The sequence below is a fragment of the Lacerta agilis genome, chromosome 1, assembly GCF_009819535.1.
Source record: "Lacerta agilis isolate rLacAgi1 chromosome 1, rLacAgi1.pri, whole genome shotgun sequence".
Taxonomy (NCBI): Eukaryota; Metazoa; Chordata; class Lepidosauria; order Squamata; family Lacertidae; genus Lacerta; species Lacerta agilis.
Window position 1 is genome coordinate 11,321,642 of NC_046312.1, and position 121,902 is coordinate 11,443,543.

The window sequence follows — 121,902 nt, forward strand, 5'->3', positions numbered from 1 at the left end:
TCATCCTCCCCTGTAAGGTGCAAGTGCAAGATACATTCCAGTCCTCAGCATGCAAAAGGTGGGCTGTAAGGCCTCTGCTTAAGTTGAAGCCCATATTTTATCTAGGCAGGGAACCCTCTACCAATCCTTTGCATTTGCTGTTGCTGGTTTAATCATATGACTTTAGTTTTGAAGTAATTGGCCTGAGGACCAAAGGTTTGGTTTACCCTTCCCACTCCTTTATCCCAAGTAAATACTTCACAGACTTCTCTACATTTATTTGCCATATAAGCTCTTGGAAGAGCCAAAAAAGCAGCGGTGCCCATTATCCTAGATAGCTTTTTCTGTCATTCTTTCTTTTCTGTTTTTAAATAGTTAATAGTTTTGAAAAAAAAATGTTTATCAGTATTCAGAACCTTTCAGCTATTTTCTGAAGATATATTTTTGCTATAAATCTTCTGCCAACTGCTTATTTAAAACCTGAAATATTTGCAGTTGTATTTTTTTAAATCACTTTGAAAAAGGGATTTTTTTTTCCATACCGTGGGCCTCTCCACAGCTCAGCAGAAGTGTGTAAATATCTGACTTCTTAAAGTAGGAGCAGTTGAAGGCATTCAGTCTTGGGAATACTATGAAAAGCAGCTTTCTCCAATCTAGTGCTCCCCAGACATTTTTTTACTTCCAGTCGTTTTAGATTTTAACTGCCATTAGCCACAGTCAGCACAGCCATGTTGGCTGGAGCTAATGGAAGTTGCAGTCTTAAACATATGGAGGGCACCAAGTTGAAGAAGGTTGGAGTAAAGAGTTAAGTTAGTTTTGACATGTGAACATCAGAGGCGGAGCATTCATCAGGCTGCAGGAGCTCTTGATGCCTAAGTTCAAGCCATGTTTTTGTTACCTTCAAGCATAAATTATGTGGGTTTTATTTATAAGTATTTATATGTTTATGTCATCAAGTGAATTATTTGGCTGAAGTTTACCATCCTACTTCTCTGTGTTGGGGGGGGGGAATAACCCCTTCACCTTGCACTAATTACTACAAGACTGTTACAGAGGCCTTTCAAGAGTGTTCTCCAAACTTAACTTGCTCCACTCATGCCAAGTGTGAATATGCGTTCAGCTGAGTCATGATTAATAGATGTTACCATAGCAGGTTAACATTGAAGAAAAAGATGAAATTGTTTTGAGTGCGTATGAATTGTCTTAACTCCTAGAAGCGGTTTCCAGTGAGAGGGTGTGTTATATGTGATAATCTTTGCAATACAATTGCCCAACTTTTGCCTTGGTAAACTGGTAATACAGGAAACAATACTGCATTGTGGGAAAATAGAAAGCGCTGTGAGTACTTTATTTTGAAAAAAAAGTTTCATTTAACAGTTAAAGGAGTATATCTGCCACCTGACAAAGCAATTTTTAGCTACCTTGCATCTGTTTGCATAGATCAATGGAAATGTTGCTTTTTAAAACTCATTTTGATTTCTGCAGCTGTGACACTGTATGCAAAAGACACATGTCAAAATGTTGGACGCCTTATCTCCCAGCAAAGGGCTGTAATATCTTTGCAACGGGAATTACCATAGCCCTCAAAGCCAATATGGCTGCGCACCATGCACAACCCGAACAACTCTTTCAGAGCATAAAGATCCTTGTCATTGTGTATGTATAGCTAAATGTCTTTGTCTTAGTTTAGGTTGCAATTTGAAACCACTTTGCATAAGTAGCCCCTCCTGAGGTTAATGGGGCTGCTTTCAAGGAAGTGGTTTCATGATTGCAGCCTTAATAATTTAAGTGCTTTTGAAGCACCTGATTTGAAAACGGCAGTGTATGTTTTCCAGACCTGGCAGGTAGATGCCTATTTCTGTAACTCAGTTTTTGTGCCAGATCATGCAGTTTGTAAGGGGAAACTTTCTAATGCATTTGAAAGTGATTAATGTCTTTTTATATTAAAGTTGAATATGAAGTGACTACTTTGCTTAGTAGGTTCTTTTCAATCTGGATAGATTCTGTGCCTGTTGGTAACTTGTACTTAAAGAACTGGACTCAGGAAATTGCTTCATGGGTGCTAGTTGAAGGGTCAACTTAAACTGGAAAATTCATCACCATTTATTGCAAGTAATCAACCTCCTGCAATGCAGGCATAAACAGATGTTCCCATAGGGGTGCAACTGAGGAATGTCAAACAGATTAAATTGGTTGGTCCATAATAGTATGTTTGAAAATGCCAATTTCCAGCGCTGCAGGTGCCTTCCATTCCCCCTCATAGCCCTACCTTTACTTTAGCCACTGCCTTTTCTCTCGACACCTGCTCAAGATTTCCCTTTACTTCTTGATTCTACCTCAGGGATGAGGAATCTACAGGTGTCTGATCAGGGATAATGGGAACTGTAAGCTTCCAGATGTGTTGACCTGCAAGTTGTTCATCTAAGTTTTCGCTCTCACTTGAATTTTGGCATATGCATGGGAGCACAACACTTTTATGTGTGAATGCTTGTTAAAGATGACAGCTACCAGGAGGAGTTGGCCATATTTAGTCAGTTGGAATAAAAAACACAGCTCTTGCAGCTGATAACAAAACAACATTAAACCTAGGTTACGTGGAAGCATTCACAAACACACCACAAAGATGTAACCGGCTGTAACAAAATAATATGCAATATATTTCTCTATCAAAAGTTCTTCACAGACATAGTCTACATGTAGAGATCAACAAAGTTCAGCAGAGTAACGTAATAGCAAAATGAATAGAAGTCCCAATGAAGGATATCGATCACAAAGTCCCAGATATGAACTTATCCACATATGTCTCTGTGTTTGTGTGGTCCAAACAAAAGCTTGCACAATTCACAAGAAGAGCTTGCACAGTTCACAGACGAAGGTTTTCCGGAATAGTAACCCTGTTTCGCCCTCCTGGGCTTCATCAGAGGTGCATGCTTCATATAATGTGTATCAAAATATATACAACTCTGGTGACATAGTGGTTTCTTGCATGGATAGCTGTCCTTGCTATTGCTGAACTGTTCTTTCCAAAGAAGGGTGAGAGAAAATTGTGAGATTTATCTGTCGCAAATACCAAAATAACTTGGTTGGCCTTTTGCACTAGGCACCTCGACTTGCACAGCAGGTGGGAGGCAGAGAGGGAGACAGCACACTATTTGCTGCTCTGCCACAAGCAGCAAAATGCCCTGGTCACACCCTGGTGGCTTTCGTTGCAGGTTTCCAAATGTTTGTTTGCAACCTGGGGTAGGGAGCAGGGAGTGGCTCTGAGGATGACTGGGAGCAGAGAAATGATTGACGGAAAGATGAAGCAACTCCTCTGCTGCTCTACTCCAAGTTGCTGTCTCTCCCATGATGCTTATGCAGCAAAGAAGCAAGCCACTGGGCTTTTCATAGAATCATAGAATGATGGAGTTGGAAGGGACCTAAGGGTCATCTAGTCCAACCCCCTGCAATGAAGGAATCTCAGCTCAAGCATCCATGACAGATGACCACCCAACCTCTGCTTAAAAACCTCCCAGGCAGGAGGGAGAGTCCACCACCTCCCAAGGGAGACCTTTCCAGTGTCGAACAGCTCTTACTGTCAGAAAGTTTTTTCCATATGTCTAGTTGGAATCTCCTTTCTTGTAACTTGAAGCCATTGGTTCGAGTCCTAGACTCCAGAGCAGGAGAAAACAAGCTAATTCCATCCTCTGTGACAGCCCTTAATATATCTGAAGATGGCTCTCATATCTCCTCTCAGTCTCCTCTTTTCCAGGCTAAACATACCCATCTCCAACTGATTCTCATAAGGCTTGGTTTCCATACCGTGGATCATCTTGGTTGCCCTCCTCTACACACATCCCAGCTTCCCAACATCCTCCTTAAATTGTAGTGCCCAGAATTGGACACAGTACTCCAGATGTGGTCTGACCAAGACTGAATAGAGCGGCACTATTGCTTCCCTTGACCTGGACACTAGACTTCTGTGAACGCAGCTTAGAACCGCATTAGGTTTTTTTGCTACTGCGAAACCTGCTGCCCACTAAGACCCCTAGATCCTTTTCACATGTACTACAAGTAAGCCAGGTGTTCTGCATCTTACATTTCTGCAGCTGGTTACTCCTGCCTAAGTGCAGAACCTTACAGTACATTTGTTCCAATTGAAATTCATTTTGTTAGCTTGCGCCCAGTTCTCCAATCTGTTAAGGTCATTTTTAATTCTGATCCTGTCTTCTGCAGCATTAGCTACCCCTCCCAGTTTGGTGTCATCTGCAAATTTGATGAGCATCCCCTCAATTCCTTCATCCAAATCGTTCTTGAAGACATTGAACAACAGCAGGCCCAGGAAAGCCCACGGCACCCCACTCGTCACTTTCCCTCAGGATGACGAGGAACCATTAACAAGTATTCTTTGGGTTCGGTCAGTCAACCAGCTACAAATCCACCTAACAGCTACCTCATTATTACAAGAGTCTGCATGTACCATGTAGCTAAGTTTCTCTGCACCCCTGGCTAGAACCAAGGAATAAGGTTTTGTATTGTTGTTGTTGTTGTTCAGTCGTTCAGTCGTGTTCGACTCTTCGTGACCCCATGGACCAGAGCACGCCTGGCACGCCTATCCTGCACCATTTAAAAGTGCAGGAGGGATTATACAATCCACCCACCCCCCGGTTATTTATTTAAGTTCTCCCTCTGTACAGAAAATGATTTTGTTTTTGGTATGGGCTGTTCAAAAACACGCGTGCACAAGACACCTATGCAGCCTTCAATGGGTACAGCAAAGGGAAAGGCACATTTGTTTTTTATATGAACTAGACTTTAAAACTCTGTGGTGCATAGGAGTGTTTAATACAAAAGGTTAATTATGAGCAGCTCCCTGTGAGTACGTAAAACTGGAACGACTGTTGCTTAGCAGTGATTTACTCTGAGTCACAGCGTTGTTTAATTATTGACTTGACTTATTCTCCACCGATTTCAAAAGTGCACATACATTTTTTTTTTAAAAAAGGCATAACCATTTTTGCCAGCCTCTTTTGATTGTGTAAGGGAGGCAAGTGCCATAAATGGCCATGGTAAAATTGCTTTAGTTTGTAGGTTTGTGCAATACTGCCACCCAACCTCCACTACCCTGCAGGGTTGCAAGGAGGGGCAACCCTAGAAGAAGGAAGAGAGGACCCCCTTTCATACAAAGGGTCCCAGGTTCAATTCTTGCCACCTTTAGGTAGGGCTCACCCTCTGAAAACCTGGAGCAGGGGTGTAGTGTGAGAGGGCTGCTGGGGCAAAAGTCCTGGCCACATTGGGGGGGGGCGCACAGCTCCCGCCACCCTCCCCGAGCCAGCCATGCACCACTTTGCAAGACCGTGTGGGGAGAGCGGCATGAGAGGGACAGAGCAACCATGCATCCTTCGATTGTAGCCTTGCATAAGACTGGGACCAAAGCATGCACGGCTGCCTGCCGCATTCTCACACTGCCCTCCCAGCACTGTCTTGCAAGGCTCGGATCTGGGGAGGGTGCCAACTGGAGAGTGCAACAGCCATGCCACTCAGGACTGGTGTCACTCCAGCAGTGGTGGGGGCTGGAAGGCAAATGTACAAAAGAATAAACAACAACAACTAGGAAACAGTGGCCTGTGAGCGCTCCAATTGGAGAACAGTCTTTACCAAAGGTGTCGTGAGCTTTGAAGACACTCAAACTCGGGATGAAAGGGAGAAGGTATTCCTTTATGCTACTACGGCGGCCAGGATATTGTTGGCTCAAAAATGGGAAACTCCGGACCTACCAACAATTGAAGATTGGCGGACTAAATTATTAGAATATTTGGAATTGGCTAGACTGACAGGAAGGATAAGAAACCAGAGAGATCAAAAGGTTATAACAGATTGGAGTAAATTTATTGAGTATTTAAAAAAGTATTGTAACAAAATGGCAACACCAACAGGATTTGACAAAATACTTGCAATGTGAGAATATTAGATAATAGATTTAGACAAGAACAAAATAAGAATTAACATGTTAAAGGTAAATGGACAATAATCAAAGCGAGAGAATGATGAGAAGATTGAAAACCAGTGGTGGAAGGGAGGGAAGTCACAATACTCGGCAGAGTATAGGGATGTATAAAGAAAATGTATGGATGTACAATGGTTTGTAATAAGTTTTGGAACTTTTTATCTTTATGTGGATTTGTTGATGTAATAAATAAAAGCAAAAAAAAGAAAGAAAGAAAGAAAGAAAGAAAGAAAGAAAGAAAGAAAGGGAGAAACGTGCTAAGATGAAGGCACATTTGGCAAACCCTCACCGTGATCAACTCCTACCTGGAACCCTATGTCCCCACTGTGGAAGGATGCATGGATCCAGAATTGGTCTCCATAGTCACTTACGGACTCATTGTTAAAACTGTGTTCATGGAAGACAATCTTACTCGACTACAAGTGATTGATGAAAAAAAGGTGGGGGCAGGGAAGGTGTGGTGGGCTCCATTTGTCCTTCACCCCTGGCATGGGTGTGCACACACACCCCACCTGGGCGGCATGGAGACATGCTCTGCTGCTGCCCGGGAGAACTGCTGCCTATCAGCATAAACAATACTGAACTGGATAGACCAGTGCTTTGACTTTGTATAAGGCAGCTTCCTGTGTTCTCCCTAGTTAAGGAAGCTTAGCTCCTTGGTACACCCGAGTTTAGGGGAATGACACCAGCTGGGAGATGGCTTGAACGGAAGCAGAGGAAAACTCCAGTTGAATGCAATCGAACACTGGTGAGGGCTCATTATTGAACCTACTCAGCCGCCCATGTGGTTGTATTGTGGCCAATGCTACCATTAGGCCAACGAGGCATCCGGCTAATGGTGCGGACCTCAGAGGGGTGCAATGCTGAACTAAGGGAGGCATAGTTTTATACAGATTAGTTTTTGTCATATCTGATGGATTTCTGACAATATGCTACTTTTATATTTTGAAGAATTTTATCATTTTCAGAGTAATTTGTAAATGAGAATTGTTTTCTGGGTATATATAGCAATAGCCTGAAGACTTCCAAAGTCTATGCTGTCACAAGGAGTATACTTCTCTTCATATGACAACAAAAACTCCTGGATAATTTGCCTAATGTTTCCGTGGCTCTAAGGATCCTTCTCATATTCTGGGGTCAGTGACAAGTGGCGAACGCCGTTTCTCAAAGCTCAAACTTATAAAAGCTTGCAAAAGAGGCAAGTTGAACATGACCAAGCATCAATGCTTGACCTGAAGGAATCGGTGACAAAATTTGCAAAGGGAAAGTTACACAAAGTCAGATTTTAATGTGCCTGGAATTGAAACTTTAAAGAGACTTAAGTTTTAACATCACAGTTATCAAGATTATTTGAAATGGTTTGCATGCTAAGACTTTTTCTATTGTATTTGAGAAAGATGATCAAAGATTGTCGTATTGCTTATTCTTGCGATGCAAAATAAATTGAGTTGTTTAAAAATATGTTGATTGTCTTTTAACTCATTTCATTGAAAGTTTATTTGGTGTCCCCAAAGAAAAGCAGGGTCTACTGTATATTCCTTCTGGTTCTGATTTAATGCCAGTGTGGTGCAGTGGTTAAGAGCGGTAGACTCGTAATCTGGGGAACCGGGTTCGCGTCTCCGCTCCTCCACATGCAGCTGCTGGGTGACCTTGGTCTAGTCACACTTCTTTGAAGTCTCTCAGCCCCACTCACCTCACAGAGTGTTTGCTGTGGGGGAGGAAGGGAAAGGAGAATGTTACCTGCTTTGAGACTCCTTCGGGTAGTGATAAAGTGGGATATCAAATCCAAACTCTTCTTCTTCTTAAGAGCTGGCGCTGAGAGAGAATTGCAGTGCTGTTCTTCCCAAAAGTAAAAGATTAACAGAAAATTTGCTAATGTGGTCACTCATGACGTTTGATCTCTTGGCAGCTGTCCTGGCACGTCAAAGGTTCTAGTAAATGGTAGGACACAGCTTGAGGCGGTGGGGGGGGGGGATATTGCAGTCGTTCTTGCAGTAGAAAGCCTAGGGAAAGAAGCCCTACAAACACATGGAATACTCACTTACCATACCCGGCATTTGGGTAAGGGGATGGACTGGCAGCCAATGCATGAATGTTTCCTGTGCCACAGCTGGGCAATAACTTTGTCAGAAAAGAAGCTGTCTGCCAACTTCATGCACACTGAAAAGGAGTTGAAATAAACGTGCAGGAAACCGCTCTCGTACACCTATTCAAAAATTATAAATCTACTACAGACAAATTTGCTGCCCAACAGTTTGTGGGGATTGAGCAGATGAGGGAGCCCAGAGCAGGCCCAAGCTGTCTGTGCGTACAACCTACCACCCAAATAATCAGCATATACGTATGCTGTTATTTGTCCCCATATCAACTGGTAATGTGCTGGGCAGGTGCTGAGCACTGGACTTTATTGGTGGTGCCACCACAGCTCTGGAACACCCTCCCCAGGGAGACCTATTGCACATGCTATTAGGTGAGCTGTCAAACTTTTTTTTAGGAAGGCATTTGGTGTGCCTATGCTACTTTTTCTATTTTATTAAATGTCCTCACTCCCTCTAGTGTTAGGCAGCATGCTTCCTGAATGCTTTCCTGGGTTTATTTGGATCTCTGGGTTTTCAATTCTTTTGCCCCAGGTCTACAGATCAAAGGGAGGATGGCAGAAGGTCAGCTGAGCTAATTAAGAATGATACTCTTTTGAGTTACAAGGCTACCAATGTTTCTCTTATCTGTCCAGCAGAAAATAGGTGCTTCCTGCCATGTTGTAAAGTGGACAGTGTGAATATTATTCACTTGCAGGAGAATAAAATAATATTGATTTGGAGTAAGTTCTTAATACAGAGAGTTGGTATGGTCGTTTTAAAAGATACAGGAGTATAATTATGGATCTATTATTTTATATGCATTCTGGAGTTTACAATGCATTCATCAAAATATACCCCTGACACCCAGCCTCTTAACAGTGCATTACATATGCTTAATAAGTTTGTATTCCAAGTATCTGAAGGAAGGGAGCAAGTATCTTTATTTCCTAAGTTCAATCAAAAGTTATCTTTGAAAAATGTATTTCTTGACCAGAAAAATCATGGGACCTAAGGGTTTTCCTGACATAGTCGATTATTACATGACAGCAGCTTTTATCAATTTGGTGCTGACTGAGGCTGATGGGATTGCAGCCTAAACCGCATATTGCACACTAACCTATACGAATTCCTTTCTCTCTTCCTTTGCCCACCTACCCAACTAATGCACAGGTCCCAAGGAAAAGCCTTACAACAGAGATGGGGAATCCTTGCTGTGGGCAGGGTTGGAAGACCTTACAGTGATGGCCAAACTTGGCCCTCCAGCTGTTTTGGGACTACAACTCCCATCATCCCTAGCTAACAGGACCAGTGGTCAGGGATGATGGGAATTGTAGTCCCAAATCAGCTGGCAGGCCAAGTTTGGCTACAACCCTTCCTTCAGTTTTGTGGATTTAAAAGCTTTGGCTTTCGGATCGGGTGTGATCTCAGGAATCAGACACCCTGAAAGGTGGCAGACAAGGCTAATTGGCAGCAAGTCATTAGATAATAATAATAATAATAATAATAATAATAATAATAATAATAATAATAATAATAATTTATTATTTGTACCCCGCCCATCTGGCTGGGTCTCCCCAGCCACTCTGGGCGGCTTCCACCAAACATTAAAATACATTTAAAATATCACAGTTTAAAAACTTCCCTAAACAGGGCTGATTTAGAGTTTGTAAGGAGAAAGGGAAAGTGGATTGCATTTTAATTTGTTCTTCTGCTCCATTGGGAATGTTCTGTGGGTTTGTTACCATTCTTAGGTAAAACCTCGCCCCCCCCCTTTTTATGAACTGCCTTTTCATCCTTTCTAGTAAACTTGTAATCTTGTTTCGCTGAAGGTTTGTGGTCTACATTATCACCCCATATCTATGTTTTTCAGCTGCAAAAAAGGAAGTACTTGGAAATGAAACCCACTGAATTAAACCGGGGTATTGCGAGGAAGCAGGCACGCGTGCATTCCCCGCCTGCTACCTTGCGGGCAACAGTTACTCGGCAGCAAACATCATTTAATAAGCCTTGGAACAAATCCGCCCGCCGCCCTTTGCACGGTTACTCGGACGCGGATCAGATTCACCTTGCAAGGACTTAACTTCCCAGGAAACGCGCGCAAGTCCCGCCAAGTCATTTAGAAGCAAGTCTCAAACGAATGAGGGTTCACTTCCCACTAGAACGGCAGCCCTGCCACGCGCGCCAAGCCAAGCGCATCCAGCACCAGCTGCCCTCGCGGACACACGCTGCGCGAGAAAAGCCTCTTTGCAGAGTTCCAAAAAGTGGGCGGCGAAAGAACGGAGAAAGAAAGAAGGAAGGAAGGAAGCTGCGAACCAGCACCTCATTGGACAGCAGCCCCGACGGGAGCTCCGCCCTCTTTGGCTGGGGCTTGCTTCCTCATTGGCCAGCCGGACGAAGCGGACCCCCGCGAGCCCGGCAGCGAGTCAGAAATCGGTTGCCGGGCAGGGTGGGGCGTGGCCGGCCAATGGGCGAAAGGAGAGGTGCAGCGGTGGCGGTTGAAGGCGCTCGCGCAGGCGCGTCCGTGTTCTGTAGCAACGGCCGTGGAGGTGGTGGTGGTGGTGGTGGAGGAGGAGGAGCCACTGCTCTTGTTGTCGTCGCCGAGATCCGGCGGCGGCGGCGGCGGCGGCCGTGGAGGAGGGCAGGTGGGTGGCGCTCTCTGCCGCCTCCTCCTCCTCCTCCTCCTCCGCCTTTCCCCCTCCCAGCGCGCAAGCAGTTGCCCGTCGCCAGCCCCTCTGAGGGAAGCCTGGCTGGCTGGCTGGCTCGGGAGCCGGCGGCGCGGTGCCCCCAGCTGAGGGAGAGCGGCCGGGGGTGGAGGGTCCCGGTCCTGGCCTCCGCCCTCCTTCAGGAGCCCCAGCAGGTGAGCGAGGCTGCTGCGGCTGAGGGGGAAGCTGTGGCAGCAGGAGGGCACGGGGGGGGGGAGGAGGAGAGAGGGAGGGTGAAGGCGGCCGGCCTGAGGAGGGAGCGGCGGGGGAACCGGGGGGGGGATATATGTATATATTTGGTGGGGGGGGTTAAAAAGGAGCCAGGGGAAACGCACTTCGGAAAGAGGGGGCAATTCTGGGGTGGGTTTTTCTTTTGCTGAGGTGGGGGCGAAGCCTCCTGACTGGGGCTAACATAGAGGGCTGGATTGGGGCTGGTGGTGGGTAGGAGAGGGGGATTTTGGGTGAGTGCGTAGGATCTACGTAGGGGAATGAAAGGGTCGCGGGTTGGGTGGGGGAAGGTGGCAGCTGCACACTCACAAATACACCCCCCCCAAGTGTGAGGCTGGGGTGTGGAGGGAAGCAGGACACATAGTGGGGATGGGGAAGGAGGATCTGGTAGGAAGTGGCGGAAGAAAGAAGAGTTTTTGGGTTTGGGTGAGGTAGATGACTGGGGCGTCGGGTTATAAATCGATAGGGCGGTTAATGTTTAGGGTTTTTTGGCGGGGGGGGGGAGCGAAGGGAAGAGATGGGCGATGCAAGTGGAGTAGAAGGAATCTGGTCGTTAGGGTGCCCGAGGGGAGGATGGGGTGCAGGCTGGGGCTCAGGGTGTGTGTACCTAGATGGGTGGGGAAATCAGGTTCGTGGTGAGATGTGAACTGAGGAGTTGTGGGGCTAGCAGAGAAGATGAGGGGCTGCAGGCTTATGCCTCCTGGCTTGTCGATGAGTCTTTCTGAATACGGCCAACTGTAGCTGCACCAGTGCATAGGTTTGGGCCATTAGTGGTGCAGGAGTACTGTATATAGAGAATGGGATGGCAGGAGAGCAATGGGGAGAAGGGAGGAGATGTTGCTTGTGAGACCTGTCTGGTGGGTGAACACTACTGTTGGGGAATATCAGGAGCAAGTGGGAGGAGGAGAGGTGTTGGGAGCTGACTCACGTTAATACCTGAATAATTGGGAGGGGGAGAGGTTGCTTTTAGCAGATTCCCTGTTTGTGGTGGGGTGGGTGGGTGGCTGGTGCTCCTGAGACATGAGACTGTAGGGGGGGAGGTGAACATTATAGATCAGTAAGAAGGGGGTGGGGGAGGTAGGGCATTGGGTAGGGGATTCTGGTGGAAAAGAGAAAGCAGCAAGATTTTAAAAACTTGTTCAGTTAGAGACAGGGTAATACCTGGGTATGGGGAGATTCTGTATTTGAGCTAGCTGAATAAGGTGCTGGAAAGGGCTGAGATGAAAATTTCTGAGGGGAAAAAAGATGGGCTTTCATTTTATTTACTTATACAAGTATTTCTGTACTGCCAGTTCATACAATACTATGTGGTGGTTAATGCTGTTACATATGTTCAGAGAGATGATCTGAGGAGGGGATAATAGGTGCTTGGCTGGGGATTGAATTGATTCAGTTTTGAGCAAAGTGTTAGAAGTAAATTGATTAGAATTTGTGAGTGCTGCTGAGAGTGACAGCACAATATTGTGCTGCTGAACAGAGGTCATGGGTTTGGGGTGGTGGTCATTGAAAATAAGATAATTGTGTATTGAGAAGGGAGGAATTTAGGAGAACCAGAGTAGGGTCTGTTGTTATTGTTCTGGAAGGAAGGAAGAGTCTAGATGGGTTATGTAAGAGTGCCAGTGTGGTATAGTGGCTAAAGAGCCAGAGTAGAAGCCAGATTCAAATCTCTGTTCAGTAGTGAACATCACAGGATCATCTGGGGTCAGTCACTCTCTCAAACTAAAAAAAAAACCTCACAAGTTTGTAGTGAGAATAAAATGGGAATGGGAACCAGGTATGCCACACTGAGCTCTTTGGCAGAATGGCAAAATATAAATGGTGATGAATGAATGTTCTTAAGAATTTGGGAGACAAAGTTTGGAGTGGGTTGTGAGGGGTATATGGAGTGGTTGATGTTTATGGTAACTGACCTGATCTTGGGAATGAGCTGGGGATAAGGAGAAAGAAGAGATGCATGGAAGAGGAATCACTGGAATAATTTCATGTAAGGCTTGAGGGTGGTGGAAAGTTCACTCTGAGATGTAGAAACTGAATGGTGGCAGGGGAGCTGTCTGTGAATGAAGGAGTATGTTGAAGAGGAGAATTGGGTGAGCAACTGGCACCTAGTTTTAAGAAATTAGGTTTGGCAGCTGCCTGGCTTGGATCAGGCTGGCTGAGTGTAGTCATTGAGCAAATCTAATAGGCATAGCGATGTGGGGTTGGTCACTGTGGCCAAAAGCAGTATTGGTTGGTTGATTTTTTTTTTTTGTCTGAATTGGTGGGGAATGATTGGCCTCAGTTTTAAACAGGTGGCAAGAAGTTACAGACTAGCTAGTGTGGTTGGTAGGACAAAAGAAACCAATTTGGTTTATGCTGTGGAAGGAAAGTGGATGTGGGTACAGGACAGGTAGTATGAGTGAAAGATTTTTAGGCATATGGTTGATAGTGTGGAGGGAAATGAGTCTGAATTATCAATTAAGCTTCATACAAAGGTGATCAGTTAGAAGCTGCACAGAGTGTGGGAGCTAATTGGAAGCTATGGTAAATTAGTAAGTAAGGGACTGGTTGGGAATGATGAAATGCCCAACTTGAAACATTCAGAGTTGGAGCATTTAGGAACCCCTGATATTTTTTCAGTTCTCACAAGAATCAGGAAAAGGGACATTTACTGGAGCAGAATCTTAGAGCTGAAGGGAGGGACATACAGAAGCTGAGTGTAGACTAGAAGGAAGAATTGGTTATTGGGTCCAGTTAATGCCTATGTTTGTGGAGGACATGTATGGATTGTGCTGCACAGAAGAAAACACTATGTGAAATTGCAATTGTTGTGGTAGGAGCTGGATATAGACAGAAGGATAAAGTTTGGGTGGGGCTTGTTCAAAACAGAGTGCTCTCCCTCCCCCCTAAATTTGGAGGGCTAGAGATCTACAGCGCATTCAGCCTGAGGCTGAATATTGACTCTATGTGAGCCAGCCTGGGAAGGGAGCTATCATTTGGACGGCTCTTAAGTTAAGGGAGAGGCTTGGATATGAGGGGGCTGACAGAGTATGTCACTTAGTATGAGGAGGCATCCAGTGTGAAGGGGGAGAAATGTGTGATTGGATGCAAGAAAGAGCAGGCTAGCTCAGGATTAGACATGTCCAAAGTGTAAGATTGATAGAGGATTTGAGAGTCTCCAAGGACTGCTTGGAATAAGAAGTATTCTTTTGGAAGGTGACAACAGAAGTGCAATTTTATGGTAATAATAGGTCATATGGACCATATAGCTCAAGACAGGGTTGGGGAGTTGGCTATCTGTGTAGGGATTTCTCTTTGCCAAAAAACAGTTTTGTGAGTAATTTAAAATGATTTTCTAACATTGCTGAGTTGTTAAGCTGGGTATAACTAGGTGCTAGGATAACACTGAGCTCTTATAGTGCTGGGTGAAACGTTTGAGAGAAGCTTCTTGTTAACACAGTTGTGAGTGAGTATTACTCCCACTTAGGAACTGGGGAGGCGTGAAAGAGTGCAATGAATTTGGGGCGGGGGCTGTTATTTGGCTACATAGCTGAGGTATAGTGTTGCTCTCTGGAGAAGCTGCTTGGCAGCTTGGAGCAGAATTGGGATGAGGTCTTTTTTGTTATAAATAGCCTCTGAAGGGAGAAAGAAGGAGACTGAAGGGAGAACTTCACCATCCAGCGAACACAAATGTTATTGCAAGCTCCTGTCTTGCTACTGTGGGAGGTTCAGGCAGCAGCTTCCAGGAAGTTCTGTCTGGTTTCTTTTTTGTGCACACTATGTGGAGGCTGCCTCCCTTGTGTCTTATTCTTAGAGGAAATGAAATGCAAAGGGAGGAGAATCTCTCACTGCTCTAGTATCTTATTTCAGAATTTATGAACACATAACTGCGTTAATGCTTGCTTTAAAAGAATACTCTAATTGCAGCTAACACTAAAGAGCTTTATATCTGTGCCATGTGTCTTGAGACTTCCTGAATTTCCTATAAAGAGCTAGGCTTTGATCTGATCTTAATCATTTATGTCTCTCACCAGCTTTGCTAGTAGTAGACATGATCAGTCATTTCTATTCACAAGTCATGACATTTATAGGTCTGGCTTTTGACATTAACATAACTCGGTAAAATAAGCTTCAAAATATAGATTTGAGGGTAGCTCAGCAAGGCAAATACAGTCAGCTTTGCCCATTCAGCTCTTATAACATGGTGTACAATATTTTGGGGTCAGCTGTTCATGCCATTTGCGGAGGATCCATGTGCAGGAAGCCATGGTCACCTTTTACCCATCTGGTGCCAAGTACTTCAGTGTGGCACAGGGGGATTTTCTTGAGTGCTAGCTGTTATAAATTCAATACCATTTTAGGATTTCTGGGAATTGTGGTGTGGGGCTTGGCAGCTAATGATTCTGCAGTTTCCTCATTCGGTGGTTTCCTCATGTGAAGTCATCCGTGTTTCTTTTCTGTGTCTGTCTGCCTGTCTGTAGAATTTTTTGAGACCAAAGTATGGTCTTGGTACAATTTTAATTTGGTCTGTCATTTCCACTCTCCTATGGAAAGAGAAAATACAAGAGTCCACAGTTTAGGACTGACTACTGAAAGTATTTGTATAAAACAGGCTGGTGTCATATAGTAGTGAGCAGCCTTTTGAGTATTGTTGGCTGGATAATAAGCAAAATAACAAGAGGAGTGGAGAGGGGAGGGAGCTGGACATGACAGAAGACCTAAAGTCTGCATCAACATCATGTCCATCATTTTTTCTGTCTTCTGAGAGCCAGTGTGGTGTAGTGGTTAAGAGCGGTAGACTCGTAATCTGGGGAACTGGGTTCGAGTCTTCGCTCCTCCACGTGCAGCTGCTGGGTGACCTTGGGCTAGTCACACTTCTTTGAAGTCTCTCAGCCCCACTCACCTCACAGAGTGTTTGTTGTGGGGGAGGAAGGGAAAGGAGAATGTTAGCCGCTTTGAGACTCCTTTGGGTAGTGATAAAGCAGGATATCAAATCCAAACTCTTCTTCTTCTTCTTCTTCTTCTTCTTCTTCTTCTTCTCTCTCCCCCACTCCTGTATTTTGCTTGACATCCAGCCTGTAAGAGAGTTTAGTTGGTCCTAATAAAGGTATTACCCTACTGTGCCTTTTGATGGATTTTTCTAAGGGACCAGCAGTTTCCTATGCTTTTTGAGTGGGTGAGTAGAAAACTACTAGTAAAATTTAATTGTCTGTTGAAGCTTTCAGTTTTTAAAAGCAGAATACTAATGGAAGCTTGTAGATTTCTCCTGGAGGCCATAGCCTTTGTTTCCTAGCATTCACCTGAGTGCTACAAGTGTGCACACAGCTACCATAGTGAAACACAGGACAGAGCTACTGAGGGTGCATGTGCAGCCAGTAGCCTTTTAAGACTTGAAGTAGTGAGCAACTCGTGCAACTACCATAGTCTTGTGTTGTGTAAAACCTAATGCAGTACTATAGCAGCTGTGCACATTTTTGAAGCCACTACAGTTCCTTGACTCAGAAAGATACATGGAATCACCCCTGTTGATGGAGATACACTTCACTTGATAGCTTTTGTGAGGAAGAAGATGCGGAACAAGGGAGGTGCAGTGGCGCAGCAGCCTCTGAGTATATGCAAGTGTTACAAAAATCCATAAAGCAGTAAATTATAATTGGGATGTTGCAGCTAATAATTTGTTACATAATACCATAACCATGTGTTTCTCTAATTTTTTCTTAAAGTTGGATCACTTGACTGAAAAAGGATTACTTCAGCTGTTATCAAAGTTGTGCTTGACCACTGCTTTGGATGAGCCCTCTTCACACCATATCTGGAACATTCTGGCCTGAATTCACTTTTTTATTTTTAAGGGTAAGATTTTATATTTCTTTTTAATATTTTTATATTTAAAAAAGCACCTAGTTACTTGGGATTGTCTGACATCACAAGGGATCCGTCTTTGCAAACTAAAGGATAGTTCAGATGTTGCAATAAACGTAAGTTGAAATTTAACCAGCTACTCTTTCACTAGGAGAGTAACTTATCTTCTCCTGCTAATGGTCCCAGAACAATACTCTCCCCCCCACACACTTTTTAATTCCTGCAAACACCAGTGTGAGTCAGGAGAAGGTGGGGAGTGGCTGAAAGCTATCCCTGAAACTAGCAGGGTGACTATAAACCAAGATGTAAGAGAGCAAGGGTTAATAACCAGCTTTTCCCAATTTGTAGCATTACCTGAATAGCTTTTACTTGTGTACCATTACGATTGCTAAGTTTTATGGCACAATAAAGATACAGAAGCTCTCCTTCAGACATTTTCAGATCTCTTCATTCTTGTTAGCTTTTTCTTTTTCTTTTTTTAAAAAAGGTTACATAGCACTAGCAGCGCTGTTTATTCCATTGTAGTGTTGCCTAAAGGCTTGGGAGCATTTTAGACAAATGTGTTTAAAAAAAACAACTGTGTAACAACTGGTTAAATATATTTTGGTTGATTTGAGGAAGAATTCTATACCTCAGTTATGCTGGCTGTGGGATGACACATTTTGGCAGAAGCCCTGCTACAGTAGCAGGACATGAAATATATCACTGCAGTGACAGATAATACCAACAGAATGTTCTGCCAGTAAACATATGGTAGTGGGATGGGCAAAACAAAGTGGAGTAATGAGCAGAGGCAATGCTGGGGGAGTAGTTTGTATCTATGCTGTATCCTGTACTCAGACCACAACTGCGCCTTTGTAGACCATTCGGCTTTACACCACCACCATAACCGGAGCAATTGATCTCCTTCTCATCTACTGGTGGGGGACAAAGATAGCCATCAATGTTCCTCCGCCCACTCATGTTGCTGCAACCAAGCATAGAATATGGTGTAACTTGATGCCCAACCGCAGCACACCAGTATGGGGAGCCCACAATAATACCTTTATTGTCAATGTACAACCTGTGTACAATGAAATTAACCGAGCCTCCCCCCCCCACAAACACTCAATCTCTTTGCATTCTGTGTGCTTGTCGCACAACATACCAACCCCGAAAGTCAGTTGCACTATATTATTTTCCGTTATTATTTTCCGTTCAGCAGCCTAATAGCCCACGGACAGAAACTCTTTTTTAGCCTGTTGGTACGACTGATTATACTTCTATATCTCCTGCCCGAGCATAGAAGATTAAAGAGGTGCTGGCTGGGGTGTGAATCATCCCTGATAATTTTTCTCGCTCTCCTACAACTTGGATTTTAGAGCATGGGGCCTATATCTCTCCAGCCCCATGTTGTGCACACTTTGGAAGGGGCACTTTAAATAAAATGGGAGCCATTCACAAAAAGCAGTCTGCCTGGAGAACACTTAGTGGAGCTTGAGCATGTTGCAGTAATATTTCTGTCTAGAACCCCTACAGGTACCTTGCCATGGGACTTCACATGTAAACACTGCAGCAGCAATTGTCATTCCACTCCAACTGGGAATACCAGGATAGAGAACACAACACAGGTAAGCAAAGGAAAGGGGGAACCATGCTACATTGTCTTAACTACTTAAACTGTCACCTATGCCCACACACTTTGCAATATGGGAATACTATGTTTTGTCTAAGCTGTATTTTTCTAATGTGTCCCTCACAACAGTGGGGAGCCGTTTCCCCTATAGACAGGGTGGTACTCATTGCCACACACAAGTTACCTATTGACAGAGGCAAGGCACTGCACTTTAGCTATTACTATTGTTGGTCAAATACTTATGAGCACTCTTGACTTGCAGGATCACAGCTCAGCTGCATGGAGTAAATCAAGTTGTCCCTATAGACACTGAGTTTTACCCCCATTCAAAACGGGTATGTATATTCACAAGTACTGCACACACATTCAGGAACTATGTGCTCCAATTGTTGACTTTTCCTTATTGCTTTCTGTGTCTTCTCTTACTTTCCACAGGACAGTCTCCCACGTACAGGATCCATCCTGCTCCCTGCTGTTTGCAGGCCATTAGAGACATCCTCTTATGAGCAACAGCAATGACCAGACTCCTGGTTTTCCCTCTGTAAGGTTGTTACAATCTACTTGCCCCAGAGAGGGTCCTGCATCCCTGTAAGCTGACATACAGTTATGCAACAAGTGAAGAAGCTTCTACCTTGGAGCTGGTGCCATAAGCAACAGTGTACTTCCTACCCTAACTGTCTGTTGAGCCAGTTTCCAAGACCCAGGAGCCCTACTGGATTGACGCCCCTACACTTGAATTTTTCTTGTTCAGGATCTCGTCTATTCTGGATGCTATTCAATAAAAGCTATGACTTGGTGATGAGTGGCATTTTTTGTTGCTAGTGAGTAGGAGATAGGGATCACTTTGCCTTTCCTAGTATGACTGTGCTTCAGCTGACCTCAGAACATGACTCATGGGTGTGAGCATTTGATGGGCTTTCAGGGGCTGACTCGAGTAGTCTGTGCTACAAGAGGCACACAAATGGAATGAGTGCTGCTGTCAGAGTGTATGAGGCAGTCTGCTGTTATGGCTGAGTGGTTAGGACAGTGTGCTTGAACCACTGGAAGTTGCTGCCTTCTGTGTCTCTGGCTGTACTTGTGTGTCCAGTGTCCTTTTTGATGGCTAGGCAAAGGGTGTTTTCTTCCATGGGTGTGTGTCTCAGTTGTCTTCAATTCAGAGCTCCCTATCAGCGAACTATGTACCTTCTTTTCCTCTGTGCATGTGTATTGTGCCAGTATCTGTGGACATCCTTGGGACTGGCACTGTTTATGTACTGCCCAATAGTAGGTTTTCCGAGTGACTTAAATACAAAACAAGATAATTAAAACTATTGCAGCAGGAAATAAAACAGCCATGGCAAAACTCAGTGCAGCACCAAAGTTACATATATCGTAACACTCCACAAATACCCCAAATTCCTCAATAGCCTGGGGAAAATCAGGGTCATTGGTAACTTTGCACTGGGCGTACTATGGAATCATTTTGTGTGTTTTGAAGTAGGAGTGTTTTTTCAGGGCCTTTCCTTGCTATTGTGAGCTCATTGGCTGTTGCAGAGTGTGGACAACATGTGAGTATCATCCCTGGCACAATTCCTGATTGGGTGAGCCTCTATTTGTCCATAGAGCTAACCGTTTGCTGTCATCTACCACACTGCTAAAGTCTTTGCCAAATCATTTTTTAAACTAATCAGAGGTCCAGTTGTGATATTCACCAACTCACCATACTTCTACCACCATTCCCTTTCCATTTGAGCCAATAGTTAAAATTATTCCTCACCACTTGCAAGGGGCTGAGTGGCCTGGGCATGTATGTGAGGCCCATTCAAAAGGTGGAGAACCTGATAGAAGATGCAACCATCCTATTCCAAGACCTCTAGGACTCACCCATTGTTGTTCCAGAGACACTGGTTTGTTTTTAAAAGTCTCCTTCAGAAATAACCTTTTGTCTCTCATTTCAGTAGGATCCCAATAAGTGTCGGGTCTGACCTTGATGGCATAAAAGTACTGTAGTTCTTAGTATTAAACGTTCTTCTATGCACCTCTCACCTAAGGCTTCAAGGAAAACATCCTCCCTGCATATGCAGGACTTGTTAATTGTTGGCCTGTAACTTGAAATAAATCTTCTGCTTCAGATGGGCTGTTTCCTGTTGAACTCAAGATCTTGTACACAACTTCTGAGCACAGCATATTGAAAGGGACAAAGCATAGAAATGGTATTCTGTGTTTTGATTGTATCCCTGCACCATAGGCCAGGATAAGGAAACCTAAATGCTTATTGCTGCTACATTTAGTGCCAATCATAGGTTTTAGAAGGCGATTGGGCCAGATCCGGGCCTTAGTTTGCCTACACATGCCTTAGACTGTGGTGCTAGTTCTTTGTCAAGTTGATTATTTGGATTTTAAATGTGGGGAAAATATAATTAAAATGAATAATAAATATCTGAAATAAGACATTGGGTAGCTCTGTCTGACTGTTACAAACAATTGCTTGTAAATACTTTGGGAATTTGAAAATAATTTGAAATGTCTATTCATACAAACAAAATAACTAACCTGGAAGTTACTGGTGTTGATCTCCTGGTTTGCCAAAGCTGTATAGTTTAGTAGAGTTGCATACATATTACTTACAAAGTAACAAGCTTACTTTATCCAGTTACTGGCTGCTTTTTGGGGTGAATTCTAACAGAAAGAGGAAGTTTGTAATGTCTTGTAGTAACAAGAGAAAGCAAGGAAACTGAGTCCCCCGTTGTGCTGAACATGGCAGGCTTTTCATTTCAGTTTGTATCCAAAGTTCAGAAACAGCAATTTGCTTTTCCAGCCAAGAATTGGCTTTGAACAGAGCCACAGGCAAGTGAAGCTGATTCTCTCCAGTCCCTCTTCCTTTATTGAAGTCTTGCAAGATGTTGGTTTTGGAAGTGGTTGCTTACTTTCCTTAACTGATCAGCTGAGAGCTGAATGACCAAAGTAAACACCTGTGATCAGCTACAATTGTGCCTGGAAAATAGAGCAAGGAAGCAGTTTAGGAGCAATGGTTCTTTATGAAGTGCTTCATGAAAACAAGAGAATGAGGCCCTTAAAAATGGTCACGAAGAGCTTTTGCTTTAAGTGGTTACTTTTGCATAAAGAGTTGTCTTTGTCTTTGCTTCATGTGTTGGGAGAGGCAGCTGTTTCTCTGCAACAGTTGGTGCCTGTGTCAGGTGTCTGTCTCCCTTGAAGATTGCTGCCACTCCAGAGTGAGGGGCTTAAGATTAACACTTCCAGTGGTTTAGAATGTTTCCAGACAACATTCACTGGCTCTCTTGAGCTCCTGTTCACAGGTGGCGCTTTAGCTGTCAAATGATGGACTTCCAGTACCAAGCTGCCATCAGTGCAAGTACTGCAGCTTGCCAGTCAGAATGTTTCCTTTTCTTCCAGGGGTTCTTCTGCCACCCTGCTGAGCCAATTTTGGAGGCCATGTGGGGAGGGAGGGAACCCCATTGTGCAAGCAGAAGCTCTCATACAGGGTTTGCACTGAAAGGACTTGTTAGGGGGATCCTACCCGAAGTTTTTCACTTAACAACCTTTCCATTTGTTAATAAGTGCCTTGCTCACATGAAAATGTAGAAAAACCTTAATTGCTGCTCTCTTGTGGTACGGCACTTAAACTGAGAGTGTCCTAAGGAAGTTGGCTTGAGGAATCATGCTTTAGGTTTTTACCATTATGAAGTACAAATTCTGAGTTAGGTTTTGGGATACCCTCTTTACCCAGCTACATGCCCAAAACCTCCCAAATCTTCCAAGATTTGAAGGGATCCTGATTAGAGTACAGTGGTACCTCGGGTTACATACGCTTCAGGTTACAAACTCTGCTAACCCAGAAATAACTTTGCTTCAGGATAAGAACAGAAATCATGCTCTGGTGGCGCAGCGGCAGCGGGAGGCTCCATTAGCTAAAGTGGTGCTTCAGGTTAAGAACAGTTTCAGGTTAAGAACGGACCTCCAGAACGAATTAAGTACTTAACCCGAGGTACCACTGTACTGTTTAAAGAGAGAGCCTTGCGCATGCTATTTTTCTCTCATTTTCATTTTAAAAAGCTCTTGTGCCAGATCTTCACACTACTACTGAAACTTGGCAATGTAAGGGTTCTGTGGGAACAGCTGTCAAAAGAGAAACACTGAGGAATTTAGTTGCAAGGATGGCTGGTGTGCACACCCCTTGCTGGACTTTGATCTACGATTGCTGTAAGAACTGCTGTTTCCTGCCTGACTTCATTTGGGAAGATTTGGCAAGATCATCCCTCTCTCCCTCCCAGTCAGCTTTCCTCATTCTGAAGGACTTTCTTCTTACGAGCCAAGAGTCCTGCTTAAAAAGTGTCGCCCAAGCACCTCATTGTCTGGAATTTTGAGCAAAAGCACTGCTGCTTTGAAATACATTACGTTGTTTATAGCCATGGGGAAGCTGTTGAGTTTGTAACAGGAGCAGAGTAGCGAGTCTCCAACAGCTTCTCTGAGAGCTATTTTCTTTGTTTGCCAAGACTAAAAGTCCATCTTCTAAGTTGGAAGGGAAGAGGAGAGAGTATGGTCAAAATCAAAAAAAATATTGGGAGAACCCAGCTTTCCTTCAGCGCTCAAACCAACTTTTAGGTCAAGCAGCCTAAAGTGAATACTGAAATCTCACTCAATGTTTAAATCATTTTTTGTGCACTGTGGGATGGGGGGGCAATTGGGAAAGAATCTTTAGTCTCTGAATGTTGCCACTGAAAACTCAACATTATGCTAAATTAAGGAAATCAAAATTCTGACCTGTGAAAATCATGAAGATTAAGCAAATGAGTTTTTCTTATTTACCTAATTTAATATGTAGTGTTTACTCTGCTCGTTTTGGGGAGGACTAAGGAGCAACATGGCCACTGAAGCCCCTCACTCTGATATCAGAATCATTAACTTGGGCTTCTAGAATTGCACTAGACATTGCCCACATGCTTCCAAGCATATATTGGCAACTGTAAGGGCTAGAAAACTTGTGTTTACAAAATTAAAGCTGGGATTCTTGGGAAGTTGAGGGTCAGCAGCTTTTCTTCATGCTTGTGGCAAGCTCTAGCTATCCTTGCATTTCCGCCTCCTGTCCAGAGTTGTTGGCCAGTTTAGAGTAGATTCCTTTCCACCTCCAAATACAGCGATCAGTTAGCTCTGAAGAGATCTGCCACAGCACCCTTGTACATAAGTCTGGCTTATGTCTGGAAACACTACTATACCATGGACTTTCATGGTGTGTGTATATATATATTCACACACACACACACACCTAGGGGTGTTGTTACAGCTGTATACTTGACTGTGTTATACCGATCCGGAATTTTATCATTGGTTTATGCTCTGTTTCAGGTTCATGTTGGGAAGAGGTCTGAAACGCAAGCTGAGTGATTATGAAGAGAACATGGCAGGTATGTCAAGTGCCTTCGATTCCAGCCGAAACCTGCCATATCCACTCAAGAGGCAGCTGGTGCTCAATGTGTGCCTCACCAAACTACAGACCTACAAGATGCTGGCAGAGCCAAACCTGCACCGCTCTGTCCTTATCGCCAACACAGTCAGGCAAATCCAGGAGGAGATGAGGCAAGAAAATAGCCAGCAGTTCGTTCATATGTGCAGTGGCTTCAGCACCAGCCCTTCCAGTTACCTGGGCTTGGATTTGTTTGGAATGCCGTCACACATTTTCCCAGGCGTTCATCAGCAGGAGTCCAACGGTCATGAGCCACGGCCCGTGGAAGGCCCAATTGAAAACAACTTGCTGGTGGTTTCAGATAATGACATGTCATCTGCCATTTCATCTATTCTGAAAGACTTGGACTTCATGGAGGACGTAAGCCCACCTTCATACCTGGCTGGATCTGGAGATGATCAGTATAAGACTTCTGAAACTTCAGGCTTTCGGTTGGAAGATGACAGACAAGACTTGAAGGGAGTGGAATGTGCATTTGGTTCCTTCGAAATTTCAAGCTCAACTAGCTACTTGAAAGACTTGGCTATCGATGACATTTTTGAAGATATTGACACTTCGATGTACGATTCAGACTTTGACTGCCCCTCACTAACCCCTCCAAGAGCATCGCCTGTGGCACCCACAGAAGAGATATTGAAAACCTTCTCTTCTTGCAATTCCTCCTCAGCAAGCAACATCCCAATATGTAGAAGTGATCTCAGTGATTTGGACCATATCATGGAGATTCTTGTAGGGTCTTGATACTTTTTTAAAATCCAAAGATACTTTTTCCTGTGCTGCCACCCAATGCTGGTTTGAAGTAAAAGCCACAGAGAGAGGGATTGAACTGCAAAGTGTTACGTTGGAATGGTAGTTAGACATTATCCTTAAGTGGTTCTCAAAACCTCTCCAAAACTTATATATAAACCAAAAAAAGTGGCAAGCTGTTATATAAAATGGAGTATTTATTAAACCAATTGTGCAATTTTTTTATCCTAGGGTAAATGCAAGAAATATGTCTCGCACCTTTCCCTAGTCCCACAAATCTCACTTTTTTAAATGTGCAATTTTTAATCTGTCCGAAAAATTTGCATAACAGTAATTTCCATAAGGGGAAAACATCTTCTAAAGTCTAATGATTCTATTTTTAATATAAAATGAGATTCCTTGTTGACATTCACTGGAGTTGCATACTTGGATTTGCAACCTCAGTAAACACAAATATATTTTTAAAGTATTTAAAGGACTACAGGCCTCTTCCCTTTTGTTGAAGGAGCTTCAAGATGCTTGGCAGCAAAATGCCTTGCATTTTGTAAAGCATTTGAAACTATTTATTTTTGTAAAATTTTATAGTCTTTTTACATTTTACTACATTGTTCCATCATAGTTTAGAGATAACAAAATAGGCACGGCAAAGCACTGATCTGGTTGGACGGAGCTGGCACTACCTCTCTAAGCAGCAATGCTGTAACTCTTTCCAGTGCTTTGTCTAAAACTGCAGATTTTTTTGTTTTCTTGGATGGTGTTTGTGGTGGTATAAACAAGAAACTTCTCAGCATCATGGCTGACTTCTGAAATTTTATGGTATTTAATTATACACATTTACAAATGTAATTTATATGTAGATTATCCGATTTTAAACTTTGTCAGTATTATGTGCTTCAATTTGGGAGTAATATGGGTTTTTTAAAATTTAGTATTTACTGTACAGGTAGAACTATTTTAACTCTTTGGAGAATATTGTATCTCTGCAACACGATTTCTAGATTTTATGTGCAATATACATCACTTAAGCAGAACATTTTTGCACACCTTGTATTCTTAAAGAAGTGCATCAAATCCAAATGGCAGGCACCAATTCAAGATACTAAAGGTGTCTGAAGTATACTGTGTGCACTCTTATCTCCTGGCAACTTTGTCCTGTAGGAGTTGGGTAGGATGCGCCTAAGAGCACAGCTGTGGCCTAGCAAGATTCCTTTTTGTGGGAGGAGGGGTGTTGCTTTGTTCAAAATGCTAATCATAGATTGTATGCCTTTCATGATGGTTTTTACTCCTTTTTTTTGCATGAAAAATCCTAATAGTCTGCACTGTGCAAATCTTAGGATCACCCTATCAGAAGTTTAGGAATTTGCACAGCAGTGATCCCTACAAATTGCAGAAGCATATTTTGTCATATTTTAACAGGCTTGCCATCAGCATCCAGTATGCATGAATGTGTCAGGACGCATACATCCCAGCAATGCCCACCAAGACTAAAGCCTCTTCCAGCTTTTCTTTGGTGCCACTGAGCAGGCCTTTCCTGCAGTACTGTTGTTGATTGAATATGGAATTGCATCAGATATCTGTACCCACCTCAATTTCTGCCCACTCCACCCATTCATCATACCTATCTAAAAACAGATGGCGTCAAAGTATCAAAAGCCAAAACCGGCCATCCTGTTTGTCATAGCTTCCAGACACATTTCTAAAGGCAGAGCAGATTGTATCAGAATTAGAAGACACCCCCCCCCCACACACACACAAGAATTCTCATAATATAGGTAATTCCTATTACATTTTTGGGAAATGGAGGCTGGGAGCTCTCTAGCACTGGTTGGAGATGAGCTGCCACTTGGTTCCAGCAGGAGGTGCCCAAGCACCACAGGGAAAAAGCAGGCTAAAGCAGCACCAGCCAACATCAGTTCCTTGCCCTGTTGCTCTAACCACACTTAACTTGCTGGAATCATCGCTTCTCCCCTTCCCACCCAACTCCCATTGATAATTTCCTAACCCCAGTAGTGATAACGATGGGTATGTATCTGCTGTGGAAGAAAGTTTGTTCTGAGAGCATACTGGCTCAACAATGATGCATTTTGGGGGTGAAAGGCTCCAGACTGGGGCAAGAATGTGGTTGTTAGTTATGGAACAACCAGCACCACAGTATGTCCCTAGCATAAATGCATGAGGTAATTCCACAGGTTAGGTGGAGAAAATTATCCAGATGTGTGTCTATCAGTAATACTGTACTGCTATTGTCAACCTTGTTTTTGAACTATTTATTTTAACTCTTTCATTTTATTGTTCATGAGGAATCCAAAAAGCTTCAGATTTTTAAAAAAATGGAAACAGAACCTTGTTTAATCTCAAAATAATTTAAACAATCTATCTTGGGTTCCAAATATTGGGCTGTTTATTTAGTCGACTCTCCTAATAAAGGAACCAGATCCTGCAACTAATGCAGAATGATTCCTGTTTTGTTGCACCAGTGCACAGCTTGGCAAGCAAAGTGTGTTTACATGCACAACCCATGCAAATAGATCTATACCACAGCAGCAGAACCTTTGGCAAAATGCTATCCATCTTTGGTGTAAAGGTATTTGGGTATAAAGAATGTACACAGATTGTGCAGAAATGCTTCTTTGTATGTATAAATATGAATCTTGAAAATGGTAAGGGCCTTCTGCACTGTGATGAAGCAGAATTGTGGTTAAAATAATATTTTTTAAAATTTCTGTGATAATAAATATTTCATTCTAAGTTCTCATCTATGGAAGTAATTCTTGGTTAATTTGAATATTTGTGTGTACCTCAGGTTACATACACTTCAGGTTACATACTCCGCTAACCAAGAAATAACGCTTCAGGTTAAGAACTTTGCTTCAGGATAAGAACAGAAATTGTGCTCTGGCGGCGTAGCGGCAGGTCCCATTAGCTAAAGTGGTGCTTCAGGTTAAGAACGGACCTCCAGAACGAATTAAGTTCTTAACCTGAGGTACCACTGTACTTACAACTGTATTCCTGTTTGCCCTTAGTTTTCTACTGATACATAATGCCGGAAGGCAAATGACCTGACTTGGGCATGAGAGGTCCCATTCCTAACCAAGAGATACTGACTTGCACTATGAGCAGCACATTTTGTGGGTCTAACTACATTACAGATGTGTGAAGAAAGCGCTGTTTCGTAAAGAAACATGGCACTGAGGAGAGGACCACTGCTTTTTATCTGCTCCAATTACCTCCAGCCACTTTTCCAGAGAAGGTTTTAGAGGTGCGTTATACGCATCACAAACTTCACAGAGGAGAAAGCAGTTAGCTGGGCAGCAGTTTGGAGCACAGAAATGCTAGGTGGGTAGATAAGTATTGGCTCTACTGGTTCTCTGTGAGGCCCAGAGGGCTAAGTTGCTGTGTTGGCATGGAATGTTTATGAACGTTCCATATGCTTGGCCCACAACCCGTCAGGATGTTTATAGTTCTTTGAGACACGGGCTAGTTGTCTGGCTGGGATTAGAACCTCACATTGGCCCTAAAAACAGAGTATTTTTGTGTGGCTGAGGAAAGTAGGCAGGGAAACTGAGCCCAGAAGTGAGGTGGCTGGAGGAAAGGTAAAGAGTAAGCAATGAACAGGAAAGAATTGCAAGGGAGGAAAAGATGTGCAGAAACTTGCCTGTAAACCTGATTCTGTTCCAGGCTTAAGGTAGTTCTTATTTGTCTTTGATGTACAATAATTCATTTTCAGTATTTTTAAACTGCCCCTGCATCTATGAACTATCATATACAAGAAAGATTAGGTAGTCGTGTGTATATGTGTGTTGTAAATTGATGAAAGAATGATAAAAGTAAAAAGAAAAAAGCAGACTAAATGATAACTGACTTTAAAATACATTAGCAAATATTTATGACCAGGTGTTCAACTGATGGTAGCAATGGTGCCAGCTGTACTTTTATGGGTGTGGGTATGGCGATCTCAAGACACGGGGAGAGCTGCAGTTCACCAGGTAATTTGAAGCTGGGCTTCCAGTGACAATGCTCGTTCCAAGACTATCCCTCGCCACCAAGCTAAATTTATAGTCTTTCAATTGTACACCCAATTGCTAGACATGAGAACCACCTCCATGTTGTCATATGCTTCAGCTTACTAGCTTACATCCAGCCCACTTTGCAAAACCAGGCACTGGTCTGAACAGCCTCATGCTGCCGTGTTACTACAAACACTTGGATAGCCTCACCCAGCAGCTTCTTATAAAATATTTTAACTCAGATGGACTAAGGTAGTTGGTGATATACAAATACAATTAATCATGTGGACAGGATGGGACAAAAACCCTCCAATGCTTTCTCAAAGTGACCCTGTATATTGGGGGAGTGAAGGGAAAGAGGCATTTGTAAGTCCAGTAATGGCCATGGCTAGAGGCAAAAGTATGCAGAGCTGTAAATGTGCATTTTAACCCCCCTCCCCCCCCTTTTTTACATTAGGCTGGTTATTTCACACTGACACTTCCCTCCCTATCCTCTGTCCAAGCAAGGAAGAAGCATTGTCACGAGTTCAAGGATACATCCCAGCCAAGCCAAACAACTCAAGGGTGGTGTAAAACCATGTGGGTAAGAGGTCTGGCTTAGGGGGAAAGCCTTATATTTGTGATAAATGTCTATGACTGGATGAGGCTTCAGTCCCATGCAGCTGGCCCCAACAGGATACTTCCCACCAAACTGCTATAGAACCAACTCCTAGAATCTGAGGGAGACTACTGGGTCATAAATGCCTACTCAACAAAGACAATTGGAATGGCGCCGTTTATTGCATAATAGAGTTGAAGGTCAGTTCCAGATTCACATAGCAGGTGATAGGAAAGGCTCTGGGGTAACTTGAGAGCCGCTAGCAAACTTGTATAGACAGGGAAAGCTAGTTAGGTATGTCAACCCTGGCATAAGGCAGTTTCTGAAGTACTCTAAAATTCCACCCAAACATCTGAGTGAATAGCTTGTAGGGCAGCGTTAGAAGAAAACATTTAACAGCAAAACCTCTATATTGTGAATAGTTTATTAAAGGCAGAGTTACAAAACGTATCAGTGCAGATTTGTTCTTTATCAACTGGCCTGTAAGAGGCATCATTTTTCCAACTTTGAGCTTTGTCATGTTATGGGCCCTCCCACCCACAGGTGGGGGCATGCCATGCTAACTGGGTGCACATATTCTGCTCCACTCATTGTTAAGCAGCTGGACACTGAATTTGACCTATTGCTATTAAAGTAATAAGGACACACACACACACAAAGTTTCTCCTAAACTGACAATAGTGCCCACAGAGTTTTATTCCAGAACTGAGAACACAGCCCATAAAATTTCCTATAAGCTACACTTGTAGATTATGCTGTGTTCATGCTGGGATAGACCCGTCGTCACTTGCCCTGACCCTTCAAGAGAAAATTCAGGACCAGCACCCATAATTAATGTCAGTGGATATGACAATAAGGCCTTCTAACATTTCATGGTTGTAAAACAGTTTCGGAATTTAAAATACGCTCAGTATAAAATAGAAGGAAGTAAACTTTCTCTTTCCATGACAGAATGTTAAAGGTGTATCATACTTGCATGGGACAGAAGCAAGGTGAGCAATTGCTCTCGCCCTGCCTTTTAGTCAGACTGACTCTCAAGTGCAATGTTTCCCAAAGTGGCAGTGCTGGAAGAAGTTACTCTTGACCTAATGTATGACTGATGCTGCTAGGATGTAAATTATAAAGCATGGAGTGACAGTGTAGCTAAGTGAGGGGAATGTTACAAGTACTATCAAAGTGGGGGCATAAAAGATCTAATTTAGGTTAAAAGAGGGCTGTTTCTTGAAGTTTGAGCTGTACTTCCTAGTTCCTGGACTCCTTTGTTCTAGTGCAGCACTGCTCAAACCATTTAGGGTTTCTCAGAGAGGTAATCCAAACCAGAAGACAACTTTTCCCTTTGACATTAAAGCCACACTTCTTCTGCAATGTGCAAGTGAAGGCGACTTTGAGGGTTGTATGCAATCATGCTGTTGATGTGCACACAAAACGATTTCCACTCCCATAGCAGGGCCCCATCACTATCTCCTCCTTAACATCTGCTCTGGAGAGGTTGCGGACCCCCTCCCCCCGAGCAAATTTGGGGGGCGTATAGGGAATTAGGGAATACAGGTGGGAGTATAGGTAGGTGATGGACCAGCAAAAGTCCACCTGTGTAATATTGAATTCCACACCAAATATGCTCTAAGTCGTTCAGCTCAAAAAAGGGCAACTATGCAACTCACATGACTAATCAAAGCCTGAAAGTCACTGCTTTAGTGTATGCTCCTTTTAAGACACATTGCAGAATTCCAGCAGAGGCCAGAATACAAGACCAAGCCTTTATTGGGTGATGCCATAACATTTAAGGAGTTGAAAGGCCCTTAAAGGTTATTGGTGCAATGCTATTATTAGAGGCCCATTCAACAAATATATTCAGGACTCAACCATTTTGGTTCATTCGTATCATGCAGAAGTATCCTGTCTTGGCATAGACGTTCAAGGAAGTATTTCTCTCTAATGCTAAAGGAGAAGGGCCAAGAGGGAAGGACAGTTGTGCAACAGTCTTCTGATGAGTTGCACAACAGGATGGTTCAGATGCAAACCAAGCAATATAGAGAAGTGTGGCTGATACTCAAGTTTGCCCATCTCCCCCAAAAGACAATTCAAAAACCAGTTATACTAGTGGAGGCACAGGACTGCAAGTAGGGATAAATAAGAGCAGTTAGGACAACCTGTACAGTGAGTTAACCACAGAAACAGTGAGCTGGAGAAACAAAGGTTAAAAGGCACGCAAACAACACACATTTTAATTTGGGGGCATAGTTTAAAAAGTTTGACAAATGCCATTAATGCTTAAAAGATAATGGCAGGATTGAGTTAGCAGAGCACAACCCATCCTTTGTTTATAAAAGCTCAATTCTAGCTAGTTTACCATAAGATGTAACATGATTTGCCTGCAGCTCCTGGTAAAGGGACATAAAATCATAGAACTGTAGAGTTGGAAGGGACCAACCCAGCTCATTCACTCACATCCCTGATGGTAGACTGAAATTAAATACACAGCTTAATGTTTTATTTTCTTCCTCCTGAAGCGCTTCATTTTAAATTAATAATACAATATAAGCTTTTTTTAAAAAAAAAAAAAAGATCAAAACAACAGAAGTATGTTGGCTATTAGCAAACATTGCTGCTGAACATTTTCATCTTTAGGCTTCGTGTAGTAAAAATCCTCTTCTTCTGTGGAACTGTGATATATTGCATATTTCCACCAGATGGGGTCTTCTTCAAGAAAAGGTTATAGGAAAAGAGATGGCTCTGTTTTGGAGCAGGAGATACAGAAAGCTGTGCCAAAAAACAAAGGAAAAAAGCAATGTGAGGGCCATTCACATATGACATGGGGGTGCAAAGTGGGGTTGGCCAAAGGTGTATGGCAAGGTTTTGCAGCTAATTCAAGCTTACGTATATCAAGCAGACGACATTTTGCTTATTTTGTCTTTTACAATTTCTACAATGGCACTCAAGAATACAAGAAGTAGCTGGCTAGCAATAGTGGTATCCTAAAATTTCCCAGAAAACTGGACACAAATGTTAAGCAAGAAAGCTTCATAGTCCATAAGCAGCATCTCTTATACAAAGGAAAGGGAAAATACTAGCAGTGCACACACATTCAGCAGACTGGATTATTCAGATCTGTAGCAGGATAGGAGCAGATGTGTAGCAGGATAGGAGCTACAGATTTGGAATCTGAAACCTTTCCCAAGTGACACCTTTCCCATCTCCCCACTGTTTTTCCTTATGGTTGGAGGCAAGGGACCACAATTTCTGGATGGCCAAGCCTAACATCATAGTTCTCATCTCTCCCTCCAACCTCATCTCTCCTGACAAGCATATCACTCCTGCAAGCATGCAAATTTAGGTGGATCCTTTGCAGAGTGCTTCCCTTTTGCAAGGGAAGGGCCAGTGGGGAGTGTGCCAGGTTAGGTGTCACTGCAGAAGATGCTCTGAAAACCTTGCAGTAGTGACATGCAACACCCAAATCCTTTCATGAAGAAGCACCAACAGAAAGAGTGGCTGTTCGAAGGTGTGTGTTTCTGCACCTTCCAGGAGTGGTAGACAGTCTTCCCCACCTTTTCTGTCCCAGAGCAGGAAGGGTTGGCAAGCTTTTTTTGTTTTTTGTTTTGTATTTTTGGTGGCTTGGCCCTGTGTGACCAACACTCTCCTGGCAACTTAGAAACAAACCGCAACTTTCTTCCCAACTTCAGAGCTGGGACTTTGGTAGGGACTACTGCACCACTGCTGGGGTGATACTTGTCTCTGCCACTTCCAGGTTCTGAGGGAGACTGGCAGCAAAATTGTTGAGACCTGGTTATGGGCTATGGGCTTGCCATGATTTCATGGGAGTGCTGAGAACCCACAAAATGTGGTACCGGGTGCAGAATTCATCCTCCTGAAGATTTAAGCTTTCTTTTTCCCTATTTTTTTTTATTTTAAAAGCTGCTAATCCATATGGGCATGAAGATGCTTGTAAGCGTATAGATAGGGCCTAGGGACAAGTAAACAACATTAGTGGAATGTTTGATTCCTCAGTGCCTTGTAGGTCTTCCTATGCCTAGCAAAAACAACAAGGAGGAATACATAGAATAATTGTACAGATCATAGAATTTAGAGTTGCAGGGTGCAGAATATTAATATTTGTAGCATGGTATAGACACTGCCCCATGTATTGGTTTCATATGAATTGGAACAGGGAGCGTTTTGAGGAGATTTCCTCTAAGCAGCATCTACACACCAAAAAAAAAAGCACTACAAGGAAAAAAGAAAAACCATTCAAGAAAAAGAAAAACTCCTCCACAAAATATAACTAGAATGGAGTTTTTTTAACAGTGTCTTTGACTTATATTTGCTCTTTAATGCCATTTTGCCTTCCTTCATGTCAACCAATGTTCCTTCAATCTCATATCACAAAGAGTCCTGACACTGCTACCTTTGTGACATCTTTTTCCAGTAATGTACAACCCAAACCTCTGAATCACCAGCTGGTTGAAAGACCGGTTTGAGACAATTACTCAATAGCTTTTATGGCACCTGTTCCCTTCGTGCTTATTCACTATATACTGTTGGTATCTGACAGTTCTTTCCCTTTTTCCAAGGTGTTTGTCAATGCATTTTAAATTAGCAATTGGTCCTCCTTAGTTGGCAAAGGACCATTTCCGAGGCCAGCAAGCCACAACATCGTAGTTCTGATTAAAGGTAGCTCAAATTGCCTAGCCAAGTTCACAGATCTTGTCAGGTTGCACTGTACAACTACCCCTGTCTTCTGCTATTTGATTACTTAAAACTGAATGATCTGAAGCTCAGGCCATCTCACAACATGATAACTGTGCATTGCACCTAGATTAAAACAAGTAACAAGATAATGCAACATGGCATGTTCTGATTCAGGGTTCTAGCCAGCCATGCCTTCTTGCAGGATACGCCATTTCATCCCTCGCCGCTTCCAATGGTGAGTCAGCATCCCAGGGCCAATCAAAATGCTCAGTCCTTATTGGGCTATTTCCCCACTTCTCAAAAATTGTTCCTTGGAGCTAACTAACACCTCCCTTCTTGTGCATGGTTGGTGGCATTTTGGCTACACACACTGATAATGAGTTTTGTTAGTATATAGGAACATCCCCAGAAATTTGCAAAACCAGAGTTGAGAGACAAAGCTAAGCAGGTTGCATTAGAAAGTCACAGTATATGGACACAGGAAGATATATTACTAATCATGAGCTGTAAGTGAACAGGACAGTTGGGAAGATGACAGTGGACTGGAAAGTTTCTTAAAATGACCTCTAACATACTAGTTGCAGCTCTACTTACCGTATTTTCCGGCGTATAAGACGACTGGGTGTATAAGACTACCCCCAACTTTCCCAGTTAAAATATAGAGTTTGAGATACCGGTATACTCGACCGCAGATTCTCCACCCAGTGTATAAGACGACCCCCGACTTTTGAGAAGATTTTCCTGGATTAAAAAGTAGTCTTATACGCCAGAATATACAGTATTTATTCCACCTGGCATTTTGCTAGACTTTCTACTAGGTTTGGTGCACCACCACACTGCAATTTGGTATGTGTCAGTCCAACAAGTAAGGATAACTACAAGCCAGTGTGGCACAGCATGAATTGTGTTGGGCTTGGAATGAAAACATGTGGATTCCAATTACCGTATTTTTTGGTCCATAAGGCGCTCCGGACAACAAGACGCACTTGTTTTTTAAAGGGGAAAAACCAGGAAAAAATATTTTCCTGGTTTTCCTCCTCTAAAAAACCGGGAGGGGGGCGCTGGAGGGGAAGCCCCTTCTCCCTTCACAGCGGCTCATCCCCGCTTCCTTAAAGGGACATGGGGACGAGGGGAGAAGGTTTCTCCCCTCCTCCCCATGTCCCTTTAAAGCAACAGGGGATAAGCCTGCTTTTGGCATCGGGGCGCAGGGTGGTGGAGAAAGCAGCAGCATCCCCGCTGTTTCCTCCACCACCCCTCTGCTGGGGAGGCAGCGGAGATGTTGGTGGATCGTGCCTGCAGCTCCGTGAACGGAGCTGCTGGCACGATCCACCAACATCCCCTCCGCTTCCCGCCGCCTCCCCCCATCCCCCGTCGCGTTCGGCGGGAGGTGGGGGGAGGCGGCAGAAATGTTGGTGGATCGTGCTAGCAGCTCCGCTCGCCGAAAGAAGCTTCTTTCGGTGAACGGAGGTGCTGGCATGATCCAGCAACATCGCCGCTGCCTCCCCCCACCTCCCGCCGAACGCGGCAGGGGATGAGGGGAGGCAGTGGGAGCGAAGCCTTCCTTTTTAGGAGGGAAAAAGTGCGTCTTATGGAGCGTAAAATACGGTGCCATTAAGTCTATAAAGTTCCCTAGATAGCTTTGGAAATGTCACTCATCTCAACCTATCCTATACAGTTTTGCAAAGATAAAAAGGGCAGCCTGCATACACCGGCTAGGGCTCTTTAGAAGGATGGAATATGAATGGGATAACTGAAATATGTGTAGTCCTGAACTAAGGAAATCTCTTGGACCATAATATATGCAAGGGAAACACCAACAGGCAGGTGACTGATTGCACGGAACTTGTGCCAATTGCAAGGAGGATTAAGAGAAACATTGAAGATTACAGATACTTATTTGCAGCACAGAAAACAGACTATACAAACAAATAAGAATAATAGGATTATTTTCTATTCTCACCTTGGTTTGAATTAGTGCTTTACAAGTGCTAATGTTGAACTTGTCAACATTGGAATCTTCGTTTTCACTAATGCTAGTCTCCAAAATATCATTCTTGCCTTCTGGAACAGCCTAGTAAACAGAAATCACATGAGATGCTTACAAGTAATCCAGATTCTGCAAACCTTTTCAGAAATGTTAACTTTTTCTTTACAGATCACATCTTTTCTATAGGATCAAGCTGAAACTAAATAGATGCAATTGGAAGCCCCCAGACCTGGAGCCCAAAGTAATGTGATGCAGCAGAGACTGCTGCAAAACAAAAACAAAACAGCAAGTGAGTTAACTTCTGTCTGTCACTTTGTACTGCCTAGATGACCTTATCCAAGTTATAACACCATCACTCTCTGCAGATCCTCACTCTCTTGCCAGCTACAGCCAAGGATGTAAAGTGGTGACAGGGAAAACACAGAAGGTAATGACAGCAAGGTATGGGAAAACCTCCACTGTGAAGAAGGTGAATTCCATGTTATATAAATCCATTGTGCACTTAGAATACTTTGTACTATTCTGATTGCCAAAAAAAGATACTGTAAAGCTGGAAAAGGTTAAAAAAAGGGCAATCAAAATGATAAAAGGGAAAGAGCAACTCACCTATGTGGAAAGGTTACATTTGGAGCTATTTAGTTTAGAAAGAAGGTGAGTACAGAGAGACATGTTCAGATGTGGCGGCACATATTCAGATTATGCATTGTGTGGAGAAGGTGGATAGGGAGTGGATTGGGACACTAGAACTCAATGAAGTTGAATGTTGGAAGATTCAGGGCGGACAAAATATTTTTTTTTCAAACAGCAAATAGTTAAACTCTGGAATTCGCTCCCACAAGAGGCAGTGATGGTCACCAGCTTTGATGGCTTTAAAAAAGATTAAACAAATTCATGAAGGATACATTTGTCATGGCTACTAGACATGATGACTATACACTCGTACCTTGGAAGTCGAACAGAATCCGTTCCGGAAGTCAGTCTGACTTCCAAAAACTTTGGAAACCAAAGTGCAGCTTCCTGCAGCCCATGGGAAGCCGTGGAAGCCCCATCAGATGTTCGACTTCCAAAAATAGTTTGCAAACTGGAACAGTCCCTTCTGGGTTTGCGACGATTGGGAGCCAAAATGTTCGGGAACTAAGTTGTTTGACCTCCAAGGTACGACTATATTCCCCATCACTTTCTGAGGCAGTATGCTCCTGTATACTAGCTGAAGGAAACTGCAAGCAGGGAAAGTGCTGTTGCACTCAGTTCCTGCTTGAGGGCTTCCCATAGGCACCTGGTTGTCCATTGCAAGAACAAAATTATGGACTACATGAACCTTTGGTATGATCCAGCAGGACACTTCTTCGACCCTCTTCTTGGCCAAACCCTCACAGGACACATTTTAGCTTGTATTCCTTACTTCTCCATTTGCTGCTTGGGAAATGGAATCATTATGTTGCTGCTGTTTGAGCTAGTGCAAATGCTGCACTAATGAAAAGTTTACTGGGGTTTTTATACAGTGAGGGGGGGGGGAAGTATTTGATCCCCTGCTAAATTTGCCCGTTTGCCCTCTGATGAAGAAATGACCAGTCCATAATTTTAATGGTAGGTTTATTGTAGCTGTGAGAGACAGAATAACAACAGGAAAACCCCCAGAAACCAAGAAGACAAAAGTCAGAGATTGATGTGCATTATAATGAGTGAAATAAGTATTTGATCCCCTATCAACCAGCCAGATGTCAGGCTACCTGGTATCTTCACTCTATGTAACAAGATGAGAAGATGAGATTAGAAGCACCTGCTGTAAGGGAGAGGTTTTACCTGTAATCCCAGCTTGTTACAGTACCTGTACAAAAGACACCTGTCGGCAGAAGCAATCAATCCAGCAGATTCCAAAGTAGCCACCATGACCAAGACCAAAAATGTCAGGGACAAGATTGTAGACCTGCACAAGGCTGGAGTGGGCTACAAGACGATTGCCAAGCAGCTTGGTGAGAAGGTGACAAGAGTTGGTGCAATAATTCGCAAATGGAAGAAACACAAAATAATGGTCAACCTCCCTCAGTCTGGGGCTCCATGCAAGATCTCATCTCATGGAGTTGCAATGATCAAGAGAACGGTGATGAAGCAGCCCAGAACTACACGGGGGGAACTTGTCAATGATCTCAGGGCAGCTGGGACCAGAGTCACCATGAAAACGGTTGGTAACACACTACGCCGTGAAGGACTGAGATGTTGCAGAACCTGCAAGGTACCCTTGCTCAAGACAGCACATGTACAGGCCCATCTGCAGTTTGCCAATGCACATCTGAACGACCCAGAGGAGAACTGGGTGAAAGTGTTGTGGTCAGATGAGACCAAAATTGAGCTCTTTGGCATCAACTCAACTTGCCGTGTTTGGAGGAGGAGGAATGCTGCCTACGACCCCAAGAACACAATCCCCACCGTCAAACTTGGAGGGGGATATATTATGCTTTGGGGGTGTTTTTCTGCTAAGGGGACAGGACACCTTCACCGCATCGAAGGGACGATGGACGGGACCATGTATCGTCAAATCTTGGGTGAGCACCTTCTTCCCTCAGCCAGGGCATTGAAAATGGGTCAAGGGTGGGTATTCCAGCATGACAATGACCCAAAACACATGGCCAAGGCAACAAAGGAGTGGCTCAAGAAGAAGCACATTAAGGTCCTGGAGTGGCCTAGCCAGTTTCCAGACCTTAATCCCATTGAAAATCTGTGGAGGGAGCTGAAGGTTTGATTAGCTACACATCAGCCTCGAAATCTTACTGACTTGGAGAGGATCTGCAAAGAAGAGTGAGACAAAATACCTCCTGAGATATGTGCAAATCTGGTGGCCACCTACAAGAAACGTCTGACCTCTGTAATTGCAAACAAGGATTTTGCCACCAAGTACTAAGTCATCTTTTGCAAAAGGATCAAATACTTATTTCACTCATTATAATGCACATCGATCTGTGCCTTTTGTCTTCTGGGTTTCTGGGGGTTTTCCTGTTGTTATTCTGTCTCTCACAGCTACAATAAACCTACCATTAAAATTATGGACTGGTCATTTCTTCGTCAGATGGCAAATGGGCAAATTTAGCAGGGGATCAAATACTTTCCCCCCTCACTGTATATAGCACCTGGAAAGGACCTGGGATTCAGCCTAATTTCTACAAATTATATGTGAAAACCTGCACCAAAAACAGATTTACTCTTCCTCATTTTAGAAACCAAGCCGCCTAGCAGTTTCTTTGTTTAATGTTTCAAATGTGCCAGGATCCAAAGAGCCTCATGTGCTTTTGTACATAGACATGGAGAGGTTCACCAACTCCTCACCCCGCTCCCAGCTGTTGCTTCCATGCCACATTGTACACTCTTTGGAGAGCCTCCAAATCTCCAGGAGTGGCATCTCAGAGAATGGAAGACACAATGGACTGTTAAAGGGAAGAGAAAGTCCCGCAAAGCCCAAGCAAACACATGTTGTTGTTGTTCAGTCGTTTCCGACTCTTCGTGACCCCATGGACCAGAGCATGCCAGGCACCCCTATCCTCCACTGCCTCCCGCAGTTTGGCCAAACACATAGTCCACCACATCTAGCCCTTTGGATCCTGGCCTCATTTACCAAGGCCAAAATTGCCTAGGGACACCATGATTTCTGGAAGAAATGTAAAACCTCCCCTAACAATAGTCACTACTTATAATACAGATTCTGAATGAAAAAGGTTTCATACTGTCCTCCCCCAGCCCACCCTTGCAGTTCATATTTACAGTTCACACTTCATAACAGCAACAAATACAATCTTTTCCGTTGTTCTTAATACATGCAGGGGTAAGCAACAAATTCAGAGCACCTCTGATGTCACTCATCTATGGCAGTCAGCAATGGTGAGAGGCCAGAATTGTGGAATGGGCATGGATGGAAGATGGGGTCAGATACCCAGAGAAGGAACTGGGGGGAGAACTGGACTGCTTAATGGGCAGCGTGCAGAAGCAAAAGTTGGGAGAGGAGGGAGTAGGCTGGGGAAAGAGGCAGGCCAGATATTTGAGGGGTCATTCATTACCTGTAGTTCAGAGCCCCCAAAAATGCAGGCCTTGTGTCAGCTTAACTGAGAGCAGGCCCAAATAAGTACTGCTGGCATCTCAGAAAAGGAAAAATAAAGTAAATTAAAAGTGACCCAAGTTGTTCTTATACAGATTAAAGCATACTTAAGATGGTACAATGCTTTTTAAAATTTTGTTTTTAAACATATTTCTCTGATTTTGAAAAGCGGATATTCCAACATGGCATGGCAATCTCTTTCTTATGGACTGAACCAGTGCTCATTTAAATCAGCAGAAAACCTCTACACCTGACTCACAACCAGAACCCTTGCATACAAGTTCTGCTAACCACTCCATCATGGACATACATAGTCAAGATATTTTCTAACATTACCAGTTAAAATATCAAGGTGAAATTTAAAGTGGCCAATTATGCCACACCATACTTAATATTCATTGTGTATTTTTTATCATCTCTATAGCTAGTCAAATGTTTTCAGTACAGTAACTCAATAACAAGCAACAGTCAATAGCATGGCTTCACAAATATACTTGCCAGTTTACCAGTGGTGTCCACTCCTCCCTCCCTCAAATTATCCAAAGAACTTGGGGTGGGAGTGGGGGCTCATCTTACACTTTGCAGTGTCTCTGCAGAAAGCAGAAGCAGCATGAATGATTTGCGCTACTTCTGCCAAAGAGAGAAAGCAGGGCCAGCCTAAGACATTTTGGCACCTGAGGCAAATTAGGAAATGGCATCTCCCTGTGAATCATCATTTAAGGACCCCATATACATATATGTGTGCACACCCTCCCCACACCCTCTCCCCTCCCCTCTGCAGATCACCTTCTTTCGTTCACATCTATTTTTTCATATTGCCTCCACTCTGTCCTTTTTGGAACAGACAATAGGGCTCCCAGGGAGGGGAGAAGAGGGGGAATTTGCCAGGTGGCTTCCCCTCCCCACTGCCTCACTCCCCGGGTAATGTTAGAAAATCAACCCAGCCTGCAGCAGTTTCTCCAAGCCATGGCCAACACCACCTAAGTCACCCAGGCGAGTAAATGGGGTCCTGGTAGCTGCCCTGCATTGTGTGAGTAGCTGTACGTAGCTCCACAGGCTATCACTAGTTCTCCTACTAGCTCTTACCCAAGGAGACTACAATATCAAGAAGCCATTGCAAAAGGCTCATCAGGGATTCTGAGAGTTGCTGGTGGTTCTCTGATTGGTTGCAAACAAGGAGCTGGTCTTAAAGGCATAGATGTGCTTTGCTTAATGAATGTTTTACTCAGGATAGGAGGGAGCTAGGTGAGTGGCACCCTGATCCAAATCTGGGTGGGTAGCAGCCTCAGGGGGTGATTCTGCTGCCCCTCTCAGTTCTCCAGACCTTGCTGCCCTGAAGCAATGGCCTCACCCTGCTTCATGGGCGGAATGACCCTGAGAGACAAGATACCTTAACTTCTCCATCCACTGGTACACACAAAGGGAGGAGAGGGAATCAGTTGCAAACACAAATCATGGCAAAGAAGGAAAACCAAAATTTGTAGATTCCCAAGTTTGGGAAATTCTATTTTTTGTTTTCTCTGGCAACCTTAAAACCATAATATCTGTTAATCTTAAAAACAAAATGCCATGGTATTCTATAAAATATTTCAGAAGATTACCTTTTGATGAGCATCTATTCCAAGCACAGCTAGCAGGTTTTCTTGGTAATGAGATTCATTCCAAGGACGTCTTAAACTGGAAGGGTTAGTGGATTGAGTAAGAGTTTTCCATAAATTCCCAGAGTCAGTGCTTTAAAAGGAAATGTAATTCAGTTTAATCCAAGATAACCAAACACATACCTCATAGTTCCCTGCTTACAATTCAAAAGCAGCCCTACCAATACAACTGAAAGGACACTCATTTGAGAAAGCAAGCCTGAGTAGGTCTGACAGTGACCCCTTATTCTGAAAGAACTGCAGTTCTGCCAGGGGAAATAAGGTTCTTTGCTGTTAAATTCTCAGTACCCTCACAAGACTACAATTTCCATAAGTCTTTGCGGAAAGCTAAGCAAGTTAAACTGGTATAAAAATCAATGTTAAGTTAGCAGTGTAGATAGCAACAAGCATGAGAGAATTCAAGGGCTATGAAGAAGGCAAGTATACAAAACTAGGAGAGACTTATGTACACATTTCCAGCCAGAGAATATGCTAATTTTGCATATTGTAGCATTAGAAAATATTCCTGATTCAATGCACTCCAGGTAGAAGGGAAGTAGCAAAAAGGTTTTTCCAGCAAAGGTAGTTAACACTTGGCTGTTTCTGTTCTTGTATTCTTTAAGCTAGCTGGATATTTGCAAGGGTAACTTATCATTCACATCTGTGATTTCTTATTAGGATAGCTATGACAGACTACTTCATGGCAGTTAAACAAGTTTAGACTACCATGGAAGCAAAGAACGAAGCATAAGAACCATGTAATCAACTGGCAGAAAATGGCACATTATATGTGAGATTTTAAAAGACAATCCACCTGCCACAGAGAAGTTCAAGTATAGCTGAAGACGGCAAGCTAAACCTTTGTCACCCTATCAGAAGCATGAAATAGACGGCACATATGTATTTGTATATATATTTTTATGTAGCATATAATTTTTAAGTATACTGCTTAGACACTTGGGTAGTTAAGTGGTATATAAATATCTTAAATAAATAATATACCGGTATTCCTAATCTTCCAATCACCATAGCAAGCCTTAGACACAGACAGTTCTTCGTCCTGTACTCCATCTATTAAGTGGTAGCATTTTGTTCCAATAAAGGCAGATGATCTTTAACCTAAAGCAGATTTCACATATTTGGCTGCATAGTCTGCTCCAGGCCATTTTGAAAATTATATGCCTTTTGGCGGCATCACATACGTGTTTTAAATTCATCATTATGACTGCAGCAGCAAGTGGTGACTTACATGCTTGAATGAGTGATCACATATTTAACATGGAGTCAGTTTACACATTCAGCTATCAAGCATTGCTTCCCTCAGACTGACGTGAATCAAGTACAGTACTGTATATGCATGTCTCTGCCTAATCTCAACATTAACTATCCCAGAAACCCCCAAGGGCTTATCTTTCAGACAGGAAAACGAAGAATATTAGTGACTCTCTAAAGCAGAGTACACTACCGAGCTGGAATTTGAACTCAGATTTATTTGTTTTAAAATTATATCCTGCAGTTCTAGAAGTTCTGACGTTCAAGTCAGTGCAAAGCATGAATTAAAAAACAGTCTGCTAAAAAGATGAAACTATAACATCCAACCTGCAATCCCACCAAACAAATGCCAAATGAGACACTCCATACATCTTAAAACAATCTAAAACAAATGTCAAGGCACAATATAGTTCCAAGTGCATCCCCAATGCTCCACTCCCAGGATTTGACTGAAGGCAATTGATTCAGCTGTCCAGCTGAGCCACTGATTATAGAACCACAGGAATCTAAGCAGCTACAGTAGCACAGAAACTGTTACTCATTCTACTTTGTAGCTAAAATGCATGCAGATTAATTCAGTAAATTGAATTTCTATTCCACTTATTGATTGTCAACTTTTGGAGGATGTATTTTAGTCCCATGATCAGTATGGTTAGCCAAAGTATAGGAGACTTTAAGATTACTACACTTCAAGGAAAGGAGGGTGAAAGTGGTGAATGGGGTGGAGGGGACAAGACTATTGGTCTTCTCCACTCAATCCACTGGAGCCTATCTTTGCATGCATTACAGTGGTACCTCCGGTTGCAGACAGAATCCGTTCTGGAGCTCCAGTCGGATCCCAAGGTTTCCGCAACCGGAGAGACCGCCTCTGTGCATGCACGCGGCAAAACCCGGAAAAATACTTCCGGGTTTGCCGTGTTCGCATCCTGAAGGATACACAACTGGAGGTGTGCATATCCAGAGGTACGACTGTATTGTGTATTTTGCAAATAAATGATTATGCTGAAATTATATTGATTCAATAAATGGTACACACATAAGCTATTCTAACATTAAAATTGAGAGAATCCCACAGAAGTTGCTCTCTCAAGGCATTAGAGAGAATCAACACAGTGAGCCAGGAGCTGTTACTGCCAAAACCAAAATAAGACATGCAGGAATAGGAAGCAATGAGGCAGTCAACAGGGACCCTGTTTTATCAAATGAACTCCCACTATTCCAAGCTACCAAAGTTCCAAATTTATGGTACATTCTTGTACCATCACCACATTTTCCAGCAACTTCAGAAGCCTTTCTGCCTTCCAGATACCAGCACAACCCAAATCCTTGCACTAGATACAAGAACAATTATTAAACAGTTACCAAAGTTGTTTCGTTGTACATTCAGGAATGTCTGTGTCTTCTGTTTTTGTATAAAGTACTTGATCCAAGCTGCTAATTTTCTCCAAGAACTGTAGTACAGGAACTTCTGGAAAACTCAGTTTAATAATATCTTCAGAGCTGAGGACTGCCTGGAGAAAGCAAGGTAATGATAGTGCATTGAGGCCAATGCTTTGCTGTTTTATACAATGACATACAGCATAATTTCCTGCATCCTCTGAAATATTCCTCCTCACTTCCTACCAGAGAGCTAAGCCATAAGAGGATTTCAGACACAGTTAGACAACTCAATACTACACAATCCCAGCCCCTTTTGTTTCAGAGATTCTGCAGTCCTGGGTCCCAAAGTTATTATCCATGACCGGGAACATGAAGAAGTGTGCATGCACACAAAGCTCATACCAAGAACAAACTTAGTTGGTCTCTAAGGTGCTACTGGAAGGAATTTTTTTATTTTTTATTTTGTTTTGACTATGGCAGACCAACACGGCTACCTACCTGTAACGGGAAAATACTGTGCTACTCTATTAGAGGGTAGCCAATGTAGTGCCTTCCAGATGTTGTTAAGCTCCAGTGATAGGGGAAGGGTTTCCAAAGCAGGGTTTTTTCAGTGCTTAACTTTTTTGTTGAAAAGTTTCCATTTCATAAGTTTACTTGTGTTGGAAAACTACTGCCAATTGCAAATAGAATATCAGACTAGCTTACAGTTTCAAAGCTTTTAGCTTTACTTACTAACTAGAAGTAAACTAAACAGACTAAATTAGATTAATGCCTAAGCCATCAAAACATATTCTAGTGAAAAATGCCTTAATTTGCATAGGAAACTTTTCCAGTTCAAAAGTGTCCACCTTATCAGTGTTCAGTTCCAAACCTCAGCAGATGCAGCTGGCATGGCCAGTGACGATGGGAGTTTTAGTCCAACAGCATCTTGTAGAGCACCACACTGGCTCCCCCAGCTCTAATGTACTGAACAAACCCATGCAAGACTGGAGGCCCCCACCTTCCACCTCTGGGTACTCTTCAGGTCTTACAGTCATTCTTACAATGCTGTAGAAAAACTTAAGAAGTTTCAGTCTTATCTAGTTATCACCTCTGTGCACAACATCCTCAACTCACTGCACCATCTTGGAGGTCCCACATCTTTTGTACAGACATCTATGGTGATTTTTTTTAATCAACATGTCTATGTACTCAATTAATAAGTGTTTGAAATGAGAGGTGAATAAACACTGCTTACAGAGCTTTGAGTTGCTTTCACCAGTACTGAAATGCACCACCCCTTTTTGGATTTGTTCAAATATATTTGTATAGTTTCCTCTTCACATCACAGTACTTGACATCATTTGCCCTCACTGCCATTTTATTATTTTTATTCTTTAATAATAGACAATACAAAGGAGGAAAAATGTGTTGGGATGACAATTAGAGGAGGGGAAGCTGTAAATATCTAATTTGAAATGTATCAGTATTGGTGTGTTAACACACTGACATTTAATTCACTGATGACTCTATATCCGATGGGATGATATAATGGTTGCCCAAACAAAAATCCCAGAGGCCACTGCAATCAATAAGATTAAACAGCCAGTGGGCAAGTAAGTTAGAGGGCTACATGGGTAACGGAGAAGCAAAAGTGCTCCAGGAAACAGAAGCAGTTGCCACCAAGGAAACAAAACTGAACAGCAATCATAGGCAAGGAGAGAACTGGCAGGGGGCGGGGGAGGTTGCCAAATGAACAGTAAATATTAAAACTGAGGACTATTCAACAGAAGTCTACTTATAACAGCAATTGTAATGTCACAAGGGAAAAATGTGTGGCAGCTGAAGGTATGTGCTCCTTACTCACTTGCATGACACTTACTCATGTAAGTAAGCTCATTGGAATTCACACAGTGCCTTATTCTTCTTAAAAGGGTACCTGTGTGACTAAGGATTAGGTAATCACAAATGGGAGCTGCAACAAACAGAGTGCTGCTGTTCAGGATGCCAGCTATGTCTTATTCTAGAATTCTCCATTCCACCTCCAGTCTGTTAGCTTTTCATGGCCACTGAGCAAGCACAGTTTTCACAGGGCCATTTTGGGGGTTTCCCCCTGACTTAGGCCTTTCCTCCCCTAAAGTTTTCTTTTATTGGCACTTCTGCAAACCTTTGGGCTTTCCCAAGCCTGCTGGTATATTGCACTTGTATTGTGATGGTGCTCTTTTAGCAACGTAACAGCCTCAACATAAAAAAAAACAGAGGGAATGATAGTTTTGTTGAATATCAAAATGGTTTCCATTACATGAAGATCTATTTAATATTTAAAAGTTCTTAACATTTTGAGTTGCAACAAAATACTAAACAAGAGTCAATTGCACAAGTTTCGTTCACAGACCAAGAATGCAAAATTTTATAGACCAAAACTGATTGTTGCACAGATACATAATGCTTGCACTGGGAGGTGGTAGCAACAACACAGGAAAAGGGAGCCATCTGAAGAATGCATCTGTTTAAAATATATTTCTACCTTTATCATATTCAGTTGTGCTATGTTTACCATATAGCAAAATAAAAAAGGAAGTGAACTGATGCTGCCATCAGTTCCTTACTGCATTTAATGAAGCAATGTGTTTTAGTTCCGTGTTGCCAAATATTTAAAGGTGACAACATGGAAACTAACAAAATATAGCATTCTTAGACAGGAGAGAACAGGACTCTGAAGAGGAGGTGGATCATTCTTAACTTACTAAAACATACCTTCACTGAAGTGTTAGCAAATGTTTCTTTTCTGTTGTGTCCAGTTGTTTTGGAAAAGAACTGTCCGCATGAGGTAGTGACGCAGCTATCACTGACATCTGCATCATTTGTGTAAGTTTGTTTTCCATTTGGCTTCTCCAAAGACTCCAAGGTGTTGCTTAAATTCTCCTGCTTGACCTCACTGAAACCTTCAAAGTCACCCCAAGTACTGCTGGATTCCACCAAGCTGGTGTCAGGACTCTCCAGCGATGCTTCATAAATCCTTTTGTCACCACACTCGACAGGAAGGTTTTTCTGAATCATTTCCAGTTCTGAGCTTTCATCAAAATGTCCATTTTGGTTTAGACAATGTACATCAGTTCCGCTGCTGTTTTCACCGAGAGAGGTGGCACCCGTCTCTGTTGACAGTGGTTTCAAAATTGACTGGCTTAAAACTTCCGCACCACTATGTATTTCCACTAAATTCTGGTCTTGCATTTTTCTGTTATCACAGCAATAAAATTCATGAACATCAACCAAAAAACATGGCCGATAGCAAAAGACAAAACCGTTAATGTTTCAAAAACATAATGGGTGCTTCATTGTGCCTTGAATAGCTTGCGAAAATGTAGCTTAGCAAAACAAGTGTGTCCTTCAAAGTCTCCCTAAGTCATCAATGCAGTGCTTGTTTTTCAGTCTTAACTTGCTTCCCAATCCAGATTTCAGGCTGCAAAAAAGGGTTATAAATAAAGACCTTTCTGATAATGCTGTGTGTAAGGCTTACAAAAGATAAACGATTAGGCAAGAAAAAATGTTCATGCTTGGACAAATACATTCCAATGCAATGCAGTGAATTCTTGCAAGAACAGAAACATAACAAAAAGATTAGCTCGGCTGAATTTTTACCTACAGAGACTGGGATTTGTGTTTCTCCAATAGCAGCCTCTTGTCTGACATGGTGAGCTGCTTTCAAAACTGAGGTCTTTCAACACACTTTGTAACATGTGATTCACTGAGCCACCTATGAACACTACAAATCTGAAGGGGCTTAATCATATTTCCATCTCTGTATGAAACACTGGAAATGTAGTGGAGAGAGTTAAGAATCTCTAACATAACTGTGAGCACCTTAAACTATAATTTCCTGGATTTTTGGGAGGAGGGAGAAGAAACGATTGTTAGAACATGTTATAAAACTGGTATAAGTTTGAATGAAAAATATATCTGTCTTCAATAATTTTTCATTATTCAAGTAAAAACCTTTATCATATGCTCCTAAAGATATTCTAAGCTAGCTCAAGAAACCTGCATAGGAAAGATGCACAGGGCAAACCTATACATGTTTACTCAGAAGTAACTCCCCCCCCCCATACTCAATGGGATTTACTTCAGATAAGTGTATACAGGATTGGAGCCCAAGCCACAGCACAATAGGCTATTTTCCTGCCTAAAGGTATTCCCATATCTCACTAAATCTTGTAAAACAGATTCTCTACAGCCTTACGCTCCTTAAAAGCTAGCCTTCCTCAAATAAAACCCCTCTAACAAGTTGGGAAACATTGTTGAGTAAGGTGCACCCAACAGGGGAACTGCTTGGTGTTTAAAAATATAATTCTAGGCTAGCAAGTGATAAAACAAGGTGACTGAAATCTACAGAAGTAGCAGCATAGTCTTTGGCAGATGTGGTTTTTAATGTCAATGCTTTGGGGTTTTTGGTTCCTGTTTGTATTTTCACACAGCAGTCTGCAACTACACAAACCAAAATGAAATAAATGTTGGGGAAAGACACTCCCAAGTAGCAATATGCTGGGGACTATTATGTTCTCTTTGCATGAGTAAGAGCAGTCAGCTATACTGTGGAGTTAGGTTTTCTCACTGTGGAACTAGGTTTTTTTCCCCTCTTGTTGGTGAAACTATTCTTGTTTTTGAAACAGATATTTACAACTCATAATTCAGAAATAAGTTACCACAAGTTGCAAGTAGATGACTTCTCCCCTTTCCCCAGTGATAGAGCAAGAAGACATTATTATTAGCAGATGATGTCACCTTTTCCCAGCCGTACCCTGAATAATTTGTAGTGCAATCTATGGGATAATTTGATGCCAATCTGTGCAGGCTTATCACTGTATTTTTGGTCTACCGTAGATAACACCATTCTCCTGTTGCTGACAGAATGAGAAATGGAGGGAATGAGATGCTAACCTATAGAATCAGCTTAAATGGCTAACACAATTCAAGCTTCCAAGTCACCTCTGAACTCAGAAAATTGAAGGGAGGAGCTCAGTGGTGCAGCACCTATTTATAATTGGTGATGCCGGAAATCAAGGCTAACAACCTTTTGCAAGAGAAGTATTTCCAGTAGAGCTGAGCTGAAATTTATTCTCAGAAAATGTGAGATTCTTTTATTTTTTGCTGGGGGGGGGGGGGGCTGGAAGAAAAAAAAGAACAGAGCGCCATTTTGCCAAATATTCTCCACCATTTTCCTTCCAGAATGCCCTATGATGACACTTGATCTAGGGATCAGTGGAGAATGCAAAATGGTTGCCTGGCAGCAGTGTCAAAAAGAACCTTAGGTAAAAAGAAAAAAAGTCATGTCACTATTAACTGTTGGAGAAGTTTTCTTCTGCCCTTGAATATTCAGCAAAATTATTCCCCCATCCCTTCACCCCCCATTTCACCACCCATGAATAGGGTAGAGATTTTAGGAGGCCATTGTTGCTCAGCTCTAATTTCAGGAATCAAGCTTGTGGAAGAACTCTCTGCAAAACCTTGGAGAGCCTTTGCCAGTGAGGAATAGACAAGTACTCTAAGGCTAGATGAACTGACTTAAAGGGAGATTTGAGGGTTCGTAGAGTTTAGTGCACAAGGCTGGAAATTAATAGGCATAGTCAATCAGCTTGTTAACAATGAATGTATGCCGACTCCTAGGAATTTGAAAGATTTTCCAACCTAGGTGTTAAACATTCCTGTTTGTTGCCTTTAACTGCAGGAAGCAACACATTACATTTTGAAGCAACACTTTTTCTAGCATTTATATTTGGAGGTGCTAACAACAGCAGATTAAATGAAATAGGGCATCCTGCGTGCACAGAGCTGTATGAAAAACCACTAAAAGACAACTTCCACTGCCAGTAACAACATCTGCATGCATTCTTGGAGCAGATTCGCACCATACATATTAAATTACATATGGGGAATTATTTTCCAATCGAGACATGAATTGCCTTGGGGTTGTCTTTGAGTGGGGGCTATCTCTCTCTCTGCTGCCCACCATTTCCCCTCTCCCACTCCTCCCTGCCCACACCCATTTTCACTTCTTCACCAGAGTCTATCTGCACAAATTAGGCCTGAGGCTGCTCTAGGAAGTCCACCTCTAGTTTCAATTTCTAGTGAAGTTGTTACAGTGCTTTGAATTGCTTTTTTTAAAAGCTCCCACTCCCAGTCTCATTTGGCATCACACACCATCGCTGTCACCTCAGTTTTACACTAGGAGATGAACTGAGAAAATGCTACATATTGAATTACCCTACAGTATTTACTCAAATCTAATGCTCACCTTTTTTGGCCAAATTACAGTGCGCATTAGATTCGACAGCACATTTACATTCACCAGCATGTAAACCTGTACACATTTACTGAGGCAGAAGTCTGATGAAGAAAGTAGGACATGCCACAGAATTAGGCTGGTGCTGTTCTCCTCAGCTTCAAGCTACCATCTGCAGCAGAGTTTAACAACAACACCATTCTACCTCACACTTTTTCAGTGAGAATTGCCAAGACAATATATGCAAAGTGACCTGAAACACTTAGGAAAAACACTATAAATCACGAGTGGGGAACCCATGGCCCTCCAGATGTTGTTGGACTTCAGCTCCCATAAGCCCCAAATAGTGTGGCCAATGATCAGGAATGATGGAAGCTGGAGTCCAACAGGTTCCCCATCACTGAAAGATAGATACGATTTTTCTGTGGTGCTAAATTTTTATTTATGCCAACTGTATACTACTCAGGCACCCACACTTTCATTAAATCATTAAAAAAAATACAAGAAACAATTTCCATTTTCATCTGGGTGTTTGTTTTTTTAAATTAACTGCTGAGCTTTGGATTATTTTCATACATTTATTTACACTCCACCTATTCCCCTGATGGAACTCTGGCAAATTAGCTTGCTCCGTTTAGTTCAAGGTGTGTGTGTGTGTGTGTGTTTCTAGCTCTCCATTTTAAAACTGAATGGTTTGTGCATGGGTTTATGTTCAATTTCACAGTGGCAAACCTCCTCAGGGGCGCTTTTACATCCTGAAAGGCAGCTCAGAAGAAATATTTTATAGCAAGTAGGCTCAGCTAGGCAGAGCACAAGACTCTTAATCTTAGGGCCCTGGGTTCAAGCCCGCACCGTGGGCAAGCAGGGATTGGACTAGATGACCCCCAACTCTGGCGATCCTATGAAATAATAAACAAACCATTCAGCTTTAAGGGGCACCTATATTTTGAAACCGAAGGCTTTTATATACGGCAATTTTTTATTTTTTATAATGAGAATTAAAGAATTCATAGGCATGCTTTTAAAATCTGAGAGGAAGAACAAAATAATAATTAATTTGATGAATAATATTTTAAAAACCAGTTAAGTTTGACAAGAACAACAAGAACAATGCGGCGTTATCATTGGGAAGCCTTTAAAATCTGCACTGCTTGCTGAACAGCGGTTATTTAGGCTGCCTACCTGCTGTCTGCCCACCTCCTCCACCTTCCCTTTCGCCCCCTGCTCGGGGGAAGGGAGCTCGAGCACCTCGGCCTGGAGGAGTAGGAGGCGTCGGCTGAGCCCCGGAAGGCCCGCGCGGTGAGGGAATTGGGAGCTAAGTGAGTGACCGTTAGGGAGGCCAGTGACGAAAAACGGGGAGAGAGAGCGCGCGCTTGCTGAGGGGGGGGGGGTCGTTTACCTGCTCCACCTCGCGCACCTTCCTCCCTCAACCGACAACAGCTCTCTGACAGCTCCTGGGAAAGAGGCGGGGGGGGCGGGGCAGGACGCAGGTGCCTGCCTGCGCGCGTCAGAGAGGCGGACCCGATTGGCTGGGTTCGCCTGACGTGGGGCGGAGCTTGAGCCTGGCACAGCGTGTTCTGCGAGCGCGGGGGCGAGGCATAGGAAACCGACAAACACACAAACACCGCAGGCAGGCACGCGGGGGCGTGGCCTAAAGTGTTGTTGGGGAGGATGGAACCCGCGGGGGGCGGAACGCAGGTGCCGGCCTGCGCATCAGAGAGGCGGACCCGATTGGCCGGGGTTCGACTGACGGAGGGGGGGGTGGAGCTTGAGCCCGGCACAGCGCGGAGGCGGGGAATGCTAAGAAGCGCGCACAGACGCCGCACGCACGGACGCGGGGGCGTGGCCTAAGGTGGTGCCCTGTGGGAGGGTAGTCGCGCCGCGCGTGCTAAGGGTGGCCGGCATCTCAACCATAGAGATAGGAAACGGAAAAAAGGGTAGAGTTGCACGCTGTCTAAAACTTCTATTTCTGCAGAATAAGATAAACTATAATAAGTGGGAGAAAGCAGCACTGGCCATTGGGCCAGCTTTCCCCCTGTGTCTTCCTTAATGAGGCAGAATTTCCTCAGCCTTCAAAAGGCGTATAACGGCCGGTGCATAGGGCGCTTTCTCAAAAGGTATTTCTAAAAATTAGGACGGATACTTTGGAACTCCCTGCCTCTTGATATCAGGCAGGCGCCTTCCCTGTATTCTTTTTGGCACCTGCTGGACACATGCCTATTTCGACAAGCCCACCTGGATGTTTAGAGAGTTTGTATGAGTTTAAATTTGTTTTAGCCTGTTCGGTTGCAGTTTTAACTTCCTGTGTATTTTTTTTAAATCATGGTTGCAATTTTTTAAAAGTGATGATGTTATTGTTTTATCTTTTTGTGAACCGCTTTGAGGTTTCTTCTACATTCAAGTGGCATTTAAATTTTGTGGAACAAAATTAATAATAAATAAATAAATAAATAACATGTCTATATTGTGGGGAGGGAGGGGGAAGCTGCGGCTTACAATAGCCCTACAGTGGTAGTCCCCGGTTCATATTTCAAGTTAAAGGAGAGGTTGGCTCAGATGTACAGTGAAACAACAACAACCCCATGCCCTATGCCCCTTGGATTGAAACAAAAGTCAGTCTATTCAAAGTTTCTCCTGCCCTGTCCAAGCCCAAATACAGTGCTTGACCGCAGGTAGAAACCTTGTGCCCCGTCGACTAGCATGCAGACAACAAGCACATCATGCCTTCAATTCTGCAATTCCAGGCCTGGCTACTCAGAAGTGTGTGTATACGACCGCAGCATATATGTGTGCATGTATCTAAACTAGCACATTTCTTTTTACTCAAAATAAATTCTGGAGAACACCATATCCTATTTGCCTACTGCCTTTTGTTTCTGGTTGACACACTGCCCCACGCTGATATCCTAGATTTCCCCTTCTGTGAGCAGCTGTTACTTCTGCTTCAGAGGAGCTGGAAAAAAGAAGGAACCAGGAAATTCCACCTTCAGACCACAGATTCTATGAGTCATCCTCCTCAAACCCCTTGCTTCTTGCAACAGTTTCGCCTGATGAAGAGGGATGCAGATTTTGATCGCTCCCTTTCTGTTTCAAGAACGTCCCACTCTGAAGGCCTTGGCCTCAGCTTGTAGTCAGAGAGGATAGAGCTGTACCATCATGAGCCCAAGTTTGGATGACCAGCTTCGCTTCGCTCAGTGTGGCCTGGGAGAGGGATAAACAGCAGCAAGTTTTATCTCCAGGAAGCATAAGAGGAGCCTTCTACATAATTCTAGCCCAGCATCTTGTTCTTACGGGGGGCCAACCAGATGCCTGCTGGAAACGCGCAAGCAGGACCTGAGCACAAGCGCTGTCTCCCTTCCTGTGGTTTCCAGCAACTTGTGCTCAAAACCATCGAGCATAACTGTTGTTGCTAGTAGCCACTGCACGTCTTATGCCTCTGACTTGTCCTCCTGCCTTGGTCTCCTATTCACAGGACAGCAGCTGAACTTATAACAGAGTCATTGATAGGCATGCCTGGGCAAAGATCTTGCCAGACCAGTTCCTGTGCTCATGCTAATTCTAGATCAATCACCATCAGGAACATATCCAGACTGTCACTAGTTTGCAGGTGGAATTACGTGACCCCAGAGCCATCTGAAGGCAGCCCTGTATAGGGAAGCTTTTTAAAAATGTTTAATGTTATGTTTTTATAAATAGGTACCGCTCTGTACGGAAGTGAGAGCTGGACCATCAAGAAGGCTGATTGCCGAAGAATTGATGCTTCTGAATTATGGTGCTGGAGGAGACTCTTGAGAGTCCCATGGACTGCAAGAAGATCAAACCTATCCATTCTCAAAGAAATCAGCCCTGAGTGCTCACTAGAAGGACAGATCCTGAAGTTGAGGCTCCAGTACTTTGGCCACCTCATGAGAAGGGAAGACTCCCTAGAAAAGACCCTGATGTTGGGAAAGATGGAGGGCACAAGGAGAAGGGGACGACAGAGGACGAGATGGTTGGACAGTGTTCTCGAAGCTACTAACATGAGTTTGGCCAAACTGCGAGAGGCAGTGATGGATAGGCGTGCCTGGCGTGCTCTGGTCCATGGGGTCACGAAGAGTCGGACACGACTGAACAACAACAACAACCGCTCTGGCGGGAAAGTAAACGGTGTTTCCGTGCATTGCTCTGGTTCTCCAGAAGCAGCTTAGTCATGCTGGCCACATGACCCGGAAGCTGTCTGAGGACAAACACCGGCTCCCTCAGCCAGTAAAGTGAGATGAGCATCGCAACCCCAGAGTCATCCGCGACTGGACAGTCAGGGGTCCCTTTACCTTTACCTTTATGGTACGCTACCTATGACCAGCTGCCATGGGAAATTGTCCTGAAACAGGGTCAGGGAACCTATGGCCCCTGCCAGCTGTTGTTGGACTACAGTTCCCATCATCCCTTGGGGCTGTTGGAAGCCCACTACAACATCTAGAGGTTTCCTGTCCTAAAAGAAACAGTAATTTTGAACCTTGGCCTTCAGGATAGAATGATGCAGTAAGCCTTTTCCCAGAGAGAAAGCAGATTTTTCTAAAGCTGCAATGCTAACATGCTTACTAATAGTGAGCAATGCCAGTGGGCTGACACCCAAGGAAGCATGCAAGAGTTTGTCATTGTGCTTTTTAAAAATCTACTCAGCGGACACAGGCTTAGGAAAGCAGGCTTCAGCTGCTTCATGTTCCTGTGAGACTAAGGTGGAGGAGGGGAGGCTCTCCGCTCCAGGCAACTTGCCAACCTACTGTGGCAGTATGCACAGAAGCAGAAGCAGGAACAATAGCCCAGGGTCAGTCCGGGAGAGGGAGCCTCTGCCTCTGCTGCAGCGATAGTACAAAAAAAGCAAAGCCAAACTAGGGAAACAGAGGAAGGATATAAACAGAAAAAAACACAAACTGCCATGCATGAGTCTGTGTGCTCGTAATTTTGTGGGGTGGGCCTAGAAAAAAACGAAAAGGGCAGATTTGTGCACCAGAAGAAGCTACAGGACACTTTGTCTCTTAAGTTGATCTAAAGCAGATCCGGTTGAACAAAACTGGACAGTAAAACAATTCCTCTATTAGGATCAACCAAAGTTCACAGTGCAGTAAATGCGACGTTTCAAGTTCCACAGAACTGTTCCCTGGATTGATTATATTTTATTTATTTTGATTACTGATGAGCAACTTTTGAACACAAAGGAGACCTTTATTATTATGATTTAGGACACTTACACCCTACCTATCATGGAACTTAAAGGAGTAGATACACAAGGGCAGTGCTTTTTTTCTGGAGGGACGCAGGGGGACGCACACCCCTAACATTTTGTGAATCTCAGTTTGGCCTTATTGAGGGTCAGTATTTCAATATGAGTAGGAAAATGAGAGTACCCCTAAACATTTTTTTAGAAAAAAAGCACTGCATAAGGGCCACTCCAGACAACCTTTATATTGTGCATTCATGATTATTTGTGCTCATGACATTATCAGGATGGTTATACTCAATGCCATTTTCAATACCGCTTGCACATGAAAAAGTTCCAGGGTGGACATTAGGGTGATGACTTTTTCAATTTTTTTCTCAAAAATTATTTCCTGTTGCACTCAGGACGAAAGTGACAAACGTGCTAGGAGGAAGGCATATGATTTGGCCAACCCTCACCGTGATCAACTTCTGCCCAGAAGCCTATGTCCCCACTCTGGAAGATCGTGTGGCTCCGAGTGATCGCCGAAGAATTGCAGATATAGAGTCATATTGCTCATTTAAAGCCCATGGACACACATGTCCTACATATAACGTGTTGCGCTAACCTAACCCAGAGGTTACCAGAGCATAGACAACAATAGTTAGTCTGTCCTTGTAGAGATAAGGACACAGGAGCAGTTCTGGGGTAGGGAAGCCGGCAACCCCCACCCCATTTACTCCTGAAAGTAATTATTCCTTGCTGTGTCCAACACAGCCGGTTGCAACAAAACTAGCATGGACCTGATTTCTTTGTGGTGCTTTGGTTTTTTTCTGAAACTCTTCTCCCTTCGCCCCCCTCTCCCCTTCTCCTGGCTCAGGAAAAGCGGCCAACCAAATATCTTTCTGGAAAGGCTCAGGCATTTCTGCTTCAGACCAGTTGCATAACAAAGCCATTTATGTACAGCTGCTGCATTGTGTGTGTCTGGTGGAATGGGCAACCCTTGCGATGCGGAGCAGCACCCTCACTGGTCCCTGGGTTTCCCAGGTGACCAAGAATTGTCACCCAATGGGAAAGGACATAGGGTAGCCGAGCTTCTGGAGGAAGGACTGCCTAATGAGCGTGCACCATCTAGTGGAGGAAAGATGCTCTTTCCATTTTTCTCCAGGCTGGTCTAGGCAATGCACTGCTTTGCATGCGTTATTAGCACAACGGTTAAAATAAAATAAAAAATTCCTTCCAGTAGCACCTTAGAGACCAACTAAGTTTGTTCTTGGTATGAGCTTTCGTGTGCATGCACACGAAAGCTCATACCAAGAACAAACTTAGTTGGTCTCTAAGGTGCTACTGGAAGGAATTTTTTATTTTATTTTGTTTTGGCTATGGCAGACCAACATTGTAACTAGCACAACGGTTCTCAAACTTCCTACCTTCAGGGCCTCTTTCCCCCTCCCAGAGCTACAGTCCTCACAGTGCTTTTACAGGCAACCCCTCTTCCCTGGGAACTGTAGCTTCACTGGGAAATGGGGTCTAACAGCGCCCAGCACACTAAACAAACTACAGCTCCCAGAATTCTTTTTTTTTGGGGGGGGAGAGCAATGACTCCTTAAAGTGGTATCACAATGCTTTAAGCATACGGTGCGAATGTGACCTACCTCTGTCTCAGGTGTAAGTGTTCAAGGTAGGATTTGTTAATTAGGATGAGTTGACAGTTTTACTGCTGTGTGTTAGCTGCAAGTACACTTATTTTGCTTTAAAGTACTCCTGAGTCAGTTGTCTTGAATATTTAACCAACAAAGTAAGGTAAAATTCTCTTTATATACAGGGATAACAGAACTCGTTTTTTACAGGCAGTAGTTTTATAGTATGTTTTAAAAAGTAATCTGTGGTGTATCTCTCTATCACCCAGAGTAATCTCCTGAAGAAAGTTTATTTTACATCTTAACTGGATTGCATTAAAAACACAGTGAGCACCTGCAGGAGTTTCATATTGTTATTTCTAAGTTTGGAAAGATTTATTTTTTGAGATTTAATTTTAGTCTCGGTGTTTTCATTAGGAGGTGGGTTGTTATTTTTCTCCTGCGACATAAATCTATTGTTTAAACATATACGTTGGGTATAACTACTAACATTTGTTGTTCAGTCATTCAGTCGTGTCCGACTCTTCGTGACCGACTACTAACTACTAACATAGGTACCTTTTAAACTCCACAATTGTTACCTCGTCTGTTTCTTGAATCACCTTAATTGTTTGGGTAATATGTGCTGCAGTCTCTTTCAGCTTTGAAAGAGCGCAAATATCAGCATAAAGACTTTTATCAGAAACTCAAGTCAAATAACTGTATTAGGTATATATGCATCCTGAGAGTTTAATAATGTCTGGATAATGTAAGTGGGATCTGCAACGAAATGTTGCAGCGTGAAGCGCTCCAGCTATGCTTTCTCTCCCATGACTCTCCATTCCATTCCCTACCCCACCTTGTTTTCTGTCTATCCTTCCTACCCCTAAAAGCCAGTCACCATTCACTAAGCATGCTCAGTCCCCGCTGGGCTGGTTGACATTTTGACTCTGCTCGTTTGGGCAGGTAGGGAATTTCAGCTCCTTGGCTCTTCTTTTCTAAATATTTTTTTGTGCTTCTGCAAATCTTTGGGACCCCCTGAACCTGGGGCAGGGCTGTAACTCGGCAACAGAGCAGCTGCTTTGCCCATGCCGGACTTCTTGGCAGGCTTTTGAGTGTCAAAACCCAGAGGCAAACACCAATTGCTGCATGGGGCAATTAGGTTTTGGTCTCGGAATCCAAGAATGGAAGCAGAATTTATTCTGGTGCAAAGCGAATATTTCTTTAAGATCTTTCCGCTGCTGAAATGTCACTTGGTGGAGATGCTAAAGGGGCAAAGGTCTGCCCAGTCTCCTTCTTTAGTTTTTCTTCTAAAGGGTAAAAGGAGTTGAGCAGAGCCACCTGTTGGCAAAACTGATTAATCTAACCAACTGAGTCATCTATATTCTGCAGTGGATCCCTGTTTGTGGAATGCTGAGCCCAGGGAGGGCTTGCCTGGCTCCTTCATTATATATCTTAAAGGTAAAGGGACCCCTGACTATTAGGTCCAGTCGCAGATGACTCTGGGGTTGCGCCGCTCATCTCGCTTTATTGTCCCAGGGAGCCAGCGTACAACGTCCGGCTCATGTGGCTGGCATGACTAAGCCGCTTCTGGCAAACCAGAGCAGCGCACGGAAACACCGTTTACCTTCCCACCGGAGCAGTACCTATTTATCTACTTGCACTTGCTTTCGAACTGCTAGGTTGGCAGGAGCAGGGACCAAGCAATGGGAGCTCACCCCGTCGTGGGGATTCGAACTGCCGACCTTCTGATAGGCAAGCCCTAGGCTCTGTGGTTTAACCCACAGCGCCACCCGTGTCCCCATTATATCTTTATATGCCAAGAAATAAAGATATATATATCTTTAGATGCCAGGCAAAAACGTTCCTCTTCAACCAGGCCTTTAAACGTGTTTGTGGAAGGGGGAGTATGGGTTTTCCTTCATGTTTTTCTTATGTATTTTTTGTTTTTATCCTGCAAATAATAATAATAATAATAATAATAATAATAATAATAATAATAATACATAAAGTCCCAGATTCAGCCTCTGGTATGACCAGGTAGGGGCTGCAAGTGTCCCCTTTCTTGAAATCCCAGAAAGCTGCTGCCAGTCAGAGTAGATAGTACTGAACTAGATGGGCCCAAGGGTCTGATTCAGCATAGAGCAGTTCACTGTGTTCCTCTGATACTTCCCTGTTTTGTGTGGTTGGTGCTGTTTTGGCTACGTAAGGAACTAAGCGTACTTGGAGAACAGAGCTGGCTATCAGATATTTATGACCGGCTTTCGTTTTTTTAAAGAAAGGGCAAAGATAGCTTGAAAGCAGTTGCATATATGTATTGTTGTGTCAGAGTATGGGTCCCTCTAGCTCAATATTATCTTGAACTGGAAATGGCTCTCCCAAGATTTCAGCCAGGGGACATTCTCCGCCTCACCTGGAGACACCAAGGATTGAACCTGGGGCCTTCTGTATGCAAGGCAGGTGGATTGCCACGAAACGATGGTCCTTCCCCAGAACACGAGGGCTAGAACTCAACTCGAGTTTTTCTTTTGAGAAGAAAAAAATGTATTTTTGGCACAAGTGTCTATGCCAGAAGCACTGGTTTTGTAAGCTACAGGGTTCCATATACAGCCCTATCTGTAATTCAAGTTACAACATTAAAGGTAAAGGTAAAGGGACCCCTGACGACTCTGGGGTTGCAGCGCTCATCTTGCTCTATAGGCCATGGGAGCCGGCGTTTGTTCGCAGACAGCTTCCGGGTCATGTGGCCAGCATGACAAAGCCACTTCTGGCGAACCAGAGCAGCGCACGGAAAAGCCGTTTACCTTCCCGCCGGAGCAGTCCCTATTTATCTACTTGCACTTTGACGTGCTTTCAAACTGCTAGGTGGGCAGGAGCTGGGACCGAGCAAGGGGAGCTCACCCCGTGGCAGGGATTCGAACCGCCAACCTTCTGATCAGCAAGCCCTAGGCTCTGTGGTTTAACCCACAGCGCCACCTGGGTCCCTAGTTACAACATACACATGCCCAAAATGTTGTGATCCCATTTCTCAGTGCAAATCATAGAATTGTAGAGTTGGAAGGGACTCTAAGGATCATCTAGTCCAGGAATGTGCAGCTGTCCCATATGGGAATCAAACCCGTAACCTTGATTTTTTAATTTTTTTTTGGTACTGGTTTCAATGTCCTTGTTTATCATTTCAAATTTGGCAGATTCAACACAATAATCACCGATGTTTTCAGAAGCACTGTTAGATACACTGTGGATGGAAATGCTCTTGCTTGATCCCAGTTTTGAAAATAAATGTCTCCATTCTCTTTTTTTTGGGGGGGGGGTATTGGAATGAAAGGAAGAAAAAGCCATGATGGAGCAACCTCTGACCTGCAAAGAATGTTTTGCGAAAAGCCACATGGGTGCAAAACACCTTACCAAGAAAACAAGTAAGTGCATTCAGGTTGACATGGACTTGGAAGAAGAATCCTCGAGCGGAAAGAGAAGCTCTCCAGATATACTTGACTCGTTGGACACAACGACAGCATCTCCCTCCTCTGAGAACTTGCAGCCTTGCCAGCTTCCAAGCGCACCAGCCATGCCCAGAGAGTTCCAGTCTCTGCCTATGCTGTGGCTTCCGCCTCCACTTCTGCCACCCCCTCCTTTGATGCCCGGCATGAAGGCCACATCTCTGTGCAACAAGGCCCTGCCGTCCTGCAGTGTTGAAGGTCTAGCCTGTGGTTCAGGAAGGACACCAGGCTCCACGACGGCTCAGAGGCCAGCGCTGCAAATGAAGCCGTTCAACTGGCAAACGCTTCCCTTAGATGCCACGAAAAGTGAGTACGGTGGCTGTGTTCTACCTCTGCTGCTGCCGCCCACTATGTTGGGAGAGTGCTGTTGCATTCAGGTTTTGCTTATGGGCTTCCCATGGGCAAGGGCGTAGCAAGGTAAATTGGTACCCGGGGGCAAAAAAAATTTTGTCACCCCCCCCCCAAGGCATGGGAAGGTCAGGTGGTACCTGGCGCGGAAAATTTCTTGTCAAACCCCCCCCATTGATTCCCCCCCCCCGCAAAAAATGGTTTTGCATTATTTCATATTTTCTTACAAAGGGATAATAACAAGTAATAATAATAAAACACTTTTATTTATATCCGACCGTCCCCGGCCAAAGTCGGGCTCAGGGTGGCTAACATCAGAGACATAACATTGGTACAAAATCAAACAATCATTAAATTACCTCCTAAAAACATCTCAAAATCAAATTAAAGTCTAATTAGGTGGCTTTCCACAGGGTTAGGGTTGGGAACAGTGAAGTGTTCTCTGAACTGAAATTTCAGCCTTTATGACATAGGAAAACAGCCAAGTGAAAAGCTATTTTGGTGGAGGAGGGTCAAGATATTAACCAATATGCATGGAATTTCATATATAGCTATATAATCCCTAGTATAGCAAGTTAAGACCTTCGGAGCAGGCATTTTCAAAAAAAATAATTCAAAAAAAAAAAATTCCTTCATAATTTGTCACCCCCTCCATTATGGAACCCGGGGCGGCCCTCCCCCTTTGCTACGCCCCTGCCCATGGGCATCTGGTTGGCCACACTGAGAACAAGCCAACCCAGCCTGATGGGGTATAAATAATAAAATTATTATTATTAAGATGCTGGACTGGATGGGTCTTTTATCCAGCTCCAGCAGGGCTGTTTTCAAGTGTGTCCTATAATAAACCAGGGGTGGTTAATCTGTGGCACTGCAGATGTTTGTGGAATCATAGGATTGTAGAGTTGGAAACGCTCCCTTGTTGTGCATCTTTTCCAGGTGGCCGTTCTCTCTGGACTTCAGCGGTGACCAACGGTGATGAAGCTATAGAGCCTGATTATATTAGCATAGAGCGACTTTTCTGTGTTCCACAGACAAGCCAGCAGGAGAAAACAGAACTCCGGCTAAAGAAGCCAAAGGAGGTACAACAGCTGAGTGTCATTCCCCGTAATATATATATTTATAAAATGGGTGCCCTTGATGAGGGGAGGAATGCAGTGCTGGAACACATGTTTGTATACAGAAGTAACAGGCTTGCTTCCACACCTATGGTTTAGTCTTGAGCTGCATCTTTTGTTAACTTGCTTTTGCCAAGAATCTATTGACAACACCTATTGTTGTTAACTCTTTTTATCTGGGGCTTTTCACCCATAATTTGATGAGTTTCAAGCACTTGTGGTCTCCTTTAGCAGGGCAGGATCTCCAGTGCTGGATTTTGGGCTGGGAGAGGGGGGTGGTTCCCTCACACAGGACGGCAAGCCAAGGGGGAGCAAAAATTGAGAAGATCCATAGCTGAGAAGATCCATTTGAGGGTGCCAAATTTTGGCCTTGCCATGTTACGAAAGATTACCAAAGTTAGCCCCTGGTATCTCTTAAGACCTGCCTTTTGTTTGTACAAATGTGTTTTTAGGATGTGCCCTTTCTGATTGGTTTTTTGTGTTTATACTGTGTAAGTAAGTTGGTTTGGGTCAATTTTGTGAGGAAAGCAGATTATAACATAACATAACATAACATAACATAACATAACATAACATAACATAACATAACATAACATAACATAACATAACATAACATAACATAACATAACATAACATAACACAGGTAAAGGTAAAGAGACCCCTGACCATTAGGTCCAGTCATGTCCGACTCTGGGGTTGTGGCGCTCATCTCGCGTTACTGGCCGAGGGAGCTGGCGTACAGCTTCCGGGTCATGTGGCCAGCATGACTAAGCCGCTTCTGGCAAACCAGAGCAGCGCACGGAAACACCGTTTAGCTTCCCGCCAGAACGGTACCTATTTATCTACTTGCACTTTGACGTGCTTTTGAACTGCTAGGTTGGCAGGAGCAGGGACCGAGCAACAGGAGCTCACGCCGTCATGGGGATTCGAACCGCCGACTTTCTGATCGGCAAGCCCTAGGCTCTGTGGTTTAACCCACAGCGCTACCTGCGTCACTATAAAAGTGCTACGAAGTGGGGAGAGGGTGAGGAATCTGAATGCTACTGCACATTCTCTGTGTCTCAGAGCTTTGTTCAAAGAAAGTAGGCAAGCAGTATTAACTTGCTCCTGCTACTAATTTTTTTTTTTTAACCATCCCCCTCTTAAACAGATTTCCTTCGTAGATCGAAAGAAAAGTCTCCATCTGAACATAGTGCTCAAGCAATTTAAATGGTGAGAGTTACTTGGTCAGTGAAATGCGTTGGGTGGGGTGAGGGGTGCGATGACTAAACCTGGCCCCCAGCAGCATAAGCAGAATTTCAACATGAGCAAATATGAAGCCTTGTAGGGCATCAGATTGTTGGCAGATCTATTGTCTAGTCTGATTGGTACTGGCTCTCCAACGTCTCAGGCATAGGTCTTTCCGAGATCCATTTTAGCAGGAGATGCCACTGAGATGATCTCTCTACCTCCAGTTCACTTCCTCTCTACCACCAGTAAGAGCATATAAGTATGACAAAACTTTTTAAGAGGTGCCAAGCTGGCTGAACACAGCATGGGAAACCCAAGGAGATGTCTATGTAAGCCCAGAGCTTTCCAAACTTTTCATGTTGGCGACACACTTTTTCGACTTGCGTCATTTCACGACACAGAAATTCAGTTTTACTAGCAAACCAGAGGTTAAACTAACCCCTTTCCAGCTCCCGGGGCAGGAGCGTGGGGAACGTTTGCACGATACACCTCCACACTGCAGCCAACACACTAATGTGTCGCGACGCACAGTTTGGAAAGTTCTGGCGCAAGCCATCTGCCAAGGGATTTGTGCTGTGATTTCGCTTTGCATGGGTCCTTCAGTAATAAAGCATGTGAACTGGATCCAACCAGTCAACAACCCTGTCAACAACTCTCCCATTTACAGGCATCCCACCCACCCCCATACACTTTTGCACAATTTTTGCACAACTACGTATAGGTGTGTTGCCAGGAAATAAGTAAATAATTCAATTAAAACCTGGGAATTGCGGGAGAGAGCTGATGAGTCCTCGTGGCTTGCAAGCAGACCTTCCCTGGAGCCCGAAGAGGAGGTCAGTGAAGGTGGAGGAAGCCCCAAAGAGACAAGAGGTGCAGTGGGGCTTTGTTTACACTGCTCAGCCTCCCTGCATGTCCTCTCACTTCCTCCAGAGCTTCAATTCTAGCTGTGGATATTTTTGGATGCAGTACTTTTGATTGAAGAGAGGGTGTTTAGAGGGTGTGCTCCCCACCAGAGCCGTCTTTCCTATTGGGCTTACTGGCACGTTGCGCCAGGGCGCTGGCCTCTCAGGGGCGTCCCAGCGGGTGGGGGAGATGCGTGTCCAGAAGAGGGCAACCAAAATGGTCAAAGGCCTGGAAACGATGCCTTATGAGGAACGGCTTAGGGAGCTGGGTATGTTTAGCCTGGAGAAGAGAAGGTTAAGGGGTGATATGATAGCCATGTTCAAATATATAAAAGGATGTCATATAGAGGAGGTTTTCTGCTGCTCCAGAGAAGCGGACACGGGGCAATGGATTCAAACTACAAGAAAGAAGATTCCACCTAAACATTAGGAAGAACTTCCTGACAGTGAGAGCTGTTTGGCAGTGGAATTTGCTACCAAGGAGTGTGGTGGAGTCTCCTTCTTTGGAGGTCTTTAGGCGGAGGCTTGACAGGCATCTGTCAGGAATGCTTTGATGGTGTTTCCTGCTTGGCAGGGGGTTGGACTGGATGGCCCTTGTGGTCTCTTCCAACTCTATGATTCTATGATTCTTTCCCTGCACACCCGCCAGCTGCGCCCAGTCAACCATATGGCTGGCAGGTGCGCATCTTCCTTCCAAAGCCTCTTGGGAGGAGAGCGATCCCTGCAGAGGCTTGGGAAAAGGTCGACAACTCTGGGAAATGGGGGGGGGCCCCCCGCCGGAGGGATCTTTGCACCATGGCCTGTGCTGAGATTTCTCCCTAGCTTTTACGCTTGTGCATCTTAACCGTTCCACTTCTTTCCTGTAGCTCGAATCAGCAAATAGCTGACCTGATCTGGAAAGGAGACATGAGCAAGTTTGACGCCGAGGCCCTGAAAAACCTAATGAAGCTTCTGCCCCAAAACCACGAGGTATGAATACTGGCTTCCCCCTATATTAATATTAGATGTCCTTATTAGTGCACCAAGAAAGTTGTCGCAATTTCTCTGAGCCTGTAACAGCCGAGGGCATTATGTGTGGCTTAATTACATGCAGATGGGAAGGTCGGAGGAGGGAGAGACAAAGGAGGGGGAGAAAAGGAAGTGACCCTGACCCACCCACTGTTGCCTGTGGCCCCACCCACTTTTGCCTGTGGCCCCACCCACCTTTGCCTGTGGCCCCACCCACCACTGGCACACAGAAGGACCCCCAGGGGAATGCAACCCCCAATTTGGGAGTGAAGGTTCTCCACTCCCCACTATCATCACTGCACCAGACTAGCTTTCTTTCATTCATGGAACCGGAACGCGTGCCAGATGTCTTGCTATTTCTGAAGGTTAAGTTAAGAAATAACTTGAGAGTTGTCTCAAAGCCATTCGTCATGCCCTGCAACTATTAAGAGAGCGTATTTGGAAGTTGCTAGGCAACCACAACTGTTGTTCCTGACCTCCCTGGAGATGGCAAGGCACGTGACTGCATACATACCATAAGACGAGCCTGCTGGATCAGGCCAATGGCCCATCCAGTCCTGCATCCTGTTCTCAAGAGTGGCCACCCAGTCTGCAAAGCTGGGCATGAGCTCCACAGCACTCTGCCCACCGGTGATTCCCAGCAAGTTGTATTCAGCGACACGGTTCCTCTGACATTTAAAGAACATTGCATCCCACAAAGGGCTCTGGGAACTTTAGTCCACTTCTTAATATTTATTTCTTAATTTTAAAAATGCTTGTTGCTTCGTAAAGTTAAAGGGGGGGGAACGCACTCTTCAAGTGGTTTACAAAAAAAAAGCAATGTAATATATCTGGGTATCGGTGCTTGCAGTTCAGCGCTGATAGTGACGAGTCGTACTCTCTTTTGTCAGATAGAGAGAATGAAAGCATTCAAGGGCGAAAAAGCCAAGCTAGGAAATGCAGATCAGTTTTATCTGTGTCTCCTTGAAGTTCCCAGGTAAGACTTGTCTTTTACTTCCCCTTGCCTACAAGTTCTGCATGACTATCATAGGCGTTTGCAAGGCTGGTTCTACCATTAGGTAGAGTGATGTGGCTCCCTCAGGCAGCAGTTTCTTGTGGGGTGGTGCCGGCGGCAGGGGACTGACAACAGGGGATTGTGAGTGATGCATTGTGAGTGAAACATTTGTGCCACCTAAGTCTGTATCTCTATTGGAACTGCTATATTTTTTAACAGTTTGGCTGCGTGCAATTGTTTTTAAAATGTTTGTATTGTTTTTACGTACGGAACTGTTTTTACCCTTTTCTTGTTTTTACATTTGTAACCTGTTGTAGCGTGGGGTTAGTGATTTCAGTAAGTGATTTCAGCTCTCTGACATAGCAGGCAGGAGACAGCTTCTTCATGTAGCACTCTTTATTCAGGCAAACAAGACGAGACTGAGGAGAGGGAAGCTACATTTATAGGGACAGAAGACTGGCTAGAAAGGATACAATTTGGAGGGAACAATCTCAAGCAATCACAAAGCTGCCTTTTGGTGGGAACCAATAAGACTGAGGATCCAAATACAGCAGCTTAAATGAACCAATAGTAGCTGTTCCTTCTGGAACTTTACCCTAATGCGAATACAGACAATAGTAATACAGATATAAAAACCACTGAATCAATACACAACATAAGCCTCTGAAAAGTCAACAGAATACTGAGGAAGTATTTGTCCAGTATTTCTTTTCCCTATTTTTTATTATGTGAACTATCTCAGATCATACAATATATTATTGTCTTTTTCTTTGCCTTGGTTCTGGAGTGGCTTGCCTTTCGAGGGCCCAGTTTCATTGCTGTGTCCTGTCCTGGCACCTTGCGATAAAGGGAAGGGAATAATTTATTATTATTATTATTTTAAATCTTTCAGAAAATAAAAATAAGTAAGTTTGCTACTCCCAACTGCTGTGCTAGAGGCCATTGACCTGTCACCAGTGTGACAACTGCCAATCAAGTCAGCTTCTAGAAGTTGAATTTTTTAAAATAAAAAGTAAAAATTTCTCTCCTTAGCTACCACTTGAGGATTGAAGGGATGTTGATATGTATGGAGACCAACATTATTCTGGATCTGCTTTGGCCCAAAGCAAAATTGGTGAGAGCAGCCGCTGAAAGTAAGTGGACCGCACAATTTAGGAACAAATGAAACAGATTCACAGCAGTGGTCCGTGTAACCTGTTATTGTTGACATTGGCCGGCAGCGCCTCCCATCCGCACGATCTGTAAACTCCCTTGAAGAACCTCAATCCCAAGCTTTCAAATTTATTTTGAGTTTTGCATCTGGTACCAAATGCTGCTCTTGCCCAGTCTAAGGGTGGAATGGCAGTATAAGAACATAAGAAGAGCTGTGCTGGATTAGACCAAAGACCCATCTAATCCAGCATCCTCTTCTCACAGTGGCCAACCAGATGCCTCTCAAAAGCCCACAAACAGGAGCACAGTAGGACCCTCAGCCTGCTTGTGACTCCCAGCATACTGCTTTCAGCAATGGAGGTAGAACTTAGCCATTGTGACCAGTAACCATTGACGATCCGGAATAAATAAATTGATTTGCTCAAGTCACCCGAACAGGTGAAAATAATGCTAGCTGAAAACTCTAATGTCTTTTTGGAGGTGCTTTGGGTTTTTTATTTGCATTTTGACAGGACTCACACACTTCGTAATTCTGTGTAGCTTTGTATTTTATCAGTGACTTAATTGGATACCCCTAGTTACTCATCATTTAAAGACAAATGAAACAGATTCAATACAAAGAGTACTCAGAAGAAATGCCCACTGAGTTCAGTTTTCAGTTGCAATCTAAATATTATTTTCTTCCTGAATTTAAATGCAAGATACGGAGCAGCAGGGGTGGTTTTTTTTGTGTGCAAACGCCAAGTAAAAGTGACATTTGCATTCTTCTCTTTTTCAGCGCTTCTTACAAACCGGCGCCTGCCAGTGTTCTGCCAGTTGATTCTGAAAGTTGGAAACTTCTTAAATTATGTAAGAAGGTGGGGAGAGTGGGGCAATACCAACCTGTCTCATCTTTTTTTTATCTCTTCTTTCCTCACCCTTTCCTCCAGGGAACTTTAGACTGGTGCATATAGTCCCCTCCTTCCTTTCTATTGTCCATCCCGACAGGGAAGAAAGAGGCATTAGGGGAATTCAAGGATGCATTCTGGCCAGGCAAAAACACTTGGGCCACTGAAAGTTGTAGCCTGCGGTGGGTTCCATGGGCCACGTAGAGAGGCCTGAAGGAGTGTATTTTTCATGCCCACCGCACCTCAGGCCTGATGTTCCCTGTCTCTGGGGTAAAAGGTGCTGATAGTGCCAAGGTCACCCAGGAAGTTTCATGGCTGAGTAGGCATACCTTTTGTTGTTGTTCATGTACTAGACTCCTCAGCAACTATAATTATTATTATTAATAATAATTTATTTGTATACCGTCCTATACCCGCAGGTCTCAGGGCGGTTCATGGCATAAAATTGCCATTAAAACCACAAAATACATAATAAAAACAAAGACAACCCAATAATCCCCCCCTCCCCAACACTTTTTAAAAGTGCATTGGAGTCAATCAGCCAAAGGCCTGGTTGAAGAGGAATGTTTTTGCCCGGCGCCTTAAAGGTGTATAATGAAGGCACCAGGTGAACTTCCCTGGGGAGAGCATTTCAAAGACAGGAAGCCACTGAAGAAAGGGCCCGTTCTCATGTTGCCACCCTCCGGACCTCTCGAGGAGGAGGCACACAAAGAAGGTGATCTCAGGGTCCGGGTAGGTTCACATGGTAAGAGGTATTGCAGTCCTGAGCCGTTTAATTAGTCTTGGAGATTGGTCCAAGGTCACCCAGTAAGCTTTGTGAATGGCTGGGTTTTCATTTTTGCTGTTGCTCAAGTACAGTGAGATTCCTCACTGATCTTTTATGGATCCTTTAGGGATGGGGAACCTGTGGCCCTCCAGGTGCTTTTGGATCCTGAATACAGGTTAGGCCAGCCCAGTGCTGATGGGAACTGGAGTTCAACATCTGGACAACCACTGGTTCTCCATACCATACATTTTCATTATTGGGCCCTTTCATCCCTTCGTCTTGTATGCTTGGTTTGGTGCTGGTCTGGTGGCTTCTCAAGATACCTAAATGTCCGTGCATCTATTACAGTTGCCGTCCTGCTGTGGTGGCAAAGGGCTATGTTGTGTGTGCCTTTTTCTTGTAATTCTGTGGTTGGCTCATATCACATCTGATACTTCAGGGGCGTCACAGTGGGAATGCTGGAGGCTTCAGAATCAGCACGTTGCTCAAACTAACCGAGACAAGAGCAAATAAAAACAGCATTACTCTGCTTCATCACATCCTAGAGGTATGGATGCATTTTCTGCTTCTTTCTTGCGCTTGACTTTGATTCTGAGAATACATTAGGAGCAGTATTGTTTTAAGACAAGACAGAACTCGAACCCCTTATGAGAACACCTGAGCACCCCTACCCACTGCCCCCCATAGCATGCCCCCCTTCCCCACCAGCTTGCCCCCAAACTCCTCCCGCAGAGAATCCTGGGAGCTGTAATTTGTCAAGGGCACTACGAATTGTAGCTCGGTGAGGGGATAAACTGCATTTCCCAGGATTCAATGTATGGTGTTTTCTCCTAACCTATGCATACCCAGTGAGCAAACCATAGCCAACTGCATGCATTTAGGCCTCTTCACCTGGGGGGATTTGCTTTTTACCATTTCCTAGCTTGTGGGTGTGGTGCTTATAGTAAATCATTGATCGCAACCACCCCACTGTGTCGTTTGAAAAGGCAAACTGTGTTCATCCTGCGTGTGGCCAGCATCAGATATAATGTGGCCCAGAAATGGCTATCTAGCTCTGTATATTAAAGCATATATTTAATGAGAGTGCTTTGGTTTGGGACTAGGGGACCGTTGGCTTTGATCCCCTCAGGTTCTCATTTTTCTAAACTTAAAGTTCAGTTCTCCACATTTCCACATAAGTTTGTAATTTAAAAGGAAAAAAAGAGTTCTCATGAAAAATCTGTCAGCAAGTTAGTACGAATTTCTCCTAATACAGTCAAACCTCGGTTGTTGAATGTAATCTGTTTTGGAAGACTGTTCGACTTCCGAAACGTTCAACAACCATGGGTCAAAGGGCGGTTGGCAAAGTCAATGAAGAAAACTCCCTGGAAGCCGTTTGGCTTCTGAAAATCGTTTGAAAACTGGATCACTTACCTCTGGGTTTTGATGTTCGGGAGCCGAAACGTACGATAATGGAGGCGTTCGGAACCAAGGTTTGATTGTACACACATTTTAATAAACAATTTCCTCTAATGCATTAGGTACCAGGTCCAATCTCTAATATCTCCAGGTAGAGATAAAAAGGTAAAGGTAAAGGGACCCCTGACCATTAGGTCCAGTCGTGTCCGACTCTGGGGTTGCGGCGGTCCCTATTTATCTACTTGCACTTTGACGTGCTTTCGAACTGCTAGGTCGGCAGGAGCTGGGACCGAGCAACAGGAGCTCACTCCGTCGCAGGGATTTGAACCGCCAACCTTCCGATCAGCAAACCCTAGACTCTGTGGTTTAACCCACAGCGCCACCTGGGTCCCAGGTAGAGATAACACTTCCTCAAATCCTGGAGAGCAGGCCATGACAAGGCTGAGCTATGAACCCAATGGCCTGACTCAGTATAAGGCTGCTACCTGTTTTCTAGGGTTTCTAATAATTGGTTGGTGCTTTCTACAGATGCAAATACACAATTATTACTTTTTTCCTGCTTTTTGTTTTGTTTTGTTTTAGGAGGTTGAAAAAAAACACAGAGACCTTTTACAGCTTCCCAATGATCTGGAGTGCGTTTCAAAGGCAGCTGGGTAAACTCTCCTCCCTTCTAACATTTGAAATAAAAAGGTTAATGTGTGTTTGTTAAAGCAGAATGAGAATATGAGCATGTGGAGAACTCTGTGGCATGGGGACGGGGTGGGGGGGCGGAGAGAAAGACACAGAACTAAGCAAAGGCACTGCCTTCCCCTCTTCCTCCTGTTACCCCAACACAATGTCTAACCAGTTGTGCGGTAGCAAATTCAGAAGTGCAGGGTCCCTTCATGATAGTCACAGCTGTGCCCCTCACAGCCACACCCCTTCTAAGATTGCACAATAATATTATATGGTTGTGTAATAATAATAATAATAATAGAATAGAATAGAATAGAATAGAATAGAATAGAATAGAATAGAATAATAATTTATTGGCCAAGTACATTTTTCAATATACTCGGAATTTGCTTTGGCTACATTACAATGTAAAATACATTATACAAACAATAGTAATTTACAGAGCAAGAGCTGAGGCGGCCCTTCTCGGCGCCTCTTAAGCTGTGTTGGTGAGTGTTGGCCCGCCTCCTAGGCCGGATGGAGTTGGCCGGAGGAGGGAGCGGTCTTCCCAGACACTCACAGCAGCAGCAACAGATATAATAATAATAATAATAATAATAATAATAATAATAATAATAATAATAATTAGGGATGCACTGCAGCCATTAATGCAGGTGTTGCCTTTCAGCTAGATCTGCTGTTTTCTGTGTTTTCCATGAAGCTGTGCTGTATGTAGCAGAACTTGCACACCGTTCCTTTGAAATGGAAGCCCTTTGTTTGTGCAGGCATAGGCAAACTCTGCTCTCCAGATGTTTTTAGACTACAATTCCCATCATCCCTGACCACTGGTCCTGTTAGCTAGGGATGTTGGGAGTTGTAGTCCCAAAAACATCTGGAGGGCCGAGTTTGCCTATGCCTGCCCTTGTGTTTTCAGCATTCCTAAATGTTTAGCTTTGGAGCACCCTGTGGTTAAAAAGCTCCTCTTTTGTGCTGGATGGGGTAGCTGTAGGACACTGGGGACAGGAACCCTGCAGGGACCCTGCTGCAGAAATGTGATTCCTGTATCCACATTCCTCTTAGGTAGAGGACCATTGATAAGGCTCCTTCCTTTGTCTTGCATATATGATCTCTCTCACCACAAAGTGTTTAGCCTGGAGAAGAGAAAGTTAAGGGGTGAGATGATAGCCATGTTCAAATATATGAAAAGATGTCATATAGAGGAGGGAGAAAGGTTGTTTTCTGCTGCTCCAGAGAAGCGGACACGGGGCAATGGATTCAAACTACAAGAAAGAAGATTCCACCTAAACATTAGGAAGAACTTCCTGACAGTAAGAGCTGTTCGACAGTGGAATTTGCTGCCAAGGAGTGTGGTGGAGTCTCCTTCTTTGGAGGTCTTGAAGCGGAGGCTTGACAACCATCTGTCAGGAATGCTTTGATGGTGTTTCCTGCTTGGCAGGGGGTTGGACTGGATGGCCCTTGTGGTCTCTTCCAACTCTATGAATCTATGATTCTATGATCCTTCTGTGTCTCCCATTGAGAGATATGTGGGGGTGGGGGTGTTGAGGAAGGGAATCGGTTTGCATATAGATGCTGCTTATCAATTTATTTATTTTTACTAAACCTCTCCCAGAATCAATTTAAAAGAGATGCAAGTGGAAGTGGAAGGCCTTCTAAAGAAATTGTTGGAAACAGAGCAAAAGATATCTTCATCCAAGGATGATGTGAAAGTCCAGTTTGGGAAATGTATTAAAGTAAGTTACATGGATTTAATAATGGTACTCAAGCTTCCTTTTATTCCAAAATGTTTCTTAGTTGTGTCTGCCAAATGGGTTTCACAGGTCCTTGCTCTCTTTAAGAGTCATGGGTCACACCCACACCATGCATTTATTGTACATGTCTCTCCCCCCCCCCCAAAAAAAACCAACAACACACAAATGGGAACTGTAACTTACCTCTGATGGAGCTATAATTCCCAGCACCCTTAAACTACAGTTCCAAGGATTGTTTAAGAGAAGCCATGCTCTAAATGTGAAGATGCAATGGTGTGACCATGGTTTTCCACAAAGAATCCTGGGAACTGTAATTTGCGTGGACGCACAGAGTCCCCCAAACCCCAGGCGACCCCCGAGCAGAATAATGACTCAAAACAACGTGCTATGGGATTAAAATTGGCCACAACTTTATTAAGTTTCAGATGTAGGGAGACCTTGGCTCAAGCATTGGGCGTTTATCCTTCCCAGTCCCCAGCCGGGGATCTGGGAGACTTCAGGGTTATCCATAATGTGCGGGGATTGGGCTGGCTCTGGAGCAGAGCTGTCAAGTTTCGGATTTGAAAATAAGGGATCAGCAGCCTCACCTATCCCGGGGACAGTCACATGGCAGTGGTGGGCGGAGCCAGAAGCAAAAGTGGGCGGCACTGGTGTGAACGCGCTCAGTAGGCTTACTGTATTTTGGAAACGCTGCCCGTGGGCTACGGCCTCTGTAAGTGCAGGAAATGGCTCCCGCTTGCTTTGAGGCTGCCAGGAGGCGAGATCTTCCCAGTCCCTGGCCAGCAGGGGGAGGGAGAAGAGCTGCTTCCTTTGAAAAAACGGGAAATTAAAGGGATATAAAAAATAAGGGATAGCAGCAGGAAACTGCTTGAAATAAGGGAGATTCCCGGGGAAAACGGGATACTTGACAGCACTGCTCTGGAGAACATATGTTCAAGCAGAGAGCCCGCCCCCTGTTCACCGCTGATGGAGGGGGAGAGCAATGACAACCTCTTGGCGTATGGCCAATGCCTCCCCCCAAGACCCCTTTAACGGGGAACCCTGGCCCTTCAACAACGGCCTTGATGTATCAGCACCTGCGTACCTGTGGAGAAGAGGTTAACCTGCAAAATAAGCGTTAATTGAGGGAGTGGAGGGTGGGAGAAGCGCTGGAGCCAACTGCTGCTTCACAGGTAAGCTACACCTTCTGTTGTGTGGGCAGGGCAGTCCCTCCCCTTACCTGGCCAATCCCCTGGCAAGGCCCCCCCCCCAGGTGGGATTGGGCAGTTGACTGAGATAGACGGAGACTCCAGGTATCCAGCATGGGGAGGATGAAGCCAGCCCAAACTACCAGGAGCCGCACTGGGATCCAGGGGGCCGTGCGCGACCACGCAAAAGTCGCCCCCCCCATTTGACGTGGGGAACGGTCATTGTTATGGGTCTCCTAAGCCAGTGATGGCCAAACTTGGCCCTCCATCTGTTTTTGGACTACAATTCCCATCATCCCTGACCCCTGGTCCTGTTAGCTAGGGATGGTGGGAATGTAGTCCCAAAACAGCTAAAGGGCCAAGTTTGGCCATCATTGCCCTAAGCTCTCTGCACCATTAACTACAGTTCCCAGGATTCTGTGGGGAAGCCATGACTGATACAACTACTTTAAATGCATGGTGTGGATGTGAGTCAGATCAATGGTCCATATAGCTCAGTATTGTACCCTGTCTCCATGACCCTCTGAAGGTGCCAGGGATCGAACCTGGGATCTTTTTGCATGCAAGCCACGGAGCTATGACCCCTCTGAAATGAAAGAAAATGGAGCGGCCCCTAACGTGGCTCTGCATGCATGCTCTGGAGCACTCATGACTTTTCTTAGAATCATAGAATTGGAGAGTTGGAAGGGGCCTTGAGGATCAACTAGTACCACTCCCTGCAAAGCAGGAATATGCAGCTGCCGCATGCAGGGATCGAACCTGCAACCTTGGTGTTAACAGCACCCCGCTCTAACCAACTGAGCTATCCAGTGGTGCAGTGTGTGGAATAACGTTTAGGAGAGACCTAAATGCTTAGCTGTGCATGGTGCATGGTGGTGCAGGGGGAGACTAGCCGTTTATTTTTAATTTGTCACCCTACATTTATTTATATATTATCTTTCTTCCATCATGGAACTGGCACCATACGTGTGGTTCTCAAACAGTGGCTCATATGATGCTGTGCAGATCCCGGCTGCCTTGGTTTTTTGCATAGTGGGGCCTCATGCGCCTCGGATACAAACCATGCTGCTTCCCTGCACCCCGTTAAGAGACGAGATGAATACATGTTATCTTCAGCTGGCTGAAAAGAACAAATAGACTTGCCTGGTTAGTTTAGGCAGCCTGTCAAGCAAAATTCTGTAAGCAAGGCCCCTTGCTGCCAAGAGATTGTGTGCACGAGAGAGTGAGAGATTGACAAGATGTTTGCCCGTATTGTGCCTTAAGGCCAGTTGGTTCTGTCTGCAGTAGAGTCGTCTTCTCCTTCAGTTGACGGGTTTGCCATTTGCACAAGCATATTCTGGACAGTACTGCAGATTGCAGGGGTCTGGCTAGCTGGAGAAAGATTCCTCGCAATAATGCATTGAGAACTGAACGGTGCGAAACAGGAGATCCGTCCAAAATAAAAAAGTGCTTCCTTGAGGAAGAAGTCTGGATCCCCCAGGCAACAACTGAGAAAAGAAGCTTGTTTTCTCCTGGTCTGAAGGGTAGGACTCGAACCAGTGGCTTCAAGTTACAAGTAAGGAGATTCCGACGAAGCATCAGGAAGATTTTTCTGACAGTAAGAGCTGTTCAAGCAGTGGAACAGACTCCCATGAGATGGAAGACTCTCCTTCCTTGCAGGTTTTTAAGCAGAGGTTTGACGGCCATCTGCTTAAAAACTGAGATTCCTGCAATGCAGGGAGTTGGATTAGATGACCCGTGGTTCTATGATCCTATGATTTACTAGACTAAAAGATGATTGGCTAGAAAGGCCTTTATTCTATTTATTTCAGAAAGTTGCTCACGAGCTGCTAGAGAGCTCTTTTGGACTATTTTCACATACTTTTTTCTTGATTCTGCTTTTTTTTTTAAATGTATACCTTACCTTACAATTACTATTATTTTCTGTGGCTGCTTATGATAATATTAGCAAGTAATGGTTAAGCAGAGCATTAAGACCAACAAAATACAAACTGTAAAAAGCAGTCAAACAAACCGCACCAGGTGCAATGTTATTTTGAACAATGTTTTCTAACATGCGCAAATTTTGTTTGCAAGTAGGATAGCATAAATGCTTCCAAGGAACTGTGTGAGGAAATGAATGCCCTTGTGGAAAAGAAAGCTGAGCTTGCTGATTATCTCTGTGAAGATCGAAACACACACTCATTAGACGATCTTTTTAACACTATGAAAGCCTTCAGGGATCTCTTCATCAAAGCTCTCAAGGTTTGCAATAATAAACAAGGTTCGATAATGACAAGTGGGACCTGCAACAAAATTTTGCTATGTGGAATATTCTCATTCAGGGTTCCTGCCAGCCATGCCCTTTCCCAATATATCCATTCCCACTCCACCCAGTTTTACCATATTTCCCCCCCATAAGACGCACCTTTTTCCTCCTAAAAAGTAAGGGGAAATACCTGTGCATCTTATGGAGCGGAATGGTGGTCCCTGGAGCTAAATTGCCCAGGGGCCAAAAGCAGATTGTGCTTTTTATTTTACAAAGAGAAAAGGGGGTGTTGAAAGGTCCCCGCTCAGCAGATGATCAGCAAGAGATCGGGAGAGAGATAAGAGCTCCCTTTCAGCCCCGCCCTCCTTTGTTGAATGTGCTGCAGAGGGAGGTTGTTTGTTTCCCCAGGACATCCCCAGGCTGATTAGATTATCTGTCTGGAAACAGTAGAAACTGCTCCCTTTCCTTAAGATTTTTCAGAAATGTGAGTTGAACCCCATAAAAATGGGGCTTTTCCTCTTTGCTTTTCCCCCTTTGCAAAAGGAGCTTTGCTTTTCCTCCGTTGCAAAAAAAAGCTGCAAAACATTTAGCTGATCCTCAAAAAAACAGGGCTTTTCCCTTTGCAAAAAAAGCTGCAAAACTTTTAGCCGATCCTCAAAGAAACAGGGCTTTTAGAGGAGGAAAACCAGAAAAATATTTTTTCCCTTGTTTCCTCCTCTAAAAATGAGGTGCGCCCTATGGTCCAGTGTGTCCTATGGAGTGAAAAATACGGTAATTTTTATTTCCTCCACCCCAGCAGCCAGCATTTTTTTGGGGGGGGCACTGCTCACACTTTGTTCTCATTGGGCTGTATATTGTGATATCCTCCTCTTATCTCCCTGGCCCTGCAATCATTTTTCGATTGCTGCAAAACTCAGGGTTCCCCTGAACTTATTGGTTCTTCCCTCTTGTTTGTGGGTGAATCTGTTTTGGCTACATAAGTAATGGCACTCACAGCCTGAAAATCAGAAATAAGGGGAATGTATTAAAGCTACCAATTAATGTCAGAAATGCGTGAAACTACCATTGAGGGAATAAAAAATTATTGGACTTCACAAAACTGCGTACTTAAAAAAATCAAGCCATTTCTGGTAGAAGGAACCGCCAGCTGCTCCTTAGTCTTTGCTAGAACTGAATATAATCATCAAATCTCTAGCTTGCATGCTTCTTGTGGGCATTTTGATACAAAGGAATTACGTGCACATACAGCAGTGTGTTTGACTTTCACACGCTTGTGCATGCACAGAGGCACCAGCACAAGCCCTCTCCCCTATACTTGCTGATAGCAAGCCACTCCTGAAATTCGAATGGGGGAGTGGCAAGAATAAGTTGCAATGTTGTGTGAGGGGATTTTGTTTGGAAGGAGGACAAAAAGAAAAAGAAAAACCCTGTTGAGAGAGTCTTTGCATCTACTCAGAACTCTGCTTTGTCTGGTATGAGCAGCTAAAGTAGATAACATGCTACTTCTCTACGCATGGGTTAAGATGCATGGAGCGTGCAGCAAGCTGATTTGACTCTTTTTTAATAACAAATGAACAGGGAGTTGCTGAATTTAGTAACTGGTTGTATGTTGTAATTACCGTATTTTTCAGTGTTCTACCAAAAAAAATGGTTTAAAATTGGGGCTCGTCTTACACACGGGTAGTGCTGAGAGGTGTTTTCTTAATTTGGAGTCCCCCAAAATAGGGGGCGTCTTATACACGGGAAAATATGGCGTATCCCTGCACATTTTGTGGCTGTGAATCCCATGCATTACTGGTACTTCGTAGCTCCATGAAGCGGTATTTCCCTCCTTGCATGTCCTGAGCCACCACCAGTCAAATTAATTCAAATTGCATGCCGTTGAGTGCCCTGATCTCATACTACTTTTGCATGGTTTCTGCCCCAGTGCACAGTGATTTACTGTGGTGGTTTGTAAATTAATTCAAGGAATGTGTTGTTTTGTTTAAAAAGTGGGATGCAGTTTTCAAACTAGGTGGGTTTATTATCCATGTGGATCTTTTTTTTTTTTTTTTTGGTCATTGAACTATTGAATTTTAGATTTTTGTGTGTTGGAATGTAGGAAAATCGAGACAGAAGGGAACAAGTGGTAAAGGCAGAAAAGAGGAGGAAATTGCTTGAAGAGGGAGAAGCAGCTAAGCGTCAGAAGCATTGTTAAAGAGGTATAACCTTTGGAAATGAGTTTTTTTCTGTTCCCCCACCTTTCATTTATTATCACAACCAGTTCGGGTATTCCTTTTTAACATTTGATTTTGTAACACTGGGTCCATGTACAGGTTTACTTACATCCAGGGACGCGGGTGGCGCTGTGGTCTAAACTGAGCCTCTTGAGTTTGCCGATCGGAAGGTTGGCAGTTCGAATCTTCCCAATGAGGTCAGCTCCCGTTGCTCTGTCCCAGCTCCTGCCAACCTAGCAGTTCGAAAGCACACCAGTGCAAGTAGAAAAATAGGTGCCGCTGTGGCAGGAAGGTAAATGGCATTTCCATGCGCTCTGGCTTCCGTCACAGTGCCCCGTTGTGCCAGAAGCAATTTATTCATGCTGGCCACATGATCCGGAAAGCTGTCTTTGGACAAACGCTGGTTCCCTTGGCCTGAAAAGTGAGATGAGCGCTGCACCCCATAGTTGCCTTTGACTGAACTTTACCTTTTTACCTACCTAGTTGCCTTCTTGATTTCAACAGCTAACGCCAGTTATTAATTTACTTATTTACGGTTCTTAAAGTGTGTGACGCTGTGGCCTAAAATGCCCATCCTATCCCTTTCTTTAGCAAACGTAGGGCTTTTTTGGGGGGGGGGGAGGAGGAGAGGAACAGGGAGAGGCTAATCACAAAGGAGGAAGTTCAAAACAAATAAACCTAAAAATGATTCCATGTTGCACGTTGGGATTAGTGATGGTTGGGTCCCAGGTTCCAAAAAGATTGAAGGTTTGGTAGATGCTGAACTTACGTTAAGATGGTTAAGATGGGTTTATTTTCCTTTATTGTCTGAATTTGGCCTCCTTTTTTTTTAGTGAACATTGCCATATTAAGAGAAGTAGCTTGTTGAAAGGGGGGTGGGGGGGGGCAGGCAAGAGTCCAAAGACCAGCTCTGGATGAGGAGCTCCCTGTACAGCCTTCTTGACCCCATAGATCCCTTAGGAACCCTGATAGAGCCTCCATACTGGGTGACAACAGCAGATACCAGTTCCGACAGCCGCCACTGTCACCTGCAGAAATCCCCCTATCAGCATGACAGCTTGTTCCTGTTCACTCGCTGTTTTGCTCGCTGCTTCTTGATTTGGGGCTGTGGTTAAAGGCACCTGAGTGGTGCTTGCTTCGGCAGCACATATACTAAAATTGGAACGATACAGAGAAGATTAGCATGGCCCCTGCGCAAGGATGACACGCAAATTCGTGAAGCGTTCCATATTTTTAATTAAAAAAAAGAGGGGGAAAAAGGCACCTGAGTGAACAGCATTGAGAGGGAGCACTTAAGAACTTTCTGCAGTCACTTGGAGACTTCACCAAGACGTTTTAGGGCTCCTTCACGTATCATATTTAAGGTCCTAATCCAGAGGCCGGGAACCTTTGGGGCCAGATCTTGATCTCTCCCTCACCACCCCAGTGGACCAACTTTAAGAGATGGGCAGGACTCTTCATCTGTCAGTGCATCCTGACAGCATGATGATGCCAGGTGACTGATAAGCAAGCAGTCCTACCCACCTGTCAGAGTTGACTGGCAGGATGGGTTAGGCTGGTAAAGCATGCTGAATAGTAAAACAATGCCCAGCAGGATTGAGCCCCCTGCCTGCCAGCTGATGAACAGAAGGTTTAGTCCTGCTGGCTGCAGGGGTCTGGTTAGCCAGCATATTGTCTGCAGGGAACATGCTGGCAAAGCAGTACCCAGCAGGACTGAACCCTCTGCTGATGTACATGTTGTTGTTCAGTCATTCAGTCGTGTCCGACTCTTCGTGACCCCATGGACCAGAGCACGCCAGGCACCCCTATCCTTCACTGCCTCCCGCAGTTTGGCCAAACTCATGCTAGTCGCTTCGAGAACACTGTCCAACCATCTCGTCTTCTGTCGTCCCCTTTTCCTTGTACCCTCCATCTTTCCCAGCATCAGGGTCTTTTCCAGGGAGTCTTCTCTTCTCACGAGGTGGCCAAAGTACTGGAGCCTCAACTTCAGGATCTGTCCTTCCAGTGAGCACTCAGAGCTGATTTCTTTAAGGATGGATAAGTTAGATCTTTTTGCAGTCCATGGGACTCTCAAGAGTCTCCTCCAGCACCATAATTCAAAAGCATCAATTCTTCAGCGATCAGCCTTCTTTATGGTCCAGCTCTCACTTCCACACCTCACTACTGGGAAAACCATAGCTTTAACTATACGGACCTTTGTCGGCAAGGTGATGTCTCTGCTTTTTAAGATGCTGTCTAGGTTTGTCATTGCTTTCCTCCCAAGAAGCAGGCGTCTTTATTTTCGTGACTGCTGTCACCATCTGCAGTGACCATGGAGCCCAAGAAAGTCAAATCTCTCACTGCCTCCATTTCTTCCCCTTCTATTTGCCAGGAGGTGATGTACATAGACTCGGGCTATTAGTCATTCTGTTTTTTAATTCAAAGGTGCTGGTATGTATTGACATGATTTCACTGCATACAAAATGTGAAGTATGTTCTCTCTCTCTCTCTCTCTCCATAGCTTGAAAATGAGCTGCAACAAAGGAAGCTGGCATCTTTGATGCTTTGTTGGAGAAAGGCTTTCAGTTGTAAGGAAAACCATCAATTCCTGGAAACTGTGCAGGAGCTGTCTTAAAAAAAGAAAGAAAGAAAGAATCTGGCTCTTTTGGGTGGGGGGCTTGTACTTCAGTTTACTTTCTTAACTGGAAATAATAATACTTCATGTCCAAGCGGTTATTTCCCCCTCCCCAACTTATCAAGTGAGAAAGTTGACTTGTTGTTTTTATATATACAGTATATATAAAAAAGAGGAACTTGATAGTGGATGCTTGTTTAGATTTCTGTGCTTTACTTATTAACATATTTATTAATTTATTATTTCCATTGTGTCAGTTTTGGCAAGAACAATGCCTTTATAAATCACTAAACTGAACAACCTATGGAAGAAAATAAAAAGCTGTAATATGGCTCCTTGTAGAAATTTTGCTGTAAATTACCTGTCTATTGCACAAAAAAGGAGGAAAGGGAATGGAGTTGGGTAACAGTACAGAAATCCCACTTCTTATAGAAATTTCTTGAATTGCATGGGCACTGATTTAAACTGGTACAAAGCTTTCCCTGTTAGGGAAAAAGGCAGGATATAAATATGCAGCAGCAACAATTCAAATTCACCTATTTAAAGTTACTGTAGGAAAATGTGTTGCTGCCCGCCCCCCCCCCCCTATATTTTCTTATAACTCTGCCTGCCTCAAAACTTTTTTTTTTAAGTTCCTGCTTAGTGTTTAAAATATAATATTGTGTACTCCTTAATTACTGGACTGGAGCACATACCTATTTTTTTTTTATTCAAACTTTATATAAACCGTAGCCCCTGCAGCACCCACTACTGGGGAGACTGAATGTTTGACTATTCTGGCATTGGTTTGAGGCCAGCGGTGTAATATTAAGATGCAGCCAATTTTATTTAAATAACTGAAAAGCCAGAAATGAAATAACGTGATGGTTTGGGGGCAAAGCAAATATTTGAGAGCCAGCATGCTGGGCTTGGAGTGGGTGGCCGAAAGGGTTCAAATCACTGCTCGGGCATAAGGCTGACCTTGGGCTGGTCATACTTTCGGGTTAACTGCTTCCCTGGCAGGTTTGTTGTGCAGCAGATAAAATGGGACAACACCCGTGTGCATTCTGAGTGCCTTGCTGGTTGCACGATATGTCATCTGTCCGCTCTCTTTCTAAAGGAAAGGGATAGCAGTGTTGCGGCAAATGTCACCACCTCCGCTTCTGGGGAAATGTCAGCCAGCCGCTCATTTCCCTATAAAGCATGCCTGCTCCTCCAGGGAGGGGAACATGCTCTGCTTAAGTAGCATGCCTGCCAGCTGCCTGCTGCTAAGTGAACTTCGCCTGCCTAGCCTTTTGCTTGTTATTCCTCCTATGCTGTCATCCCTGTACTCTGTGGAGTGGGAAGGCAGAAACGGCCGTGAATTTGTCATGAGGATTTGCCTAATTCTTTCCAGTTTTTTTGCCTTGAAACTGTAGAGTGAGCATGGGGAACCTGTGGCCCTCTAGGTGGGTGCCGCTGAGTGGTTGTGCATCTACTTTCCAAGGTACCAAGGTTCAGTCCCCAGGAGATCCGGGTAGGTCTAGGAGAGCCTGTCTGGAGCTGCCAATCAGTGTGGACAGTATTAAGCTACGTGGACCAGCGGCCTGATTCTGCATAAGGAAGCTTTCTGTGTTCTGCGGACTACAATACCCATCATTCCTGACCAGCCTCAGACAGCATGGCCAATGGTGGGAGTTAGTCAACAACAGCTGGAGGGCCACAGGCTGCTCACCCCTGATGCAAAGGAAAGGACTTGAAAATTGTTGTTTCTTTAAAATCAGAAGCAACTTGTATGCATCAGTGCAGGACTGTGTATGCATTTATTTAAAATATATATAAAAGTGAAAAATTAATTTGCTTTCTCTCCTTAAACTCCTCTGTCTCACTACAGTTTCATGGTAAAGAAGGTATTCACAAAAGTCCCCCCTCACCACTAAACCATGTGATCTAATGCCACTAAATAAGTTCATACCTGAAAGGATTGTTCTACAATTGTGATGGAAGGTCTAAAAATACTTAAAAATGAAATTCTTTAAAAAGTAGAATGATACTTGGGAGAAAATGGCAATGTAGTTCTCTGGATTTTGGAAATGAATTAGTGGCAAGAAACTATTGTTTGACATTTTGCCACATTTTGCCACAAAGTGTCTAGTAAAAAATTGTAGATATAAGATATACTCTTCCTTCCTTCCTTCCTTATTAAATTTTTCTGCCATCTTCCCTCCCAAAGGAGCTAAGGGTAGCAAACAACAAAGTGGTAAACCAATACAATTAATTGATGAATTTATTTTAAAACAGCCACATACCATCATAGGTAACAATTTCAAGGTTACCAAGCACATTATCTTTCAGCCATTAAGTACCTGGGTAAATGAACATTTCTAAGTTGCTCCTGAATTCTTTTTTTGAGGGGGGGTCCCCTTAAGTCTGGCACCAGCCCTGCATGCCTGTACCATAAGATTAACCTTTTCTCAGTTGCCATATGCCTCTGTCATGCTTTGTCTCCCTCGACCTTCTCAAAATTGTGCATACCACAGACCATCTCATGCATCTCTGGCTGTAAATGGGGTAGTTGAGGGAGTGGAGCTCAGGAACTTTTCTCAGGACAGAAGTGATGCAGTAGCATGTTCCAAAGTTCTAGGCTAATTGATAGACCCTCCTTGTTTTGGCCAGTGAGGTGATAATGAGGCTTTCAAGTTTGTGGCAATTAGCATAGAGGAAGTCAGAGAACTTGGAAAATAAATAAAAAAGACACAACCCTTCTTTCCTTCCTTTGACGGGAGTCCCTAAACTTTATAAACGGTAATGCTTCTTTGCAAGACTGCATTTCCAATGAAAAGATAAAGGTTGCATTTTGGTTGGCTGCTAAGCAGTGGTTGCATTCTTGCAGTCAGAAATAAGCACCACTGAATTCAGCTGAATTCAGTTTCGTATCTGAAGAAGTGTGCATGCACACGAAAGCTCATACCAGGAACAAACTCAGTTGGTCTCTAAGGTGCTACTAGAAAGAATTTTCGATTTTGTTTTGACTATGGCAGACCAACACGGCTACCCACCTGTAACTGAATTCAGTTGAGTTACTCCAAGGGAATGCATAGGAATGCAATCAAGCTGGTGTTAATAAACTGGGATTTATATGATACACCTTTGCTCTTTGGGGTACGTGGCACAAAAATGCTGCTGGCATTTTTGGACTCTCCTTGGGCACATGGCTATGAAGGACAAACCATGGTAGCTCCTGCCATTTATATGTCACCACAGCACACCACACCACACCACGCGGGTGGCGCTGTGAGTTAAACCACAGAACCCAGGGCTTGCTAATCAGAAGGTTGGCGGTTCGAATCCCCGCGATGGGGTGAGCTCCCCTTGCTCTGTCCCAGCTCCTGCCAACCTAGCAGTTCGAAAGCACATCAAAGTGCAAGTAGATAAATAGGCACCGCTCCAGCGGGAAGGTAAACGGTGTTCCCGTGCGCTGCTCTGGTTCGCCAGAAGCGGCTTAGTCATGCTGGCCACATGACCTGGAAGCTGTACGCCGGCTCCCTCTGCCAGTAACGTGAGATGAGCGCCACAACCCCAGAGTCGGTCACAAGTGGACCTAATGGTCAGTGGTCCCTTTACCTTTACCTTTTTACAGCACTCTAGTTTTCCTGCAATGCAGGCCAGTGTTGCTCTCTTCATATTGAGGCTGGGCAGGCCCACAGAAGCCCCAAAGGCAGCACCAGAACTTCCTACCCCACCACCTGTCCAGCTGTACTAGTTTCCAGTGCTTTGACGGTGCTGCCACGCCACGCAGGTAAAAGAGGTGGGGTGGCATCAGGGTTTGCGGCAGGTTGCTGTTTTGAGATGTGCCGCTCCTGGGTCAGAGAGTGTGTGCATGTGCACACATGTGAAGCGCACAAACTGGCTTCCCTTAGGCCACTTCCACACCATACATTAAAAGCACACAACTTTCCCCAGAGATGCCTGGGAGCCAGTGTGGCATAATGGTTAGTGTGGGATAATGACCAGTGCTATTTTTCTAGAAAATGAGGTTCCGGCGCTCACCAGGAACTTCTCCTTTGCTGTCTTGGAATGGCAATGGCGCCCACCAGAAAAAAGCAGAAGCCCCGACTGTGACCTGGGAGACCAGGGTTCGAACCCCGACTCAGCTCACTGGGTGACCTTGGTCCAGTCACTGCCTTGTGGCCTAGCCTACCTCACAGGATGGTTGTGAGGATGAGGTGGGGAGGAGGAGAACAACCATGTGGCATCACCTTGAGCTCCTTGGAAGATAAAGGTGGTATTTAAACAAACGAACGAACAGAACTGTGATTCCCAGCACCCTTAGCAACCTATAGCCTAGTTCATACCCAGGATTATTTTGGAGAATCCATGGTGTGTGGTTGTCTCCCATTGGCCTGGGGTAAAATTCAAGCCAGGACTATCTTGACTTCAGTGTGCTATATTAACTTTCATACACAGAAATTTCTTTAAAAGTTTTCATCCGGGTTTAACATTTGCAAGATAGGTTTACATTCTTCAGGGGAGCGAACTCTTAGGTAACAAAATGCTTGATTTTAATAGTTCTTTCAAATGCGTAATGTTTAATTCCACATTTTGGTTTTTTGGTAGATGCACAAATAAATAATATTTGCATTAACCGTTATTTTATAGGCACCCTATGCCCTTTTAAAGTACACGTGTGGGGGGTTATTGGGTTGTTTTTGTTTTTATTATGTATTTTGTGGTTTTATATTCTGTTTTTATTTTGTGAACCACCCTGAGCCTGCAGGTATAGGGCGGTATCTAAATTCTAATTCTTACTCCCAACAATAACAACAACAATAATAAACACCTTTCTATTTATAAATAAATAAATCTTGATTTCAGTGTGCTATATTAACTTTCATACGCAGAGATTTATTTTTTGTTTTTTTTTAAGTTTTCGTCTTGGTTTATTTAACATTTGCACGATAGGGGGTACATTCTTAAGGGGAGCGAACTCTTAGCTGACGGAATGCTCGGTTCGAATAAGTTATTTCAAATGCATAATGTTTTATTTCGAATTTTGTTTTTTTTTGGGGGGGGGGGGGGAATAACAGCTCCTAAGCCCCCGTCGCCTGCTTCGTCTGAGGCGAGCCACCCTTTCCCCTCGGGAAAGCTTCGCGCGCTCTTTGGCGAGACGCCCGTAGGCCCGCCCCCAACTGCTTTCCCCCGCCCCACCTCCGGCTCGCAGACACCCAACCCCGCTCCTCCCTATGCTTAACGTCACGGCTCCGGCCGCCGCGATTGGCCGAGGGCCGGCATAAAAAAACTCGAAGAGCGGGCGAGCGGGTGGCGCGGGCACTCGAGGTGGGCTCGTGCGAGCAGAAGCAATTCCTCTCAGGCCGCCGCCGCCGAAAGAGCCGTCCAGCCAGCGTCATGTCGGGCACCCGGGCGGCGACGGCCGCGTCCAATGACCGCGCCCCTCACCCAGCCGGCGCCGGTGGCCTGAAGCGGCTGCGGAGCGAGCCGGGCGGGAACCGGGTGACGGTGGTGCTGGGCTCGCAGTGGGGGGACGAAGGCAAAGGCAAGGTGGTGGACCTGCTGGCCACGGAGGCCGACGTCGTCTGCAGGTGCCAGGTGGGTGGTGGCACGAATTCAGCCCTTTTGAAGTCTTCCATGAAAGGCTCGCTGCCGCTTTTTCTGTTTGCTCTTGTATTTGTGTGACCTTTCTGTCCTGCCCTGCTTCCGAGGGAATCCCTAGTGGCTTATATGGTGGCGATGGTAGTTGCCGCCGTTTCAAATCCTTCCATTCTCCCTTTCAAGACTGTAGCCTTTCCCGGAGTTTCCACCCTCTTTTTATCCGCACAGCAACCCTGCGGTGTAGGCTAGGCTGAGAGAAGCACGACTGGCCCAAGGTCACGGCCACTGAGTGAGTTTCATGGCTGCGTTGAGATTTTAACCTACCGTAGGTCATATTCCTGCTCTCATCTCCTCTTCCTTTCCACTTATTTACTATTATTATTAGCTGCTATATCTCCAGTGGTTTGACCTTACCCCAGATGGTGCATTCTTCCATCGTCTCTTGAGACAGATGGATGCCAACAAGGAATCATCATCATCATCATTATTATTATTATTATTTTGGAGCTGGTTAGAGCGTGGTGATGTTAATGCCGAGGTTGCAAGTTTGTTCCCCGCATGGGACAGCTGGGTCCCTCAGGGTCCCTGCCAACTCTACAGTTCTATGATTTTTGGTGCATTAATCCTTATTGTTTACCCCTCCTCTATCCTCCCCCCCCCCCATATTTACCCTTCTTCACTTTCTTCCCACCCACCTTACTTTGCGTCCTCCATTGCTGCTACAGCACAGAGGAGAGTGGCGCCCTTTAACACTTGCTGCAGACTGAATGCCTCTGGGAAGAGGAAAGTAAGCCCACACGCCTTGAGCTACAAATAGAAATAGCTGACCCTTGGCGATAAATGACATAAGATCCCGAGATCCAGACAAGCATGGTCTCAGTGCCCCAGAACCTGTGCGTCTGGACAGTAGTGAATCTGCCGGGGGCGGGTATTTGCAGCAGGTGTCAGGTGACGACCGTCTGCAAGGGAAGGTTGCTGAAGGTGACTAGAGCAGCTCAACACTCACACATAGTATGCATTATCGTGGGCCAAGCTAAATGTGACGAAGGTAGCAGTGTTTCTTTATTCTGCCTGCCTGCCTTCTCCAGTCACACATATTAAGACTCTAAATGAGCCGGTCGAGGGTGGCAGCGGTAGTATAGATTTAGGATTGGGGAGATGGGGGTTCATAGCCATTAAGCCAATTTGAGTAGTCACATTTTCTGTCTAGCCTACTTCACAGGGTGGTTGTGACGGTAAAATGAGCTGTGTGTCTGTGCACTCACTTGAGGAATGGTGAAATAAACCAGATATGTGAAATGTACCGGTAGTTGTGTATTGTCCAGTTCTTTCCACTATTAGTCTTGTTGTGGGGTTTGTGAAAATGACACACTGGGACTTGGGAACATCTTTCAATTGCAATTAGTAATCATCTGGCGGCTTCTCTCTGAACAAGCGCCTCATCCGGCCAGGTTCAAGGTGTTATTGTTGGCATATAAAACCCTTAACAGCTAGGAGCCAGTTTGTGGGTTTGCCTTGCCCCATGTATGCACTCTCGGCTGCTTTGGTCTGTGGAACTGTCACTGTTACAGGCACTACAAAATACATGTTTTGCAGTTGTAAGAAATCAATCTAATAAAATGTAGGCAGTGCCTGCACTTCAGAACTCCCTGCCTGTTGACATCAGGTGCCTTTGTTGGACTCTTTTCAAGGTCTGCTCAAAAACTTTTTGTTTAAGGAAGCCTATCCAAGCACGTTGATGGGACCCAGGTGGCGCTGTGGGTTAAACCACAAAGTCTAGGGCTTGCTGATCAGAAGGTCGGCGGTTCGAATCCCTGCCACGGGGTGAGCTCCCGTTGCTCGGTCCCAGCTCCTGCCCACCTAGCAGTTCGAAAGCACGTCAAAGTACAAGTAGATAAATAGGGACCGCTCCAGCGGGAAGGTAAACGGCGTTTCCGTGCGCTGCTCTGGTTCGCCAGAAGCAGCTTTGTCATGCTGGCCACATGACCCGGAAGCTGTCTGCGGACAAACGCCGGCTCCCTCGGCCTATAGAGCGAGATGAGCGCCGCAACACCAGAGTCGGACACAACTGGACCTGGTGGTCAGGGGTCTCTTTACCTTTACCTTTATCCAGGCACGTTGTTATTGACATGTTTTACTCTTTTACTAGTAATTTTATTTATTTTTAAATGCTTTGAATCATTTTGAAGTGGTTTTTATTTATAATTTTAATATTTCATGTGAACCACTTAGAGGTTTTATTACAGTCAAGCGGTTTTATAAATTTTGTTAAATGCAAATAAATCTGTAGACGGGTCCTCTCCATGGCACTAAAGAAATTATTCTGAGAAATTCATGTTGCTATCCATTAATTGTTTTCTGCCTGGGCATACTTTCTAACTAACCAGAGCACTTCATCAGTTTATTTAAAATATCTATCTAGTGCTTTTCATAACATATCACAAGGTGGTTCACAAAAACAATGAAGTACAAATAAAAGGTAAGATCATCAATATAACTGGTCAGGGAAAAGGCCTCAGAGAACAGATGACTCTTTAGCAGGCATTGAAATGGCAGCCTTCCTTTCTTTTGGAGAGGAGGTTGTTCCACCACAATGGCAACATCTGCAAGTTGTGCCTTGACCTGGGAAGGCTCAGTAGAAGAACTTAGTGATTGGGCAGGTCTGTATGGATAAGACATTCTGTTAGGTCAGTGTTTTTCAACCTTTTTTGGGCAAAGGCACACTTGTTTCATGAAAAAAATCACGAGGCACACCACCATTAGAAAATGTTAAAATTTTTAACTCTGTGCCTATATTGACTATATATAAAGTAATTCTCTTGAATAGGAATCAAATAAACACAATTTTCCCCACGGCACACCAGGCAACATCTTGCGGCACACTAGTGTGCCGCGGAACAGTGGTTGAAAAACACTGTGTTAGGTAACATAAGAACAGGGTAGTTGGGTCAGACTATTGGCCCACAAAGTCTAGCACAGTGGCTGGACCTATGGGAAGCCCCACAAGCAGAAATTAGTGGAACAGCACTCTTTCCACTTGTGATTCCCAACAACTTTTATTCAAAGACATATTTTCTCCCAACAGTGGAGCTAGTATACAGTATAGCTTTCATGGCTACTAACCATTGACAGCCTTATGCTCCATTAATTTACCTACCCCACTTTTAAAGCTGGTTTTGCCAACTATTTCATCTCGTGGCAGTGGATTTCTCTGTCTGCTGTGTTAAGAAATACTTCCTTCTGTCTGTCTAAAACCTTCCAACATTCAGGTTCATTGAATTCTAATAGTATGAGAAAGGGAGAAAAATATACCTGCTTTCTCCTCGCCACACATCATTTTATACACCTCTGTCATAACTGCCCTATTCACCTTTTTTCTGAACAAAGTTCCAAATGTAACCTTTCTTTTGGGGAAGTTGTTCCACTCCTGATAATTTTGGTTGCCCTTTTGTAACATTGTGTAGCTACAGTAACCTTTTTGACATGTGGCGACAGTTCGGACTCTGTATTATACAGTCATACCTCTGGATATGTTAGTTGCGTGTTGTGTTCATCACGGGATGCGAATGCGCCGAACCTGGAAGTACCGGAACGGTTTACTTCCAGGTTCGGTGCTATGTGCAGAAGCGCCAAATCGCGCCTTGTGCATGTGCAGAAGTGCCGAATCGTGTCATGCACATGCACAGACGCGGCGCTTCATGTTGTGTTCTGCTCATGTTGCAAACGGGGCTCTGGAACGGATCCCGTTCGCAACCAGAGGTACCACTGTATAGGATTTATTTTTTTGTTTCAGTATGCATCGCTTTGCACTTGTTTACAGTGAATTGCAGTTGACATTTTAGTGCCCATTCACCTAGCTTTGGGATATCCTTTTGGAGGTGGTCCCAGGTTGTTTAGGTTTAGGGCTTTGTAGGTTAGTACCGAAACCTTAAACCTGGCCCAGAAGCTGATTGACAGCTAGTGCCTTGCTTTTAAGAGCAGTGTTACAGGTTCGTGGTAAGAACCTTGGCATCTAGCGTTCACCACGTTCTGTATCAGCTGCAGCTTCTGGACCAAGAACAGTGCCATATAGAACACATCTGCAGTAGTTCACTCTTGAGTTTATCAACATGTGTCACTGTGTCCAGAAGGTGTTGCAGCTGGCATACCTCCTGAAGCTCTTAAAGGTGCTTCCAGCCACACAGCTGCTTCAGCGACAAAGATGTATCAAGGAGCACCCCTAAACTATATGTCATCTGCTTCAGGGGAAGTGCAACTCTTTTCGAATTGCACAGCTCCCAGAACGGTGGATTGTCTAGCCACAAGACCTCCAACTTACCAAGATTCAGCCACAGTATGTTGGGCATCATTCTGCAGCATCCAGACACTAATCTAGAATTTGCATGGCCACACCTGTTGCAAATGCAACTGGTAAATAATGCTGGGTATGAATACTGATTATACCATGCTTGAAATCCCTTAATGTCTACTCCCAGTAGCTTCATATTAAGGCTAGAGGGAAGCTGATACCATTGCAAGAACTCTCAAGTTATCTCTTCACATTTTTTTAAACTCAGGTTCTGCTTGCATGCTTCCTATAAACATCTGGTTGATCACTGTGAGAACAGGATGGGTCACTGGCCTGATCCAGCTTGCTCTTATGTTCTCATTTTTAAATCTTATGATAGTTTAGGGAAGTTTTTAATCTGTGATATTTTAATATATTTTAATATTTGTTGGAAGCCGCCCAGGGTGGCTGGGGTGACCCAGCCAGATGGGCAGGGTAAAAATAATAAATTATTATTATTATTATTATTATTATTATTATTATTATTATTATTATTATTATGTAATGATATGGATTTTTAAAAATAGTTTGTTTTCCGTCAGTGAATTTAAATTTCTCTGTGTTTTTCATAGTTCTCTTCCCCCCACTTTATTTTTACACATTTTTCAAATTACATAAAACATATTACATCCATTCATCATCTTATCATCCTAGTCTATATTCTTTAGTTTGCTACATCTCCTTGTCTAGTCAACTACTGATCATAAGCTTATCCCACTTGCCAGTTAACCTTGATACCTCCTTTTGAAAAATATTCTCCCAAATATTCCCACTCAATTTGTTTAGAGCTTTTTTCAGTACAGTCAAGGCTTTTATTGGGTCATCATCTGTTTAGCACACAGTATTAAATCCTCAGGAAGTTAAGGTACATTCTTAAACATTTCATCTCGAAAGAGGAAGTAGAAAATATATATTCAGGATTAATGGAGGTTATTTAAAACCACAATAATAGAGGCTCAGATTATGAAATTCAAGCGGATGCCAGCTGCTTTATGAGCAAAATCAAGGAAACCATGAAAGGCAAGAATACTTCCTTAAAAAAAAAAGTCTTGCCCAACTGAGAACAGGAGCACAAACTGCGCCAAACAATCAAAGCAACTGAACAACATGCATCTTAAATTCTTTTAAGCTGAATAAGAGGCACTTGGACAGTTAGATGGAAGGCCAGGGGAGAGAGAAGCTGACTACATTATTTGCCTTCCCTGTGGAAGATGTTGGGCATATTCTGATGTCAGAATGAGGTGTTGGGGTGGGGTGGGAAGGTAACTGAAGAGTGAAGTCAAAGAGAGATGTTAAGAAATAAAAAATGAGAGGTCTCACTATTACACCCAAGCATTTAAACAACACAGTTCTGAGTTCAGAAATATGTCTGAGTTCAGTAAATCCGAGTTCACTGGTGCTTATTCTCAAACAGGTTTGTGTTGGTTTGCCTCTCAAGAGTACTCAAATGTGAGCTGATAATTTTAACAAAAATCTTCATCTTGCCACTTATAAATACCTCTTTAGCTAGATGTTTGAAAGGTAGTCATCATAATCCCATTAAAAAAACAACACAGGATTAAGAGTAGAGCTGGGATTTCTGGCTTTTAATACCACAGAGTTATCTATGAAAATGAAAGCTGGTAACTTATTTATGCTGTCATAAATTTAAATTAAGAATGAGTGCAGGTGTATATACTTTATGTAGTGCTAAACAAAAATCAGAACTCCCAAGTCTTATGGGTTAAATTATTTATATAGCCCAACACTGGTGTTTTGCTGTGGTGATCTGATACATTTTGGTGCCACAGAGGCAGAAAATCTAAGTAGCACCACCCATGGTGGTAAAAAAAATCTCTCTTTGGCGATCACTCATAGCCGAGTAAGATTGTCTTGCATAAACATTCTTTTAACAGTGAGAACATAAGTGACTGTGGAGGCCAATTCTGGACCCACACGTCCTTCCACAGTGGGGATATTGGTTCCCGGGCAGGAGTTGATCACGGTGTGGATTTGCCAAGCGTGCCTTCCTCTTAGCATGTTTCTCCCTTTCATCCTGAGTTTGAGCGTCTTCAAAACACATGACACATTTGGTAAAGGCTGTTCTCCAACTGGAGCACCCGCAGGCTAGTGTTTCCCAGTTCTTGGTGTTTATACTACTTTTTTTTTTAGATTTGCCTTGAGAGAGTCTTTGAACCTTTTTTGTTGACCACCAGCATTACGCTTTCCATTTTTAAGTTCGGAATAGAGTAGTTGCTTTGGAAGATGATCATCAGGCATCCGCACAACATGACCAGTCCAACGAAGTTGATGTTGAAGAATCATTGCTTCGACACTGGTGATCTTTCTTCATACAGTACACTGATATTAGTTTGCCTGTCTACTGTGTGGTGTAGTGGTTAAGAACGGTAGACTCGTTATCTGGGGAACCGGGTTCGCGTCTCCGCTCCTCCACATGCAGCTGCTGGGTGACCTTGGGCTAGTCACACTTCTCTGAAGTCTCTCAGCCCCACTCACCTCACAGAGTGTTTGTTGTGGGGGAGGAAGGGAAAGGAGAATGTTAGCCGCTTTGAGACTCCTTCGGGTAGTGAAAAGCGGGATATCAAATCCAAACTCTTCTTCTTCTTCTTCTTCTTCTTCTTCTTCTTCTTCTTCTTCTTCTTCTTCTTCTTCTTCTTCTTCTTCTTCTTCTGTATGCTTGTGAAACATGGACCACTTTCACATGCCATCTCCAACTTCTTGAAAGATTCCATCAACGGTGGTAAAAAATAATAAGTCAGTGGTGGGGTAGCTGTGCTCTCCTGGCTGCAGGTCAGTCACTGCTGCTCACTGGGAAGTAGATGGGGAGAAATGTCATGTCCCCCTTGCTCCTCTTCTTGCATCAGCTGTTAAGCAGCAGTGATGTGCCTGATCGGAAGCCAGGTGAGTGTTTGTGTCCCACCGCACTGTTCCTTGCTGAAATAAGCTAAAGCCACAATCATGCACTTACCTGGACATAACCCTTCGTGAACAGAGTGGGGCTGCCTTCTGAGTATGCTTGCACGCCCTTTGATACAAATAACTGAACTTTTATTGACATCCTTTTAATGATATCCCAATATCGTTAAATGGTGGAACAGTCTCCCTCAGGAGGCTGTGGACTCTCCTTCCTTGGAGGATTTTAAGCAGAGTTGGATGGTCATCTGTCATGGATGCTTTAGCTGAGATTCCTGCATTGCAGGAGGCTGGACTAGCTGACCATCAAGGTCCCTTCCAACTCTGTTTCTATGAATATCTGCCACTTTAAAACTGGCCCTTTTATTACCCAGAGTGAGGCAGCCTGTCTAGTAACATAAGCGAAAAAACAAAGCAAAAATCCCATGCGTCCTCGGGAAGCTTGCTTCTGACAGCGTGAAAGACAGAGAAGAATAAAATGGGTAGTGAGGTGAGATGCAGATACGTAGAATCATAGAGTTGGAAGGGACCATGAGGATCATCTAGTCCAACCCCCTGAAATGCAGTAATATGCAGCTATCCCTTAACGGGGATTGAGCCTGCAACCTTGGTGTTATCAGTTATAGTTTCATGATTGGTTTTGTTTCAGTCTCTCTCTTAGGTTTTGAATGTGGGTATCTTAATTTATTTTTACATCTCAAAAGATGTTGTTCGTTAATACATTTTGGAGGCAACCTTGTTTATGCTTCTTTGTTTATTATATCTATCTCCCGGGCATCTGTTTGCATCTGAAGAAATAGCCTCACTTATGGGAGTCCTTACAGCTGTGGAGGATTTAAAACTACATGGTGACATTGCTATTTTAAACTTGGGCTTCTCCTTTGGGTACTGATAAAATCGCTCCAGGATCACCCGTATTATATGAGAAGGTCAAGTTTAAAGTTACCAAAGCTCTGTAAGAAAACAAGGCTGGCTTGCAGTGCCCTCATCAAAATTTTAGGTTTATTATCCTGGGTAACAATCAAGTCAGTAACTGAAAATTAAGTTCAAATGATATTTGTTTTATCTTCTTTGTTGTTTGAATTTATGATACTTGCAGGCAAGTTAATATCAAAGCTCACTTCCTTGTATAACTTGCCTGGGTGAGTAGGGTGTTAATACTGTATTTATATAATTTGATGAAAGGGAACAGAGGCAATTTTACTGTCTAGTGCCTTTTAATCTAGACTTTTAATCACTGCAGTATTTTTGTTTAATTTGTAGACACAGAAAATACAAAAGGCATCTTATGAAATTTGTCTACATAATCATAAAAAGCCCTCTTGGGCTACTTGTGTACATAGCACATGCTGTGCAGCTCAGTAAATATGTTTTGCTCTTTTCCCTCTTAAAAGTCACATTTATTCCCACATCACCTTGATGATTGTTTGCATATGCATTACAAGTGTTTCTAATTTGAAATGGAGAAGGGACCTTTAATTAGAATTAAGGTGTCTTGTGAAAAGGCCAACAGCTGTAAGAGAAGAGTAGTTACTGAGTAAGATTAAATAAATAAGAGAGATTTAGTAATAGCAGCTGGGCTCACTTCTACAGTAAGTGCTTTCCATATCATAATGGTGTCAAAATGCAAAATGTCCATGGATGTTTTTCGGAGTGGAGAATCTTACAAGAAACTATATTTGGGTTACATTAATTTAATTTTGTTTTGCTTTGTAAGTAACATGTATGTAAAGTTGTGCATATATATATATATATACACACACCTGACATTTACAGAAGGTAAAATAAAAATTCTTTGGTTTTCCAAAAGCAATATTATGTAGACTTATCAATGTAAATGTTGCCCAGTCACAAAAATAATAGCAGATCTGAATTTCTCACACCCAAACATATATTTTTAAGACCCCCTCAATGAAGAAATTTGCGACAATTAAGATTCAATTAGCAGCTACAGCTGAAAGATTTTTAAGGAGCAGAGGAGCCAAAAGTTAGTGCTCTTACAGCAGAGTTGATGATGCCATGTAGTCCTGTTTTTCTCTGATGGAATGGTGGATGTGGATAACAGTTGTAGGAGGAGTCTGGCAGAGCTGGTCTTAACAACAGAGCAGATGGAAAAGCTCTGCAATCTGTTTTATGTGACCTACCTTAGTACAGTAAAAGGCAACAAACGAATATTGAAGTAAATGAATTAAATCAGTTACAGAGTAATCCTAAGTGGTGGTAGTGGGAGTGGTGGGAGTAAAGTGACTTGGGGGGCAGTGGTGCTGTTTTTCTTCCTTTTTTTGTCTTGGCAGATCTCCATCCACCCTCATCCCCACCCCTTCTGAAGCAGATGAGCAGTGAATAACAATAGCAGTTCAAATCCTTAATATAGTTAGGCTGAAATTCAGTTAACTATGAATGCGATTAAAAAACATGAACACATATTTTCAGTCCAAATCAATAGCATTCTTTGCTTATAGTAAAAACAGGTTAACATTAAGTAATCATTTTTTGTATTTGTTTTGGCAGGGTGGAAATAATGCAGGCCATACCGTGGTTGTTGATGGGAAGGAATATGATTTTCACCTCTTCCCTAGTGGTATAATTAATCCCAAGGCAATTTCTCTAATTGGTAAGTATAAATGTCTTGTTTGGAGACTTGAGATTCAAGTTGGGGAAATTCAGCTATAAATGGATTCTTTATTGCGTGAGCAATAATATTTATTGTTTCCACTTTCCACTACTGCAGCTTGAATCGGGTTAAGTTTAAACAATAAGACAAGATTAAACACTCAGTTTTTTCTTCCCTCCTTTGATATCACAGGTGACCTATTGACTGTCACTAGTGTGGAAAATAAGAAATTTCCAGAAGATTCAAAGAGAAGCAATTGCATAGAGGGTTTTTTTGGTGGGGGGTGGGTAATCCTCCTGTATCTTCAGCATGGTTGCCATTGCTCCTGGAATTTAATTAGCAGCTTTATAAAAAGTAATAGGAATTCAAGTATCAAAGCAGTCTATAGAAGATCTACTAAGTTTGGACTTGTATGCTTGATTGAATGGTCCATTCACTAGCATTCCAGGTTAATGCATTGAAGGGATACAGATCAGGCATAGGCATACTCGGCCCTCCAGATGTTTTGGGACTACAACTCCCATCATCCCTAGCTAACAGGACCAGTGGTCAGGGATGATGGGAGTTGTAGTCCCAAAACATCTGGAGGGCCAAATTTGCCTATGCCTGGATACAGAACTTATGTTTTTATGTGTTAAGCCACCCAGAGTGGCTGGGGCAACCCAGCCAGATGGGCAGAGTATTGTGGTGGTGGTGGTGGTGGTGGTGGTGATTGATTGATTGAATGATTACTTCAGTTAATGGAGTTGGGAAAGCGTTTGACTTAAGCATTAGGACAGCTGCTAGTACCCTAATGCTTTGTGCGTTACTTTGAAAGATGACTGTTTAATGGTTTGCTGTCACAATTACACGTTTCTATGTCTTTTTTTAGGGAATGGGGTGGTCATACATTTGCCAGGCTTATTTGAAGAAGCTGAAAAAAATGAGAAAAAAGGTTTGTATGTAATGTTTTGATTTTCTTTAAAAGCAGTGTATTTTTCCTATCGCAGGTAATTTCACATTTATCAGGGGAATTTACAGGTCATGGTTAAATAATAGTATGCCTAAACCTGCATGCATTCAAATAATAAGATGCTTTAGGCATACTATTATTTAAACATGACATCCAAATCACAAGTGAATAAACAGACTGTATGAATGTTTCTGGAATGTTCACCTGGTAAAGAGCTCCTGAAGTTTGTTCCACGCATTGCCTGCCACAGCAATATCCAGAGGAGGCTCCTCTTAATGTCACATATCCTCATTTGCAAATCACAATTGAGTAAATATGCTGCCACAGAACTGAGTTCCTTGAACGCAAGCAGGGGTAATTAATGTTTCAAACAAACACAAAACTGCTTCATATATTTGCATTGTACAACTCCTACTATGACAGGAGGTGAAAGTCAGTTAGCTTAATATAGCTGTGGAGGGAGTTGTGTGTAAAAAACGACAACCCAACAATATTGGGGGCTCCTTGCTATGTGAACTTTGCCCTCTTAACAAAAACTACTCCATATGGAGCACATATTGATTTTGTTCTGGTTTTGCTCATAATACATGACATGTGTATTTGCTGCGTCTGCGTTTCTTTTCTTTAAATAAATTATTTTAAACTGATGGGACAGCTGAATAAACTCGTACCTCGGTGTTGTAGCCTCTTGGGAGCAGAAACCTAACTGGCACTGCATTTCTTCTGACAGGTTTAAGAGACTGGGAGAAAAGACTCATCATATCAGACAGGGCACACATTGGTAAGTGGCAGTCTGGTAGAGAAAGTTTTTATATACAAACAGATTATAGACACTTCTAGGATCTTTGTTGGCCATCCAAACCCATTATTTGCACTGAGGAGAGTTTGTGTTTCGTAACATAGATGGTGAGTAATCTCTGTTTGAATATGCTCAGTGCAATAATTAAGAGTTTAAAAAAACCTACCTCCCCCTGCTTAATATGTATGGGGCTGGATCAATACTTCCCATGAGTTGATTTCATTGACCGGGTACTCGAGTGGAGGAGGTGGGGAGGTGATTCTTGCCAATTACTCCTTGCTCCTGAAGTTCCCTGAAAACCTGTTATGGGTTTTTGAAGCAGGGGGGAAGCCCCAGAATAGCTGCAGGGGAGAGATGGGCTCTGCAAAATTTGCCTTCTCCTTCCCTTCCTCCAGCAGGTGCTTCTGCTGAACTAGTCCCTTATGTGAATGCCAATATTGTGATTAAGTTCATTATACAACAAAATTAATACATATATATATATATATATATATATATATATATATATATATATATATGTATTTAGCATAAGTTGCTAACTGCTGGATATCAGTAGTACTATGTATTGATAATATAACACCAACCTTTTATATGCATCAATTTATTGTTAATAACTTTCAGTATAAAAATGCCAAGTGTGGTGCAAAAGCCTATTAATTTTAATAGAACAAGGAGGGAGCATTTACCTATACCTTCCAGTAGTAGAAATTATTTTTAATAAGATACATTTAAAAGTTGCTGGCAGTTTTGTATTTAGCATTTAATGCTGTTGTTTCTGGAAAATAAACCCCAGATATCGTCCAAAATATAAATAGCTTACAACATTAACAAGGTAACAAAACAAATGCAGACGCAGAGACAGTTGGAGCAGGCAGTCCATAAACATCACGGATCCAATGTCTGGATCCAATCCAGTTGCCTGGCTCTCAGAAATGATGTTACTAAGAATCACAAAGGCTTATTTAACTTGGTCACTTTGCTACTCAAATAATGTGTGAGAGACACCTGAAAGTCAAACTTTTTGTCTCCTTTGATTCTTCTCCATGCGGCTTCTCCTGTGCTGTGCAGTGTTTGATTTTCACCAGGCAGCGGATGGACTTCAAGAAGTGCAGCGGCAAGTGCAAGAAGGGAAAAAGTAAGTATGCATCTTGGTATACCTGAATTCTGCTACATTGATGTGGCTTAAGTCTGTAAGAATAGGGTGCCCTGTATTTGATCCCCTCAGCATATTAATAAATAAATAAAAATGATAAATACACATTGACTTCCAAGAGAGCTCTGCATGACCAAACTCTAGATTTACAGGGACCACAGGCAACAAGACAGCACCATGATCTTAAATGGGGCATATTGAATTCCTGGATGGAGTAAAAATTATGCTGTGTGATGTTGAAGAGAATAATAGGGGCCCAGACATAATGGAAGCTCCTGCTCAGAAAAGGCTGATCCAGCAAACTTTTAGTTTTTATTGCCCTTAAGTAATTACCAAAATATCAAGGGTGTAGTATATGTGGTGCTGATCTCACAAGAAGTCTGGTTGTTTCTGCTCTAGGCTACTTCAGGGCTGCCGAGGTAGTGGTATTTCACAATCACCTGGAAGCAGAATTAAAACAGTAGTTCCACATGACCATATTGTGCTTTATTTCCCATAAAAATCCTACAGAGCCTGTTGCTTAGTATTTTTTAATTGAAAGTAAGTCTTGCTCAACAATGGTTCCACTTACTCACTCCTAGCCCTTTAATTGTTTTCACATCAGCCACGGTATTTCTGAATTGAACTTTCAGTTAGTTCTTGGTACCTACTGGCATATAATTGTGGTTTTTTAAAAATAAACAATTTATCTGGCTTAACAGAATAAATAAGACATTAGAAGACATGCTGGCAGGGTTTCAATTAACTCATTAATTAAAAGGATGAGTTCAGGAAACCGAAGAATCATAGAGTTGGAAACGACTTCAAAGGTCATCTGCCATTGCATGAAATCAGCATCAATGATAGGTGCCCCAAAAGATTGGGGATACTGCCAAAAGAAACACTGGAACGAGGCATTTTGACATCAGTGTCATCTGGAGTCTATAAAAAAGGATCAAATTATTTCTGTTCTGGAGAAAATAGCTGGTTTGTTAGCAATGCTCATGAGCTCAGTTAGGCTGAGGATGGTGGCTGTCCCTGGGTCAATACCCACTCTTCTTATTAGCTCTTCCACCTCCATGCAAGATGTTCTGCTACAGGTCCTGCATTTCAGAACATGGTGGCTCTTCCTTCGTGGCACTACGCAGAAATGGCAACATGTTGCTTCCTAGTTATGGGAAACTTGGGCACTATTGGTATCCTATACAACTTGGACATTAAAACGACATTAAGTTGTCCGGAGGCAGATATAATGGTGTTTGAAATACCAGCCTGATTCTCCATGTGAGCTATATATTAGAGGTAACAAAATTGATGTATGGCAGTCTCTCCTTCTGCAGTGCCCCATTGTTCAAGATGTTTCCCTTAATAATGAAGTTGACTAGACCAAAAGATATTTGCAATCTGGTCTAGTCAAATTCAACACTCTTTGATTGATTGGTTTAGGCTTGGAGAAGCAACTGCAATTGGAAAAAAAGAGCAGCTGGGATTTCCCCCTTTCCTCCATTATATTTGTAGAGTTACTGAAGCTGCTGCTAATCCTGGATCAGATAAGGTGTAGCAATATTTGGGAATCCGCCCTCATGGTTCTATGGAAATAATGTTGCATGCATACCCTGAGACTTGATAAGAAATGCAGCAAGTAGTCCAGCTCACAGCTAGTCTCAACCCACCCAGGCAGGCCACAGAAGGAGATGCATTCTTTTCTGTAACTGTAGTTGGAATCTGATCCAACAGTGTTCCCTAGACATATCTCCTTCATGAAGCTTTGCAGCAGTTTATCTTCCAGATAGGTTGTATGTATGCCAGGATCCCACAGTGTCTGAACAACATGTGGTGGGGGGAATTCAGCTTCAAGTAAAAGTGAATTCCTCCTCATTAGGAGCAAAACCCGTCTTCCACCCATGATGGATGGCAAAGGTTTCCAGTATTTTACCAGGCTATGCTTGCAGTCATGCTTCTCTTCCTCCCAGTCCACCCCTGTCATGCCCCCGTACTAGCTGTTATAGTAGATAGGTCAGCGAGCTGGAAAGTGATACCTTGTTGACCTATTTAGAACAGCTCTGAAAGATCTGGCAGTGCAGTAATGAAAACAAGCAAACCTACCGGAGCATAGGAAGTTGGCATATTCAGTTTGGCATGAAAAGTCAGTTTTATGTACCTTGCTTTCTGGTCCTGTGCATTGTTTGTTGTGCAGTAGTGTAAACTTTGTTAATAATGCCTTTGCTGAAAGAAATCACGCTTAACAGTACGCAACTGAAGCAGATTCAAAGAAGGGTGACTGACCCCTAGTGGATGTGAAGTCTAGAGAAGGAAGATTGGGAGCAGATTGGAAATTAACTGTAAATTAACTAGGTTTCCCCACAGCACCACAAATCTGGTTAGCAAGTATGTGAGGGAATGGCAATGTAGAACTGGAGGTCAGGGAACCTGTTTATATCTTACCCATTATGCTTATTGTTTATATTTCTATGCTACCTTTTGTCAAAAGGGCTCCAGAATAAGACAGGGTGATAGATAGAAAGGGCAGGGCTGCCATTTGGGTAATCTGAAAGTGAGTAGTTACTTCAGCCACTGCTCCCACCACTGTTTCATCCATGTAGTCAGGCTTCAAGAGTGCTTGGTCTTAGTTCTGTATGCCATCGGTCTTCAACTGGTGAGTCAGACACTAACTTAAGAAGCGGGGGGTTGCATTCGCGGTACTGCCACTATTTTCTTCATTTGAAATGGAGAAACAAGCAAGAGAGTGTGATCAGACAAAAAGGACAGCATTCATTTATCTTTAGTAATTGTATAGAAGATTGTGTTTTTGTGTGTGTGCATGGCCAGCTTCTTTGGGAAAAATAAATAAACCTTTACGACTATTAAAAATACAGGAGCCCCACGTTCCTTTACATCTCAGCCAAAAGAGCAGAAAGAAACGGGCAAATAAATGGAGGAGAGAGGAGGGTCTTTTTTAAATGGTTTTGGTCATCAAGCAAAAAGTATACTTTCAACCAATTTCTATTCTAATGCATTCTAAAAATGTATGTGTCTTCATAAGTCTTCTTACTTCAAGACTTGATACCACTCATTTGTCTTCTTTCACTAGCATTGGCACAACAAAGAAAGGGATTGGACCAACCTATTCTTCCAAAGCGGCACGGACAGGACTTCGGATATGTGATCTTCTTTCAGACTTTGATGAATTTTCTTCAAGGTATCCTACTGAAGCACACAGCAAGAAGTGGGCGGGGATTTTTGCTTAACGTGAAATCTTTTTCTTAATGCTTCTATACCCCTTAAACTCAGGTAGGGGGAATTGGGAAGCTATAAGGAATAGGTGTGTAAATATTGTCACTTACAATTTCAGACAAACTGGTGCCTGGACAAGAGGTATTTACCAGGTCTCTAGTGGGCTTTAACAGGGTACTGCTCAGTCCATCTTCACAGGTTGAAAATAGGTCTCCTGTATCTTTTTTAGAGAATCCTTTCGTTTTGTGGCATTCTGTGTGACCTATAGCCAAAGTTCTTTATATAATAAGACCCAACTTTAAAAATATGTGTGCTAGTAAATTGTTGATATTTTACAGATTTAAGAATCTTGTTCACCAGTACAAGTCAATGTTTCCTTCTTTAGAAGTTGACACAGAAGGACAACTAAAAAAACTAAAGGTAAACTAGTAATACTTTAGTGTTTAAGACAATAAAGCAAGGTTATATAACTAAATTATATAACTTATTTTTATTTTCTATAAATAACAAAGACTATGAAATAGAAAAGAGTTTGAAACGGAAAGGGAAATTCGAAACTGATAGGGCATAGCATATGTGGAATGCAGTATATTGTTTTCCATTGATCTCAGAGTATTTATTTTACCTAGAAAAGATAGTACACTATACTGTAGTACAGTGATTGAAATCTTTCACTGTTAAAATACCCAGGACCAGCTTGCTTGTTGTACAGTACCTGTGGTCACAATCCACTAGGAACCTTTCCTGCGCAGCCCCTCAATATGAATGGGAGTTGCACAAGAACACTTTGGAGAGACTGTGAGCGGACACTTCCTAGACATTATGGTTTGGCTGATCGTTTGTTTTGGGGCCATTTGCCTCTGTAGCGATGTATGTGGCCTGAATTGTGCTGCCTATACTTGGGCTTAGGGATACTTGGCAGTTGGTATAACAGTGAATGAGAATTGTGGGCGTTCATGAGTCTGACTGTTGTGGGGCTCCAAGGAGCTTTCCGCTTATGTGCCAACTAGGGTTTTAAGGCATAGTAGAAAGGAATATGCATCTGTTTGATGGATATGTGGGATTATGCCTGACACGTTTAAATTTCAGAAGATGAAAGTACACTTGAGTTGCCCCAGATATAATGTTGACAGTATGAGTTACATTGAAAATGATTTGTGAACGCAGAAGACCACTTTCCATACTTGGGTTTTATCCCTTCTATCTGTATAGCAGTTTGGGCATTACCCTGAAAACGTGTGACTGTCCTGGGTAAAGTGAAACCTACAGGAAACTACCCTGATTTTATTCTTTATAGGTCCCTCCACCTAGTTAACAGTTTAGAAATGGTTACTTTCCGGTTTGGCTTTTGGTATGCTTTTATACTTGGCTTGCAGCCAATCTTCTAGAAACATTTGATTTAACCTTGTGTATATGTTGGATCTTGCAGGGCTATGCTGAAAAAATAAGACCAATGGTCCGAGATGGTGTTTATTTTATGTATGAAGCTCTGCATGGCTCTCCAAAGAAAATTCTTGTGGAGGGTGCCAACGCAGCACTGCTCGACATTGATTTCGGTACGTCTCCCTGTACAACATAATACTTTTCCGCCTCCGTAAGATCTCCTGTGTGCAGAGGTAGGAAAGGTTATACACCTGTTTCTCAGGTAAGGTATACACCTGGTGAGACGAAAGTTTATATACCTTCACTGAAATCTGGCTGGCCAGTGTGGGAAACAAGATGCTGAACCAGATAGGCAGAGCTCTTCTTCCATATGCATGCCTGCTTATTTGTGACACCTGCATGAATCTTCAGGCATGTTAGAAGACCTCTGAGATGTGAGTTAATTTTTGTGTTGGCTTGAGAGGAGTGCACCAAGTCAGAACTTACTATAATTTGAGGGAGTTACGATACTATACACTGCTAAAGGTACAGCTAGCTGTTCTTATCAGTCAACTAAACCACCTGTTCAGCCTCTCCCATTCTGTAACAGGGTACAGTACAAGGGCAAGGGGAACCTGTGCCTCTCCAAATGTGTTAAGAATCTACCTTTCATCAGTCCCTGCCAGCCTGGGCATTGGTCCAGAATGTTTGGAGTTGTAGTCCAACAACATCTGGAGGGCCACAAGTTCTCCATCCCTGGTGTATGTCCTTTTCTATCAGAATATATATGTGGAATTTTGCTCGTGCTTCATCTTCTGTGCTGTGCATACCTTCATCTTCCTTGACGTGACCAGGGGTCTCTTATCCCCATATTTTAAAGCACCTTGAAGTAGCTAACAATGCACAGGAGAAGCCATCTTGAAATAGAATAAGCAAAAGTCATGCATAGTTCATCTTCCTTTCTTTCGTTTGGCAGGCACATATCCCTTTGTGACGTCCTCCAACTGCACTGTGGGCGGTGTGTGCACCGGGCTTGGTATTCCTCCCCAGTATATTGGAGAAGTGTATGGTGTGGTGAAGGCCTACACAACAAGAGTGGGAATTGGAGCCTTTCCCACTGAACAGATAAATGTAGGTTTAGTGTTACCAAAGGCAAAGACATAAGGTCAGTGGGATAAAATGTCGTAACAAGATGAAGGTCTCCTGCTAATGCACACATGTCTAGACTATGCCAAGGGGCCGTATTTTATCTTGGGGCCACAGTAGATTCAACACAAATCTCAAGCTTCATTCCAAAGTAAGAAACACACCTATGTGATAACTTTACTCTTCTGGCTGCTTTAATTTTCTTATATATACTGCTTATGTACTCTCATAATTCTGTTATTTTAAGTACCACTGTTGCCAGGGTCATCCTTGATCTGAATCTAAAGTGATCTGTCAGTATCCTTGCAAAATCAGTGATACTTTCAATCTGGAATTTTTATTCTGCAGGATTTGTCTACATCTGCAGCTACTAGTTGGTGGATGCAATATCGCTGCTGGTGGTGGTGGGGAAAACAGCCCCTCCCCTCAAAAAACCATATTTGGAGACAACTATATCAAAGGCAACTGATTAAAATGAGCGCTAAAGACAGAATCATTACACAGTGTTATCTTGGTTCTCAAACTTAATCCATTCCAGAAGTCTGTTTGACTCCCAAAACATTAAAAAAAACAAGGCACAGCTTCCAATTGGTGCAGGAGCCCTGGAAACAATAGCCAACAACCACATTGGACATTCAGCTTCCAAAAAACGTTTGAAAACTGGAACACTTCCGGGTTGTTGGCGTTCGGGAGCTGATTTGTTTGTCAACTAAGCCAGTCGAGAACCAATGTTCCACTGTATAAGCTCAGATACTCTCAAATTGGTGATTTGGTAGATAGTGAACAAGGATTGACCTCTTTCCCTCTCCTCTGCTTTTACATGTAGCTTTCTTCTTTGTTTCCTGTGATGTGCAAACTGGCAGAAACTGTACTTTCAAAAGGGTTTCTGACTCTGGTTTGGAGGGCAAATGCTAACTAAGGTTTGCCAAACTGGATGTTGGGGTAAACTCTGATTACTGCAGAAGAGGATGCTCTTTTCTGATCCTCCAACTTTCATTTGGAGGCAAGGATTAACTGAACTGAGCATCCTTTATCCTATGACCTGCTCAAAGAATTTCTGTTAATAGTGTAGAATATATAATAAAAATAAATAAGAATAAGTGATTGATGAAAGAATATTTTTGATGATCTTAATGTTAGCTTTCAACACTGTATGTAGCGTTTCTCCATCTTTTCTGTACACATTCTTGTGAAACCCTGGTAGGCAAACATTCAGTGATGTCCATCAGATTTCTCCTTCAGGCATCTCATACTGTCCAGCATCCTAAATTGCATTGTTCAATTAAGCAGAAGCGCTTTTTCTGAGTAGGCAATAAAATACACACATTTTTTTTAAATTCGGATTAAAAATGTGTAATTAGTATGGAAATTAGAATTCTGGCTCTGGCTTTTAGTACATCCCACACCTGTTGAGTTTTAAATAAAGCAAATACATTACATTGATCACCTAATGCTTAGGATTAATGTTGCAGAAATCTCACCTAAATATTTGTCTCTGGCAGGAAATGGGAGATCTCTTACAGTCCCGAGGCCATGAATGGGGAGTGACCACAGGCAGAAAAAGGCGCTGTGGCTGGCTTGACCTTGTCATATTGAGATACGCCCATATGATCAACGGATTCACTGCGTAAGCATCACAGATTTTGAGCTACACTTGGAACTCATAACTTTTTATCCCGTGGAGTACAAATATGTAGGTAACCTTAAGATAAGATTAGCTTAGCAAAGTGTTATGTTTTGTGCATTGATAAGAGCCAACTGCTCCAGGTGTCATAAGGATGATAACATCTGTCTATATGGAATTGCTGGCAGGATTGCAATATACACTGTTTAGGAGGAGTGAAAGTGAAGCAGTCGATAAGAGCCAGGCAAAAGGAAGCCGTGTTCATGGACATGTGCTTTGTGGCTTGAACATGGAGTTGCTTGGCAGTTTGGCAAGATTAGGGGAAGGGGATGCAACACTCTGCACTGCACAGTTTAGCAAAGCTGGAACAGCAGTTGGCATTAACCAAGGTTCATAGGCTGCTGACCTAACCGAAAAACATGGTTGCTTGAAAGAGGAGGGTTTTGAAGCAAGAGGGCATGCAGTTCCATGGTCTGCCCCTAATCCCCTAACCCCTTAGCCCAAGGGTCAAGTTCAATTTGCACTGGCCCAATGAGCATGCCCTAGAAGTGGTTTCCTAGTCCGCTCTTGAGGTTTCCATTTTGGGTTGGTTCCAGCAGATCAGTAAGAAATTAAAAAAAATCACCCTCCACTGCATCTAGGTTTTTTAAATGCATTTGATACTTATGAATCAAACCTAATCTTTAAAATATATGCATGTAATGCTTGACTTCATGTTCTGCAAAGTTTCTGAACATGTTTATTAATGTATCTATAATATGCCTATTTATTATTTATTATTTATTCCGTGATTACTCTTGTGTTCATATTTATTCATTCAGTTTGGCCGAATGAATTTAGATAAAGACAGATGGAGGGGATTAAAGGTGTTGAGTGAAGATTTGTTTTACATGTAATTTTACCTCATGTTTCTTTTGGGCAGCCTGGCATTAACAAAACTGGATATTTTGGATGTATTTGATGAAATCAAAATTGGTGTAGCTTACAAGCTGGGTGGCAAAAGAATTCCATATTTTCCAGGTATGTATCGATTGCTTAGTTTCTTAACATCAGGCTTCCTCCCCTTCCTCCTTTTAACTGCTACATTACAAGTGTATGCACACAGTTAGCATGAGATTCTTAATCTCAGGGTTGTGGGTTCGAGCCCCACCTTGGGCAAAAAGATTCCTGCATTGCAGAGGGTTGGACTAGATGACCCCTGTGGTCCCTTCAGACTCTACAAATATATGATTAGTGCTGTTGCTTGTGTCAACAGGTCTCTAGAGTTGACTTCATACTTGTTTTTTAAAGTGCCATAATTTGCTAAACAGAACCAAATGCCCTCTCCATTATTCCCTATGTACATAGGAAGCTGTCCTTATATAAAGACAGACTATTGGTCCATCTAGCTCAGCACAATTGACACTGACTGGCAGTTGCTCTCCAGGGTTTCAGGTTGGAGTCTTTCCCAGCCCTGCTTAGAGACTTCAGAAATTGAGCCTAGGAATCTTTTTGTTTGCAAAGGACATGCTGTACCGCTGAGCTGCCATACATGTTTCATGCAATCTAGTTTAAATTCAGCCAATTACACTTTGAATTTTGTTCATGCCAGTTGATTGCAACCATTTAGCTCATAGAAACATCCTCACTTTGTCTCGTTTTTGAAGCTAACCAGGAAATACTGCAGAAAGTGGAGGTGGAGTATGAAACGATGCCAGGGTGGAAAACCGACACAACAAGTGCCAGAAAATGGGAGGAACTTCCACCTAAGGCACAAAATTACATTCGGTTTGTGGAGAACCATGTTGGGGTGGCAGGTACATATCGTTTTGGCACTCTTCCTAGGGGGCATTCCATGTGTCTACCAAACCATGCGAAATTATTTCCAGCTGGGTAGAAAGGTTGTTCCAGGTCTGGGGGGATTTGACTAGATCAGCGGTTCCCAAGCACTGTTTGCAGTACTCTAGAAAAACCTTGTAGTGATTGACCCCTCTCCTGTGCTTCCCTATCCAATGTTTAGAGCCATCCATGCTGAAGTCCTGCATTGGACTGTGCCCCCCAATCCAAAAGGCACCTTCCCCACAACATGTAAAAATAAATAAATCCCTGTGCCAGCTTTGAATATTTACAGGATCTGAACTGGCAGCCAATGACCAGGAACAATATATATTCGAGGCACAGGGGATACCTCCATGAAGATGTCAACCCATTGTCCAACTGTGGAAAAACGTGGATTCCATGTTAGGAGTCATTAGGAAAAAGACTGAAAACAAAACTGCCAATATCGTAATGCTGTTGTGCAAATCTGTGGAACGGCCACCTTTGAAATATTGTGTAGTTCTGGTACTCTCTCCTCAAGAAGGATATTGTAGAATTGAGGGGGGGGGGGGAGTTCAGAAAGGTAAACCAAAATAATCAACGGGAGGGAGCAACCCCATTTGAGGAAAGGTTACAGTATTTGGGGCTTTTTAGTTTACAAAAAAATGTGAGTAAGCAGGAAGATGAGATGTATAACATTTGCATGGTGGGGGGAAGTGGGCAGGGAGAAGCTTTTTGTGTGCCTTTTAAAAAATGAAGTAGGTCTGTATAACTTCAGAGGCAAATCACAAGAATAAAATGTTAAATGTTAAAACGTCTATCTGCTACTACACTGCAGTTTTGAGTTCATTTGCTCTTGAAGACTCTAGTCTACACATTAGGATTACATCATAAAATAGATTCCATTATGTTGTTTACTCCCCAAGTAATTGTTCTAATAATTTTTTATTTCTCTCCTCTTCAGTGAAATGGGTTGGAGTTGGAAAATCAAGGGAATCGATGATCCAGCTCTTTTAAACACACAAAGAACATATGTGCCAAGAAGCAGTTTATTGTACATCTGTTCCTTTCTGTACCCAAACCGAGATGAAGATGATGTTCTTCCTAGACTATGATTAGACATGCCTTGTACTTGTCATATTCTCAAGTAAATGTACCAGTATCCAAAAATTAGGAACACAGAATAAGAACAGAAATTTTGGGGAGGGGAATCTTAAGGTCACATTTAAAAATTGCCAAACCTGCACTGAATTATTTCTCCAACTTGCTACCAACAGTGAAGTTTATTCCAGATTGCAGAAGGTGTAAGGAGGAGGTTCCTATTCCTATGTCAGGAAGCAATAATATGGCAGTGTTCAATGTATGTGGCATTTAAAATTGTGCTGGTTATGGAGCACTGGACTTGTGTAAAAGCCAGCACAATTTAGTAATTCTCTTTCAAGCCCAGCAGTCAAAGCAACTACTTATTTTAGAAATAAAAGCTCTTCAGATATAAAGGGAAAAGAGATGCAAAAGAAGTTATGTCATGGGAGGAAGGAAGGCAATAGCTTAAGTCCTTTTTTTTTTTTGGCAGTGGGTCAAACTGGAAATAGCCGACAGACCTAAGGGATAAAGAGTTTCCCTTGAAATATTTCCCAATAGGCACTCCACATGAAGTCCTTCAGAGATGGTGCTCTCTTGTGCCATTGTACAGTAGGCACAAGGACAAAGAAACCACAGCAAAGTAAGAAAATGCCCCGGGAAGCCAATCTTTGCAACATCCTGAAGTGCATCACCAGATGGATAGTGTGTGGCTTCACTACATCCTTCATTGCAGCCGAGTAGATCCCCGGTCTTGGATCCTATGTTGCCAAGCCATAGCATGGATTCCCTTCCACCAACATTACTTGCCACTGTGCTGCTTGATCATCAACAGAATAAATAGGTAGATTTAAAAGAGGATTAGATAGATGGAGGATATCTACCTATCATCATCTAGTAACCCTCATGGCTGTGTTCTGTCACACCTGAATACCAGTTCTGGAGTGGAGAGCGTTGTACTTGGGTCTGCTTGTGTGATTCCTGTCGGCACCTGGTTGGCCACTGTAAGAACAGGATGCTGGACTGGATGGGTCACTTGCTTCAGCCAGGGGGCTCTTATGTGCTTAAAACAACTTAACTAGAGCGGCTCCTCGTCAGCCTTTCAAATAATGAGTACAGAATGATAGTGCTTTTTTCTATGGAGCTGTGCTGTTATGGACTGTGGAGCAATTCTTTTAAATACAATGAATGTCTCCAATCCCAGCAAAATAAGCAGTGTGTATGAAGGAGGAGCGACTGGCATGAGTTTGGCCAAACTGAGGGAGGCAGTGGAGGATAGGGGTGCCTGGCGTGCTCTGGTCCACGGGGTCACGAAGAGTCGGACACGACTGAACGACTGAACAACAACAACAAATGAAGGAGGAATCTCTTTGGCTCATGCAGAACAGCAATGTGTGTTTTTTTTTAATTTATTCTGTGTGGTTATCCATGTGAAGAAGAGGGCCTTGGGCTTGGATCTGTTGCTGCTTGCCTCCATTTTTAAAAAATAATTAATTGTGCCATTGCAACCACATGTTCCCCATGAATATGAGTGTGTTGTGGGGCAATGAATTGCCAAGCTGGAATTACATAATGGTGAATGTTGGTCTGGATGCACTTTTAAGGCCACTGGTTCCAGTAGAAAAGATTGTGTCAGCCTGTGTCCATCCATCCGTACCATGGAGGATACTTGCCTTATAAGGTTGTTTGAAGGATTATAATTAGATATTGCCTGTGAAGTGCCTTGAACCCTAGAAAGGGCTATACAGATCCTAAATATTGTGATTCTGACCTTATTGAGGCCAGAAGGTCTACCATTACACAATGAACAAGTTTTAAAAGAAAGCAGCCAAGGTGTGTTGCAACTGGGTGCTCCTGAATTGTTTTTATTGTGGGGGATTGTGGGCCCTGCCCCTTGCAATACCATTGCCTTGGACAGCTTGGAAATGGAGGTCATAGTTTAGTTATTCATAACTAATAGAAATTCAGGAACATAGAGCACTGCATTGACTCTCACTGCCTTCTGCTTATTAGTTAACAATGGTTACAATTCAACACTGAACTAAGCACACCTAAGCCCAGTGAAAACCAATGAGCTTTGGTGGGCTGGATTGTGACCAATGTCTTTCCTGGGATCCAGAGTAGTGTGTGTGCTTGCACAAAGGTGTCTCTAAATTTTTCCTTTTGGTGGCATCCTCTCACAGAGGCTGCTGCCGGGAGAGCTGAAAAACCTTGTGGACAATCTTTTACATCTCTGGATCCTAGTCTACATCTCTGCCTTAGTTTTGTCAGTTGTAACATGGCAGGTAATACTTGCTTACCTACCTCATGTAGACAAAGTAGGCTCTAGCCCGCACTCAATGATACACTTGTTAGTCTTTAGGTGCCAGAGGGTTCTTTGTGTTTGCTGCAACAGACTGCTCTGGAATAATTTTTGTATGTTTTTATGAGAATCACAGTGGGCCTCACCCTTTTGAGAAGACTAACTTTCTGACTCACAGATAATGTTGACATAACTTTGAGACTTAAATGTTTTGTTAAATAATTTGTAAAAGCGCTTTTAATTGACAGGGATCTAGGAGGACCACTGCCAAGTCAGTTTTCGTTGCTGTCACAAATAGCCCAAGAATTCTTCCCTCAAGCCATGGTGCCTTGGCGTATATGCATTTGGACAAAGTCTACCAAAGTGGCCTTTTCCCTTGCAGTTATCAAGCTTTGCTCTATAATCACTTAGGAGTGACTTTCTTACTTTACCTTGTGGCTTGCTTCCTGCTTTGTAATTTGAAATGGTATTGTTGTCCATTATCTTTGCCCAATTGACTTTTTTTTTTTTACGCTACTAACAAGATGCATACAGAATAGTAAGAGGAGGAGGGGTCCTTGTAGGCCATCTTGTCCAATCTCCTGATTGCAATAGACTATCCAGAGCTAGTGCGTCCTCAATAGGTGACTATTTGTTGTATGCAAAGCCTGCTCAAGTCTTGCAATATAGGATGCTTAAACTCTTTCCAAAGTCTGTGTCAGTTGAGCAGCCTAACTTGGGGCAACATGAACCACAGCCTACTGGGAAGTGTTCCTGTGCAACATCCAGTAAAATTAATGTGAGCTGTGCAAGAACTTTGCTTTGAATAAATCACATTCACTTCAGTGGAGCTGGCATGGAAGAACTCACTAGCACATTATGCCCAATGACATCAGGCTTTTTAGTTTGTACTTAAAGTTGACCTTTTGTTCTGTAGCCTTATTCTGTTTTAACTAATTTATGAAGAATGTCATTAAATTATTTTAATTGCAATCTGTTCTCAGTAATAGCACTGAATAAAATTCAATTTATTTTTATTTATTAGGGAATCATGTTACAGTGCACAGTGATTCCAACCAGCATAAGAAATGTGTTTCTGTACAATGCATGCTGCTCTCTTGACGGTATCCTGTTAAATATTATATTGAACATTCACTTGAAATTTGGTTATAATTAGTTTCACAGGTTACATTTAATATTCATAACCTGAAGCACATTGGTATGGTTGAATTAATAGGGTTGAGGACAGCATGGCAAGACAGTGAAAATGTCTCAATTGTGCATCACAGCAAGGACTACAGTAAAAAGGTCTGGTTCCATGCATAACACTTTTATGATGCTCTATATCACACTTGCTGATTCTAGCTGGGTGCTGGTTCGGTCAGTTTAGTTCCATCTTCATCACCATCATTGCTTCCACTTCCACTGTCATCTTGATCCTTTTTCCGTTTGAGAGGTTTTCTGCCTGAAAATGATAGAAATTAACATAGTACACAAACAGTTAACAATCATTCATCCCCCCCCAAAAAAATGATGTCATAACTTTAGCATTAGATTTGCCTGCAGACAAGTCAGACAACAAGTTAGACTCAGCTCCTTTGAATAATACAATAATAAACAGCATAACATTGATTATAATAAACCTCTTATAACACACACTGACTATTGTCCAACCAGAGGTTATGATTCATCAAATTATCAAGAATTGACCTGGCTCAGTTATCAATGGTGTTCTAAAATGTATAAGTTAGAAAAATAATAACCTTAGGGGAGAAAGTAAGTTATAAAATATGGTATGCAGCAGAACCACCCATGGTAGCCAAAAGAAAATTCTCTGATCAAATCAAAACCTAATCATCCTAGTTCCTAGTCCCTAGATATTAATATATTTTTTACAAATAAAAGTAACATTTTAGTATAAAATTAAGTTTTAATTTAAAATTTAATTTTCTACAGAAATTACTTAACTTACCTTTTTAGAACCAGTTTCTTATATCCATTTAGGCAGCCTCGATGTCTTCTAAATGTAATAAGAAGGTAAACTAATAAACTATAACTGGAATAAATTTGAAATTGGTTGTTTCAAAGAAACACTTAGTAAACATTAACAGTGAATGCTAACTAACGTCTTGCATTCAACTAAAATACTGATCAACTAGCGGCGGGCGGCTCAGTTTATATAGTGACGCAGAACTCACTAGACCCCTCTAGAAGATTCCCTCTTCTCTCTGCTACAGCCCGCTAGAGACTTCTCCTTCCCTTGAATCCCACTGGCTGGCTGACATAGATTCCTCTACCAGTCGCTAGGTGCCTCTAGATACTTCTTGGTTTTTACACCATTTCAGTGTGGTACACAACTGACTATTCGCCATCGCCCTAATTTTGTTTCGTTTCATCTCTTTATAACCATTTAATTTTTTTTGCTTCTGGGGGGGGGGCAGCTGCCCCCTTGCCCCTCGCTGGGTACGCCCATGAGCAGCAGGATGCCAGAGTGTGAAGTGGCTACCACCTGGCGCACCTCCGCTGCCCATCATAGGGAATGCTTTGCAGGTGAAGACCAACAACCTGGCTCAATACCTGGTTATGCTGTGCTACCCACAGGGGCGGTGCTAGGGGGGGCGGTAGGGGTGCCGGGGGGAGGGGGGTGACAAGCGGCGGCCCCTCCCGCCACTCCCCAAGGGGAGCCACGCGGACCGGCACCCCTGTGTGCAGCGCTGCTGCTCCCAGGGCGATGGAGCAAGTGGCGGCATGTGGAGAGTGGCGGGAGGGGCCGTCGCTTGTCACCCTCACACGCTGCCGCTTGCTCCGTCGCCCCAGGAGCAGCAGCACACGGCCGAGCGAGCACCCTGTCTGCAGCGCTGCTGCTCCCGGGGCGACTGGCAGAGCGTGTGATGTCACGCCGACACAATGTGACGTCACGACGCCCCGCCCCCAGGGGTGCGTTTCGCCGCCCCGGGTAGCACGGAGCCTTCCTCCGCCCCTGGCTACCCGCAGCCCTGAAGCTCACCAGTCAGTACCCTTTCCAAGAGGAAGGCTATAGAAGGCAAAGCACCAGCCTCAAGTCTCCACCCCCCTTGGTTTCCTAAGAAATATGCCGCTGGGCCCATGTGAAGCTTGCACTTTGAGCAGCCTGCTGAGTTCCCCAAGATATAAGAAAAAAGCCCAGCAAAATTTGTAATAGAAAGATTGGGAGGGGCAAGGTGCTCCCCAGATCTGGCAGAGATTCCAGAATTAGCTACTGTGCCTTCCACCAGTTGGCGTTTCTGTATAGTTTTCAAAGGCTACAATTTACTGGCCAGTTACCCCTGCCCTGGTATGTATCTTCAAGAAGAGGTTGCAAATGGAACTTCAATCTAGGTTCTTAACTTGAAAGAAAGGAGGGGCAGTTAGAAACAACTCTGTGCCCGTGTGAGCTCATGAGCACACAAAGAGTTAAGTGCAGGAGAAGATGGTTTAAGAAAGAAGGAAGCCGCGTTTGGGAATACAGTAGTAGTTACTTTCTCGCTGCTACATTTTGAAGAGAGCTCCTTTTTGGTGAGGAGCTGCGCCCTTTAATTAATTGAGCATCTCACGAAATCAGCAACGCCAAGCCCAATGAAATAGAAATTTTTATTTCATAAGCATTTATTCAGCGTTTGATTGTAAGAAAAGCCAGAAAACGGTTTACAAATACAGTATATATATTTGCAACAGTACGACTTACCTACAAGGAAGAGCCTCGGCCCCACCCCCTAGCGGTGTCATCAGGGCTACGGTTCCTGTGGTAGGAGGGCCCCTCCTTCGAGCCCCGCCCACACACCCTGTCATAAATCCCGCCTACCCCAGCCACGCCCACCTGTGCTTTCAACGCCGCTCTGCGTCCTTCCTTATTGGCTGACGCACCCCGTGACTTTGTATAGGTGGGGTGCGTGGCGGCGAGATCCGAAAGAAGTTTTGTGTTGCGTCGCCGCCGCCGCCGCTATTTTCCCGCGCGGGAGGGCCCAGCCAGCTACATAGAAGCGAGTGCTTTCCTGTCGGCGGCTTCTTTTGGTTCCGCCGGCCTCCTTCGGTGCGTGACGTGAGGGGAAGGGGATGCCGAAGCGCTCCTGCCCGTTCGGGGACTCTTCTCCGGTGCAGCTGAAGACCCGCGTGAGGCTGAGGGAACTGAGCCAGGGTGTCCAGGGCGAGCGCTACCGGCGCGAGGTCTTCGGTGAGGAGGCGGTGGCGGTTGGGCGCGAGGGAGGGTCTCGGCTCGCGAGAACTGAACTCTTCAGCGGGATGGGGTGGGGGGGGGTGGGGGAAGGAGTAGAATGGAGCAAAGCCCCTTTTATTCTTGAAGGGGGAGTTGTGTGAAGAGATTTCCTCCGTCTTCCCATCTCCCAGCCTTTTCTCTGCTAAGCACACAGCTCAAGCCTGCCTGGTGTTTGTTTCCTCTGAAGGGAAAACACTCTGCACACGCTCAGGGGCAGTGGTTCTTTCCTGGAGGGCGTTGTTTGCAGAGATTTCCTCCCTCTCCTCCGCACCTCTCAGCCTTTCCCTGCTAAGCACACAACCTAAATAAGCCTGTCTGGTCTTTCTTTCTGCACATGTCCAGGGATCAGTGGGTTCTTTCTCTCTTGAAGCGGACACACACACACACACCCTCGCCCTGCCTCTCAGCATTTCTAAGTATAGAGGTGCTTGACCTCGATCCTGCCTGCTTTTCCTTATGAAAGGAGAGCACTCTGCACGCGCCCAGGAATTAGTGGTACAGTTAGGCGATTTTTACACTCCAGACTTCTCTTAACTGCCTTCGCCTCTTTAAGATAGGAATGGGCATCGTGTGATGAAACACGTGGCAGACCAGCTCTGCTGTGTTTTGGGAGGATTTCTGATTCTGCTGCCTGGTGCTCTGGACTTCTACCCCAAAGTCCTCCCCTGGGGGCACTAGCACTTAGGTAATGGCATGCTATTGTGCTGCTTGACTTTCATCTTCTGTGGATGCTGAGTCAGGTTCTGTAAACAGGGCCTTTTTACAAGAGGGAAATAGGATTAAAGTACTACTCAGCAAAGGGGCGGAAAGATCTCCCCCCCCCCCCCCCGTTTTAACCTGTCAAGGAAACACAAGCGGTTGCTGGTGAGGCTGTGACAGGCTAGTTCCCCTGGCTTTGGAAACCACATGCAAATTGAAATGAATTTCTGTAAAGCTGTGGTTGCCGCTCCACTTTGAAGTTAGGCTTGAAAGAAGCATTCTGTTTTAACCAATAGAAGAAGTTGTGTACTTGATTACAAGTGTGTGTGTGTGTGGTGCCCAAGGTCCCGTCCCCCCCCCAAAGTTGGTGACTCCTGCTGATGCAGAGCCACTCTGCATTGCACTTCCTAACTTTGAATCCTGGTTACATTCTGCAGTGTGATCTCTCCTGGTAGATTCTGCAATGTGATTTTAAGATTTCCAGCTCCTTGCTAATTAATTTGGTTTCATCTCCATTGTACCTTGCTTTCTTTTTATTTGCATGTTTACTCATGCGTCTTCATCTACGTTGCACATTGGTGTGCTTTATGTATCTGGTGTAGTAGGTTTTTGTGTGTGAAACCACACAGCTTTGCTTTTGTGCACATGAATGCATTGCCACACATTGGGTGGAAGGTGCATATATCCTCCCGCCCTCCCTGTACACAAATTTTCTGTCTCTCCCCCTCATTTTCATCCCATGCCACATTTCCTATGCCCTGATTTTGTCGCAGTGTTCTTTCTGCCGCAAACTAACACAGCTGCAGAGATCTGTGCAACATAAAAACCTTTAAATGTCAAAGCTGGTATATCTGTTACACGTTTAAATCTAAGAATGCAATGCATGCTGGGAAATCAGGTTCTTATTACTGTATAAGCTGTTGCTTCGACATAAAAAAACCTTGACTTTAAGTAACAACTGGTGGTCGTAAGAGTTTGTATGTGGACTGGTGTTCTCATAATGGGGGATTGAACTCTGATGGGGATATGGTACTGGGAAAGTAGGTTCTGTTACTTGGGTTCTTGCCATCTGGGCAAGTTGTGAGCTACTTCACATTCTCAGAACCTAGTGAGTGATCTGTAGGTAGCATAAAGAGGCAGCCTTCCTTTCCTCCTATGAAGTGATCATAGAATTGTAGGAAAGGGACCACAAGGGTCATTTAGTCTACCCCCTGCAATGCAGGACACTTGTGCCCAATGTTGGGCTCGAACCTACGACCCTGAGATCAAGAGTCTCATGCTCTACCGACGGAACTAAAAACTGTTGCAGAATAGCTTTTAGGTGGTGGTGGAAATGTTTCTTTCTTTCTTGGGGAAGATGGTATTCAGTGGAGTGGAAAACCAGTTCAAGATAGTTTTCTGTTACCATCCCCACCTTGTCCTTTTTTGCAGAGAAAACAAAACAGCTGCTCTTCCGGGGTGCCCAGGCATACATGGATAACACATGGAATGGCAGCACGGCGGGAGCACAGTCACCAGAGCTGCTTGCAGGCAGACCAGAAGCTTGCTCTCGGCTTAGTTGCAGCGGACAAATGTTAATTGGGCAGGATGGAAAACTTCTACAGCCATGTGCAAGAGAAACAGGTAAGTAAATTTAGCCGGCTGTCAAGTACCTGTGCAGCGGATTCCTTTCCTGGTCACTTTTCTTTTATTGGGTTGCTGTGTTAAGTTTGGTGTAACTGTGATATGCATGTATAGAGCAATTGACTTAAATGAAGGCGCAACTTGCTCCAGTTGGGCTTCTCTGAAGGGAGGAACTGTAGCCTTGATATTTGTGTGGCATAGGGCGCAAACTGAGGCTCACAGGCCATATCCAGATGGTCTGTGGCATTTCTGTGAAGAACAGGCACAAATCCTCCCTTCAGAGCAGCTCAATAGGATTCCATATGTATCATCTAGTTTGGATTTCGGCATCACAGAACCTTGGGCTTGATGATCCTCCGGGTCCCTTCCAACTCTACAATTCTATGTAGATGGCTTGAAGGTTGCGATCTGCTTTCTGAAATGGGTGCTTTTTCTGGCACTTGATGCCGAAATCTATTCTAACATACAATCTGTACATTTCTACACAGCTCTGCCAGAATGCGTTTCCACAGCCTGCTCCTCGTGCGTAAGAACAGTTGACGTCAAAGAAACTTGCTCTCAGTGCGATCGGCACATATGCCAGAATTGCAGCAAACTCTGCAGCTGTTGCCATGTAGTTGCTTGCTCCTTGTGTTCTGTTACAGAGTAAGTGTCCGTGCGGACTAGGCACGAGTTAAAACTTCCTTCATTTGGTTTGGGACACTCTGCATGCTGAATGTAGCAAACTGGTTGGTAATAGCATTCCCTGCAAAATTGGTTTGAAGTGGGACATATGCCAAAAGCTGTAAGGAAGCAATGGCCCATTGTGTCAGAACTTTTCTCATGCCCTGGAGCAGGGTAGAAGAACCACTTCCAACCACCAGTGAGCCCAAGTCCCCAGCCCTTGCAGGCTATTTTAACGGTGTGGCAAATCAAACATGCAAGCAAAGGCACAGGCCATTGCAAGCACTGACAACCAGCTGATAAGCACCGTGTGCAAACCCCATTTCTGCCAGGTAGCAAGCCTTTACCTGGCTCACAGGTAAAGGGGCAGGAGATGGGCTTGGCTTTGGCACTAACAGTCTCATGGGCCGAATAGGGAGGCTTCTCAGCCTGGGCTGCTTTGGGAGGAAAAGAATACAGTATACATAAATAAGCTTCCCTGCAGCCAACATGAAATTGAACCATGAGTAAGCATGAATGAGGTTGGGTGATTTCCCCCCCTCCAAATACCCACACCAGCTGTTCCTGCTGTTCCTGATCTCCCTGGAACTAAGCAGGGGAGGAGTGAAGCAGGCTTATAATGTTCCTATGAGTATCCACATACTTTGCTTAGTCATTGTATGGCTTAGCATCGCATGAGAACTGTGCCATTGTTTAATTTGTTGCAGGAGTTCACGGTTACACCTGCCCATCATTGTCTGATCTCTTAAAGCAGTTGCCCCCCGTAGCTAAATGCACCCTGCGTGTACAGGTTATTCTGGTGTGGGCCCCGATTTAATCCAGCAAGGCGGTTCTTTGGTTTTTCGGCTTCCCCCACAGCTTAATTTATTCAGCCTCACGACTTCCTTGTATGTGGTAGAGGTGATGGAGCCGGCGCACTATTCCTAAACCGTACAGAACACAAAGATGCACTGAATTGCCTGTTACCTTCTGTCTTCTAGGTCCAACGATGTTGGCGAGCGAATACTTTGCAATGGCTGCTCCATGTTTGAGGACTAAAACGCTTGAAATGACAGTACTAAGTTTTAAGGACATAATTATCTCCAGGATCTGTAAAGGAACTTGTTTGTTTAAATAGCTGGACAATTCCCGCCCCACCTTCCGTCTTGCTACTGTGACGTTGGGGTGCCACTTTATAAATAGTGTATATTTCTATAACTGTAATTTTAATAGAATAAACTTTTTATATTATCTCTCGTGGAGGGTGCATTTGGCTAGCCTTGCTGGCATCTGTTCTGATAAGGTGGAAGAGGAGTTTTATTCAATTCCTTAGAAAAACAACGTAACAGAAGGCTGAAACTCAGAGGGGAGAGCTCATTCTTCAGATGCTGAGTCTCTGGTTCGACCTGTGGCTTCTTTAGATAGGGCTGAGACAAATGGGCAACTGTTGCCAGACAGTGTAGACAAAAAATGAAGCTGTTGTTGTTGTTCCTTCATGGATCACTGCCTTGTCGTGGCGAAGGGGCTTGAATTACTCAGGCAAGCTATGGACAGGTCAAGATGGACAGGTCATAGCGGAGAGTTTGGACCAAACGTGATCCACCTGGAGAAGGAACTGGCAAGCCGCTCCAGTATCCCTGCCAAGAAAACTCCATGGACAAGGACAAAGACAACGCTTTGTTAGCAGTAAAGAAATGAGCAATCTAAATTGTTTTATATATATATTTTTATAAACCTAGTCTCACAGGACTTATTTTAACTCTCCAAGTAAGAGTGTTTGGGTATGCATGAAAAGCTGAAACAACCCTGCTCACATAACCTTCAAAGAGGCTCAACCACGAACTTGTATACTCTCCTGGTACTACAGTGAGGAAGTGGTCGCGAGTCATATAAAAAATGATGCCTAGTGGTTGTTCATGACACCAGTTGCATTACATAGGGGACAGGTAAGTAGGAAAGTTTAGGTACTTTTAACTTTTAAAAATCAGTTTCACATTGGACACCCATTAGGAAAAAGTCAAGATAGAAAATGCTGAGAGAGAGCAAGTTATAGCAGGCTGCATTTTGGGATTGGTTAATTAGCGTAGCTTTATTTCAAGCTAGAGCGGCCACATTTATGTCCAAGTACTGTAGTAAAAATCCACTATTGGAAAGCAGATTTTGGATCTGAAAGCTTGCCGTGTGTGTGTTTTTAAAAAAACCTCATATGCTGCTATCAGCCAGATTTTATTGCACAAGTGAACCCTTTGTAGCACCTTTCTCTTTGGAGAGACTTTTTTCTTGGGCTTCAGCCCCGTTTCCCCTGACCAGCTTCCCCCCCTTCCTACCCTCCTCCTTTCAAACTCGCTCACTTCAGCTCAGCAGCATGGCTTCTTGCACATCTCTGTACCAAGTCTGACCAATCTCCCGATCGTGGGATCTTTGTGACAATCAAAGACCTGCTAATGGGACACTCCTTAAACACTTCCCATTTTGCATTTGCTGGAAACGAAGTTGTCGTTATGGGCGCGCTCTTGCCCCCCCCCCTTGATGGCAGGTATATATATAT

At 43.6% G+C, this 121,902-nt stretch overlaps 5 protein-coding genes, 3 long non-coding RNA genes and 1 other non-coding gene across 15 annotated transcripts; 7 read left to right on the forward strand and 2 right to left on the reverse strand.

Moving 5' to 3' along the window:
* The first annotated feature begins 10,693 nt into the window (after positions 1-10,693).
* On the forward strand, positions 10,694-26,375 carry LOC117040606 (SERTA domain-containing protein 2-like). Of its 4 annotated transcripts, none has more exons than XR_004425880.1 (4): positions 10,694-10,900; positions 16,673-16,802; positions 18,330-18,421; positions 18,862-19,225. XR_004425880.1 is itself a non-coding variant. In XM_033138464.1 (3 exons), exon 3 carries the CDS (start codon positions 23,774-23,776, stop codon positions 24,626-24,628), a length of 855 nt encoding a protein of 284 aa, XP_032994355.1. In that variant the 5' UTR covers positions 10,696-10,900; positions 16,673-16,802; positions 23,770-23,773; the 3' UTR covers positions 24,629-26,375. The 4 variants fall into 4 exon arrangements, 1 of the variants encoding a protein (XP_032994355.1); XR_004425878.1 differs by having other exon boundaries at positions 10,696-10,900; positions 18,319-18,421; XR_004425879.1 differs by lacking the exon at positions 18,862-19,225 and adding an exon at positions 18,689-18,761 and having other exon boundaries at positions 10,696-10,900; positions 18,319-18,421.
* Positions 26,376-29,148: 2,773 nt separating this feature from the next.
* On the forward strand, positions 29,149-36,325 carry LOC117040633. The gene is made up of 2 exons (XR_004425881.1): positions 29,149-29,220; positions 36,081-36,325. It is a non-coding gene; the product is annotated as an uncharacterized LOC117040633 (long non-coding RNA).
* On the reverse strand, positions 31,793-52,075 carry CLBA1 (clathrin binding box of aftiphilin containing 1). 3 transcript variants are annotated; one of them, XM_033138488.1, is made up of 6 exons: positions 51,944-52,075; positions 47,022-47,727; positions 44,268-44,416; positions 41,598-41,727; positions 35,886-35,996; positions 31,793-31,999 (listed from the first exon to the last, which is right to left on the reverse strand). In XM_033138488.1, exons 2-6 carry the CDS (start codon positions 47,496-47,498, stop codon positions 31,832-31,834), a joined length of 1,035 nt encoding a protein of 344 aa, XP_032994379.1. In that variant the 5' UTR covers positions 47,499-47,727; positions 51,944-52,075; the 3' UTR covers positions 31,793-31,831. The 3 variants fall into 3 exon arrangements, with proteins under 3 accessions (XP_032994379.1, XP_032994388.1, XP_032994399.1); XM_033138497.1 differs by lacking the exon at positions 51,944-52,075 and adding an exon at positions 51,727-51,860; XM_033138508.1 differs by lacking the exon at positions 35,886-35,996.
* Positions 52,076-58,278: 6,203 nt separating this feature from the next.
* On the forward strand, positions 58,279-74,847 carry LOC117060506 (inverted formin-2-like). The gene is made up of 12 exons (XM_033172785.1): positions 58,279-58,308; positions 60,672-61,148; positions 62,127-62,269; positions 63,456-63,517; positions 65,304-65,406; positions 66,336-66,421; positions 67,472-67,572; positions 68,370-68,440; positions 69,684-69,791; positions 71,225-71,295; positions 72,927-73,071; positions 74,782-74,847. Exons 2-12 carry the CDS (start codon positions 60,683-60,685, stop codon positions 74,845-74,847), a joined length of 1,422 nt encoding a protein of 473 aa, XP_033028676.1. The 5' UTR covers positions 58,279-58,308; positions 60,672-60,682.
* Positions 74,848-76,168: 1,321 nt separating this feature from the next.
* Positions 76,169-81,332, forward strand: LOC117060576. The gene is made up of 3 exons (XR_004428006.1): positions 76,169-76,496; positions 78,602-78,701; positions 81,217-81,332. It is a non-coding gene; the product is annotated as an uncharacterized LOC117060576 (long non-coding RNA).
* On the forward strand, positions 79,845-79,951 carry LOC117061720. The gene has a single exon (XR_004428130.1). It is a non-coding gene; the product is annotated as a U6 spliceosomal RNA (small nuclear RNA).
* Positions 81,333-86,654: 5,322 nt separating the features above from the next.
* Positions 86,655-111,160, forward strand: ADSS1 (adenylosuccinate synthase 1). Its single transcript, XM_033138529.1, has 13 exons — positions 86,655-86,895; positions 96,650-96,752; positions 97,624-97,686; positions 98,435-98,485; positions 99,572-99,638; positions 102,727-102,834; positions 103,208-103,289; positions 104,299-104,425; positions 105,208-105,362; positions 106,880-107,004; positions 107,924-108,021; positions 108,648-108,797; positions 109,763-111,160. Exons 1-13 carry the CDS (start codon positions 86,695-86,697, stop codon positions 109,813-109,815), a joined length of 1,383 nt encoding a protein of 460 aa, XP_032994420.1. The 5' UTR covers positions 86,655-86,694; the 3' UTR covers positions 109,816-111,160.
* A 2,016-nt stretch (positions 111,161-113,176) lies between these two features.
* On the reverse strand, positions 113,177-116,189 carry LOC117040654. 2 transcript variants are annotated; one of them, XR_004425890.1, is made up of 3 exons: positions 115,995-116,189; positions 114,132-114,179; positions 113,177-113,624 (listed from the first exon to the last, which is right to left on the reverse strand). It is a non-coding gene; the product is annotated as an uncharacterized LOC117040654 (long non-coding RNA). The 2 variants fall into 2 exon arrangements; XR_004425889.1 differs by lacking the exon at positions 115,995-116,189 and adding an exon at positions 115,863-115,945.
* Positions 116,180-120,607, forward strand: SIVA1 (SIVA1 apoptosis inducing factor). Its single transcript, XM_033138542.1, has 4 exons — positions 116,180-116,348; positions 118,521-118,712; positions 119,201-119,357; positions 120,356-120,607. Exons 1-4 carry the CDS (start codon positions 116,231-116,233, stop codon positions 120,411-120,413), a joined length of 525 nt encoding a protein of 174 aa, XP_032994433.1. The 5' UTR covers positions 116,180-116,230; the 3' UTR covers positions 120,414-120,607.
* The last annotated feature ends 1,295 nt before the right edge of the window (positions 120,608-121,902 follow it).

What these genes read in the sequence shown, in the direction of transcription:
- LOC117040606 (XM_033138464.1), top strand. Translation starts at nt 23,774, where the DNA reads ATGTTGGGAAGAGGTCTGAAACGCAAGCTGAGTGATTATGAAGAGAAC.
- CLBA1 (XM_033138488.1), bottom strand. Translation starts at nt 47,498, where the DNA reads ATGCAAGACCAGAATTTAGTGGAAATACATAGTGGTGCGGAAGTTTTA. An exon ending in TTGCTAACACTTCAGTGAAG is followed by an intron (nt 44,417 to 47,021) that starts GTATGTTTTAGT and finishes TGCTTTCTCCAG; the next exon opens with GCAGTCCTCAGCTCTGAAGA. An exon ending in AAGCACTAATTCAAACCAAG is followed by an intron (nt 32,000 to 35,885) that starts GTGAGAATAGAA and finishes TTTTTGGCACAG; the next exon opens with CTTTCTGTATCTCCTGCTCC.
- LOC117060506 (XM_033172785.1), top strand. Translation starts at nt 60,683, where the DNA reads ATGATGGAGCAACCTCTGACCTGCAAAGAATGTTTTGCGAAAAGCCAC. An exon ending in GGTGAGAGCAGCCGCTGAAA is followed by an intron (nt 67,573 to 68,369) that starts GTAAGTGGACCG and finishes TCTCTTTTTCAG; the next exon opens with CGCTTCTTACAAACCGGCGC. An exon ending in TGCTTCATCACATCCTAGAG is followed by an intron (nt 69,792 to 71,224) that starts GTATGGATGCAT and finishes GTTTTGTTTTAG; the next exon opens with GAGGTTGAAAAAAAACACAG.
- ADSS1 (XM_033138529.1), top strand. Translation starts at nt 86,695, where the DNA reads ATGTCGGGCACCCGGGCGGCGACGGCCGCGTCCAATGACCGCGCCCCT. An exon ending in CAAGGCAATTTCTCTAATTG is followed by an intron (nt 96,753 to 97,623) that starts GTAAGTATAAAT and finishes GTCTTTTTTTAG; the next exon opens with GGAATGGGGTGGTCATACAT. An exon ending in ACTGCTCGACATTGATTTCG is followed by an intron (nt 104,426 to 105,207) that starts GTACGTCTCCCT and finishes TTCGTTTGGCAG; the next exon opens with GCACATATCCCTTTGTGACG.
- SIVA1 (XM_033138542.1), top strand. Translation starts at nt 116,231, where the DNA reads ATGCCGAAGCGCTCCTGCCCGTTCGGGGACTCTTCTCCGGTGCAGCTG. An exon ending in GCCATGTGCAAGAGAAACAG is followed by an intron (nt 118,713 to 119,200) that starts GTAAGTAAATTT and finishes ATTTCTACACAG; the next exon opens with CTCTGCCAGAATGCGTTTCC. An exon ending in TCCTTGTGTTCTGTTACAGA is followed by an intron (nt 119,358 to 120,355) that starts GTAAGTGTCCGT and finishes TCTGTCTTCTAG; the next exon opens with GTCCAACGATGTTGGCGAGC.